The 118097-nt window shown below is 47.0% G+C and overlaps 3 protein-coding genes and 1 pseudogene across 5 annotated transcripts in view; 1 reads left to right on the top strand and 3 right to left on the bottom strand.

The window, feature by feature from the left end:
* Positions 1 to 5611: 5611 nt before the first annotated feature.
* Positions 5612 to 76609, top strand: LOC129329123 (zinc finger protein 345-like). Of its 2 annotated transcripts, XM_054978554.1 has the most exons (8): positions 5612 to 5679; positions 6775 to 7285; positions 7452 to 7500; positions 40149 to 40228; positions 40330 to 40456; positions 43571 to 44818; positions 64631 to 64637; positions 74773 to 76609. In XM_054978554.1, exons 2-8 carry the CDS (start codon positions 6872 to 6874, stop codon positions 76163 to 76165), a joined length of 3318 nt encoding a protein of 1105 aa, XP_054834529.1. In that variant the 5' UTR covers positions 5612 to 5679; positions 6775 to 6871; the 3' UTR covers positions 76166 to 76609. The 2 variants fall into 2 exon arrangements, with proteins under 2 accessions (XP_054834529.1, XP_054834528.1); XM_054978553.1 differs by lacking the exons at positions 64631 to 64637; positions 74773 to 76609 and having other exon boundaries at positions 43574 to 45515.
* Positions 17742 to 33783, bottom strand: LOC129329142 (CMRF35-like molecule 2). 2 transcript variants are annotated; one of them, XM_054978581.1, is made up of 7 exons: positions 33709 to 33783; positions 29795 to 30133; positions 27516 to 27609; positions 26324 to 26430; positions 21447 to 21481; positions 19307 to 19477; positions 17742 to 18121 (listed from the first exon to the last, which is right to left on the bottom strand). In XM_054978581.1, exons 1-7 carry the CDS (start codon positions 33767 to 33769, stop codon positions 18119 to 18121), a joined length of 810 nt encoding a protein of 269 aa, XP_054834556.1. In that variant the 5' UTR covers positions 33770 to 33783; the 3' UTR covers positions 17742 to 18118. The 2 variants fall into 2 exon arrangements, with proteins under 2 accessions (XP_054834556.1, XP_054834557.1); XM_054978582.1 differs by having other exon boundaries at positions 27516 to 27555.
* An 11681-nt stretch (positions 76610 to 88290) lies between the features above and the next one.
* Positions 88291 to 94414, bottom strand: LOC129329125 (zinc finger protein 420-like; annotated as a pseudogene).
* Positions 94415 to 115651: 21237 nt separating this feature from the next.
* LOC129327993 (zinc finger protein 420-like) overlaps positions 115652 to 118097 on the bottom strand; it is an 11970-nt gene continuing 9524 nt past the window's right edge. Inside the window, exon 5 of the mRNA XM_054976735.1 lies at positions 115652 to 117714. Coding sequence (XP_054832710.1) covers positions 115652 to 117714 — 2063 coding nt within the window. The remainder of the gene's footprint in view (positions 117715 to 118097) is intronic.

Genomic DNA, 118097 nt, shown 5'->3' with positions numbered 1-118097 from the left:
GCTAGACTTGCTATCATTTTGCCGGACCTGTAAGACAGAGATGTTCCTCCATATGGCGGTGGCTGAGGCGTGGGCAAGCTATCCTGCTGGCCTCCTGTGGAGGGTTTTCTTTATGCCCCCTCAGCCCAGTTTTCACCTTCTTCACCTTTTCTTTTGGGTGTGTGTGTATATCAATATATCTTTATTTTTTAAAAAAAATATAACAATAAACTATTAAACTATATACAATCATGAATTTGCAGTCATACAAGAAGTTAATACTAAAATCCGTTAATAAATACATACATCAAAATGAATAAACACATAACATGTCATAATAAGTAACAATTGAATGCATTTTAAAGCAGTTTAGAGAGTTATATCTGAGCATATATCTGAACGAATATAAGGAGAAAGTACTTGTAAATTCTAACATATTAAATTGACAGATTACTTATATATTTGCATATGTATGAAAGAGTTTAAGACCAGGTAAGGAACTATTATTTTCAAGGTATTCAAAGAAAGGAAACCATTTCTCAATAAAGTTGATTGTTCTTGGAAAATTTTCTACTTGGTAAATTTTATCATATAACTTTTCTGATATATAATAGTCCCAGATTTTTTTTGTGCCAGTTATCAATTGAGGGTATAGACTTAGATTTCCCAAAGGTATCTATTGCGCTCTTTGTGGCTACTAGTAGGGTGGCTATTAGGTCTCTTCATATTGTTGAAATTTGGTATTGGTATTTGTCCCATTGGTCCAATAGAATAATTTCTGGCATCAGGGGGATTTCATATCCTGTTATTTTCTGAAGTTCCTTTAGCACTGCATTCCAAAAAGATTCAGTATGTTAACATCTCCGCCAACAATGGGCAAAGTTGGGTAGATAGTATTATCTTCAGGGCATTTTTTCAAGGGGAACGTGGTGGAACAGAGTTCTGGAACCTCTTGAAAATGGTCACATGGCTGGTGGCCCTGCCCTCTGATCTCCAGCCAGAGGGGAGTTGAGATTGAGTGGCGCAGAGGGCAATCTAAACTCTCCTCTGGCTGGAGATCAGGGGGCAGGGCCACCAGCCATGTGACCATTTTCTCCAAGGGCAACCCACTGAGTTCCACCACCTCTTTTCCCAGAAAAAAGCCCTGATTATATTATATGTTTTAGATATCATTCCCTTGCTATGATTTGAAGCTGAATCTATTAGATTCTCAAATTCTGGTTTGGGAGTGTCAACTAATCTATTCTTCACCTTTAATAGCTAGCCATCTTGTGCCCACAGAATATGATTATGTGGAGCTGGATTTCCTGGCGACAAAAACAGAGCACGCCAGGAACCTTAATGAAAAGAACATTTGGACTAAGTGGTGCCGCCAAAGAGAAGAGCAAGTATCCTGCTTCTTTGCCCCATGGGTATCTGGTGCCTGAGCTGGTTGGAGGGGGCCAGGGCCGTGACACTTCCTCGGAAGAAAGCACCTCTAGCTGCTCTTATGGAATTCTTGCTCCTTTCCCCCACCTGCCTGAGGACCTTTTATCTCTGCCCCTCTGCTTCTTTCCCATGAAGTGTCAAATACTTTCCCCCTTCTTCCAATCAGGGACGGTCTAAAATACGGCTCTGGCCCCGTCATCCTGACATTCAACATCCTTTCTCCTTTTGCACTGTAGCTCCCATGATCACCCAGAAGCCCTCAAGCCATAGCTTGAGTCTCTGAGGCATTATGCCTGCCACCGGTGGATAGAGCCTTTACAGGTTTAATACCTTACTCGGTGTGCAATCCCCTCCCAGTTTTATCCTGCCAATATCCCTGTGAGGTGGGTCAGGCTGAAAACTTAGTGACTTTCCTAAGATCGCCAGTTAAGCTTCTGGAACATGCTGTGTCTGGTGTACAGGAAACAACATAGGAGAGGCAGGCAGTGTTTTTAGGAAGCAGCACCTGTGGAGAGCTAGTCAGAGAGAGACATGGAATATTCCCTGGAGATGAAACCCTGTCTCTCCCTCTAGCCAGGCATCATGCGCACTGGGACGCATCTCCCCTGCACGGACACTCTGTGGAGATCCCTGCACATCTCCGCCAATCCCACCTCAGATCTTGAATTAGGCTCAAGGGAACATCCTGGGACTGGACCTCCCTCAAAACCAAGACTGCCTCTGCTATGCACATCTCAAGACACCTTTAATTTAAAAGGGGGAGATACTGTAAAACGCAGGAATAACATCCTGCCATTTGAGCTCAAGAATGAAAGTTTGGTTATGTTTCTATTAAAAAGCAGCCCAGCAGCATGGGGGGGGGGGGAGACCAAGAGACGGAGGTGAGTCTGGGTTGGGGGGGGGGCTTTTCCTCGTACACATTTAAGTTTTAAGCCAAAGACAGTTTATGCCGCTAGAGCTGATGCATTTCTGTATAGGGGTGGGGGACTAAATGCTTGTTTTAAAAATTTGCTTCTCAAGATTCTTTCTTGCCAAAATGTTGCTGTTACTTACCAGAAGGCTTGAGGGACCTTCAAAAGGAAAACTGGGAAAACAAAAATGGACTCCACCCCTTCTACTAAAGTGATCCTCAAAGAATCTTATAGACTCCAAAAATAAAGGCTTTGAAAGGGTAAAACGGTCCCCCATAATTATCAGATAATTTTATGTATTTCTAATTTTCAGTCATCCAATTAAATTAGGCACAATATTGCCTGGATTTCAGATGTGGTGTTCGAACTGGTGAGATCCCTTCCAAGGGTTAAGGCCAGAGAGTCTGCAGCCTAGAGAGGCAGATGGTGGTGGTGGGGAGCCATTTCTTGCCCCCTCCTCTGAGTCTCCCTGGCAAATGCTTGAATGGTGGTGGAATCTGAGGGGCTTTGCAGGAGGGGGGATGGGAAGGGGGTGCAATGCAAGACCAAAAGCAGAGAGAAAGGAAGGGGGTCTTTTAATTCTGGGGAAGAGCCCCTTCCCACAGTCTCACCCTCCCCCCCCCCATGCATCAGAAAGAGCTGCTTTATGCAAAGCCTAAAAAGTCACCAAATAAGAAATGGGGAATGGAGACCTGCAGGCAACACGAATAGGAAAGGGAGCAGCTTGCCCTTTTGGACTGGAGAAGAGTCAAGGCTGGGGGCAGCAGGAGGGGTGGGAGATTTAAGGGGGGAAGAAGAGCCCCCCCCATTCCTGCCCTTTTTGCTTCTTTCCAAGCTGGCCTTGGGAAGCCTTCCTGTCCTTCCAAATCAAGCTCCCCAAAAAACAGCCATGTCCTTTGCTTTTTGGAAAATTGAGGGACTGAAGGGGGTCTACAGAAGTGTAAGCCAACACCAAAAAGAGAAAATCCATAATTGCCCCCCCTCCTGTCTCAGGCCCTCACCCTGCCTGCAAACCCTAGATATATCTCAGACCCCTGCCCTGCTCACAGGTTCAGCTACAACTCAGGCTATATTATATATATGCAGGGGGTTAGATAAAGTAACCATTTGCTTGCTCGCTATGACCTTTTTCTTACCTACAGATTATAAAGAAGTTTATACATAGCTGTTTTCTGTCTCACTGAAACAGGAAAGTTGTGTGGGTTTTTGCAGGATAAATATAGCTGTGCTCAGCCATGGAAAATAGGAAGTAAGTAGCAGATACTTGCGCTCAGCTATATAAAATAGGAAGTAAGGTAGCAGATGCACTAAGGGCTATGACCTTTGTGGTTAGACTTGCAGACGTGTGTGTGTGCGCTAATGTGTGACAAACTATGTATGGTATAAAACAAATATGAGTAGGGGGTTTTGCCATCAGAGTAATTGGAGATGTAAACTAAGGCGGAGTTTTAGGCGAAAACCGGAAAGGTGTAACTCCCAAGTACCTCAGCCAATGGGGAAAGGGAGAGGGAAATTGCGGACGAGGATAGGATGCTTAAAATCTGTCAGTTATCAGTGATGATTTACAGTCTATAAAAATCCTTGTTCAGGAAGCCTCTGGGTTCCTCTTTGGCACCCACAGGCCTGTGTATTCCTATTGCTTCATTAAAACGGCTTGTTCCTCTCAGAGCCTCGATCTCTCTCTTCTTGTGGTTTGAAGTGGGAAGGGTCTGGCCGTCTGGCCCAGCTGCCTTCGGGCGACAGAAGCCTCCTGAAAATCCTGGTCTTTTAAGAGATGGGCTGCTTTTCTACCCTTCTAGGGGTGTGGGAAGTGGGGTTTGCTCCCAACTCCCCAGAGATGATGAACCAGAATGGCAGGATCTTTTCAGGGTCAGGACAGGTGCAGATTGAAAGAAAGAGACCAGGCCCCCATCTAGCACGTCTGGAAGATGCCAGTCTCTGGCCTGATTCCCACCAGCAGAGACGGAGGGCAGAAACTCTCTCCCTGCAGGGCTAGATTTCTATGCACAGGGAGGCTGTTTACTATGTTGCAAAGGGACACTGCGGGGATGCCCAGTCAAGGGATGGAGTCCCCACCCCACACCATCTGGAGCCAGGCTGTCCCATTGCAGCCCCTCAGGGCTTCCCCCTGCCTGGCCTCTCCTCAAGGGGTGGGGCAAGACAGGGCTTGAAGACATGAATCCTCCTAAAATCGCATTATTTTTTCACTGAAACTAAACTAAACCAAACCACCATGATCCTGTACCTCATACTGTGGTCAAGACAAAACACCAAAAAGATCACATATCCAGGGCTTTGTGTCACCACCGTTGAGCAAAAACATGGATTCCAGGCACGAAGCCTCATGCATCCTCGTCCCTCAGGATTTTTACGTAAGTGCCTCTCAAACTCATTGAAGTCTCCCACAACAGCCACATGAGTTTGGGGGAACCCGTTGTAAAATTCCTTAGGATGCATGAGGATCTGTGCTTTGAAATGAAATATTTGCACTCTTGTGGTGCCCCAAAGAGGCAGATGAGTGATTTTTTTGGTCCAGTCAGTGGCTGTGGACATGACATGTTATAATAATAATAATAGACTGCACTTATATTCCACTCTTCTGGATAGATTAGTGCCTCACTCCGAGTGGTGAACAAGTTAATGCAATTATTATCCCCACAATACAGCTGGGGCTGAGCAGAGTGGCTTACCCAAGGCCACTTACTGAGCTCATGGCAAGAGCGGGATTCGAACCAAAAGAGTGCAGATTTGTGGCCAAATCACTTAACCACTGGGTTACAGCAGCTCTCAATGGTGAGTTTTTTTGGGTAACCCCGAGTAGAAATCCTTATTTGTTATCCATGACCATCCATGATTTGGGATCCCATTTTTGCATCGTGGCAGTGCCATGAAGCGTTGGGTGCGTGATTTTTGTGGTGTGCTATGCAGCTATGGACATGGTCCGTGATTTGATGGTATGGGGGACCCCCGTGGCCACGTGAAAATCCAGAGGACCCCCACAGGATCTGTGCCTGGGATTCATCTTTTTGTGCTGTGGCAGCACCCAGAAGTGGTGGAAGTGCGATTGTTAGGGTGATGCCCACAGGCTAAGAAATTATCAGGTGGCTTTATTTTGTTTCAGTGGCAAAATGCACCCTCTGGCAGGGTGAAGCCACAAGTGGGCCTTTTTTTTTTTTTTTGCTTTCTGGAGTGTCCACTGAAGAGTTAAAGAGAAGGAGCCTCCATTCCTAGAGAGGCCAAAAGAGGGGAGGCCACCTAACTGGGGCAGTCACTTCCTGTCCCGGGGTCCCAGTAGCGTGTCGTGTGGCTGCTGAGTGGTTAGGCGAAGGGGAGCAGAGCCCGAGGAGTTTTTGCAAAAGAGGTAAGTCCTGCAATAATCTTTCCTCTGCAAAGCGCCTCCCTGCTTTTGGCCTGATCGACCAGAGGGCTCCATTGATCCAAAGGGCTTTGCTGCTGCTCCTCTTCTCCGGGGTGGAGCTGAGTTCTTCCAGGAACAAGGCAGGCCCCTTCCGCCATATTTTCTTTACAGCCTGCTGCTGTCTGCAAACTCTAGCAAAGAGGCTTCTCTTTTGGCATCTGTTTAATATTTTTTTATTTTATTCATGTTATTTATAATCTTTCTCACTGAGACTCAAGGTAGATTGGACAGCATGAGCCAATACGATCAATAGCTGGGGCATTCAATAAATAATACAACAGGGTGGGATTTCGGACATTTGAAAGGAAGCATCAGTCCGAACATAAAGACAGAACGCTGCTGAAACAAAACCTCAGTAGTTTGACATGAACATATTGCTATGGAAACATATCACCACCACTAGACATAGGGTTGCCAGCTCCAAGTTGGGAAATTCCTGGAGATCTAGGGGGTGAAAACCTGGAGAAAGTGGGGTTTGGGGAGGGAAAGGACCTTAGCATGGCGTAATTCCATAGAGTCCACCCCTCAAAAGTAGCCATTTTCTCCAGGTGAACTGATCTCTGTGGCCTGGAGACCAGTTATAATTCTGGGAGCTCTCCAGCCACTACCTGGAGACTGGCAACCCTAACTAGACAGTACCCAGTAGAATAGTCTATAGCCCCAGTCTTTTCCAGAGCATCTCTCTGATCCATTTCTTATGACACTGCCCTGTAACCTGGGTAAAATGCCCTCCTGAATAATTCAGTCTTGCATAGTTTGCGGAAAGCCAGAAGAGTGGGGGCTTTCCTGACTGCCTCAGGCAGGCCATTCCACAAGTTGGGGCCACCATAGAGAAGGCACATGTCTGGACTTTTATTAAGATAAGTAGAGCCTTTCTGCTTGCTATATATACAGCTCCTCTTCACATGCTCTGTCTGGTTTCTTCTTTACAAACACCTTTGATTCTGGGGTGTTCCACGAGCTTTTGTGATTCGCAGGTCACCTCTTTAGGGGCAGGTGTCCAGATACATATTTCCAGCAAATGTCCTCTCTTTGCAGGAGGTCTTCGATCCGGCACTTCTTTTACAGAAGAATTTGGCAGAGGAGGAAGGTGATTGGCTAGTCCAGGTGGAGGCTGTCTGGAGAGGAAAGGAGGATGAGGAGAGAGCCAGGATCAGTTGGACCAGAAGAAAGAAGAGGCCCTTGTGCCACTGAGGCTGGGAGCAGAAGGGAACTGTGGGAAGGAAGAGTGCAGAAGGGCCTGGGAGAGGATTTTCTCCCTTCAGATGTGCAGCGCCAGCAATTCAGGCACTTCCGCTACCAGGAGGCCGAAGGGCCCCGAGAGGCTTGCAGCTGCCTCCACCATCTTTGCCACCAGTGGCTGAAGCCAGAGAGGCACACCAAGAAGGAGATCCTGGACCTGGTGGTCTTGGAGCAACTCCTGGCCGTCCTGCCCCCGGAGATGGAGAGCTGGGTCAGGGAATGCGGTCCGGAGACCAGTTCCCAGGCGGTGGCCCTGGCAGAAGGCTTCCTCCTGAGCCAGGCAGGTGCCAAGAATCGGGACCAGCAGGTGAGAGGGAGGATCCATCTGGGTAATACGTGGGGCACAAGATATGATCAAGGATACCCTCAAAATCTGTACAGGCTGCCCCAACATTTTTAGATCTCCCCCAAGTCTTTTTCCTGTCTGCTTTCTCAACAGTCTCCCCTTTTTGGGACCCCCATGTCTGTTTCAGGTGCAGGAAAAAATCACACAGGAGCGTTACCACGAAGCAGCTTTTCCAGGTAAGATCAGAGGGGTCTTTGTTCCCACTGGTTGTCTTCCTCGTGGGTAGGTGGGTTGCTTTTATTCCCCCTTCCCTGAGCCAGTGTGGGAAAGATGCTCACTCCAGCTTCTCAGTATAGAAAAATCCATTTGGGGAAGTGGAAGCCTAGAATCAGTTTTTAGTGTAAAATAATTGAACGAGCAGTGGCTTAGGCGATACCCCTTTTTCATTTATATTACACACATGTAAGGGTGAAGGGTAACTGCCTGGGTAACGACTTTGTAAAAATGCTAGTAGGTCTGTGGTTGCAGATGAAGGGATTGTTGTAGGGATTTATAATGTACCCATGATAATGTTGTGAGAATCCACTCTACGTATGGGAGAAAACACAAGAAAAACATTTCCTGCTCCCATCCCCTCTGGTGCCAGAAGGAAAGGAGTTGAGAACAAAGCTGCCTCCACACTCAAAAACGGACAGTTGATGCAAATAATGTTAGAAATTGGGCCAAAAAGAAGGGCAATAAAATTATAAGCCTTGAGGAGATCTAATGGCATAATAATTTAGGCTGGTTGCTCTGGGGGACTTAGGCCTCCCTGCCGAGGCTCCCCCGTTGGCTGCAGTTCAGGATTTCTTGATTTCCATGACAACCACAGGCCTGTCCAGGATAATAGGAGGCCCCACGTCCTGCACAGGACAGACTCTGGATCTGGTGTCTTGCTCTGGGCAGGAGGAAGGTGATCTGAAGGGGGGGGTTGAAGACAGCCCCCCTCTCATTGGCAGATCACCACTGGCTGGGCCTTAGGCTTACAGGGACACCCAGACTGTACAGGGGCCAGAGATCCGTTAAGGTAATCTGCCTTTGTAGCTGGATGGATCGGACTGGTTTTCAGATGGCCCTGGGGGATTTTCCTGCCGGTTTGGTTGACTGGCCATACCCTGGTTAACCTCCGGAATGAGGAAATGACCCAAGCACTCAACACAATCCCACCTAGGCGCCCCCAGGCAACCACTAGTTTTACTGAGGGGTCTGGACTGTGACAAGAGAAGGGGGAGAGCAAACACTCATTGTGAAGTCTACTCTCTGTCTGTGATGGCGGCAAAGGACTCTTTTAATCCACCATTTGGTCTGCGCAGTGGAGGCCAGTGGAGCTTTTTCAGGTGGTGCGAGGCCTGTTGGGATCTGGTCTGAAGGAGAAAGTGGACTGCTCGGTGGCCCAACCGTGCCCATTTTTCTCAGCATCCGTTCCAACGTGGAAGGTGTGGACAGGATCTGTGGATGTCTGAGGCCTACCTCCTGCTTCTAAGTCCCTTGCTCTGCCTGGCTAATGAATTCTGTCAGTGTGGGCCTGGTTGACTGGGCCTGAGGGGAAGGGGGTGTTCGCCCCAGCCTCTAAACAGGCTGTGCCGTGCCCACTTCTGAAGACCAGCGTATCTGCAGAACTGCCTCTCACCGTACCTTTCCCGGTGGGTGCTTAGGTCAGCCAATAGGTCAGCCAATAAACAACTGCTAGTGGTCCCTGGCCCCAAGGATTCTTGCCTGACCTTGACTAGGGCCAGGGCCTTTTCTGTCCTGGCACCAACCTGGTGGAACTCTCTGAGCAGAACTACAAGTGACGAAAAGCACGTGTTTAGCACGTGAAAAGGTTTACACGTGTTAAAGCTTTTTCCTCACCTGTTCACCACAAACACTGTGATCACACTGTCTTTGTTCCCGTGTCCTTTTTTGCACGTGTTTCTCCACGGTCCTCCCGCAACGAGGAAAGTATCCCATGAAGCACTGCGGCTTTGCGCATGCTCAGCTCTTTATTCTGATTATTCTCTGTGCGGAATAATTAAAGGCCTTGAACACCAGGTGGCGCTCTTATGGACCTTCTCCACAAGCACCTTAGTATGTGGAGTGCAGCAGCAAGTGATTGACCACAAAGTTCTGTTGCATCCCTTGGTTCTCACTCAAGAGGGGGAGAGAAGAAGTGCAATCCCCTCAAAAGCTCTTAAGTGTCCCCTGATCCTAGTCGGCGCTTTTAAAGAGAGCTCACGGGAGAGGGAGGGGTGTGGGTGGGAGAGAGAGAGGCGCCCGAGTGTGAAGGAGAACCTGGCAACTCACCCGGTGCAGCCCTGCTGGGGGCCGCACCGAGCGAGCTCTAGGCTTGCCTGCTCTGCCGAGGGAGGGGGGGTGGGTGGGAGAGAGAGAGGCGCCCGAGCGTCAAGGAGAACCTGGCAACTCGCCTGCGGGGGGCGGGGAGGGCATGGGGAAAGAAGCATAATAAAGCGGCATAATAAAGCTTTACTGTGAATGTGCCCACTCACCTCACTTTGGCTTTGCTGTGGAGGGAATGGTGGAAAGGCTCGGTGTGACAGCATAATAAAGCGTTTACTGTGACTGTGCCTACTCAACACAGTTTGGTGAATGGCGCCTGCTCACCCGCCTGGCGCAGCCCTGAAAGGAGGGCTTCACTGCCAGGGCTGCATGCGGGTTGGCAGGGGTGCAAGGGTGGGGGTGGGAGGGAGGGGAGCCAGGCATGATTATCTCCCGGCTTGTTTAGAAAGTGGAGGAAGTTCTAATGGGGGTGAAGCCTGCACATTGATTCTTGAGTAGGGAGACAGAGAACAATTTTAAACCTCCTTGCAAATGCCAGAATCACCGTCTCCAGAAATCATAATGCATTCAATGTTCTCTAGACCCAGCTAATTTCTCTTTCCCCCAATCTTAATTTTATAATATTATTGCAGAAAACACTAGAAATTTGCCAACAATTCCAGCCTTATCTTCCCACATTTGCCATCTTTCTCCACCTGCGAAAACTTACCACATGAAAGCAAAGGAGAATCTGCATCAGAGAAGTTCCGCGATGACAGAAGGAGAGTTTTTACATTCCTTCAGTTTCTCAGATGGCAGAGTCTTTGGCTCATTCTTAGGGACTTCTGTTACTATTGCAATAATCAGTAACCAATAATATGCCAATAACTCAGAGAGCTCTGAAAGACCTTGGAAGCAATTCCAGACAAGTCTCCACAGTTATCTGATGTTATTCAATTGTATCTAATATTAGTGTGTGTTTGAGAGAGTCACAGAATTATCATTTCAGCACTGTCCTGAAATAAACGTACTCACTGGTACATCTATCTCAGACTGACTGCACGAGTTGAATCAAGTTGTGGAATTATTAAATGGTCTGGAAAATTTAATAAGTGGCAACAGCTTTGATGGCAGTACACAATTGAGCTTACTTCCAAGGACGTGTTGCACCACACTTCAGCCTGTGTAAAAACGTCTCTGTTGTGGATGCCCTTGTGGCAATAGAAAAGCAAGTCCTGCTTCAAGTGCATGTCTCTCTTGCCCGCTTTTCAACCGGTCCTGCGTCTACAGGGTGGCTACCAAGGAACTTGCTGGTAAGTAGAGTTGACGGGATCAGCATCATATATCTGGATGTTAAACACTGATTGCTGATTTGGGGAAGAGGGGCGAGATGCTCCTGGCTGTAACTCGAAAATGTGATTGAGGGGGGTCTTTTGCTAGAATTTTTTTTTGGGGGGGGTGCTGGTTAAGACTTTTTGTTGGCACATCTACACCCACACTCCTGGGATGCCTTTTTTTAAAAAATGGATGGCCCGAGGGGACATGTTTGTGTATTATTCATCCGCTATTATGACCCAAAAGATGTGAATCCAATTGACTTGTGAATTTAAAGGCAACTAACTAGCTTTAGATCGCCACAATGGGTGGTTGTTCATCTCTGATCGCCAGCATATCACGCTCCCCCCCCTTAAAATGCACCAGCAAAGAATAGAAATAGGGGCTGTTGTAAAGTTTAAACTTAATTTTTATTACAGTGAACAATTGGTGAGGTATAGTCACCTTATAAATCACAAATCGGAAACTTTAGGGAATGCAATAACACACATCACACAGCCGAAACAAAAACAACTTTGAAATTTTTTTTTAAAGAACAAAACCTATAAATTTTTAAAACATTAACTATAACTGTCACGTATGGAGCAAGCTCCTGCTCTACTGAAACCTATGAAGTGGAATTTTTCCTCTAAATCTGGAGAGGGATGGATGAGCAATGCAGAGCAGCACTGGAGATAAAGCCACCCCTCCTCAAACCGCCACAAAAACGGAAAATTTAACGAACAAATTCAGAACAGCCTTTGCATTGCCATTACACAGCCTAAAACGAGCAGGGCCAGTGCGTTGACGCTTCTTGAACAGGAGATCCCTGGGTAGCTTCTCTGGAGTGGGGCGCACTCCAAAGCGTTTCCTGGGCTTACTTCTGGACTCTGCAACAGTGGGCAGTTTATTCTCATCCATAGGTATGGGATCCCTTGTTCACGATCCAGATGCTGTGGGGGCTTCGGGAGTTGGGCTTTGAGAGCTGGAGAATGTCTCTGCTGCCATGAAATCCCCGATGGCTGATGGCTGAGGATCGTGGTCAGTCAACCATCTCTCTAGCAGCAAATTGTGACGTTCGAATTGTCCCCAAAAAGCCTCCTGTGTCTCACGGATGGCTCGAACCATGTCCTGCAGCCCACTCTCTGCATTTATGGCCTGTCTTTCTGCTGCCTCCACGGCTCGGTTGAGCAGCTGAATTTGAGCCCTTCGTGCCTCTCCCTCTTCCCTGCGCAACCCCATCTCTTCACGACGGAACTCGGCCTCGGCCTCACTAGCTTTGATGGAATCTTCTGCCATCTTCTCAACAGCAACTCTAGTGGCATCAAGGCTGGTTAGGGCCTCGTTCCGTGGCCGTTCCCTGCGACGCAGGCGCAAATTCGCCATTCTCTCTGCTGGAGTATAGCAGCGGCTTCTCGGGGTGCCAGAATTGACCACTTTATGGGGAGAGGGGGAAAGGGGAAAATTAAATTTAAGCCAGATTTCTACTCAGTAACCTGTCCCTTGCTCTCAATGCAATTCTTGCTGTGCCCGTAGATCAACCATAGCCCCCCCCCAACCCTCAAGCAGAAAATGTTGCAAGGGATGCTTAGTTGGCAGGATTAGCGACCCTCACCCAAGTGCCATTCAAGAGCATTCACAGGCACTTTCCCGAAAAGCATCCAGATGCAACCATCAGTTTCAAGGGACAAAATTGTTTAACTTAACCATGCTTTCCACATCGTGTCCACTGCTCTGCTCACTGTTGGCTTCCCTAGCAGGCATAACATCACCACTGGGCTCTTCGAAGCAGTCGCTATACTCCTCAGCTGTTCCATCTCTTTGGACGTTGCTCCCCTCATTCTCGCTCCCTCTACGGGAAGACATTCTTCTGCGGTCCACCATGGTTGATGGCACAGCAGTTCCCATCACCCTTGGGACAACCAGATCTTGCTCCATCCTGAGAAATCGGTTGAGCTCTTCGAAGAAGGGCCACACACTGCGTCCATGGCCAGACCTACTGTTCCCATCCACACACTCTTTGTAACCGTGGCGCAGTGATTTTGCACGTTGTCTGCATTGTTCCCAGTCTCTTGAGAAACCACGGCTGGCCAACTCATTTGCGATCCACTGAAACTGGCTCACATTACGGTAGCTTTTTGAGAGTTTGCTTTGCACAGTGTCGTCACCCCATATCTGGATAAAAGCTCGAGTTTCTTCCTCCGACCATTGCACATTCCTTCCTTTTTGAGATCCAGTCAATGATCAAGCAAAATCTGTTCCATTGGAGGGTGGGCTTGTGGACAATGTGATCACCAGTGGAACAGAGCCAGGAGCCGATAATGTGGCAGTGCCAAATGGAGTTTGTGTGTCTGACAGACTAGTAGATGGCATGTGTTGATCCATTCTGAGGACTTATTCGGGTGGTAAACACAATTTGCCTCAATGTTGTGCACACCTCAGAATTGTCTCCTCTGCTGTCCCTTTGGCTTAGTGGCACAGCATAAACGGTTAGAATGTAGCAGTTCAGAACTGTGGTTCACTGCAAGATTCAAATTCAGCAACTGCCGTTGGTCACTGCTGCAACCCAACTTCCATGGTTACAGCAGAAAGAAGACTCTTTCTGATGCAGTATTTAATCTTTTGGGAAAGGTAGGAAGGAACATTTTCTTGCATCTCAGGTCGCCTGTCGCATGAACTTCCTCTTCCCAGAGGCACCCGTGGGAAGCCATTACTTGCACTACACGTTTAAATGCACCACATTGAGTCAGCATGCAAAAGGATATGCCACAACATGAGCTTGCTCCTTCATTCCCAAACACAAAAATGTGTCATCTGTCGGCCTCAGGACCATGCTGGGGACCATTTGCTGTGGGAGAAGCAAGAAAATTATCATCTAGGCGGCTGGACAAAGCCATTTATGCGGCTGAGCATTTCGCCACTCTTCAGAAGCAGAGACATCAATCTCTTTTTACTCTTCTGCATCTCTCTGTTCACAAGGTGGCTGTATCCCTTGTGAAAACGAACCTGACCCTGTGCAAACTATATGCACAACTGCAAAGTCTGGGCCAAGTGGCTGACCTGGACATGAGGCGTAAAAAACGTCTCGAACAGGCGATATTGCAGCTGGTTGAAGTGAAACAGATGCCGTACCTTGTTCTCAAGCTCTTGAGCTCAAAAAGGTCTGTGTGGATACTTCCCAGAGCAGATCCGTATTGGTGGCCATGGTGGAGTAAATATCAATTTGATGACTCTCAATGGCTTCAGCAGTTCTGCATGCATCGGAAAACCTTTGAGTACATAGTTGAAGAGCTTCCTGAACACTTACAAAGGGAAACCTCAACAATGTGTGAACCGCTACCTCCAGAAGAGCTGGTTGCCATCACCATCTGGAAATTGGCCATGGGCACGACTAATGCTGCATCAATTCCCGCCTTTGGCCGAGGGGTATCAACCATCTGCACTGTCTTTGATGAGGTATGTGAGCTAATAGCAGCCAAACTAACGGAGAAGTGGATCCGAGTAGATGACATTGACACCATATTAGATGGGTTCGAGGAGCGCGGATTTCCGCATGCGTGGAGAGCCGTGGATGGAACCCACATTGAAATCAGGTCCCCCCCCCGTTCTCAGGTGAGCATTACATCAACCGCAAGGGATACTGTTCAATGATTCTACAGGCTGTGGTAGACACCCGAGCGAGATTCCTGGACATATTTGTTGGGTTCCCGGGGAAAGCACATGATGCCCGAGTTTTGCGGAATTCACCCTTATTCAAGAGAATGGAGGATGGTTCAAGAGTGCCAAGAATACCGGGTACAATAGAGGGAGTAACGTTTAACCCTGTCCTCGTCGGCGACCCGGCATACCCCCTCCGGCCTTGGCTCATGAAGCCGTACCCCGCTGCATACACCAAATCACAGAAAAGATTCAACTACCGACTAAGCCGGGTTCGTATTTCGGTGGAAAGGAGTTTTGGGATTCTGAAAAATCGTTGGCTTTGTTTGCAGAGACGACTCCAAGTTGGGGAGAGACTCTTGACCGCAGTCATCACTACATGCTGCATACTGCACAACATATGCATCACGCAGGAAGATCTTGTCTATGGTCCCTTTCCCCACGACCCACTGCTTGAAGCAGGAGAGGACAGACCGCTGATCCCCTGGACTGAGGCTGCATTGACGGAAACAGCTCTCAGCATTCGTTCGGCATACTGCAAATACTTTTCACGTTAACCTGCTGTTGATATGGGAGGTGTTTGCCCATCTTTTCCTTCCCCCAGAGATTCACCGATGCAACACTGGAGGGGGTCTGGGGCCCATTTTAAGTATTTAATTAACACTGCCAAACATTTTTTGTTGGATTCAAGACTGTTATATTCTAAGTTTCTGTGTCAAATTGATAAAAATAAAGTTACTGCTGTTCAGATTTGTGCTGTAGTTGCCCATTTAATCTGTGCATGTTAAGAGATACTAAATGGGAAGCAGATCCAGAGGAGTTAGCCGTGTTAGTCTGTAGTAGCAAAATCAAAAAGAGTCCAGTAGCACCTTTAAGACTAACCAATTTTATTATAGCATAAGCTTTCGAGAATCAAGTTCTCTTCAGCAGATGCCTGATCAAAACTGGGCAGATACAGAAGAGGAGGGGGAAAGAGAGAGAAAGAGAGGAAAGAGGGGGGCATAAATCACAAGAGGACAGAATGCAATTAGCATGGAGGCAATCAAAACATTCCTTTGCTTGGAAATGTAAACATCTCCTTTTGGTGTGCAGTCAGTTTGCTGTATTTGTAGCAGTGAAGGTATCCAATTCCTATGTAGTATAAGCCTTCGGTAACCACAGCTCTCCCTGCCAGCTGCATCTGACAAAGAGACCTGTGGTCCCCGAAAGCCCACACCAGGCGTCACTGGGCAGCAGATTGCAAAGGAGAGAAAGTGTAGAAAAATCTGTGGGTGGTGTGGGCTGTCATATGGTGGGGCAGGAAAAAAAAACTGTGTCCACTAGGGATAACAAACAGGCATCTAGAAAATCTTCCCCAAACACATCTTCACTAGCCCGGCAGCGCACCGGAAGTAGCCATGACAGTGTTGCCTGCGCTTCGAATACTGTGTCTTGCATGGTGTTCCTTTCCCCCCATCCACAGACTTCATTAGGAGAGTTAACAAGCGCAGACACATCCACTTGCTTCCTTCCCCCTCTCCTCAGGCCAGTATAGAATGGTTTCCCCCCTTCACCTGGCAGAGCCGGTGAGCCACCAGCCCTCCCTAAGCTATGAACTTGACTTTTCAGGGGGAGTGTAATCCCATTTAAGACAGGGGATATCTCACATTGCTGGGCAGTCTATTAAGTCAGAGAACCTCTGTCTTGTCAAAATTCAGTTTCAGCTTGTTGACTCTTGTCCAGCCTGTAACTTACTTCAAGTATCCATCCAGAACATGCACAGCATCCTTGGAATTAAGTGAAAAAGAAAAGTAGAGATGGGTATCATCGACTGCAACCCATTACTTGATGCCTAGTACTTTTCTCAATAAACTGATCCCTAAGATGCTTCAGGCCCTTTTAAATTTAAATAATCTTGATCTCACTTGCCATATTTCTAAATGCAATGCAAATATTAATGCACTCAGAGCAATGACAATATACTATAAAGAATATAAGTTTGGGACCTAATCGGCTGTAAAGTCCAGTGTGTCAAAAAGAGTCACAATACTGGTAATTTGTTCTCCATGCAATTATGAGCAAAATATCTCGGTTTCATGTAGCTTCTTGAATGCTGGAAAACTCTCACTTGGTTTATTATTTTGCAAAAGAACTCATGGGTTCACAGCTGCAAGGACCACAGATCATTCCCACTTTCCCTTTCTCAGAACAGTCATTTCAAATGGACACACATTGTTTAATAATCCTCTAGGTTGGAGAGCTGTTGGGAGAGGGGAAACATTGCACACTCGGGCGCCTCTCTCTCCCCCACCCACCCCCTCCCTCGGCAGAGCCAGCAAGCCTAGAGCTCGCTCGGTGGGGCCCCCAGCAGGGCTGCACTGGGTGAGTTGACAGGTTCTCCTTGACACTCGGGCGCCTCAGCAGGGCTGCACCGGGTGAGTTGACAGGTTCTCCTTGACGCTCGGGCGCCTCTCTCTCTCTCCCACCCACCCCCTCCCTCGGCAGAGCAGGCAAGCCTAGAGCTCGCTTGGTGCAGCCCTCAACCCCCTGCACCGGGTGAGTTGCCAGGTTCTCCTTGACACTTGGGCGCCTCAGCAGGGCTGCACCGGGTGAGTTGACAGGTTCTGGCCTAGAGCTCGCTCGGTGCGGCCCTCAGCAGGGCTGCACCGTGTGGAGTTGCCAGGTTCTCCTTGACACTCGGGCGCCTCTGTCTCCCACCCCACCCCCTCCCTCGGCAGAGCCAGCAAGCCTAGAGCTGGCAAGTTGACGGGTTCGCCTGCACCCTCGGGCGCCTCTCTCTCCTACCCACACCCCTCCTCCCCCACCTTCACAGTCGGGCGCCTCTCTCTCCCACCCCACCCCCTCCCTCGGCAGAGCCGGCAAGCCTAGAGCTCGCTTGGTCGGCCTGCACACTCGGGCGCCTCTTTCCCCCACCCTCTCCCCCCGGAGGCATGACATGTTCGCCTGCACTCTCAGGCGCCTCTCTCTCCCACGCACCCCCCCCCCCGCTCTTGCACCCCTACCAACCCGCCTGCAGCTCGGGCGGTGAAGCCCTCCTTTCAGGGCTGCACCGGGCGGGTGAGCAGGCGCCATGTCACCAAAGTGAGTTGAGTAGGCACAGTCACAGTAAACGCTTTATTATGCTGCTCCACTGACAGAATGTTGAATCACACAGCAATAGAAACAAAACACTAATTTAGCAAGCGTCATCTCATCAAGATGAAGACTGGTCTCTTTTTTATAGATTCATGTATGTTTGTAAGGAAAAGCAGTCCTTAAACTGTGTCCTCGGCAAAAGCTGAGCGAGATTCATAAAGGGAAATGACAGTTGAGGTCAGATGAGGCTATTCCCCCCCACTAACACTCAGATACAATAGTGCCATCTACCTGTTCTAGAGAGAGTGACAGGAAGGTGAAAGCGGAAGCTTAAGAAAATCGACCGTCTGCGAGTGGAACTCAATGGTATCTCATCGGACACGGGCTAATATGACTAGACGTATTTCCCGACACGTGCATAGGAGCAACACACGTGTTCATCATGGAGCAGAAATGAACACGGGCAGGTATGATCAGATGTGATTTATTCACTCGTTGTACTCGTGCTTTTCGTCACTTGTAGTTGACCAGAGGAGCAGTCATGTTGTGAAAGTGAAAAAAAAAATAAAGTGAAAAGTTTAGTTATTTTTAAATTATTCTTGGTGATCAACTGTACTTCTCCCTTTTTCTCATCCAAACAGGGCAATCAAAAACATAATTCCAAGCCCTCCAGACCATTTTCTTAGTGCCTATTGAATAATATGTTGCACAGAAAAAAGTAGATCAGGCATTGCCAAGAATAAGAGTGCTGGATAGTAAGATGGACAGGAAAGACCCGAGTTCAAATCTCAGTTGACTGTGTGACCTCCTAGACGAAGAGATAATGTCTTGTCTAACTCAAACTTGTGAGTGCGAAATATATGCTGCCTTGAAGTGAAGGCAGGATAAAAATGTAATAATAAATAAATAATGTAAAAAAGTCCATATTCCCCAAGTTTGAATAACATTGCAATATTTGGGCTGTGGCAAAATGCTTAGTAGTGTTATGGCAAGTCTAGAAGATCACAGCAATTGTCTGGAGAGTCACCGAGCAGAACTTTCTTGAAATATAGAGAATTAAGGCAACATATTGGCCTACTTGAAGTCTCTCCAAAAAGAAGTTTTATTACCATGACAGTCAGTATGCTATTGCTTAAGATGGCAAGCAGTGATATCCCAGAAGATGAAGGGGAAACCAGCATGACGGTAATGGGTGATGGTGAGATAACAGGAAATTACTGGTTCAAATGGGAAACCATTTTTATTTTGTTTTTAATTACCTTATCAATAACACATAAAAGGCCACAGGTGACTTTTGAGGAAGTTGCTGTTCCTTGCAAAGCTCCCCAGTCAACAGTAGCGCTGTGCTGTGACCCAAGGGCCACATGAATGTGAAATTCAATGGCACAAGGGTGCAAGCACTTCACTGCTTCTACATGTGAGCAGTGGAAACCTGTACCTTTCTCATTATGTATCCCCTCCAGATGATGTCAAATATCATGTAGATCAACATGAACTAAGATTGATTCTGCAATCTGATTCCATATGCAGGTATATCATTTGAGGGACTGTGCTAGAATGGATAGAGGATACATTTTTCCCTGGGCTAAATGCTGCACACTCACTAATCTGATGCATAAAGCCATAGTATCCGATTTTCAAAACTAACTCTTTTAATATGTACTTAGTAAACATACAATCTTTATGTATTGTCTCTAATACCTGAGGTTGAGTGGGAAGAGCTGCAGTTCTTATCACAGATGTATATTCTACTTGGACAGTACAGTTTAGAGCTTGATTGGAGTCGAGAGAAGGAGTCTTGTCGTTTGGGCTGACATTTTCTGCTATGGTTGCATTTGAAACATCACATTCAGCACGACTTGGATCCTGGGACTGAACCAAAAAACAATCTGGTGTCTGCTGGTGTCTTTGAGTGGACCCCATGATTTTCTTCATCTCAGGTTATGCATCCCACCAAATAACAGCATTATCTCAGATTATGGATCCCAGTTATCTAAGGGGCCCAAAGGTTTGTATATACCAGAAAGGGAGGAGCTTTTATTCTGGCAACAGAGCCTTCAAAATAAATTATCACAAGTCGATAGTTGAACTGCAGTCTGAGAGCCAAGCTACAAGTGACACCTTACACAGGTTGGACACTTGTCAGCTTCCCTCAAGTTTTGATGGGAAACGTAGGCATCCTGGTTTTACAGCTTGGCTCTCCATTACAGATGCAAGACCAGGATGCCTACATTTCCCAGCAAAACTTGAGGGAAGCAGACAAGTGTCCAACCTGTGTAAGACATCACTTGTAGCTTGGCTCTGAGAACCACTGCTGTACGACTATGTAATATATGTGTCACAGCTAAACTGTGCAACTGTTGCATGTGAAATCAGCAGTAGCTTTTCACAGACATCATAGGGTGGATAATAAGGTCATGGTAAAGGTAGTCCCCCGTGCAAGCACCGAGTCATTACTGACCCATGGGGGGACGTCGCATCATTCACAATGTTTTTTTGGCAGACTTTTTATGGGGTGGTTTGCTATTGCCTTCCCCAGTCATCTACACTTTACTCCCAGAAAACTGGGTACTCATTTTACCGACCTCAGAAGAATGGAAGGCTGCCCCTTCCCCACAACATGGCTAGATAATGATATATGGGTAAATAAGGATATGAGGAACAAATATGTAAATAAAACTGAATAAATGCTTAGACCCTCCCCCCTCCCCCCAAAAAGCAGCACAATCAAGGCATCTTCTTTAAGATGCTGCTATATCGCGTCATTTTTAGAGTGCACTCACTTACTCGGCCACATCCCTTTCTCCTGTTTCTTATCAGACATACCTTTGCAGCCATAAGTGACGTTTTATTTTCAAATCAGTTTCACCATAAACATTACTTTTATCCTCCCGATACGGCTATAAAAGTAGATTGGAACATCTAGACCCAGAATGATGAACGGTGTCTCCCTGTGTCTTCACTGGCTAATCCAGGAATTCTGCTTCTTAGGCCACCCCACCCTTGATGATGCCTCCTGCTTTCATAAACCTGGCCTGTAACTCCGGGCTTTTTTTCAGCAGGAACGTGGTGGAATGGAGTTCCGGCACTTCTTGAAAATGGTCACATGGCTGGTGGCCCCGCCCCCTGATCTCCAGACAGAGGGGAGTTTCGATTGCCCTCCACGCCGCTCTGGCACGGAGGGTAATCTAAACTCCCCTCTGTCTGGAGATCAGGGGGCGGGGCCACCGGCCATGTGACCATTTTCACCAAGGGTGATTTAAGCTTTAAAAACTCCCCCCTTGTTCCAGCTGACCAAAACTGACGTCATTGTCCTGAGTTCTACCACCTCTTTTCCCAGAAAAAAAGCCCTGCTGTAACTCATACTCCCATAGGTTTTGGAGGCTGAATGATAGAATATATTTCTTATTCATCCAGGCAGCCAGAACTTTCCTTTAGTGTGTGTGTCTGCATGGGCAAACATTCACATGTTAATAAAGTGGCTATGCTACAGTTATCGCCAGCTCCATGATTATAATAACCCCTTGGGGGTGGGTGAAATGTGCACTATGATCATGAAAGCTGTTGTTAAACATATTCTTAAAATCTAGCTCACAGATTAGTCTTACCCGTTTGATTACGTACATGCAGAAGGCTAGAAATGCTTGCATGAATGGGAAATTTACATTGTGAATTGGCTCGAGCGTCTTTCTTAAAAGTGGCCCTTCACAGCCATGTTCCATGGCAACCCCTGTCAAAATCACTGAAATAGTCCTTTGATTGTACAAGCCTACTGATGGAGGTATATTTGTCAGTGGTTGAAAGATAAGAAAATAAGAACAACTATTTGGTTTCTTCTTACCAGAGGCACAAGGCTATGTCCACATGCTTTGGCGGCTGAAAAAGTAGCAGACAATTTATATGATATTGATGCAAAACTAAACACTGCTGTAAACAACACATGGGGGAAATAACGAAACAAAGGTTTGACAAGGGAAGATAGCAGCTTTTGTACCTCTGTCAATTAGTTTTCCAATCAAGTGGTAAACCTTTCTGAGAAGGCCTGTGGGCATGGTGGTTATGGAAGGTAGGCACTGTTCCCTGATCTTTTCAACCTAGTTCCTACAGCTGTCTGGACTGGGCTAAATCTGTGTGTGTTCAGCAGTTTTAGGGCTGGCTGGAAGTGCATTTGTGCAGTTTGTTTGTTACCTTCAGTTGCCTTCCTGTGCGTCTGTAGAGGTCCCTCTGATCCCCCCAATGGACCACACATGCTTTCAAAATTAGCTTTATCTTTCAAGAAATTGCCCTGCTACTATCTAAGCTACTTCTCAGTTGCTACTCAGCTTCCTTGCAGTTGTGTAATATCAAATCATATGATCAGATAACCAGAATATTACCTATTGGATAAATAGAAACACACATTACCCAGTAAGTGTATTTATAGAAATGTATTGTGGTTTCTGCATTCACATGGTAGCACAAACACAACCACATAATACATACTTTGATTACCTTGGACTCGCTACTAGGACTCGTACCGCCAATGATATGAGATTGTTTTCCGTTTCTTACAGGGGTTTATAGCCAGATTTGAAAAACCTCCGTCGTACACTTGGGCTGCTTCCACACACACAGGATAATCCACTTTCAATACTCTTTAGTGAACATTTGAAACTGATTTTCCATGTGTGGAACAAAAAATCCACTTCTAAAGGATTGCAAAAGTGCATTGGAAGTGCATTATTCAACGTGTGTGGAAATGGCCAGTGTGTGCCATCCCAGGGCCTTGGCAGGAATACGTGGGCCTTTTCCAACTGGAAAGGGTTCCGCTGAGAAAACATGTGGCTGTAAAAAAAATAGACTAATATGCTGGAGGTGGCAAAAATAATCGCATGATCCCTCGGATTACTACAAAGTATGTGGGCAATTTTTAAGTCATGCATGTTGTGCTTGTAATTTTCAGGATATGGTACAGTTTAATCCTTGTTCTGCATCTACCATGTCAATAGCTGTAGGACTATAATTTTTTCAGATATAGGACCCAACTCTAGCGTCACCTTTTACAGTTTTTAATTCCGCATGGTTATCTTTGTGTAGTTTTTTTCCCTTTCCCCCTATCTATTTCTCTCTGATTTTCAGTCTCTCTTAAAATAAATAAGCATTTAAAGGAAGGAAAATAGTGGTAGTGGACCTTCCTTAGGTTGGGATGCAATCCAATTCTGGGTGCCACCAGCTGAAGAACAATTAGATAGGACCCTGAAGCAGTGAGTGGGCCCAGGGGATATTAATTTGCTCCTTCAGAAAGGGAATCCACCACAGAGATTTAAACAGATATACGCAGGGCTTTTTTTCAGCTGGAACACGGTGGAACGGAGTTCTGGAACCTCTTGAAAATGGTCACATGGCTGGTGGCCCCGCCCCCTGATCTCCAGACAGAGGGGAGTTTAGGAGGGCAATCTCAACTCCCCTCTGTCTGGAGATCAGGGGGTGGGGCCACCAGCCATGTGACCCTTTTCTCCGAGGGCAACCCACTGAGTTCCACCACCTCTTTTCCCAGAAAAAAAGCCCTGGATATAAGGAATGTCCATACACTATCTGTTAAGAATATGATTCCACACTGGCATTCCCCCCCCCCTTCTCTCATAACAAGCTGGGGGCCTTCAGGAATTGCCGGGGAACAATTTTGAAATCCTGTTTACCTCAGAGTCTCCCCTTCAGGATTCTCTACGCTCTCAAGCACTTGAGAAGGCTGATTTCCCTTTCACTGCTTTTTGTCTGTTTAACTGAAAGTCACTCTAGATGTTACTTCTTTTATGAGTTTGCCGCGGAGCCAACTGGTGCTCCATGCAGTCACACAACAGCTCTAGGGAATGGCTTCTTTTTTTAAAAAAAGTACAGTGTAAAAGGGCTCAGAAAGTTGCCACAGGAGAGCTCCTGCCTGTCCCTCAAAGCTTCCCCCCCCCCAAGCAAAAACAGTGTGGAGAGGAGACATTTCCTCATTTCTGCTGCTCCACATGGAGATATTGTGTGCACGTGTGACAGCAGAAATAGGAAAACTCCCCCTCCCCCAGCACAGTTATTGCACAGGGGGGGGGGAAAGCTTGAGGGAAAGGCAGGAGCTCTCCCTTCCCCAATGGCAGCTTTCCAAGTCCATTTGCACTCTCCCTTTTTTATAGCTGCTGTTTGTGTAGAGCATGGGTTAGCTCCATGGTGAACGTTTGTAAAAGAAGTAACATCTAGAGTGACCCTGACGCTCAACTGATCTCAACATTTCATCCTTCTAAAGCATTTTCATTCCTTATCAGGCCATCTTTAAAAGGATTTATTTCCTTTTTGGTTAAATTATAAAGGTTTTTTTAAATATCTGGGGAATCCCCAAAGTATGCAGGGGCCCCTAACCCATTTGCAGCATTTGTCATAGGGTTGCCAGGTCCCCTTACCCTCCCAGCAGGGGGAGGAGGACCCGAAACTCAACCTTTTGGAGTCCTCATGCACGAGCCTCCAAAGCCTGTTCCCCCGGGTCCTCCCCACAACCAGGTGAGTGGTGGTGGGGGACAGAGGCTGGGAGTGGGGGGAAAGAGGCTGGGAGTGGGGAACTGGAGCATGGCAACAAGGGAGCCCATGAATAGGATGAAATATTAATTCAAATAAGGCAACACTTTGGCCACCTCCTGGCATTTTAAAAGGAGGACTAGGCTGTACATTTTCTATAGAAAATGCCCAAAACACTTTAGTGATGTGGCAGTAGTAGAGTGTTTCATAACAAGCTGGATATTTATTTATTTGATTTTATCTCACCTTTCAGCCAAGAAGCTCAAAGCAGCATACACAGTTCAGGTCATTTCCACACACCCTTATAGGGACGGCCCACTCACAAAACTCTGGCAGTGTCTCCATTTGCAAAAGTTGTGGGTTGCTTGGCTTCTGGTTTTCGGCATCTTTTCTGGGACCGCAGAAAGTGTATCTCCAGAAAAGATGCCAAAAAACCGGAAGCCAAACAGCCCGCAACTGTTTTGCAAACGTAAACATCTGGATTCCTGGAGGAAAGTCGCCAGTGTTTTGTGAGTGGCCATCCTTATAAGGGCATGGGGAAATGGCCTTATTCTCTATTCATCACATTCCTGTTAACCTGATATAAGGCTGGCCCAGTATCACCCAGTGAACTTCATGGCAGAACAGGGGTTTGAACCTGACTCTCCCAGGTCCTGATATAACCCTCTGTTACACTATGCTGGCACACAAGATTAAATTGCAGAACAAACAGCATAGGTATTTTAATGGCATTTACTCCCATTTTGTTTTATGCCTCCTTGAAGTACAGTAACATAATTCTTTCCTGTGGCAAATGGATTTATGCCTTTGGCATGCTTAACTTGTACTTTAGCCCATTTAATAGTTTATGGCAATCATTTGATCCAGTGCATAGAATCCATAAGCTGGCCAGAAATGTAGGAGTTACTGAGGAATAATCATCCCGCTCCCTAAATGATGCCCATATTTAAAGGCAGGCCAGCAGCCAGAAATGTGGTCAATATCAGTGCAATCCTATGGTGAGTTACTCCAGTCTAAAACCATTGATTTCAATGGGCTTAGACTGGAGTAACTCACCATAGGATTGCACTGTATGTGAGTGGGCATGGAATAAATACACAGCAGCCATAATCTAAATACATATAGCAATCTGATAGGTTTTATGTTAATTAAATTAAAATATATAAAATTTAAATTTCTAGCCCTTATGAGTTATCCTGGTCTCTTGTACTCATTGGTCAGAACTCTAGGTCAGGGTACAGGTTTCTTTGTAAACAACTGAGCCAAGACTTACCGAAACAACTGAACCAAAAATTACCCAAACACTTCTTTTTATGTTCAAATAAAAAGGCTAAAATCTCTCTCTTTTTTAAATGAAATATCCACCTTTAGGGAAGGACTTGAAATGTTTTCGGTTGGGGGGAAGCCTCTCACAGCTCTTCTGTGGCTACAACCACGTTTAAAACAGAGGAACCGTGGAAGACATAGGACCACAGCAGTGACTTGTTTTGCCGCTTTTCAGGACCATTCTACATTAAGGATTGAGGTGGTACCTATTTTTAAAAACTCAGTATTGGTCATGATTATAGAAAGACTCAGTGGCTGAGTTGGGAATAGCATTTGACTCCCATTTCTCTTTCTAGATGTCTACTTACAAGAGTATTCTTAAAACCTAGTACAGAAGATACATCTTGTTCTAAGGATAGAGATTGTTTTAGACAAAATAATTGCTTCTAATACTGGCTATTCCGCACACGTTGGATAATGCACTTTCAATGCACTTTATCAATCATTTGAGGTGGATTTTTTGTTCTGCACACACACAAAAATCTGTTCCAAATGATCTATAAAGAGGATTGGAAGTGCATTATCCAAAATGCACGGAATCACTCATTGTACCAATTAGCATATCAGTAGTCAATAAATATAGATAAATTCCTACTATCACTCCCAATTCATCATATTGAACGCAGGGGATGGACTCATTGATACTGTCTCAGTTGCCTTCGGTTTACTTTAACAGATGTTCAACTGATCTCAAGAATTTGAGATCATGCAAAGCTACAATGAGCGGGAATATGAGGGAAATGAGAAAAGAAGATTGAGAAAGAAGAGGTAGGGGGTTAGGTGCAGGCTAGGGACAGCCTAGGAAGGATGAGACCCCATCACCAAGATAGAGACAGGGACTTCTTGCAATCATCCACTCACCTTTTCGCTTCTTCAGCCTCCACATCACCAATAGGCCTCCCACTGAAAGAACCACCATCAGCACCAGAAGAACAATGGGTAGAAAGAGCTCGATTTTGAGAGGAGAGCTGGGATTAAAAAGGGGAGAATGTACGTGTGAGATTACTCAACTGTGACTGCTCCTATTTTCTGGGTATAACATTCTTCTGGTGCTGGGTGACAGAATAATTGGGAATTTGGAAGCTCAGAATATTCCTTCATTGAACACAAATCTTTTTGCTATTAACAGGAGCTGTGATAAAGGGGAAGCATCGCCCTCTCTCTTTTTACTTCTGCTGCTTCATTGCAAACTACTTCAGTGCCACTGCAGTCTCCAAAGACAGCATGCCCTTCTCTTTACATTGAAGATCCGAATGGGGTACCGTAAAAGGCATAAAGTTTATCCCCTGAATGAAGATGACACACTCAGTGCTCCACATTTAGAACACATTTAGCTAGCCTTTGATTTCATTTACCAACCAATATTACATTATAGGGAGCAAAACTTTATTTATTTAAAATATGTCTATATCGTTTTTTCCCCATCACATGCTCATAAGAACAAAAGGAAAGCTCTGCTCAACCAGAGCAGTTGTCCATCTAGTTCAGCATCCTCTTTCACACCAGCTGCCTTGAAGGACCAATTAGCACTAGTATTCAAAAGTTGGCTGTCTCTGAATAAGGAGATTCCCTTCAATCACTGTGGCCAATGACAAAGGTGGACTTACCAACCGTGAATCCATCTAACCCCCTTTTAAAGCCATCTGTATTCATGGCCATCGCTACATCCCCTAATAGCGAATTCCACAATTTAATCACAGAGTAAAGGGTTTCCTTTTGTCTATTCCGAACTTACGAGCCCCCTCAAGTTTTAGCATTATGGGCCTCGGTGAAGAGGCACTCTCTATCAACTTTCTCCACTCTATTCACAATCTGATACCTCTATCAGATACCCCCCCCTTCATGCCCCCCCCCTGAACTGCAAAGGCTCAAACTCTTTACCCTCTCCTCGTAGAAAAGGTGCTGCATTTCCTTAATCATCTCTGTTGCCCTATTCTGTATTTCTGTTCAAAGTGATTGGAAATCACAAATGACATTATGGCTTCCATGCCTTGAAATTCTTTGCATCAACATTAGAATAGGCACCTGTTGTATCTCACGAGTCTGTTCTTACCTTGAGGTGTCGTCAGTCAGTCCTGTGTTGGAAGTGTGGACTGTGGAAAAATACCCAGTTGTTACAGCTATTGTTGTGGTAGGAGGCAATTCTTCTAAAATAGAAATCAAAAGGTAGAAACCTCTGGGATCTTTAACCTGGATCACTTCTCCTTGTGCTTGTATAGTCTTAATTATACAATCAGAAACTCACAAAATGTCCTGACTCCACAGATATTTTGTTCAATCCCATGTTTGTCATAATCAAGAACCATTCTTGGGCAGCTTCTCAGACCTGGTTTAGAAGATTTGTCAACTTGCTTACTCAAGCAAATAATGGTTCTCGCGTGTGGTCTTCTTATGAGGCTGGAGACTTGGTTGGGACTGGAGTTTCTCTTCTGTGAGATGAACCACGTGTTGTGGTTATCTATTAATGGAGGAGGAACTGCCATCTTGTGCATCCCCCTCTGGGGGATGGGATGTTGCTTGCATTATTGTCTCCCTCCCAGAGCTCCCCCTCACAGGTAACAAAAAATTAGATGAATTATCATTTATTTTAAATTAGAAAATGTCACTACTGACATGGATTCAGATATAAAAAACAGGCAGGACAGAAGGAGAATAGGTATGAATTGTTTTAACGTATCTTCTAGGAACTAAGGCTAATTTAATCTGGAAATTTGAATTATAGAGGTTTTTTCCCCCTTCTGATGGCACATAGATTATGCATTCATACAATTATATTAGATCCAGAGGAGTTAACCGTGTTAGTCTGCAGTGGCAAAATAGTAGCACCTTTAAGACTAACCAACTTTATTGTAGCATAAGCTTTCGAGAACCACAGCTCTCTTTGTCAGATGCACGGCATATGCTTATGCTACAATAAATGCATATGCCATTTATCTGACAGAGAGAGCTGTGGTTGTCGAAAGCTTATGCTACAATAAAGTCGGTTAGTCTTAAAGGTGCTACTGGATTCTTTCCTATTTTACAGTTATCTTCACGTTGTTTTCATGGCTTTGTAGATTTGACAAAGGACTGTGAACTAGGATTTGCTTTCTGTTCCTCCTTTGATGAAGAATAGCTTCTGGCTGGCAGCAAGTTTTTGGGAAAAGGAGAGAAAGGTATTCAACACACCCGTGAACCTTCCTCCAGGTCTGTCTAATGGGTTGGCTCCATGGATCCACTGGCGCAAGGACTGCAGATCTTTGTGGAAAGAGCATGAATCTTTTCTGCTTCCCTTGCCCCAGAAGCCATTTCTGAGTTCAGAAAACTTGATTTCTGAGGACATGAGTTCCACTGCTAGAAGATGCAGGAGGGAGTGATTTGTCCTCCTTTGCTATCTTCACTGCAGCACCCTGACCCACGGGGATATTTATTACTTTATGCAAGCCTGAGGCTGTAAGTGGCTGCCGGGAGGAAATGAGAGAAGATCTAGGAACATCAGCACCAGCTGCTGATGCATTGCTGGAGCCGACCTGGTAACTCCTTGATTCTCCAGCATTCAGGTAATCCTCTGACAAACTTTCTTAAATTAGCTTACAGAACTTTAATTCCCTTGTAACAATAATGAAAGTGTATGGTAGGTTGTTTTGCAGACGGGCTATACAGGATAGTCAAATAGCACATGGCTTGAATAGTGCATGATGAGCATTGAAGCATGATCTCCCAGGTGCATCCTGAAAGAGGAAGGACTATTTTTTTTTCTAAACATTTGAACTAGTTCTCAGGGTGTGGCTGAGATAGAATTTGAAACCAGGTCTTTCAGCAATTTCTCAAGCATTCCCCCACCCCTTGCAAAGCCAGAGATATTTTACAATACAAAATGTTCCTTGGGGAGACGATTATCAGCTAGTCTAGATCCAAATATGGCAGAAAGCTGCTGGACCGCTTTCTGCACTCTGTGTTATGGCCACTGTTACACCTGGGACTAGGGCTGCCAGCCTCCAGGGGGTGGCCAAAGATCTCCTGGAATTACAACTGGTCTCCAGGCCATAGAGATCAGTTCCCCTGGATGGTGGACTCTATGGCATTGTACCCCACTGAGGTCCTTCCCCTCCCCAAACCCTGCCCTCTTTAGGCTCCACCCACAAAATCTCCAGGAATTTCCCTGCCTGGAGATGGTGGCCACATTTGGGAACCTTGATAAAATTTCAAAGCTAGGGGAGGTTTCTCAGCAAGCAGGATGTTGGGCTGCCTGGCTGCTTCTTTCCTTCTTGGAAAGACCCGTGGAAGTAAAGTTGGGAGTGTTCACTATAAATATTCATCCTCTCAAATTTGTCTCAAACAATTAAAACTTACCTCTGAAGACCTCCACAGTGACAAGATTATACTGATCATACCCTAAAGATATATCTATCCCACACCAATATTTCCCAGCATCCTCCAGTGTCAGGTTCTCTATAATGATTCTAAATTGATGGAGGCTGTGAGTATCATTGATAGAGATTCTGCCCTGTTTTTCTACAGGGGATGACTTTGTTGTTGCAATTATTTTTTCGCAGGAAGAATCCCAAGTTTCTCCTCTGCAACAGTATTTGTTGTTGGTTGAATAATCTGTGTAATTACATAGGATAGTCAGCAACCCTCCCAAGGGCGCATGCACTGTACTGGGACAGGTCAGTGATCCAGAGAAACAACCTGCAAAGAATAAAGCAAACACCCATAATCCTCTTCTTGCATACAGAACAGCAGCACAGGGTACGACAGGCCAAAAGTATGTCCGATTCTGAATTCTCAGTTATGCCACATCTACCTAGAGGGTTATTTTTCCTCCCCTCCACCCAGGCTTCCAAACTGCAGTGTTTTCGGATTTGTTTGGAATATCCATATGACATTGGCCATTTTCACATTGCTTACCTTCCCTTGGAACAACCTGGAATGTCGTGCAAAAAACGCGGAAGATTGCATTTTCTGGTGCGAGATTTGCACAATGTAGTGCAAATCTCGTGTGAGAAAACACGATCTTCTGTGGTTTTTGCACAGTGTTCCGGGTCATTCTAAGGGAAAGTAAGCAGTGTGAAAATGGCCATAGTCCTCTAATTGTCAACTTTCCAGGTTTTCCCTGTCCTTGGTACGTTCTTTCTCAAACCAAATTTGATGCCATCTTTCTAGAAAGAATACAGTCCAACCCCCTGGATGGGAAGATGAGCATTTCCAAAGGTCTTGTCAACTCCAGTGCCCTTTCCTTCTGCTCTGACGGCCCCTTGTGTTCATCATTTTTCCTGCTGCACCCCTGGAGGACTTTGGGGGGACATTTGGAAAAATTGGAAAGCAATAACATAATGATTGGATGTCTAGCCAGTGAAAAGTGTGAGAGACTTCCTTTTTGAAAATGAAAGCTAGGAATTGAGATAAACTAGGAAATCATGGCAATAGTTTGCATTCAGGTTATTGTGCTAAAGCATAATAGCAATTACATTTTTTTTCAAAGCCTTCAAAAAGATATCTGTTATATTCCAGATATTCAAAAAATGGAAACCATTTCTCCATAAAATTAGTTGTTCTTGGGAAGTTTTCTACCTGATAGATTTTATCATACAACTTTTCCAATATATAATCGTCCCATTTTTTTTTTGCCAGTTGTCAATTGAGGAGATAGCCTTAGATTTCCAAAGTGTAGCTATTGCATTCTTTGCAGCTACCAGTAAGGTAGTTATTAGTTTTATCCTTAATGTGGGAATATGGGTCTGCCAATTATCCCATTGATCTAACAGGATAATTTCTGGTGCCAGAGGAATTTCATATCCTGTTATTTTCTGGATATCCGTACCCGGCCTTAAAATTTTTCATACATACGCAAATATATAAAACATCTCTTAGTTTCATAGAGTATCTGGTGTACTTTGTAAGAATTCCCTCTCTTTACTAGATCAACTATAATTCCTTATACTGCAATAAGCATTACTTAGTATAATTACTACTCATTATTAATATAGACTTCTTGTGAGTTATAAATCTTTGTATATTTAATTACTTATTACTTGCTTTGACTTTATGCATGTTTTTAAATTTTGTGTGCTTATTGTTTAACAGTTTATAGTTGTGTTTTACAGTTTTAATAAAATTTTACTTTAAAAAAAAAAGATAACTGTCGGTGCAGTGTGAGAAAATGCAAGTAGATGCTCTACTGCCTGCGCAAATGTTTCTGTATTTTATTTATGTCATTTGGGGTCTGCCTTTCTTACTGAGACTCAAGGCGGATTACACAGTATGAGATTAGTATAGTCACTATCAAGGACAATTTCATAAACAGTGCTGTAGGGTAAATGAACACAAATTTACAAAGTCATAACTTTAACAAGAATCCAATACAGAGTTGAAGAAATGCTGAAACAGAACTGCCTCCCTAAATATTATAATATATTCCTTCATACACAGAATGGCAAAGGAAATTCAGTGTAAACAAGCAATTGCAATTGGGATATATACTGAAGACCTGGGCTGATTCCAGATGACTAACCTTAAGGTGCTTCATGCCGTCCTCTTCCGGATCGCGACGGGGAAAATGCGAAAAATCGCGTTTCCTCGCGCGAGTTTTGCGCATTGTGAAATATGAAATATTTTCTCTTTTGGAATGCATGAAATGCTTCTTAAGGCAAAGTTTTTCAAACTCAGAATGAACAGCATAAAAAAGTCTGGGGACTTTTCAACTTTTTCAGTGGAAAAAATGGACAGTTTGGAGGAGTGCAGAAAAAATTTCCAGTGAAAAATTTTGTGTGTGTGTGTGTGAGAAAAAACCTTGTTTCACAAAGCGTTTCATTCCTTCCAAATGCAAAGAATTAAAAAGCCTGAGGACTTTCTCAATTTTTCCAATGGAAAAAATGGGAAATTGGCAGGGGAGGGGAGTATTGGGGGAAAACCTCTGATATTCCATACACAACACTCCCCAGTTCCCCGCCTTTTCAAGTGCCAAAACAGCTTCAGGGGTGGGGGCACCTGATTTGGGCCCTTGCAGCATTTTTAAAGCACTTTATGAGGCTTAAAAATGGTTGCCATCATCCATAGTCTGGACCAATAGATGCTGTCACATCTAGTCTGGCCCTCAATAAGAAAATATCTGTCCAAATAATATACTTCCTGTCCAGGGACGAACACCCAGAACGCCCTGGACTTGCTACAGATCCCTTACCCAAGGACTGACGGCACCCTGGCTGCAGGCACAGAGAGCCTGGGGGAGGCGACTCAGCCCCTGCCGGCAGGGAATGAAGGGGACATGGAGCCAGTCTGGGTGGCCGGCAAAACACGCTGCCAAACCAAGCCCCAAAGGGCAATAAGTACAAATGCATGCCTGGGACACTGATACCCGGCCAGACAGGCTAGAAGCCCCTGCACCCACCCCAGGTGGGACCAGCAGGCCTGACGTCCACCCCAGGGGACCAGCCAGAACCCAGGAGGCCAGTCTGGCACCTTGTGAACAGAGGCGGAGGTGGCCAAGCCACGTCACCTGGAAAGGCCCTGCTAGCCCCATCCTGCAAGAAAGTATAGGAGAGCAGGGAGGAACGGGAGGAGAAACACCTGGGAGCTCCCCAGCTGGATGGCATCATGAGCACTCTGCCCAGGGCTGGGAGGCGGCCCAGGGATAGGAGGGAGCCTGGGAGGAAGGGAGGGGGAAGTTGGAAGAAGCCCTATAAAGGCAGGCTCAGTAGAGAGGTCATGGTGGGTGGGTGGGTGCACTTGGCAAGGGATGGTGTAGGAGGGAAGAGCAGAGGCTACAGCTGCTGCTGCCGTGGCGGAACCTGATACTTCCTTTTGTTTACTACAGAATTTGTTTTCTTCCTTCAACTTTAATTTTTTGCTCAGATGGAAAAAAATTAAGATAGAATGTGGCAGTTTGAAACTCTTCCTCAAGTAATGGTCATACTTAGCATTTTCCTTATAGAAAACTAAAATATTTATACTTTTAAATTAAATATACCAGGTAGTACTACTTTATATGCTAAGTTATAAATTATGTATTTTATGTTGTTCAATTTAAGTATGAAAGGAAAGTAACTAAATAAGCATTGAACATATTTCAATATTTCCCAGAATTTCTGTTCCTGCCAGGAAAAAAATACCTTTCCCCTGTGGCTTCAAAATCTCCAGAAATTTTATTCTGCTTAGAAACTATGTACCGAGTAGATCTTTTTTCTATACCACAAACCCTTACTCTCTTTTGAAAGAGAACAGTTTTGTTAGGGAAGAACTTTGCAATGAAAATATAAGTTACTCACCTGGGAGGAAAAGAATCGCCCAAGGAAACAGTTGCATTATACCCCACTTTTTTTGTTTCATATCTTATCAATGTCTTTGAACAGTAAACTGTTCCTCTTGAGGATGGGTGTATTTTCTTCTTCTTGCTGTATAACTTAATGCAGCTGCGCAGTGTGTTTCCGATTCTTCTTCCTTCCTCTCCCAACATCTAAACCACATTTCTTTCACTCAACTGGAAACATTAATCATTCTAGTTGGAGGTGGGGGGACAGGATTTGCCAGAGCAAACTGTCTTTATGTAGGATTAAGATATTGTTACACTGCGTACCATTTTTGCAGAGCATAGCTGAGGCCATGCGCTACATTTTTTTAACTTATAAAAGTGTTCCTTAATCTTCTATGTTAAAATGCATGCAAAGTGAGTTACACATAAGCTATTTGAAAAACAGATAATGAAAGTTTAAATGTTCATTTTTAAAAGCCAAACTGTCAAATATCAGCAAGCATATAGTCCATTTTTTAAACCTGTTGTAGGCCTATGTTTTTAATATCTGGCTAAAAAAAAAAGATATTTTTCATTTGATCATACATTTAGAATTTTTTTTCCACATTCCTGTATACGTTCCCCCACCTCTGTGCGGAGTAGGGTTGCTTATCCCCTGGTTGGAAATCAGAAATGAAAGCAGCAAAAGCACCATGAACAACTAACTAAACAAAAAACGAAACAAAAAAATGAAATAATAAACAATAATGAAAGAAGTTTTCAGTCTCTCATGTATTCATTAAATCATATAACATGACTGCCACAAAGAACTCAGAGGCTCAACAATTAATCAATCCGACATTCAAGAATCCGACATTCAAGAATAACTTACAAAGGGGGCATGGCGTCGACGGAGAGGAGGAAGGACACTTAGTGCAAGAGCTCCATCCTCCCCCCTCCAATTCCCCTTTTAAAATCATCACAACGAAAAGAAACACACTAATTATGGGAAAGCAGATGTCCGAGAAAAAGAGGCACCAGGTAAAGGCAATAAAAAACTTACAGAACTTTTTTCCGAGCCGGGAAACAGCACTAGAGTCTGGGAGGCAGCAGGGAGAGGAAGACAAAATGGTGGGCGCAACTAAAACTGCCGAAATAAGCTCACCCTCCCAACAGGATAGCTTTTCCCAATTAATAAAACAAATGGAACAAAATCTGCTTGACAACATAAAAATGTTGTCACAGCAATTTACAGCACAATTTGCTGAAATGAAAATCGAATTAAATAAAGCAACCCACAATGCTAATAAAGTGGTAGAAATAAACAACGCAACTCAGATAGAAGTCAAAGAGCTTCAGCGTAAAAATACTTATCAACAAGAACGATTATTAAGGTTGGAAATGGCTGTAAGACAGAGGAACGTTAAATTTAGAGGATTTAAAGAAAATATTAATACAAATGAAGAGCTGCCTAACTTTTTGGCGTCATGGCTAATAAAGCAACTGCAGTGGAATGAAGACGAAGATGAGACTATAAAAATAGAAAATGCTTATAGAGTGGGATCAAGAAACAGCAGCAGGAACAAGTATCCCAGAGACATCATTGCTACCTTTCAAGATGGGAACATTAAGAAAAAAAATTCTTGCAACTGCCAGAGCGAGGGGAGCACTTGACTACAACGGAACCCCAATATTAGCCTTCACTGATCTACCACCAGAAGTACTGAGCAAAAGAAGAGAACTGAAAAGAACATCTGAGGCTCTAAAGAAAGCCCAAATCAACTATAAATGGACTAATCTTGTTCATCTAGAAGTCACATCAAGAACAAATCTACAGAGCTATTGATCAAGAGTCTGGAGAAGCACTTCTTAGAGCCATTGGAATTGACCCCGCAATAGAAATGGAGAGGAACACTCAGAAAAGAAGAATGTTATCTGCCTTATCTCCCATTAAGAATAGCAAAATACCAGTTCGTTTGAATTAGAGGATTGTTCTCAATAAGCAGGGCATAGTTTTTCATGTTGTGAAGTTAATGAAAAAAGCAGTTAATTAAGATATCATAGGGGATTGGGGTGGTAGGGGGGATAGGGGGTAATTGCACTTAGCCCTCATTGTCTTTTCCTGCACTTGGAATTGGTATTTTATACCAATAGCCTGTTAGGGTTTACCTACAGGTCACCGTGTCAGGATTGTCTATATGTGGGGTTTGGGGAAGGGTTGAAGGGGAGGGGGGTGCGGTGGGAGGGAAGAGAAAGTCAGGAGAATTTATGGTTGATAACTATCTTTAGGGGGGAAAGAGGGGGGAGGGGGAGGGAAGAAGGATTTGGTCTGGGAATGTTGTAATGATTCAATGATAGTTACTTATTATAGCCCTTTTTCTAACAATTTTCAAGCATAAGTTTATGGCTAAAGTTAACCTTTTGTGTAACAACTTCAGACTATCTACCTTATATTGTAAACCACAAAAGTCTCACTAAGAATACTTAAAAGCTTTGTAACTATCTCGTATTGTAAGCATTATTAATATTAATAAAAAAATTGGAAAAAAGAATAACTTACAAAGATATGGCAATATTCAAGCACAATTAATAAAGTGCAATATGCTCATCTGCAATGTATCAATAAATATAGGTAAGAAAGCGACCAGCACTTATAAATATAAAGTGACAGTGCCCCGAGTTACAAATAAAGTACAATGGAACAATGAAATATACAAAATTCAAAGGGAAATGCCCACCAAGTTCAAAGGAGGAGTTATTCCATAGTTGAGGTGTAACTGCAACAGGGGTACTAGTGTTTCTGTCCCGTTTCTATTGTCCTTCTTCTGGGAAGTTACCACACTAAAAAAACCCAATTCATATACACAAGCAGGGGTCATTTTGTAGAAAAAGAGCTGGAGGAACTCATTAGCATAACTCATTAGCACAACTCACTAGCAAATGCCACGCCCCTGACATGTGACCTCTTTGGGGAACTGCCAGAACTGTGTTCCTGTGCGTTCCCCCTTGAAATGAGCCCTGTACACAAACAATAAAAATATATTACACAATATGTTGAAAGTTAATAAAGAGTGATGCTCTGATATACTTACAAAGGAAATCACAATTCAAAAGCAAGAACATTCCCAATTCATCTCAGGCATACATCAGGGACAGCAACAAAGTAAAGGAAAAGCTGTCTAATCATAATGAGAAGCCGCTGAGGGAAAACCCTTCCTTCACAAATTTAAAGAGCCGGAACAGTATGCCCATACTGTGATTAAATCAAGTCAAATAACAAGACAAATCCATGTAAATATTTAAACCTGAAGGGGAAATGGTATTTAACTTAAAAATCCACCACGCCTCCTTTCTGAGCAGATCTCTTTTAACGAAATCAGGATTGGTAAATGTACTGACATATAGTACAGTAAAAAGCAAGTCCCTGCCACGATGACCTATCTTTGTAAGTTTGTGACCCTTATTGTTGAATGTCTGACTGATCAATTGTTGAGCCTCTGAGTTCTTTGTGGCGGTCATGTCACATGAGACTGCAGACTTCTTTCATTATTGTTTATTATTTCGTTTTTTTGTTTAGTTTTTTGTTTAGTTATTTGTTCACGGTGCCTTTTGTTGCTTTCATTTCTTCTTCTTCTTCTATCCCCTGGTTGGGGCAGAAGACCCCCTGCTCCCAGCCTTCCCCCTGCCACCACTCACCTGTCAGCGGGGGGGGGGGGAGGGGGGGAATGGGACTCTCGGGGTATGTTCTTGGCGCAGTGTGATGATGTCATTCCTGGAAGTGACATCATCACGCCATGCTGGAAGTGTGCACGTGCTTTGTGTGCACATGAAGACATTCAAAAGGTGAGTGCCGGCTCCCCCTCTTCCACCAGGAGGGTATGGGAAACTGGCAATCCTAATGTGGAGTGTGATATTGATGTAGGATGACAGAAATTGTATTTGACCAATTTTGGACTGTCTTCTTTTTCTTACATTTGGATTGGGTATGCATTGCTCATTCCATCCATCTTTTCGAACTCTCCTGACTTAGAGCAGAACTACAAGTGACGAAAAGCACGTGTTTAGCATGTGAAAAGGTTTACATGTGTTAAAGCTTTTTCCTCACCTGTTCACCACAAAGACTGTGATCACACTGTCTTTGTTCCCGTGTCCTTTTTTGCACGTGTTTCTCCACGGTCCTCCCGCAACGAGGAAAGTATCCCATGAAGCACTGCGGCTTTGAGCATGCTCAGCTCTTTATTCTGATTATTCTCTGTGCGGAATAATTAAAGGCCTTGAACACCAGGTGGCGCTCTTATGGACCTCTGCCGAGGGAGGGGGGGTGGGGGAGAAAGAGAGGCGCCCGAGTGTGCAGGCGAACCTGTCGACTCACCCGGTGCAGCCCTGCTGAGGGCCCCACAGAGCGAGCTCTAGGCTTGCCTGCTCTGCCGAGGGAGGGGGGGTGAGGGAGAGAGAGAGAGGCGCCCGAGTGTGCAGGCGAACCTGTCGAACCTGTCACCTGCACCGGGTGAGTCGACAGGTTCTCCTTGACACTCGGGCGCCTCTCTCTCTCCCCCACCCACCCCTCCCTCGGCAGAGCAGGCAAGCCTAGAGCTCGCTCAGTGCGGCCCTCAGCAGGGCTGCACCGGATGGAGTTGACAGGTTCTCCTTCACACTCGGGCGCCTCTTTCCCCCACCCCCTCCTCCCCGCAGGCGAGTCGACAGGTTCGCTTGCACCCTCGGGCACCTCTGTCTCCCACCCCACCCCCTCCCTCGACAGAGCCAGCAAGCCTAGAGCTTGCGAGTTGATGGGTTCGCCTGCACCCTCGGGCGCCTCTCTCTCCTACCCACACCCCTCCTCCCCCACCTTCACAGTCGGGCGCCTCTCTCTCCCACCCAACCCCCTCCCTTGGCAGAGCCGGCAAGCCTAGAGCTCGCTTGGTCGGCCTGCACACTCGGGCGCCTCTTTCCCCCACCCTCTCCCCCCGGAGGCATGACATGTTCGCCTGCACTCTCAGGCGCCTCTCTCTCCCACGCACCCCCCCCCGCTCTTGCACCCCTACCAACCCGCCTGCAGCTCGGGCGGTGAAGCCCTCGGGCGGTGAAGCCCTCCTTTCAGGGCTGCACCGGGCGGGTGAGCAGGCGCCATGTCACCAAAGTGAGCTGAGTAGGCACAGTCACAGTAAACGCTTTATTATGCTGCTCCACTGACAGAATGTTGAATCACACAGCAATAGAAACAAAACACTAATTTAGCAAGAGTCATCTCATCAAGATTCATGTATGTTTGTAAGGAAAAGCAGTCCTTAAACTGTGCCCTCGGCAAAAGCTGAGCGAGATTCATAAAGGGAAACGACAGTTGAGGTCAGATGAGGCTATTCCCCCCCCCCCACTAACACTCAGATACAATAGCGCCATCTACCTGTTCTAGAGAGAGTGACAGGAAGGTGAAAGCGGAAGCTTAAGAAAATCGACCGTCTGCGAGTGGAACTCAATGGCATCTATATCTTGTTTTGGTTCTATACCTAGTACTGGTGCTTTGAAGTGACGTTTCTCATTCCTGGGATCTTGGTTTTTTTATTGTTTCCTTCCCAAGGAATACCTCTCGTTTGTTTTTTTATAGGTTTGTTAGACAGAGCTGTTCTACCAGGCTTAGGGCTGAGGTTGGGGCGTGAGGGAGCTCCTTTTGAGGGGGGGGGGATTGTAACCCTTCTCCCCCCCGTTGTCCTATGGTTTTATACTTACCTATGGTTTTATACCATCTCCCTCCTCCTGGGCTGTATTGGGCTGTCATGTAGAGTTTTATGACTTTTATGTTTTAATGTGGTTTTGTTACTTGATGTTACACGTTCTGAGCCCGCTTGCAGGGAGATTGAGCTATAAATTTAATAATTAAAATAAAAATAGTAAAATAAAGACCCCTGCCCTGGTTTTAGGAGTTCTCACTCCAGTGGTCTGAAATGTTGCATTCTTGGCCAAGGCGTTTGAATGGGTGGTGGCTGGACAGCTTCAGGCTTTCCAGGATGCGGCCAGTTGTGTAGATCCCTTCCACACCAGTTTGGGCCTGGTTATGAGACTGACACAGCCTTGATGAGCTGCCCTGGGAGATGGACAGAGGGTGCGCCTCCCAGCAAAGTGGGCAGTGGTACTTCACCTGTTGCAAGGCTGCCTTTTTCCATATGTGCCGGTCCAGCCCACGTGCCAAGAGGTTCTGGGATAAGGCAGCTGCGATTCCGTCAGTGAATTTAGAACTGCCAGTTCTTTGCATTTTAGCGTTCTTCCTTCTTAATTCTGTCATTTTTGCACTGTTAGAGAAACGGGCTGTAATTTTTTTATGTGATAACTGTGGCAAGATTGGATGTTGCAAATGTATGGATTCACGGGGAGTTGTGTGTATGAACCAAGAGAGGAATCATTTCCCCCCCAATGCCAGCAACTGAAATGCTAAAAGACTTGGAAAGTTTAGAATGTCTTCCCGTTACCTTTTTCTCCTTCCAGGCGGGGCCTTGAAAGAAGTGATCTGTTCTTTGCCATCTCTTTGCGGAAGACAGAAGGCGGTTTCCGTGTGGCCAGATCGGGTAAGTGGGGGACTGCAAAGCATGAATCTGGGGGTCTCCCTGTACCCCCACCCCTCCCTCCCTGGGTCTGTGCTGCTCACTCCTTTCTCTTCTCTCTTCAGGCTCCGGTGACCTTCGAGGAGGTGTCCGTGCATTTCACGGAGGAGGAATGGGCTCTGCTGGGTCCGGACCAAAGACACCTTCACAGGGAAGTCACGGAGGCCAATCGTCAGGCTGTGGCCTCTCTGGGTAAGGCTGCCCTTTCCCCCCTTTATTCACAGGCAGAAATGGCTCCTATGAGAGTCTTCCTTAGGAGGCTCTCAGTATATATTTGTTTGTAAGTTAAAATGTTGGTTTGTTAACTAACAGGAAAATTTGTGGGATGTCAACGGGGCCTCTTCTTGGCCCTTTCAGAGCAGCCAACAAAGCCAGCATTTGAAATAACAATCATCATAATATTTGTATTTCTATAGGGCCCTCCCCGTGCATTTTACAAAGTACGAAGAAAGATTTCCTTCCTCCGAGCCCTTTACGGTCTGTTTGCATGAGGAGGATAACAGGGTGTGGGGAGGCGGTAAAGGGATACATTGGGGTCCTTCCCCTCTGTTCCTTCTTCTTACATCAGTGTAGGCTTAGGCATGGAGGGCACAGGTAGGAATAGCATACGGTCAAATCTTGAAGAACAAATAGCGTATGTTAGAGCCTTGAAGAGCCAGTTTGGTGTAGTGGTGAAGAGTGGCAGGACTCTAATCTGGAGAGCCGGGTTTGATTCCCCACTCCTCTGCTTGAAGCCAGCTGGGGGACCTTGGGTCAGTCACACCTTCTAAGTGCTCTCTCAGCCTCACCCACCTCACAGGGTGATTTGTTGTAGGGATAATAATAACATACTTTGTAAACCACCGTGAGTGGCGGTTAAGTTGGCCTTTAGGGTGGTATATAAATCAAATGTTGATATTATTATTATTATTACTACTACTGCTACCACCAACAAACCCCACTGTGGGGGGAAATACAATGGACTCTAGAAAAGGGAGGGAGGGAGGGCGGGCGGGCATTCCCTCCTCCTCCTTCACTGATCACGACGGGATAAAGGCAGGGGTGTGGACATTGCCACCAGCCCTGCTCCTGATCTCAGACAGGTGATGGGAGGAGTGGGCTTTGCTACTGACCCAAGCTGAGTGAAGAGGGGAGGGGCATTTCCACCTGCTCCACTCCTTATCCCGGCTGGGTGACGTTGGGTGGCGGGCATTGCTACCTGTTCCACTCCTCATCCCAGAGATAACATACAGAGCTCCCAAACAGCAAACATGGAATGGTATTCAGAACTCTCCATAGTCTCAGAGGATACCTAGACAGCACATTACATATACATGGCATTTATGCAGACAGGCATACATGACACCCAGATGGGTAAAGGGTGGGCAGGAATCGCCACCCTCTGTGCCAGATCCTAGCTGAGTGATCAGTTCAATTGGGGTGGTGGCAGCAGTGTGTTCCAGGCCAATTTGGGCCTGAGTTGGGCCCCCGGTGGAGTGTGGGAGCGCTCATGGGCGGCCACTGCCTGCATGTTGACATCACTTCTCAGCAGTGATGTCATTGTGCGGTTCCGGGAGCGCACTCATGCAAACAGTGAGTGCGTAGGGTACTCAGTGAGTTCCATCACCTCTTCCCAGAAAAAAAGCCCTGTCTAGCGTAATGCTGATCACCACTTTGGGGTCAGGAAGGAATTTTCCTCTGGGCCAGGCTGGCCAGGAATCCTGGAAATTTTTTGCCTTCCTCTGGGGATAGAGCAGGGGTCACTGAGGGAGGTCATGGGGGAGGGGGATTAGGTGTGCATTTCCTGCGTTGTGCATGGGGCTGGACTTGATGACCCTTGGGTTCCCTTCCAATGCTATGTTTCTTTGTGTATAGAATCTTTGCTTGAATTCTAAGCTTTACTGTAACTTGATGAGTCCAAGGAAGTATCTTACCCAAAGATAAGCAGGCAAGGACCTCCTTCCAAGAAGAGGCTCCCGATCAATTCCGCTCCTTATTTTTTTAGAGTTATTTGCTAATATCTAACTGACCTGCTTCTGAGGGGCTCCTATTCTTCTATGAACTTCTTGGTGAAATCCAGCAAGGCTTCCCCTATATTTCTAGCTATATCCATAACAAAGAGGAAATCCTGGCTTTCCCCAAGTATGTTAAACTGCAGCCAGGATCCGCCCGTTCTGCTTAACATCTGATTGTGTGTTATCTGGAGCAGCCATTTGGGATGCAGATTTAGTACTCCAGGAAATGTGCAGAAGAGGGTCTTGCATGGAGGGAATGTGGGTTGAGGAGGGGGGCAGCCAGGCTGGCCCAGAGCTGGCTCAGATGTAGCTCAGACTGAGTGAATAGAGGCCCTTGGTGGGAGGCCGGAGTGCTTCTCCCTTCAGAGGTGAGAGAAAATTGCCAGCTTGCTCCTCTTTGTGCAACACAAGGTGATCGTGGAGTGAACTGTCGCTTCTCAGTTTGGATTCTCTTTTGAAATATAAATGTGGCCCTTTATTTTTTTCTGCTCTTGCTTTCTTCCTGTACTTAACTGATAAGGAAATAGTGTGGAGCTAAAGCCTTTGGAGAGACCCCTGGTCCTTTACTGCACTGGAAGAGAGGGCATGGGCTATGTCTCCAAATTTTGGGGTATCCTTAGGACGGGAGGATTTTTCGATTTTCTTCCCTTTTACAACTGGGGTTGACACTTTAAGGTCACCAGCCAGCTCCAATGAGAATTGCAGTCCCTCAGTGGGCAAGCACATGCTGGAAGAAGAATCAGCTGGCACAAGGGTGGCACGTTGGTGTCCCTTGGCTGTTGCCTAAGGAGCCAGTCATTGGGGGGCACCAGGCAGCTCCCCCCCACCCCTATTCTGCCTAGCCACCCTACCACCACTGGGACTCCCACCAGGAAATCTGAGCAGAGGGAAAAGGAAAAAGGTAAAATCATAGCCTCTTTTCCTTTGAAAATTGACCTCTATAGTGTTAGACAGGTGGAAAGAACTCAAGTTTCTTGTTAATGTTGGGTTACCTATTCCTCTCTCTTCAGACCTTTGGCCATGTGTATGAATGGCTGTCCCTCTCATACAGGGTGCCCTTCTTCTCCCCCCAAGCCCCTCCGTCAGCTCCCCCCCTTTAAATTCACCCTGGGAGAAACAGATAAAATTACTGGTTCAATTCGAAATGGAACATCTCCATTGCACACGAGCTCTCTTTTGACCTTTTGGGTTACTCCACTTGGAATTAGGAAGGAAATGGGAAGGTTAGGGGAACAAATGGCTGTAGACTGTTGGAGTTTTATGCCCCAGCATTCATAAACTTTACATCACATGAGGTTTCTCTTTTGTTCAGCAGGAGGCGTGTGGGAGTCAGCAAATGAAATGAGAAAATATCCAGTGATGGAGAAAGAGGAGCCGTATTCAGATGGGAAAGAGAAGGCTGAATATCATGATACCCCGATGAAGGAGGAGGGAAAAGATCCTTATAGAGGGAGGAATACTTTTGTTCTTGCAGGTGGGAGTGACTCTATATTGGAAAAAATATACAAAGGAGAGAATAAGAATGAAGTCACTGCAAGCAGGGAAAATGTCCTTAACAAATCAGATATTAATAGTCAATGGAGGACATATAACAAAAAGAAAATATTTCAGTGCCTGAAGTGTGAAAAAAGCTACTCTCGGAGTGACAGCCTTCGTTCCCATCAAAGAATTCATACAGGCGAGAAAATATATAAATGCCTGGAATGTGAGAAAAGCTTCAGTCAGAATGGCAACCTTAAATCCCATCAAAGGATTCACACAGGGGAGAAACCGTACAAATGCCTCGAGTGTGGGAAAAGCTTCAGTCAGAATGGAAACCTTAAAACCCATCAAGGTATTCACACTGGAGAGAAACCATATAAATGTTTAGAATGTGGGAAAAGCTTTGGGCAGAGTAGTAGCCTTTATTCCCACCAATGTATTCACACTGGGGAGAAGCCATATAAATGCCTCGAGTGTGGGAAAAGCTTCAGTCAGAATGGAAACCTCAAAACCCATCAAAGTATTCACACTGGAGAGAAACCGTATAAATGCCTGGAATGTGGGAAAAGCTTCAGTCAGAATGGCAACCTTAAATCCCATCAAAGGATTCACACAGGAGAGAAACTATATAGATGCCTGGAGCGTGGGAAAAGCTTCAGTCAGAATAGAGATCTTGCTGTTCATGAAAGGATTCACAAAGGAGAGAAACCATATAAATGCCTAAAGTGTGGAAAATGCTTCCGTCAGAGAGGACGCCTTAATTCCCATCAAAGGATTCACACAGGGGAGAAACCATACAAATGCCTGGAGTGTGGGAAAAGCTTCAGTCAGAATGGAAACCTTAAAACCCATCAAGGTATTCACACTGGAGAGAAACCATATAAATGTCTAGAATGTGGGAAAAGCTTTGGTCAGAGTAGTAGCCTTTATTCCCACCAACGTATTCACACTGGAGAGAAACCATACAAATGTCCAGAGTGTGGGAAAAGCTTTGGTCAGAGTAAAAGCCTTTATTTCCACCGACGTATTCACACTGGAGAGAAACCATATAAATGTCCAGAGTGTGGGAAAAGCTTTGGTCAGAGTAGAAGTCTTTATTCCCACCAACGTATTCACACTGGGGAGAAGCCGTATAAATGCTTCGAGTGTGGGAAAAGCTTCCGTGATAGGAACGGTCTTTATACCCACAAAAGAATTCACACAGGAGAGAAACCATATAAATGCCTAAAGTGTGGAAAATGCTTCAGTAGGTGGGGAAACCTTAATTTCCATCGAAGGATTCACACAGGAGAGAAACCATATAAATGCCTGAAGTGTGTGAAAAGCTTCAGTCAGAATAGCAACCTTAAATCCCATCAAAGGATTCACTCAGGAGAGAAACCATACAAATGCACGGAGTGTGGAAAAAGCTTCAGTCAGAATAGAGATCTTGCTGTTCATGAAAGGATTCACACAGGAGAGAAACCATATAAATGAATAAAGTGTGGAAAATGCTTCCGTCAGCATGGAAGCCTTAATTCCCATCAAGGGATTCACATGGGAGAAACCATACAAATGCCTCGAGTGTGGGAAAAGCTTCAGTCAGAGTGATAAGCTTACTTCCCATCAGTTCTTTGGAATAAGGGCTTCCAGGGTCTTTGGGGCAGTTGTTTTTGCATTTAGTGGCACCAAATTCACACAGAACACAGTCTTCCCTCTAAACTATCAGTCCATCAGCAGATGGTGGGAAATTGGCTGGCACATTAAAAACAATCTTTATGTTCCCTTTTTCCTTTTTCTCTGATGCAAATAAATCATGCTGTTGGCCATTGGTGTTATGTTTTCTTATGCTTTGCAGTCGTGTCCCCCCCCCAATGATTAGGGGTGTTGTTGCATGAATTATTGTGAATCTCCATTGCCCAAGTGCAGGCAGGCAGTTTGATTGCTTGGATCCCACCCTAAGAAGACCCCTAAAAACACCTGTGTTTTCTTCATAAGTTTTCCTTTAGGTGTGGGCTGGTTTTTGAAAAGGCAGCGTAGGCAAATGACTTGCAGGATGGAGAGGAAGCAATTCTAAAGAGGTTTATTAGACATAAGTCCCATGTTACTCAACAGTACTTTCTCCCAGGAAAGTGTCTTCAGACTTGCAGCCTATGATTGAAGTCTGCATATTCTCCTAATGTTTCCAAAGCTGATAATGTGGGGGTGTGTGTATCTCTTCTTGCAAGGACTCACCTGATAAGGAGCCAATACCACTACCCGGGGGGGGGGGGAGGATGAACTCAAGAGCATTGTGCATGTGCTTCCTTGGGAGGAATCCTCTTGGGATCCGATTGGTGAATGCTGCTAAGGAAAACAAGCTATTGATGCCGCTGCGATGTAAGAACCAAATGGAAATGAAACATACAAACTTTTTGGTAGGAGGTGTCATCATAATTTTGTTTCGAATATTCAGTTCACTAGCAACAAAGCCTGTTGTGGGAAAAAATACAACGGGCTCTAGAAAAGGGAGGGTGGGCAGGCAGACATTCCCTCCTCCTCGACACTGATTTTGGCCCCATGAAGGCAGGGAGGGGGTGAGCAAGGCCACCTCCTCTGCACCTGATCCCAGCTGGGTGAAGGGGAGGGCCTTGCAGCCTGCTTCATGCCTGATCCCAGCTGGGTGAAGCGGGGGTGAGCATTGCCCTCTGCTCTGCTTCTGATCATGACTGGGTGAAGAAGGGACAGGCATCGTCTCCTACTCTGTGCCCGATCCAGGCGGGGTGAAGGGGGATGGGCATTGCCTTATGCTCCGCTCCTGATCGTGGCTGGGTGAAGGGGGGTGGCCATTGTCATCTGCTCCTTGTGTGATACCAGCTGGGTGAAGGGGCTGCAGGCATTGCCACCTGCTCTGCTCCTGATCCTGGCCAGCTGAAGAGGAGTGGGCATTTCCTCCTGCTCCACAGCTGATCCTGGCTGGGTGAGGGGGGGACAGGCATTGCCATTTGTTCCACTCCTGATCCCAGCTCAGTGAAGGGGGGGCATTGCCACCTGCTCTGCACCTGATCCAGGCTGGGTGAAGGGGGATGGGCATTGCCTCATGCTCTGCTCCTGATCATGGCTGGGTGAAGGGGGGTGGCCATTGTCATCTGCTCCTCGTGTGATACCAGCTGGGTGAAGGGGGGCAGGCATTGCCACCTGCTCTGCTCCTGATCCCTACTGGGCAAAGAAGGGATGAGCATTGCCTCCTTCTCCGCTCCTGATTCCGGCCGGTTGAATGGGGAGTGGCCATTGCCTCCTGATCCAAGCACCTGATCCAAGCAGGGTGGGGAGTGGCCATTGCCTCCTGATCCAAGCACCTGATCCAAGCAGGGTGAAGGGGGACAGGCATTGCTTCATGCTGCACTACTGATCTTGGCTGGGTGAAGGGGAGAGGGGGCATTGCCTCCTATTCCGCTCCTGATCCCAGCTGGGTGAAGGTGGGGGCGGGCATTTCCTCCTGCTCCACAGCTGGTCCCAGCTAGGTGAAGGGGGACAGGCTTTGCCACCTGCTCCGCTCCTGATCCTCGCCGGCTGAAGATGGGCGGGCATTACCTCCTGCTTCACTTCTGATCCCAGCTGGGTGAAGGCAGGAGCGGGCATTTCCTCCTGCTCCGCAGCTAATCCTGGCTGGGTGAAGGGGGGCCAAGCATTGCCATTTTCTCCACCCCTGATCACAGCTGCGTGAATGTGGGGGGCAGGCATTGCCACCTGTTCCCCTCCTAATCCCAGCTGGGCATTGCCACCTGCTCCCCTCCCCTCCTGATCCCCAACAACTATAGAGCCACCCTCACAAGAACTGAACCTGCCAATATAATACAAGGGCAAACAATGTAACAACAATATACCAAATATAACACAATTTAATATATCAGTGATGAATAGAGGTTCAAAATTGAACCAAACATGAATTGAAGCCCCCAAACACCAGGAGGACACAGGCAGCAATAGTCAGTGCAACATAGCGACGTTTTAAGGTGCAAGGAAAGTCCAGTAGAAATCTTTGAAGATCTTGTTTGAAGACAAAGTCTTTAGATCTTTATGTTGCTAGACTTGTGTGTTTTCTCTGCAGGTGTCCACATCCAACCAAGGGATACAAAGACCCCAACGACTCTACAAGGAGCCAGCAAAGAACTTGTTTCAATCTCTCTTCCTCAGGAGTCGAAAAAGCAGAGGAACACCTTAACTAAAAATAAAAATACAATAGTGGTAATAAACATATACCTATATTCTTATTATGTAACATTCACTTAGCAAAAACATTCTAACAAAGTGAATAAACACAATAACAGTAATAGACAATTACTAGTAATCTTAGGATATAACATTCACTTAGCAAAAACACCCCAACAAAGTAAATTTACAAGCAAGTTTGTAACAAAGCAAAAATGAAGTAACCAAGTAAAGACTACTTACATACAATAAAGCACCTAAAATCTCTGTTGTGGCAACAATGCCTACAAAGCTCAAAAGCCTGTGGGGAAACACCCAACACTCTCACAATATAAGAACAGTTCTTAAAAAGACAGCATACATCCCAAAGTCAGTAATACCAAACTTACAAAAAGCAAGTCATGGATAATTCAGAATTGAGGCCATCAGGTTTTAAAGACTTCAGTCTATATATCCAATAGGATTCTTTACGCGCTAATTCTGTTCGCTGACCGAGTCTTTAGAAGAAGAAACAAGACAGAAAATCGCAACTCATTTTCTTTACAATGAGATTCCAGAAAATGTTCATTGAGTGGAGCTTCAACCACTTGATAGCGAATTCTTGACAAGTGCTCCAAAATCCTGACACGTACAGGGCAGATAGTATTGCCGACATAGAGTTTTTTACACCCACAAATGATAACATAAACAACACCAGAAGTCGAACAGGTGCTGAAAGCATTTAAAGAGACAGTTAAACCCAATTTGTCAAACACAGTGTTGGACCCATCAAGCGAAAAAGGGCATGCAGAACAATGTCCACACCTGTGGTGACCCTTACCAGGTCCCACTGCAGGCTCACGTGGCAAGTCACTGTGGACAAGAAAATCTCTAATACTACGGGTGCGACGAAACCGAATGGTTGGAGCAACATTACAGCCAGGAATATCTGCTAAGAGATGCCAGTGTTTTAATATAATATTTTTAATTTTATGGGCTAGAGAAGTATAATCAAGTGCCCACGAAATACCTGTCTTACTGGTTTTGGGCTTATGAATAAGCAGATCAGACCGGGGGACGCGCTTTACTCTACAAAGGGCTTTCTCAATAATCTCCATAGGGTAACCCCGAGTTGCAAAAGCATGTCGCATTGACTGAGCTTCACGTTTGTAATCTTGGGATGCAGAGGAATTCCTTTTGACTCTTAGTAACTGACTAAAGGGTATATTATCACGTAAATTACGTGGGTGGAAAGATGAATACTCAAGGTAAGAGTCCCGACTTGTGGATTTCCTAAAAGGGCGAACAGAAATAGTATTGTTCCCATCCCGAAAAACAGTCACATCAAGGAAATTCACACAGTTGGGGTGCGCATTGTACATAAACTTAAGGCACGGGTCAAGAGAATTCAGCCAAGAGGCAAAGGCAGGGACAGTATCTTCATGGTCCAAAATGGCTACTAGATCATCAGTATAGCGAAAATACAACACTAATTTGTTACAAAAGGGATTGTTAGTCTGATTATAGATGAATTTGTCTTCTAGATCAGCCATGTACAAATTCGCACTTGAGGGAGCAACAGGGCTCCCCATCGCTATCCCTTTTGTTTGAAAATAAAAGGACTCTCCAAAACGAAAATAATTCTTGTCTAGGATCAGATCTAAAAGTCCCAATAAGAACAGGGTAGAAGGATGTTGATCAGAGCACCTATATAGAATATTTTCAATAACGGCTCTAGCCCCCTCATGGGGGATGCTTGTGTATAGTGATTCAACATCCAATGTAACAAAAACATGGTCACTGTTAACAGGTCTGCCTTCCACCAAGGAGATAAAGGTGGAAGTATTGTTGATGTAGGATGGCATATTCAAAACAAAGGGTTGTAAAAAGGAATCTAAAAATACAGCAAGGGGTTCCAAGATTGAATTGGACCCAGAAACAATCGGCCTCCCCGGGGGAGGTGTAATATTCTTGTGAACCTTAGGGAGGAGATATACCACAGGGACCCTGGGAGAGTTATTAATCAGGCCCCCAAAAACATGATCCGAAATCTCACCCAGGCTGACACCCTCATGCAGAACCATAGTGATCAAGGATTTAACATTGGAAGTGGGGTCAGTAGAAATGCGTAAATAACTTGAAGAATCCGAAAGTTGTCTATTGGCTTCCGCCAAATACATGGACACATCCATCACCACAATGCCACCACCCTTATCAGCTGGTTTAATAACCAAAGATCGATCTGAATTTAAGTGGGACAAACACTCTCTTTCCTGCCTAGTCAAATGTTGGCGGGTGTAAGAACGGCAGGATTCAAGCTGACGTAAATCTCTCTGAACCAAAAATTCAAAGGACTCTATTAAAGGATCTGACACATAAGGGAAAAAAGACAAGGAACTTTTAACAGGGCAGGGATCACAGACAGATGGTGGCTGAGCGGCAAAGAACTTTTAAAATTTAACTTGTCTGATGAGTTTGAAAATGTCTATCTGTGTCTGAAAGGGACGATAAGATCAGGGGCGGCGGGCCTATTGAGGCCAGGTAGGCGGTGGCTGCAGGCGCGGGGTGCCGGAGGGAGCGCCGGAGGAGGTGCGGCGCGCGGGAGTGCGCGCCACAAAGCACCAGCCTCCTATCCCTTCCACCCCGCGCTGCTGCCGCTGCCAGCACAAGCCCCCGGCCAGGCGCAGCCACCGCGGGCAGGCATCTGCGGCGGCGCAGGCAACCAAGCGGGAGAGCTCGGAGGCTGCCCACCGCAGCAATCGGGCCGGCGGCGGCGCGTGCGCTCCCGTGATGATGTCACATGTGACATCATCACGCAGGCTGGTGCGCGCGTGTGCACGCAGGGGCGCCCGGCCGGCCACGAGCGTGGTAAACCCTTGCGCCGCCCCTGGATAAGATGGTGATCCCAAACCTTTATTGAGAACTTGAATTTCAACCTCAGATAAGGTCCGGGAAGACAGGTTGAATACTAAACTTTCTTGCGAGTTCTGTGTGGGAAACGTTGGTTCCCTTTCTCTAAAAAAGTTCAAGAATCAGAGGAGTAAGTCCTACTTCTAAGTTGTCTACTGGGTATTTCATCAGCAGAATGGTCCGGGTCGGAAGCCTCCGACGTGTCTAAATCGGACATTCCCCTCCTAATCCCAGCTGGGCGTTGCCACCTGCTCCCCTCCTGATCCCAGCTGGGTGAAGTTGGGGAATGGGCATTGCCAGCTGCTTTGCTCCTTATCCCAACTGGATGAATGCGGGGGATGGGTCTTGCAACCTGCTCCACTACTGATCCCAGCTGGGTGAGGGTGGGGGTGGGCATTTCCAGCTGCTCTGCTCTGGATTCCAGTTTGCTGACGGCAGGGCAGGCATTGCCGCCTGCTCCACACCTGATTTCGGCCTGGGCTTCCTGCCACGGCATGCTCTCTGGAGGTCAGGCTGCCTCATCTGGGCTTCCCTTCACAGCAGCATCCTCTGTAGCTGCACCAGGGTATGAAGTGAGTTGTCTTAAATACGCTTAGCCTTTTATATAGTAGGATAGTTCAGGAAGCTGCTTTAACAAAACGAAACACTGATTTCTGGCTTGTTTTGTTTTGCACACCCCTAGTAATGATTTGAAGTATTCAACTCAGAAGATTTATTCTTTCAAATTAACATCTTTAAAGAACTCAAAGAGGGTCTGCTACATAAAACTCTTTGAGGGAGGACTTACCTTTCAGTACAAAATATTTATATGGGTTAGTCATTTGAACCCTGAAAGAAACCCTTCAACCTCTATAACTAGCCCATGCGCTCGGTTGCTCAGCCCTCTTGCAAATGTTGTATGTGGCTGAGGTAGCCCCCCTCCACAGTAGAGATGTCGGAGGCCCACAGTCCTCTTACAAAGGGCATTGTTCCAAGTTATCATTTAGTGGAAAATTTTGTTCCAAGTTATCATTTAGTGGACACATGGTCCAAAACCATGGCTATACAACCCGGAAAATCCACAACAACCATCATTCTCCGGCCGTGAAAGCCTTCGACAATACAGGTTTTTTTAATAGATTTTTTTTATTGGGTAGGTCAACATATACATACATTAATACACTCCACTTTCCTCCTTCCCTAGTTATTATATGCCCCCCCCCTTTCTTATATCGACCTCCAACAGTGTTAGGACCATTCTATTTCTTATCATTAAATCTAATTTTACATCTTACCCCTATCATCCCAGGTAAAGTCTCTACATAACTATCTTTTTAAATAATTATCAAAAATCAGTAATTTCCCTTTTACATCCCATTTGTTTTCTAGATAATCTTTCAGTTTCTGCCAGTCTTCTTGAAATTCTTTTGAGTTTTGCTCTCTCAGTTTTCTCGTCATTTTATCCATCTCCGCCATGTATCACAGTTTTTGTATCCATTCCTCAGTTTCCGGTATCTTCTCTTGCTTCCAGTATTGTGCATACAACATCCTTGCTGCCACTGTCATATAAAATAGCAATGTTCTCTCTCTTACATTAATCTTTTCCATATTTAATCCTAACAGTAACAGCTCCGGACTTTTAACCAAATTACCCTTCATAATTAGCAACATTTTCTCATAAATCTTAGCCCAAAAGGATTAGGTTTCTCACACGTCCATCACATATGATAATAAGAACCTTCATGCTGTTTACGTTTCCAAGATTTGTTTGACATATCTTTACTCATATTGGCTAGTTTTTTCAGTGTCAAGTACCATCTATATAACATTTTATAACAGTTTTCCTTTAAATTAACACGTTGATATTTTTAGTGTATTTTTCCACGTATGTTCCCTGGCCTCCATCGTATTAAAATTTATTAAATCTATTTATTAAATCTATTAAAATGTATCGCCCATTTCACCATCTGAGTCTTAACTATTTCGTCTTCTGTATCCCATTTCAGTAACAATTTATACAGCTTAGATAGCATTTTCCCTCCTTCTCCAAACAGAAGATCCTCTAATTCTGAATTTTTTCCCTTAAATCCCACCTTTCTTTTGTCAACTTCAAATAGGTCATTAATTTGTCTGTATTGTAACCAACCATATTTAAAAGGTAGGTCTTCTTGACTCTTCATTTTGTAAGTATTTCCTTCCACCGTCAGTAGATCTTTATATGTTATCCATTCTTCTCCCTTATGTTCAGTGCATGGGTTTATCACTTCTGCTGGGACAATCCACATTGGTCTTTTTCCCCCTATATATTTTTTTATATTTTTGCCAAATTGTAAATACATTCTTTCTTACATAATGATGTTGGAACATACCATCCATTTTATGCTTATCATACCATAAGTATGCATGCCATCCATATACATTATTGAAATCCTCCAGAGCTAACAATTTTTGATTAGCTAAATTAGCCCAATCCTTCATCCACATTAAACATATTGCATCATGATAAAGCTTCAGATTTGGTACCTGTAGTCCACCCCTTTCTTTAGCATCACAAGGTACTTTCATCTTCACTCTTGTTTTTTCCCCCGCCCAGTCAAAGTCAGAGATTTTCTTTTGTCACTTGTCAAATTGTTTCTTGTCTTTAACAATTGGAATAGTTTGTAACAAAAACATCACCCTAGGTAACACATTCATCTTAACAGCTGATATTCGCCCCATCAGTGATAAATTTAGTCTATTCCCGAAGGCTTTCACGGCCGGAGAACGATGGTTGTTGTGGGTTTTCCGGGCTGTATTGCCGTGGTCTTGGCATTGTAGTTCCTGACGTTTCGCCAGCAGCTGTGGCTGGCATCTTCAGAGGTGTAGCACCAAAAGACAGAGATCTCTCAGTGTCACAGTGTGGAAAAGATGTAGGTCATTTGTATCTACTCAGGAGGGGTGGGGTTGAGCTGAGTCATCCTGTAAGAGTTTCCCAGGGTGTGGAATGCTAATGGCGGGAGGCTTCACTGTATCCTGAGGAGGTTCTTTTGCATATGGATTGGTACTTGATGTGCTAATCTTCTCTGCAGGGCTATTGTCAAGGATAGAATGTTTTGTTAGCCTGGTGTTTTTCAGAACTGGCAACCATGCTCGGTTCATTCTTAAGGTTTCTTCTTTCCTGTTGAAGTTTTGCTTGTGCTTGTGAATTTCAATGGCTTCCCTGTGCAGTCTGACAAAGTAGTTGGAAGTGTTGTCCAGTATTTTGGTGTCCTGGAATAAGATACTGTGCCCTGTTTGAGTTAGGCTATGTTCAGCCACTGCTGATTTTTCAGGTTGTCCAAGTCTGCAGTGTCTTTCATGTTCTTTTATTCTTGTCTGGATGCTACGCTTTGTGGTCCCGATGTAAACTTGTCCACAGCTGCAGGGTATACGGTATACTCCTGCAGAGGTTAGGGGGTCTCTGCTGTCTTTTGCTGATCGTAGCATCTGTTGTATTTTTCGGGTGGGTCTGAATACTGCTTGAAGGTTATGCTTTTCCATAAGCTTTCCCATTTGATCAGTAATTCCTTTGATATATGGCAAAAACACTTTTCCTGTGGGAGACTGTTTTTCTTTGGTTGTTTGCTTCATCCTGGGTTTGATTGCTCTTCGGATTTCATTTCTGGAGTAGCCATTTGCCTGAAGTGCGTGGTTTAGATGATTCATTTCCTCATTGAGAAAGTGCGGCTCACATATCCGTCTTGCACGATCCACTAATGTTTTCATTATGCCTCTTTTCTGTCGGGGATGGTGATTGGAGTTTTTGTGTAGGTACCGATCAGTGTGAGTTGGTTTCCTGTAGACCTTGTGACCTAACTGAAAGTTTGCTTTGCGGATGACCCAGGTATCCAGGAATGGGAGTTTTCCCTCGATTTCTTTCTCCATGGTGAATTGTATGTTCAGGTGGATGTTGTTGAGATGATTCAAAAACCCCATCAATTCTTCCTCCCCATGGCTCCAAATGATAAATGTATCATCCACAAACCGGAACCATACACTAGGTTTGTGGGGTGCTGATTCTAGAGCTGTTTTTTCAAAATGTTCCTTGTAGAAGTTTGCTATAACTGGGCTGAGTGGGCTCCCCATGGCCACCCCATCCATCTGTTCATAGAATTCGTTGTCCCATTGGAAGTAACTGGTTGTCAGGCAATGGTGGAATAAGGCTGCCACCTAGACTATATGGACTCCCCAAAATACATAAGGATTCAGTCCCACTCCGACCCATTGTGAGTGCCATTGGTTCACCGACATATGAATTAGCTAGACATCTGGCAGATCTCCTGCAGGACCACATCGGGAAAACCTCGTCTTACATCAAAGATTCAGCAGATTTCATCAACAAAATCAGTTCTCTGAAACTCAATCCACAAGACATACTTGTCAGTTTTGATGTTGTATCCCTGTTTACCAAGGTTCCAGTAAAAGACACCATTGCACTTATTAATCAGATTTTCCCAGAGGATGTAACAGCCTTATTCCACCATTGCCTGACAACCAGTTACTTCCAATGGGACAACGAATTCTATGAACAGATGGATGGGGTGGCCATGGGGAGCCCACTCAGCCCAGTTATAGCAAACTTCTACATGGAACATTTTGAAAAAACAGCTCTAGAATCAGCACCCCACAAACCTAGTGTATGGTTCCGGTTTGTGGATGATACATTTATCATTTGGAGCCATGGGGAGGAAGAATTGATGGGGTTTTTGAATCATCTCAACAACATCCACCTGAACATACAATTCACCATGGAGAAAGAAATCGAGGGAAAACTCCCATTCCTGGATACCTGGGTCATCCGCAAAGCAAACTTTCAGTTAGGTCACAAGGTCTACAGGAAACCAACTCACACTGATCGGTACCTACACAAAAACTCCAATCACCATCCCCGACAGAAAAGAGGCATAATGAAAACATTAGTGGATCGTGCAAGACGGATATGTGAGCCGCACTTTCTCAATGAGGAAATGAATCATCTAAACCACGCACTTCAGGCAAATGGCTACTCCAGAAATGAAATCCGAAGAGCAATCAAACCCAGGATGAAGCAAACAACCAAAGAAAAACAGTCTCCCACAGGAAAAGTGTTTTTGCCATATATCAAAGGAATTACTGATCAAATGGGAAAGCTTATGGAAAAGCATAACCTTCAAGCAGTATTCAGACCCACCCGAAAAATACAACAGATGCTACGATCAGCAAAAGACAGCAGAGACCCCCTAACCTCTGCAGGAGTATACCGTATACCCTGCAGCTGTGGACAAGTTTACATCGGGACCACAAAGCGTAGCATCCAGACAAGAATAAAAGAACATGAAAGACACTGCAGACTTGGACAACCTGAAAAATCAGCAGTGGCTGAACATAGCCTAACTCAAACAGGGCACAGTATCTTATTCCAGGACACCAAAATACTGGACAACACTTCCAACTACTTTGTCAGACTGCACAGGGAAGCCATTGAAATTCACAAGCACAAGCAAAACTTCAACAGGAAAGAAGAAACCTTAAGAATGAACCGAGCATGGTTGCCAGTTCTGAAAAACACCAGGCTAACAAAACATTCTATCCTTGACAATAGCCCTGCAGAGAAGATTAGCACATCAAGTACCAATCCATATGCAAAAGAACCTCCTCAGGATACAGTGAAGCCTCCCGCCATTAGCATTCCACACCCTGGGAAACTCTTACAGGATGACTCAGCTCAACCCCACCCCTCCTGAGTAGATACAAATGACCTACATCTTTTCCACACTGTGACACTGAGAGATCTCTGTCTTTTGGTGCTACACCTCTGAAGATGCCAGCCACAGCTGCTGGCGAAACGTCAGGAACTACAATGCCAAGACCACGGCAATACAGCCCGGAAAACCCACAACAACCATTAGTCTATTCCACTTCACCATATCTTTTTCCAGTTGTATCCATAATTTGTCATAAATGACCATGACACCTCCTTGGAAGAACACTTCTAGCTGCTCTTATGCAATTCTTGCTCCTCCCCCCCCCCCCTGCCTGTCAACCTTTTATCTCTACCCCTCTGCTTCTTTCCCATGAAGTGTCAGATACTTTCCCCCTTCTTCCAGTCAGAGTTGGTCTGAAATACGGCTCTGATACCATCACCCGAACTTACAACATCTATCTTATCAGGAAAAATCTCAATAAGACAGGCCTGTGATTTTAGCTGTGGATATCCAACATACACCTATAGTACATTAATGATTTCATTAATAAAATAACTCTTACCATCAGGATTTGAGTCCAGTGGCCCCTAAGAGGCCAAAAAGGTTTTCAGGGTTTAAGCTTTGGAGAGTCAGCGCTCCCTTCCTCAGACACAAGTAGGAATGGGGATCCTTGCGCCTTTATAACCCACCTAAAGGTAGGTGGGGGGGCACAGGAGAGGGCATCAGGATGTGAAGGTATAAAGCAGCTTGATTGGAGCAGAAATAAGCATCTGTAGTGAAACAAGAATCCTAGGTCTCTGTTCAGCCGTGAGGATCCATTATTCTGAACTTGTGAATGAACTCAGTTTCAGCAATCTCACTGTAATCTCCCCTTGAAGTTTCTCTGTTTGAGGACTGCTCCTTTTAGGTCAGCCATGGAACGTCCCAGAAAATTAAAGTGTTCTCCCAGACACCCACCCCCAGTGGGGAAGCAGTCTTTGTCTTTCCCACACCTGCCATCCCAGGCAGCTCTGCCTGTTCAGTTTGCTTTTGCGTGAAGGGGGAGCCCCAAGATCATGGGGGAATGTGGGGGTGGGGAGGAAAGTGCGACGCAGAGAAATGAAGGGGGCGGAAGCAGTGTGGAATAGAGATGGGAGTGGGTTCCAATCTCCACTCAACCATGGGTGACCTTTGGACAATCACTCTCTCTCTCTCTCACCTAACTCACAGGGTTGTTGTTAGGATACAAGTGGGAACCGAGTAAAATATAAAACCTGAAAAAGTGACTTGATGGTGGAGGAGTAAATGGCAAATGCTGGCTCAGATGATAATAATGTGAAATCTACAGACAGACACCGGCACCCCTGAAATGGTGTAAAGATTCTGTGTCTCCCACCTCCCCTCATAGCAATTTGGGATGGGCTGAAGGTAAAAATATTTCTTGATGACCTGGTAAGTATCAGGCAGGAAGTCTATCAAGTTCGCTGAATAGCCTGATTAGATTAGATAGCTGAGGGGAAACATGGACGGCCATCCGTAAGATTTAGGCTGAGAGTTTCCTCAGGAAACCTCATCTCTGCTTCTCTTCAGAACATGGTGAGGGGGCTGCAGGGACAGAAGATAATTTATATACTGCCCTTCAGGACAATTTAACGCCAAACTCAGAGCAGTTTACAAAGTGTGTTATTATTATCCCCCCAACAATCACCCTGTGAGGTGAGTGGGGCTGAGAGAGCTCCGAGAGAGCTGTGACTGACCCTGCTGGCTTCAAGTGGAGGAGTGGGGAATGAAAACCTAGCTCTCCAGATTAGCGTCCTGGCGCTCTTAACCACTGCACCAAACTGCCTCTCTTTAATAATAATAGCTGGAGGCATCCAAAGTGAAGCCGATGTGGTTCAAAGACTGGAGGGGTTCCATGTGGAACTCCAGACGAAGATAAGGAAGAGGAAGATTGCTTTAGAGTAACGTAAAAAGGGCAAGTTGGTTTGTAATCCCGCCCCCTGTCCTGCCCAAGCATGATCCATATAACTAGAGTCATTCCACAGGCTACCCATCAGTTATTGGGCTCAATTCAAGGTTTTGACTGACACATACAAAGCCCTTGGTGGCCTTGCCCCACATATCTGGATGGCATCTTGCCCTATGCTCTGCCCTAGTATTCTGCCATTCATCTGGGCAGAACGGGCAAAGTCTATAGCAGCCTATACACGTGCTAGGCTACGTGTATCATCCACCTTCCTCACTGAGACTCGAGGCGAATTACACCTAGATACAAATTCAATCAATACAGTATAAATAAATACTATCAGTGGCTGCATTAGGGAATGGCCTGCCTGAGGAGGTCAGGAAAGTACCAACACGGCTGGCTTCCCGCAGACTACGCAAAGTTGAATGATTCAGGACGGCTGTCGGGGTCCTCAGAGCCTGGGGGGGGTTGCCCTCCAGGTTGGCCTAGGTGTCAAACCCAGCCTAGGGGAGGCCTCAGAAATGGTGGTAGGAGGGGTTTTACTACACCCTTGCACCTTCTCTCCCACCGTTGGGCTGGCTAGGCTTACCTTCTCTCTTTCCCGGGTCTGGGTCTGGGTCTCTCCCCCCCTCGTCCTTTCTTCCAACTACTCCTCACTGGCTCCCTGGGTGGACTCTCTTTTATAGACCTCCCTTGTCTCCCCCAGGCTTTGCTCCTTTCTGGTGACTGCCAGGGCCACTGGCCTATCTGGGACTCCCGTTGGGCTTGCCCTGCCCTTGGCCCCTCCCTGGCCACCTAAGGCCAGCCAGCAAGGTGGGACTTGCTGGGCTCACCCTTCTGCTCGGGCCACGCTGTTGAGCCAACGTCTCTCTGCCCCGCCCCGCCCCGCCCCTGCCGTCAGGACCAAGGCTGTGTCCATAGATGTGAGCGCACCCAGTGTAACACAGCTTATGGCACTAGAGACAGTGAACCAAGGCACACAAAGAAAAAAAATATTTTTTATTCTAAGCAACTCAGGTTTTGCAAGCATCTACAAAATAACAAATCCTTACTAAGAGCTAACATAACTGAAACACTTACATTAGCTGACTAATACTCTCACAGGTTGGCCTCACCAACAGGCTCCGTAGCAGTATAGCTGGCCTTGCGATGTTCAGATCAAGCGATAGTCGGGCAGCGTCAATAGCAAGAAGAGCCGCACCTCCCTAGCTGGAAACACTCACACCTTAAAGCGAATTCAGCCAATCAGGGCAAACCACCACTTAACAATGACTGCCTTGAGAAACTTGTGAAAAGAGAGAAGCGTGATAACACACAAGTCGTGCCACATTCACGCAGGTGCAGGCAATTTGCCTGCTGAAGCCCCTCTCAAGCCTGTAGAGCTGCCTTCACCAGCTCCTAAAGTCAGCTCGTGGCAATGCATTTTTTAAGGCTCAAGTTCCTTTCCTGACAGGCTGCTCCTGTTGGGCCCAGAAGTCTCTCTGCTTTGTGGAAGGCGTCTGGGGCTTTCTGTGGCCTCTCCTCAAGACGTGCCTCCTTCTCGGGGCCTCTCCGCCGTGGCTGAGGCCTCTACGGTGGCCCCAGACAGTCGCACCACCTTGACGGGCCCTGCTGTGGCCTCTGTGTCGTCTTTAGAGGGCCATGTTGCCTTGCTGGTCTTCGTCGCCACATCCATGTCCTCAGCGGTGCCCCCTGGAGGTCCATGCTGTCTCCCCGGGCTCAGCCTCTGTGGCCTCTGCAGCATCCCCGGAGGGCTGCAATGCCTGGTGGGGTCCTGCCGGCCCTGCCGCTGCTTCTGCAGGTGGCCCTGCCCCCACTTCGGCAGTCTCCATGGCAGGCCATGTTATTTCATCGGGCTTCGTTGCCCCTCCGACGTCCTACGTGGAGCCCACGGAGGGCCAGCTGGGTATGTCCGGGAGGTGCGGAGTAGCCACTCCCGGACAACAGCTTTCTCCCCAAATTATATGGCTGTGCTGTAAGAAATGGCACAGAGAGATGTCTCGGTAACGGGACAGGGGCTATAGGCAGTTCTGCTGGTACTGCCTGTTAATGTGCATTTCTGTGTCCTTAAAGATGTCGCCTGTCATTCTTTTTCTGCTTTGTCTCAGCAGTGTTTCATCTTTTGTTTCATCTCTGTTTGGATTTATGATGGTGTCCAACTTTCTGCAACCCATACCCTATCGTACCTGCTCATGGAACATCCTAGCTGTCAATCATCTGAACTTGCACTGTGTAATCTGCCTTGGCTCTCAGTGAGAAAGTCAGACCACAAACAAATACTTGTTTATTTTGACTAACCAAAATAAGAAGAGCCCCGTGGTGCAGAGTGGTAAACTGCAGTACTGCAGTCCAAGCCCTGCTCATGACCTGAGTTCAATCCTGGTGGAAGCCAGGTTCAGGTAGCCGACTCAAGACTGACTCAGCCTTCCAGCCTTCCGAGGTCAGTAAAATGAGTCCCCAGTTTCCTGGGGGTAAAGTGTAGATGACTGGGGAAGGCGATGGCAAACCACCCCATAAAAAGTCTGCCAAGAAAATGTCGTGATGCGACGTCTCCCCATGGGTCAGTAATGACTCGGTGCTTGCACTTTTACCTTTACCTAACCGTGCAAGAGCTTTTGAGTTCTGCAGAACTCCTTCTCAGATGGGATGTTACAAAAAGAAAGAGAAGTCCGTTGTGAAGAAAAATGATTTTACAGGCCTTTTCACACCAGCAGCTCTGTGTGGTTAATGGTAGTAGGGCTGGATAATCAATTTGGTGTTAAGTTGTTGTAACTTGATTCCTCTGAGCAAGCTAAAAACAAAAGTGCCTCGTTTAAATGATAACGACCAGGATTACCATAATTTAAGTTGAACTCAGTTCCTCAGTGCCCATTTCCCAGCAACGCTTGATCCTTCGCTGTAGATATCTGAAAAGCGAACCCTGGAAGGCTGTTTTCTGGCTTCATGGGCTTCACGTTCCAAGCTCCCACTGCGTGTTCTACAGAGCAGGCGCTTTCAGTCCTGAAAATACACCCCCCCCAGGGTCCTAGAATTCAGTTGGGTCCACGAACCTCCATAGTGGACCATTTTAACTTTCGGGGAGAAATGCTCCATCAGGGTTCCCCCAAAGCAGCTGTGCATAAACAGCATAACCCTGCAAAGCAGGCCTTCCTGAGCAAATAGAATTGGAAATCAGTAAATAGAATCGGGAATTAATTGGAAGGAAGGACTCTAAAATGAGCACATCTCTATTGGGGAATGCCTTTCTTCGTATCTGCTAATCAGGTATTCCTGTAGTACAGGGGGAGCCATTTCTTGCCCCCTCCTGGCTTTTCCCTGGCTAATTCTTCAGTGGCTGGGGAGGGAGATTGGGTGAGCTCAGAGGGGCTTTGAAGGAGGGGGGAAGGGAAGGGGGTTATGCAAGACCAAAAGCAGAAAGAAAGGAAGGGGATCTTTTAATTCTGGGGAAGAGCCCCATCCCCCAGGCACCCCCCCTCCATGCATCAGAAAGAGCTGCTTTGTGCAAAGCCAAAGAAGTCACCAAAGAAGAAATGGGGAATGAAGACCTGCAGGGTCCATGAAGAGGAAAGGGAGCTGCTTGCCCTTTTGGACTGGGGATGGGTCAAGGCTGGGGGCAGCAGAAAGTGTGGGAGATTTGAGCGGGAGAGGAGAGCCCCCCCCCATTCCTGCCCTCTCCGCTTCTTTCCAACCTAGTCTTGGAATGCCTTTCCGTCACTCTAAATCAGGCTCCCCCAAACACACAGCCCTGCCCTTTGCTTTTTGGAAAATTGAGGCACTGTGTGGGGCCTACAGAATTCCCAGAATTGCCCCTTTGGAAATCCTGTTCCTCTAAGTGATGGGCTGCTTTTCTACCCCTCTGGGGGGTGTGGGAAGTGGGGGGTTTCTCCCAACCCCCCAGAGATGATGAACCAGAGTGGCAGGATCTTTTCAGGGTCAGGAGCACCAGGTGCAGATTGAAAGAAAGAGACCAGGCCCCCATCTAGCACGCCTGGAAGACGCCAGTCTCTGGCCTGATTCCCACCAGCACAGACGGAGGGCAGAGACTCTCTCCCTGCAGGGCTAGATTTCTATGCACAGGGAGGCTGTTTACCATGATGCAAAGGGACACTGTGGGGGTGCCCAGTCAAGGGATGGAGTCCCCCCCCCACCATCTGGAGCCAGGCTGTCCCATTGCAGCCCCTCAGGTCCGCCCCCCCTGCCTGGCCTCTCCTCAAGGGTTGGGGCAAGACAGGGCTCCAAGGCATGGATCCTCCTGAAATCACATTATTTTTTCGCTGACACTAAACTAAACCACCGTGATCCCGTGCCTCGTACCGTGGTCAAGACGAAGCACCACAAAAATCACATATCTCTTGCTGTGCTTCCCCAGCATTGAGCAAAAACGTGGGTCCCGGGCACGGAGCCTCAAGCGTCTTCGCCCCCCAGGATTTTCACTCATACTGTCTCCCTCAACATGTCCACAGCCACATGAGTTTTGGGGGGGCCCGTTGTAAAATTCCTTAGGATGCATGAGGACCTTTGCTCTGGAATTAAATATTTGCACTCTTGTGGCGCCCCAAAGTGGGGGATGTTTCAATGGCAAAATGCACTCTTTGGCAGAGTGAAAGAGAGAGTCTACTGAAGGGTTAAAGGGAAAGATTCTCCATTCCTAGAGGGGCCAGAAGTGGGGAAGCCACATGACTGGGACAGTCACTTCCTGTCCCGGGGTCCCAGTAGCCTGTCGAGTTCCTGCGGTGTGGCTGGGCCAAGGGAAGAGGAGGCAAAGCCTGAGGACTTTTTGCAAAAGAGGTAAGGAATGCAATGCTCTCTGGAAGCTCCTCTTCTCCGGAGATGGGGCTGAGTTCTAGGAATAAGGCAAGCCCCTTCCGCCATATTTTCTTTGCAGCCTGCTGCTGTCTGCAGACTCTAGCAAGGGGGGCTCTCTTTTGGCGTCTGTTTATTTTAATCTTCCTGACGTTATTTATAGTCCATCTTTCTCGTTGAGGCTCAAGGGGGATTGGACAGCGTGAGCCAATACGATCAATAATTTGGACATTCAATAAATAATACAACAGGGTGGGACTGCAGAGATTGGAAAGCATGCATCAATATGAATATAAAGATGAAACCCTGCTGAAACAAAACCTAAATAGTCTGACATGAACATATTAATTGACATGGAAATGCCCAATAGGAGCATATCAGTGTTACTAATCAGTACCCAGTAGAATAGTCTATAGTCCCAGCCTTTTCCAGAGCATCTCTCTGATCCATTTCTTATGACATCAACCTGCAATCTGGGTAAAAAGCCCTCCTGAATAATTCAGCCTTGCATAGTTTGTGGAAAGCCATGAGAATGGGAGCTTTCCTGACCACCGCAGGCAGGCCATTCCACAAGGAAGGGGCCACCACAGAGAAGGCACCTGTGTGGGCAGCAGTTGATTTGGCTCCTTTTCAGGGTGGCCCTGGCAGAAGGCCCTGTTCAGATGAGTGAAGCTGCCATGATGGGACATGGGGGGAGAGGCAGTCCCATAAGTCTTTTCCAAATACTTGCGTTGCTGTCACGCAGCCCTGCTCCCACAGGCCCTTCCTGTTTTTTTTTTCTTCTTGCAGTTCTGGAATAGCAAACTTGGATTTTTGGAGGGTTCCCCTCTTCACTCTGTTCTGCCTTTGCTAAGGTCAGATCTTTGGCTTTTGGGAATCGGCCCCTCCTCTTGAGTTCATGGACTCCTGCGGCCATCCGATGCCTTGCAAGCCCTGGGAAGTCATTTCTTGGACTTCCGTTCCTCAAATCATCCGCAGAACTCAAAGGATCTTTGCCTGGCTTTGCTTTCCTGTATATTGAAGAATCTGACCGAGGGGGCTTAAAAAGCTTGTTGTAATGAAGAATTTAAAATTATGAATTTAAAACCGAGTAGTATGAAAATATAGAATGGCAATTCTTCTGATAGTGAATAGATATAAAATAAATCCGTGGGTTGGGCCACAGTTTGCCGGATTTCAGCAACAAATGTCAGGGTGACTTCTGCCATGTTTTGGGGGATTGGGGGTTCCCTGTCGGGCTGTAGACCTGATCTCTGATGTACTTTAAGAGTGCTATTGGAACCTGTGTATCAAACCTGCCTGAGAAACCTTACATGTTGCTGTGAGAAGCTGTGAGAAGGAATGCAGTTATCAATGTTGCTATGCTATGGAGACGTGAAGAGTTGGTCAGAGAAAGATACAGCAACTCTGTGCCATTGCCTTCCCCATTCATTACACTTTGCCCCCAGGAAACCGGATACTCGTTTTACCAACCTCAGAAGGATGAAAGGCTGAGTCAATCTTGAGTCAGCTACCTGAACTCGGCTTCTGCCAGGATCGAACTCAGGTCGTGTCCCCCCATAGCTAAACTCTATTTTGCCATCTATGCAGTGAAAGCAGGAAAAGTAAACGTAAACAGAGTTCTTGTGTCTTTCTCCGACCAGCGGGCTGCATCTCTGTAGCAACGTTGATAACTGCATTCCTTCTTGTAACAACAGTTAAGGTTTCTCAGGCCGGTTTGATACACAAGCTACACAATAGCACTCTTAAAGCATGGCATCAGAGATCAGGTCTATAGCCCGACAGGGAACCCCCAAAGTATGGCAGGAGGCACCCTAACTGCCCTGCAAGGTTCCAAATTAGGGCCCCTTCCCTCTTCTCTGTCTCCTCCATGGCTCCGCTGGCTTCCATGAATTAGCCAAACCCCTGTTGTAACCTGCTCCAGTTGTGCCATCCTGCTTCTGGGCCGCTCGTTCTAACTTTGCAACTATTTTGCAAATACGCATCCCACTCTTGGCGCCCCGTAATGTTCTCTGGCTTCTGAATGCTGCAGAAATCTTTAGTTCTTGGTTTAGCCTTGCTTTTATTGGGCAGAGTACAGCCTCTCTGCTTGCTGTGATGAAGCTCCTCTTCACCTTGTCTGGCTTCTTCTTTATGAACACTTTTGATCCGGGGCATTCCATGAGCTTCCTTGAGTCAAAGGTCAGCTCTTTAGAGGCAGGTGTCCAGATATATCTTTCCAGCAAATATCCTCTCTTTGCAGGAGGTCATCCATCTGGCACTTGCCTTTATAGAAGAATCCGGCAGAGGAGGATGGTGATTGGCTGGTCCAGGTGGAGGCTGGAAGGGACGATGAAGGGAGAGCCAGGATCAGTCGGTCGAGAAGCAAGAAAAGGCCGTGGTGCTACCAAGGCTGAGAACAGAAGGGAAGGAAGAGTGCAGAAGGGCCTGGGAGAGGATTTTCTCCCTTCAGATGTGCTGCGCCAGCAATTCAGGCACTTCCGCTACCAGGAGGCCGAAGGGCCCCGAGAGGTCTGCAGCCGCCTCCACCATCTTTGCCACCAGTGGCTGAAGCCAGAAGGCCACAGCAAGAAGGAGATCTTGGACCTGGTGGTCTTGGAGCAACTCCTGGCCGTCCTGCCCCCAGAGATAGAGAGCTGGGTCAGGGAATGCGGGCCGGAGACCAGTTCCCAGGCGGTGGCCCTGGCAGAAGGCTTCCTCCTGAGCCAGGCAGGTGCCAAGAATCGGGACCAGCAGGTGAGAGGGAGGATCCATCTGGGTAATACGTGGGGCACAAGATATGATCAAGGATACCCTCAAAATCTGTACAGGCTGCCCCAACATTTTTAGATCTCCCCCAAGTCTTTTTCCTGTTCCCTTTCTCAACAGTCTCCCCTTTTTGGGACCCCCATTTCTGTTTCAGATGCAGCAAAAGATCACACAGAAGCGTTACCACGAAGCAGCTTTTCCCGGTAAGATCAGAGGGGTCTTTGTTCCCACTGGTTGTCTTCCTCGTGGGTAGGTGGGTTGCTTTTATTCCCTGAGACAGTGTGGGAAAGATGCTCACTCCAGCTTCTCAGTATAGAAAAATCCATTTGGGGAAGTGGAAGCCTAGAATCAGTTTTTAGTGTAAAATAATTGAACGAGCAGTGGCTTAGGCGATACCCCTTTTTCATTTATATTACACACATGTAAGGGTGAAGGGTAACTGCCTGGTTAACGACTTTGTAAAAATGCCAGTAGGTCTGTGGTTGCAGATGAAGGGATTGTTGTAGGGATTTATAATGTGCCCATAATAATGTTGTGAGAATCCACTCTATGTATGGGAGAAAACACAAGAAAAACATTTCCTACTCCCTTCCCCTCTGGTGCCAGTAGGAAAGAAGTTGAGAACAAAGCTGCCTCCACACTCAAAAACGGACAGTTGATGCAAATAATGTTAGAAATTGGGCCAAAAAGAATGGCAATAAAATTATAAGCCTTGAGGAGACCTTACGGCCTAGTAACTGAGGCTGGTTGCTCTGGGGGACTTTGGCCTCCATTCTAAGGGTCCCCGGTTGGTTACAGTTCAGGATTTCTTGATTTCCATGACAACCACAGTCCTGTCTCAGGTAATAAGAGGCCCCACATCCTGCACAGGGCAGACTCTTGATCTGGTGTCTTGCTCTGGGCAGGGGGAAGGTGATCTGAAGGTGGGGTATGTGTGTTGGCAGATCACCACTGGCTGGGCTTTAGGCTTACAGGGACACTGAAGGGGCAGGAGATCAGTTAAGGTAATCTGCCCCTGTCGCTGGGTGGATCCAACTGGTTTTCAGATGGCCCTGGGGGATTTTCCTGCCAGTTTGGTTGGCTGGCCATACCTTGGTTGACCTCTGGAATGAGGAAATGACCCAAGCACTCAACACAATCCCACCTAGGCACCCCCAGGCAGCCACTAGCTTTACTGAGGGGTCTGGACTGTGACACGACAAGGGAGAGGGGAAATGCTCATTGTGAAGCCTCCTCTCTGGAGGGAATGGCAGCAAAGAACTCTTTTAATCCACCATTTGATCTGTGCAGTGGAGGCCAGTGGAGCTGTTCCAGGTGGTGTGAGGCCTGTTGGGATCTGGCCTGAAGGAGGAAATTAACTGCCCGGTGGCCCAACCGTGCCCATTTTGCTCAGCATCCCTTCCAATGTGGACTCTGCATTAGCAGAGACAGGTTCAGATGTGGCAGGGGGCTGAATCATCCAGTTTTAAATTAAATCTGGCTAATTAAATCTGTCAGGACGGGCCTGAGAGGGAGGGCGTGGTCGCCTCAGCCTTGAAAGAGGCTGTGGTGTGCCCATTTATGAAGACCAGCTTATCTTGTTGCATTCCTGTACCTATCAATCTTGAAGCCATCTTTGATCACAAAAACACCATTTTAATGAAAAGCTACGCCTCAGACACAAAATGTGTTTTCTTCCACTGATCCAGAATGCTGTGCCCTTTGGTCGGAAAACAGTGTATTGTTTGCTTATAGCCTGTGGACCGAGGGAAGCAAATAATTTGAGAGGTCAGTGTTTTGATAACTGCCCAGAACGGCTTGGACATATTTGTGGGAACATCGGGTGAAAAAAGTCAAGCCACAGTTTTAAAAGTTTTCTTTTCTGCTGGACTCTTAAAATTCAAACCACTAAAATTAGTGATTAATGTACCAAATCATCTGTTTCTCATACAGAAAGACTTGCGCACACACTTGCAGTTAAGAGGAAATAGATAGAGGGACTGAACGTGAGCTAAAGTTCCTTTCTCTCTCTCTCTCTCTGTAAAACAACTCTGAAAAACAACTGTCTATCTATAATGCAAGTAGGCCTATATTCAACAGTATAATCCTCCTGACAGCATATTATACGATTGCTTTTGCTAAACAATACATAGTACATGCATACACATAAGCTACTAAGAACAATTTACACCGGATAACTTGGCAGTTACCATATATATATATCATTATTTATATAGCTATAATCACATAGTTATAAGGAACTTAGGACATACTGAACCAAACAAAATGGAGCCTAAATGAACCTTTGAACAATTACGTGGTACAATGAGTATGGTTGGAATGGGTCAGAATAACCCAGGGGATTTTTGTTGATGCATGTTGTCATATGTATTGTCGAAGGCTTTCACGGCCGGAGAAAGATGGTTGTTGTGGGTTTTCCGGGCTGTATTGCCGTGGTCTTGGCATTGTAGTTCCTGACGTTTCGCCAGCAGCTGTGGCTGGCATCTTCAGAGGTGTAGCACCAAAAGACAGAGATCTCTCAGTGTCATGTTGTCATAATTTGAGCAATGATGGTAAATACTTGGGAGTCGAGGTGACCCAGCTGTTTTGCAGACTGTATGATTTTTAGGTGGTTTCCTTGCCAGAGATGACTCTGAGAAATCTTATTGGCGGAAGAGAGGGGAGAAACTACTAAAAGAAACATAAAATTGAGCATTGGAAATGGCAGAATCCATGAGAAGAGAGGAGGAAGGAATACACTCTTCCTCCTGTCTCTCCCTTTCCTTTTTAGACTCAGAAGAAAAGGTGAAGCTCTCTCTCCCTCCTCACCAATACGGACCTCTTGAGGCATCTTCAGGATTGGTCAGATACCTCATCATGCTTTTTAGCATCTTTTTAGCTATGCTACTCCTGTTTCCATATAACGTCACAGTCTGGCGTGCTAGAACACTGCAATATGATTTTTGAAAGTTTTCTCTGTAACCTATGCAAGTTGATCTGAATAAATCTACCAATTTTATAGCTTGGTTTGTGTTGCATCCTTTGCTCTCTTCATTTGGGGATACTTTTTCAGTCCAAAATATGCAAGACCTCTCGCATGTTAATACTGGTTTAGCTAAAAAAGATTGAAGCTGACAATCTGCGGGACCGCCTCTCACCGTGCGTTCTCTAGAGGGTGGTTAGGTCAGACAATAAACAAGTGCTGGTGGTCCCTGGCCCTAAGGATGCTCACCTGGCTTCCACCAGGGCCAGGGCCTTTTCCGTCATGGCACCAGCGTGGTGGAACTCTGTCAAAAGTAAGACCCAGCAAGGTTTATCATCCTGTAAGACAGAGATGTTCCATCAGGCATATGGCTGTTATTGGGGCGTGTTTATACCATGTTGTTTTATCCTTGTTGTGATCCGCCTGGAGCCCGCTTATGGGGAGGTTGGGGCATAAGGGAGCTCCTTTTGAGGGGGGGGATTGTAACCCTCCCCCCCCTGTTGTCCTATGGTTTTATACCATCTCCCACCCCCTGGGCTGTATTGGGTTGGTTCTGGCAATATGGGCTGCCGTGCAGAGTCGCTGCCTTCTTGTACTGACTTGTTTTAATGTGGTTTTGTTACTCGATGCTACACGTTCTGAGCCCGCTTGTGGGGAGAGCAGGCTATAAATTTAATAATAAAAATAAAAATAATCAAAGAAAGAAAGACCCCTGCCCTGGTTTTAGGAGTTCTCACTCCACTGGTCTGAAATGTTGCATTCTTGGCCAAGGGGATTGAACAGGTGGTGGCTGGACAGCTTCAGGCTTTCCAGGATGCGGCCAGTTGTGTAGATCCCTTCCACACCAGTTTGGGCCTGGTTATGAGACTGACACAGCCTTGATGAGCTGCCCTGGGAGATGGACAGAGGGTGCGCCTCCCAGCAAAGTGGGCAGTGGTACTTCACCTGTTGCAAGGCTGCCTTTTTCCGTATGTGCCAATCTTGCCCACATGCCAAGAGGTTCTGGGAGCTGCAATTCAGTCCTTGAGTTTAGAACTGCCTGTTTCTTGCATTTTAGAGTTCTTCCTTCTTCCTTCTGTCAATTTTTGCACCATTGGAGAAATGGGCCATAATTTTTTAATGCTATAACTGTGGCAAGACTACATGTTGCAAATATATGGAGTTGTGTGTATGAACCAAGAGAGGAATCATTTCCCCCCCAATGCCAGGAACAGAAATACTAAAGACTTGGAAAGTTTAGAATGTCTTCCAGTTACTTTTTTTGCTCCTTCCAGGCGGGGCCTTGAAAGAAGTGACCTGTTCTTTGCCATCTCTTTGCGAAAGACAGAAAGTGGTTTCTGTGTGGCCAGATCGGGTAAGTGGGGGACTGCAAGGCATGAATCTGGGGGTCTCCCTGTACCCCCACCCCTCCCTCCCTGGGTCTGAGCTGTCCACTCCTTTCTCTTCTCTCTTCAGGCTCCGGTGACCTTCGAGGAGGTGTCTGTGCATTTCACGGAGGAGGAATGGGCTCTGCTGGATCCGGACCAAAGACGCCTTCACAGGGAAGTCACGGAGGCCAATCGTCAGGCTGTGGCCTCTCTGGGTAAGGCTGCCCTTTCCCTTAATTCACGGGCAGAAACGGCTCCTTCTTAGAAAGACTCTCTTGGGGCTCTTCCAGTGGAGGCTCTCAGTGTTCGTTTGTAAGTTAAAATGTTGGTTTGTAAACTAGAAGGAACATGTATGGGATGTCAACAGGGCCTCTTCATGAGCCTTTCAGAGCAGCCAAGGAAGCCAGCATTTTAAATAACAACCATAATAATAGTTGTATTTGTATAGGTCCCTTACTGTACATTTATGAAAAAATATTTCCATGCTCTGAGGCCTTTTATGGTCTTCTGTTTGCATTGGAGAGGTGGACAAAGGGATGCCTTGGGGTCATTCCACTCCGTTCGTTCTTTTTACATCAGTGTAGTCTTAGGCATGGAGGACACAGGCAGGAAAACTGTGGGCCAGAACCTTGAAGAACAAACTTGGAAAAACTGGATTTTAGCAGGTTTAGCAAGTTTTGTCTGTATCTCAGAGAGCCTTGCTTGCTGAATTCCTGTGTGCCAGGCTGCTGTTAAAAACAAAGGAGCTCATCCTTTCAGAGGGCAGGTAGATTATTTTGAATCCCTCCAAGAAGGGTGGGATAAACCATGTTTTTTTTTGGTGTGTGCAGTTAGGACCTCTTTGACTAACCTTCACTCAGTGGTAATCTGAGAGATTTGTGAAACAGCCAAGAGAAGATGGGAAAGCTTTCTCAGGGAACAAGGTTAGAACAGAGAACAAAATGCAGGCTTCTTGGAGCTGTTTTACATCAGTTTTCCGCCCCCTCCCCAAACTTTATCAGTTTCTCCTCCCATCATAAGAAGGGTGCCCCACAAATTGGAGATTCCCTCCCATTCCCTCTTTTCCAGTGTGATAAAGGAGCAGGGGTCCCCCCAAAGGCTTTAGCTCCAAACCCTTTCCTTAGCAGTTAAGTACAGGAAGAAAGTAAGAGGGGGGGGGGGAAACAAGGTGCCCCATTTATATTCCAAAAGAGAACCCAGCCTGAAAAGCAACAGTTCACTTCCCGATCACCTTGTCTTGCAGCTGGCAATTTTCTCTCGCCTCTGAAGGGAGAAGCAGTCCCGCCTCCCACCAAGGGCCCCTATTCACTCAGTCTGAGCTACATCTGGACTAGCTCTGGGCCAGCCAGGCTCCCCCCCACCCCCCGCCCTTCACCCACATTCCCTCTCTGCAAGACCCTCTTCTGCACATTTCCTGGAGTGCCAAATCAGCTTCCCGAATGTCTGCTTCAGACAACACGCAATCAGTTGCTAAGCAGAAGGGGTGGATCCTGGTTGCAGTTTAAAATACTTGGGGAAAAACAGGATGTCCTGGGTGTCATGGATATGGCTAGAAATATAGGGGAAATGTTGCCTCCATTTGAACGAATCATGTAATAGTAAAGGCTTAGAATGGAACCAAAGATTCTATACACAAACAGCTGGAAGGGACCCCCAAGGGTCATCAAGTCCAGTCCCCCACACAAGGCAGGAAATTCACAGCAATCCCCCCTCATCACCTCCCTCAGTGACCCCTGCTCTATCCCCAGAGGAAGGCAAAAAATCTCCAGGATCCTTGGCCAATCTGGCTCAGGCGCGGGGGAGAGAGGAAAGCAAGATTTCTGCTTCTGGCTTTGTTCTCAGGTTGCTGGACCTCAGCAAGGAGTTCACGTCTTTCCAGCTTTCACCCACTCAGTCCCCTTCCTTGTTTCTCAGAGCTGCCTCCATTTGCCTCTAAGAGGTTTGCTGTCTGCTTTCTGCTTCATATTATTAGAATCCACATGAGCTAGCAGAGAGCTAGGGGGAGGAGGACACAGGGTCACCCATTTTAGAAAGGGAGTGGCTTATCATGCAGAGCATAGCATAGTGAGAGGAGAATTTAACTTACTGATTCCTATTTTGTTCAGATTAAAACTATCCCCAGGGCTCATTTGGAGAGGGAATGCGCCAGAACAGCTTTCCTGTAGAGCTAAAAAGAAGTCACGTGGATTTTGGCCCCGCCCACGTGATTTCTTTTCCTCCCCTCTGCCTCCTCTTCAAAGGAGGGTAAGCTGCTTCAATTCATTCTGCTACTTTAGTTTCATTCATGACTCGTGAGAGAGAGAGAGAGAGAGAGAGAGAGAGAGAGAGAGAGTGCAAGCTGGGCTACTGGGCCTGGATCTCCAAAGGAGGAGGGTAAGCTGCTTCAATTCATTCTGCTGCTTTAGTTTCATTCATGACTCGTGAGAGAGAGAAAGAGAAAGAGAGAGAGGAGTGAGTAAGTGCTAGATGGGCTACTGGGCCTGGATCTCCAAAGGAGAGTAAGCTGCTTCAATTCATTCTGCTGCTTTATTTTCATTCGTGACTCATGTGTGTGTGTGTGAGTGAGTGCAAGACGGACTACTGCAGCTGGCTTTCCAAAGGAGGGTAAGCTGCTTTGAATTCATTCTGCTTTATTTTAATTCATGACTAGTGAGTAAGTGAGTGGTTGCGTCCATGCAAGTAGAGCTGCTAGGGCTGGGTCTGTAGAGGAGGGTAAGCTGCTTTGAGTTCATTTAGCTTTATTTTCAGGAACTACCTGGAGATTTTTTTGGAGAAAGGGGCCTGAGGGGTGGGGGTTGCCTTCTGACACACTTCTGCTGATGTCAGGGGGTGTGGCAAATGCTAATGAGTTATGCTAATGAGTTCCTGCAGTTCTTTTTCTACAAAATGACCCCTGACTATTCCAATTACCTTCTTCCTGTGGCCAGTTATGCCTCACCCAGTCGGGTGCTGGTGTATCTCTGTTCTCTGTGATGCTTGTGTTTGATGGCCTTCTCAAAGCAGAGCTCCACTCAGAAGATAAGTCCCCCCCTCCCTCCCAAGAAGGGCTGCCCCTTCTCACAGGGAAATGCTGTTGTCCCTCTAAATTGCCACATGCTACGGATCAGCCAGTACCATGCAGTCTGTCACAGGACAAGACTCCCAGCCAAGACTTTGGAATGTGTTTCCAGGCACGAAAGCTCGGTACTCTTGCCTTGTGAACAGCACTTAACTTGGTTCATTCCCATTTTTTTCTGTGCGCTTTTGCCAGGAATGGCAAAACAACCACACTGTCCCTTATTTTTCCCACAGGGAATGAGAGATTTACTCTGTGGCATCTGGTGTTACTAGACCACAATGAGGAGTTCTTCCCTCTCTGGCCTTTTCCCTCTTCTTCCTTTGACAACTGGGGTTGGCACTTTAAGGCCACCAGCCAGCTCACATGAGAATTGCAGTCTGTCAGTGGGCAACCACACTTAGGCAGAAGAATCAGCCGGTGCAGGGGTGGCACATCCACTAGGTGGCCCTCGGCCATTGCCTAAGGTGCCAGAGTGGTGGAGGGGCAGTGGGCAGCTCTCCCCTCCTCCCAAGTTCTGCCCAGCCACCCTTTTCCGCTTGGCCACCCATCAGGAAATCTGAGCACAGGGAAAAGGTAAAAGGTAAAATCATTCTCTTTTCCTTTGAAAATTGACCTCTATGGTGTTAGACAGGCGGAAAGAACTCAGGTTTCTTGTTAATGTTGGATTGCCTTTTTCTCCAACTGGCTGGCCACCTCTCTTCGGACCTTCTGCTATGTGTATGAATGGCTGCCCCTCTCTTACAGCGTGCCCTTCTCCCCCACAACCTCCCCATCAGTCCCCCCTTGTAATTCACCCTGGGAGAAACGGATAAAACTACTGGTTCAGTTTAAAATTGAAGATCTCCATAGCACATGAGCTTTATTTTGTCATCTTGGGTTAGTTGACTTGGAATTTAGAAGGAAATGAGAAGGTTAGGGGCAGAAATGGCTGCTGACTGTGGGAGATTAATATACCAATATTCATAAACTTTACACCACATGAAGTTTCTCTTTCTTTCCACAGGAGGTGTATGGGAGTCACCGGATGAAAGGAAAAAGCACCCAGTGATACAGAAAGAGAATCTATATTCAGATGTGAAAGAGAAAGCTGAATATCATGATGTCTTGAGGAAGAAGAAGGGAAAAGATCCATATAAAGGGAGGAATACTTTTGGTCTTGTAGATGGGAGTAGACTGGAAAAAATATACAAAGGAGAGAATAGAGATGAGCTCACTGCAAGCAGGAAAAATGTCCTTAACAAATCAGATGTTAATATTCAACGGAGGACGTATAACAAAAAGAAAATATTTCAGTGCCTGAAGTGTGAAAAAAGCTTCTCTCGGAGTGACAGCCTTAGTTCTCATCAAAGAATTCATACAGGCGAGAAAATATATAAATGCCTGGAATGTGGAAAATGCTTCAGTAGGAGGGGAAACCTTAATTTCCATCAAAGGATTCACACAAGGGAGAAAACATACAAATGCCCGGAGTGTGGAAAAAGCTTCAGTCAGAGCAGAGATCTTGCTGTTCATCAAAGGATTCACATAGGAGAGAAACCATATAAATGCCTGGAGTGTGGAAAATGCTTCAGTAGGAGTGGAATTCTTAATCTCCACCAAAGGATTCACACAGGGGAGAAACCATATAAATGCCTGGAGTGTGGGAAAAGCTTCAGTCAGAATGGAAACCTTAAAATCCATCAAAGCATTCACACTGGAGAGAAACCATATAAATGTCCAGAGTGTGGGAAAAGCTTTGGTCAAAGTAGAAGCCTTTATTCCCACCAAAGTATTCACTCTGGGGAGAAGCCATATAAATGCTTAGAGTGTGGAAAATGCTTCAGTGATAGAAAATTTCTTTATTCCCACCAAAGAATTCACACTGGAGATAAACCAAATAAATGCTTGGAGTGTGGGAAAAGCTTTAGTCAGAATAGAGATCTTGCTGTTCATAAAAGAATTCACACAGGAGAGAGACCATATAAATGCCCTGAGTGTGGGAAAAGCTTCAGGCAGATGGGAAACCTATATTCCCACCAAAGAATTCACACAGGAGAGAAACCATATAAATGCCTGGAGTGTGGAAAGAGTTTCTGTAATAGGAGCAGCATTTATACCCACAAAAAAATTCACACTGGGGATAAACCTTATAAATGCCTGGAGTGTGGAAAAAGCTTCAGTCAGAATAGAGATCTTGCTGCTCATGAAAGGATTCACACAGGAGAGAAACCATATAAATGCCTGGAGTGTGGAAAAAGCTTCTGTAATAGGAGCGGCCTTTATACCCACAAAAGAGTTCACACTGGGGATAAACCTTATAAATGCCTGGAGTGTGGAAAAAGCTTCAGTCAGAATAGAGATCTTGCTGTTCATGAAAGGATTCACACAGAAGAGAAACCATATAAATGCCTGGAGTGTGGAAAATGCTTCAGTAGGAGGGGAATCCTTTATCTCCACCAAAGGATTCACACAGGGGAGAAACCATATAAATGCCTGGAGTGTGGGAAAAGCTTCAGTCAGAATGGAAACCTTAAATCCCATCAAAGGATTCACACAGGAGAGAAACCATATAAATGCCTGGAGTGTGGAAAATGCTTCAGTAGGAGGGGAATCCTTTATCTCCACCAAAGGATTCACACAGAGGAGAAACCATACAAATGCCTGAAGTGTGGGAAAGGCTTCACTCAGAATAGAGATCTTGCTGTTCATGAAAAGATTCACACAGGAGAGAAACCATACAAATGTCTCCAATGTGGGAAAAGCTTCAGTCAGAGTGATAAACTTACTTCCCATCAAAGAGTTCATGTAGGAGAAAAACCATAGAGATTCTTGAAGTATGGAAGGATGTTATGTCAGGTATATTGGCTGTCAAAATTAGCAAGCAGTTTGACAAAAAACTGTAATATTGTGTTCCATAGTTCAGTATAATTACATGAAAGCTTTCAGAACTGACAACCAAATCCTACAACCCACTAGCCACTGCATGTGGGCATTCGACAAAGGAGGGGAAATCCTGCATTCCCCTCTTCATGGACCAGATTGCAAAATGAGTGAACCAGAGACTCTATCAATCTGGGCAACAGCCACCAATCAGAGTGGGCAAACAAACTGTATAAACCGCACCCTACTAACTAGATTATATGAATATATCAACTTGTTTAATAAAGCACTTTCATAAGAATCATTAATACAAGCATAATACAAATTCACATCATCTGAGGATCAACATCCATCATAACCCAATTCAAATATATAATTTTTGTTGTGCTGTGCAAGATTCTAATATAATAAAGTTACCTTTATTATATTAGAATCTTGCACAGCACAACAAAAATTATATATTTGAATTGGGTTATGATGGATGTTGATCCTCAGATGATGTGAATTTGTATTATGCTTGTATTAATGATTCTTATGAAAGTGCTTTATTAAACAAGTTGATATATTCATATAATCTAGTTAGTAGGGTGCGGTTTATACAGTTTGTTTGCTGATTCACCCCGCACCTCTCTCCTGTGTTAATTTCGAGACCAATCAGAGTGGGGCTTGATGACAGCTCTCTGAGTGGCTGAAAGGGTCACAGTGAACTCCCATCCATCAATGCAGCCTCTGCAGCCCCCCTCCCATTGGAGTCCTAGGTGACAGGGAGGAAAGACCCAGTGACTGCGCAACCACATCAGAGGGCTGCGATGTCAGTGACCATCTGGTACGCCCCACAGATGAGTCACCTAGGGGATTCCATCTTCCGTGCAGATCCTGGAGATGTCATGGAATTACACTTCCATGCCCCAGAGACCAGTTCTCCGGGAGCAAATTTCCACAATGAAATGAAGTGTAATGATTATGGGTGTGTTATGAAAACATTGCAGTTTCTTTTTTGAATGTGGGGTTTCTAAAGGAACTTTATACTATTACATTATTTTTAGATGGGCGTTGCCTGCTTGAATCTAGTCCATTTGATGTTTTTTTTGTTATGAGTTTCATCTCCGTTCTTTGGAATGAGGGCTTCCAGGGTCTTTTGGGGCAACTGTTTTTGTATTTAGTGGCACCAAATTCACACAGAACACAGTCTTCCCCCTAAACTATCAATCCATCAGCAGATGGTGGGAAATTGGCTGGCACATTAAAAACAATCTTTATGTTCCCTTTTTCCTTTTTCTCTGATGCAAATAAACCATGCTGTTGCCCATTGGTGTTATGTTTTCTTGTGCTTTGCAGTCCCCCCCCATGAGGGGTGTTGTTGCATGAATTACCATGAATCTCCATTGCCCAAGCGCAGGCAGGCAGTTTGTTTGCTTGGATCCCACCCTAAGAAGACCCCTAAAAACACCTGCGTTTTCTTCATAAGTTTTCATTTAGGTGTGGGCTGGTTTTTGAAAAGGCAGCGTAGGCAAATGACTCACAGGATGGAGAGAAAGCAATTCTAAACAGGTGTACTCAGATGTAAGTCCCATGTTATTCAACAGTGTTTTCTCCCAGGAAAGTGTCTTCAGACTTGCAGCCTATGATTGAAGTCTGCATATTCTCCTAATGTTTCCAAAGCTGATATGTGGGGAGGGGGTCTCTTCTTGCAAGGACTCACCAGATAAGGAGCCAGTACTACTGCCGGGGGGGAAAGGATGAACTCACGAGCATTGTGCACGTGCCTCCTTCCTTGGGAGGAATCCTTTTGGGATCCGATTGGTGAATGTTGCTGAGGAAAACAAGCTATTGATGCCGCTGCGATGTAAGAACCAAATGGAAATGAAACAAACTTTTTGGTAGGAGGGTGTCATTATAATTTTGTTTCAAATACTCAGTTCACTAGCAACAAAGCCTGTTGTGGGGAAAAATACAACGGGCTCTAGAAAAGGGCGGGCGGGCAGGCAGGCATTCCCTCCTCCTCGACACTGATTTTAGCCAGATGAAAGCAGGGAGGGGGTGAGCAAGGCCACCTCCTCTGCACCTGATCCCAGCTGGGTGAAGGGGAGGGCCTTGCTGCTTCATGCCTGATCCCAGCTGGGTGAAGCGGGGGTTTGCATTGCTACCTGCTCTGCTTCTGAACATGACTGAGTGAAGAAGGGACAGGCATTGCCTCCTACTCTGTGCCCGATCCAGGCGGGGCAAGGCGGGATGAGCATTACCTCATGCTCTGCTACTGATCCCAGCTGGGTAAAAGGGGTGGGCATTGCCACCAGTTGCTGCCAGTTGAAGTTGGGGCGGGCAGGCATTGCCACCTGCTCTGCGCCTGATCCAGGGTGGGTGAAGGAGGATGGGCATTGCTTCATGCTCTGCTACTGATCCCAGCTCAGTGAAGGGGGACAAGCATTGCCTCATGCTGCACTACTGATCCTGGCTGGGTGAAGGGGAGAGGGGGCATTGCCTCCTGCTCCACTGCTGATCCCAGCCAGGTGAAGGGGGGTGGGCTTTGCCACCTGCTCCGCTCCTGATCCTGGCCAGCTGAAGAGGGGTGGGCATTTCCTCCTGCTCCGCAGCTGATCCTAACTGGGTGAAGGCAGGCCAGGCATCACCATTTGTTGCACTCCTGATTCCAGCTGGGTGAATGTGGGGGCAGGTATTGCCACCTGTTCCCTTCCTGATTCCAGCTGGGTGAAGGCAGGGACGGGCTTTGCCTCCTGCTCCTGACTTGAGTAAAGCTGGGGAATGGGCATTGCCAGCTGCTCTGCTCCTGATCCCAGCTGAGTGAAGGTGGGGGGTGGGCATTTCCAGCTGCTCTGCTCTGGATCCCAATTTGCAGACAGCAGGGGCAGGCATTGCCGCCTGCTCCACACCTGATTTCGGCCTGGGCTTCCTGCCACGGCATGCTCTCTGGAGGTCAGGCTGCCTCATCTGGGCTTCCCTTCACAGCAGCAGCCTCTGTAGCTGCACCAGGGTATGAAGTGAGTTGTCTTAAATACGCTTAGCCTTTTATATAGTAGGATAGTTCAGGAAGCTGCTTTAACAAAATGAAACACTGATTTCTGGCTTGTTTGTTTTGTTTTGCACACCCCTAGTTATTATTTGAAGTATTCAACTCAGATGTATTCTTTCAACATCTTTATAGAACTCAAAGAGGGTCCCCTACATAAAACTCTTTGAGGGAGGACTTACCTTTCAGTACAAAATATATGGGTTGTTTCAGCCTTGAAAGAAACCCTTTGACCTCTATAACTAGCCCATGTGCTCAGTTGCTCAGCCCTCTTGCAAATGCTGAATGCGGCTGTGTTGGAGCTAGCCCCCCCCCACACACACACACAGCAGGGATGTCGGAGGCCCACATAGGGCATTGTCCCGTTACATAGGGCATTGTTTTGGGGGCTGTTCCAAGTTACCATTTAGTGGAAAATTTTGGCGCTTCTAGTTCACCAAACAACTCCCAATCCATACCCAGAAGACCTTTTCAGAGTCAGAGAAAATGATGGAAGAGGCAACACTTGAGCCAGATGGTTGTTGTGGATTTTCCGGGCTGTATAGCCGTGGTCTTGGACCACGTGGTTCAAGACCACAGCTATACAGCCCGGAAAATCCACAACAACCATCTTTCTCTGGTCATGAAAGCCTTCAACGATACAGTTGAGCCAGACGATGCCCTCTGGGGCCTCCTGGAGCTGGATTTCTTGGAGACAAAAACAGAGCATGCCAGGCAGCTTAATGAAAAGTCCTCTCTTTATTTTGGATGCTATTTTAATAATAATAACACTAACAACAACAACATCTGCATTTATATACCTCTTTTTTAGGCAGAGTAGTGCCCCCATCAGAGAGGTGACCAGTGTATTATTATCCTCACAATACAGCTGGGGAGCTGAGCTGCGAGGAGGGGCTTGCCCAAGGCCGCCTGCAGAGCTCATGGCAGTAGAGGAAGTCGAACCAGAAGAGGGCTGATTTGTAGCACAGCCACTTCACCTCTATGCCACAGCGGCTGGTTTATATGGACTATTGATCCAGCCGGGTCCAGGGCTTTTGGTTTCTGGCAGAACCAGGGATGTGCTTTCAGGGCTCTTCTGAGCATCCTACCCCATTTGGGCACTGGCCCTTGTTCCAGGAGGGCGTCCGAAGCCTTGCCCAGCAGGGCTTGTGGGTGGCAAGGGGACCCCGCCTTGAAACAGCCCAAGGGCCAGAGGGACAGGTCCTATGGAGCCTCGCTGCTGATCCCCTGGGAATAAAGTTTGGCTCAGTGAGCTCCGCCTTTGCTCTTGGCCTCCCTCGTGGCTTTGTTGCTGGCCTTGCCTTCAGCCCCCCCCCCCCCCGGTTCTTGAGCCTGGGGTCTGGACAGGAGTTGGCCATTTGGATTTGGCATCATGCTTTGATACCTGGAACCCTGAAGCCGATCATTGCTTTGCTGAAGGAAAACTTTGGCAAGTATGCTTAGATGCTAGATTCTTTAGCCTTCTTCTATTAGCTGTCCTTATATGCACACTTTCTACTTTAGGAATCGTGGGAGGTGGTGGAGAGTGCTGTCAAGTCACAGCTGACTCCTGGCTACCCTTGGTGGGGTTTTCATGGCAAGAAACTAACAGAAGTGGTTTGCCATGGCCTGCTTCTGCAACCCTGGTCTTCCTTGGAGGTCTCCTATCCAATTACTAACCAAGGCCGACCCTGCTTAGCTTCCAAAATCTGCCCAGATCAGGCTTGCCTGGGCTATCCAAATCAGGGCTTAATAATTGCCTTCACTTATATATAAAGAATATCTATTTTACAACCCTGTGATGTTTCTTGAGTCCAAGAGCTTCAGTCTGAAGACAATGGCTAAGCCAATTCTGGTGGCAGAAAGAAGGCCGGGTTTACCTGCCTCCAGGTGAAGGAGCCCTTGTTTGTATTCACCTTCAAGAAGAATTGAAACAGGCCTCCCACGGGGAATTGCTTTTGGATGCTCTCCGTGCATTCTATTTCCAGGTCTGGAATACCATTTCTTGCATTATTTTACGTTACGTTTAATACTTGTTTCAGATTTCTTCAGTCCTGCTCCTATTATATCATGTACTGCATTGTTTACCTCCTCGTCCTATTGATGCGTGATCTGTCTTGTGTCCCAGTGACAAAGGCAGACTTTAGTGAAGTGGGAGGGGACTGTAGGTATAAATACATTTAACACAGTTTGTGGTAGGGTATGAGCTTTCGTGAGCCACAGCTCACATCTTCAGATACTTCTTGAGATACGGTATCCAAAGATGTAGGCTGTGGCTCACGAAAGCTCATACCCTACCACAAATTTTGTTATGTCTTACAGGTGCTACTGGACTCTTGCTCTTTTCTACTGTTACAGACAGACTAACATGGCTACCCATCTTGATCTATCTACATTCCCATCTACAAATCCAGCCATGCCTACTAGGGGTGTGAAATTCCATATAACCAGGCTGAAAATATACCTGAAAAACACCGTATCCGTATTTTTTGGGTATATTCAGGAACCCCGATCAAATTTGGGGACCTCAGATCGACCAGTATTGGCTTCCCAGTTAATTCTGGGTATATTCCCCTTCACTCTCCCTCCCTCCCTTTATTCAATCCTCCAAAAAGTCCAAAGGGAAAAAAGTTGCGAAGGAGTGTGTACCTTCCTTGCTTTCCTTCTGCTGCCCAGTTGTTTCTACTGGGATTCTCTGGTTCTGCTGGGCTTTGTTACAGCTTTTTGGGAGGCCGGCTCCTTTTTGTGTGTTTGGCTTGGCTTCTGTGCCTGGAGAAAGCACTGGATCACACCACCCCAGAGGAAACAATGGAGAGTGGCTTGCGGGGGGGGGACCGTGTTCTGTGGCCCGTAGAATCAGACCACTTGAGTCAATCTTCTTGAAACTTGGAGCTCTGGAGAGGACAGCCTGACCTCGCTCTGCTGTGATGTTGGTGTACATTGCTAAAAAAAATAGAACTTCCAGCCCCCATGAAGGATTTCCTCATAAGGGGAATAATGAACTACAGTTAGGACATTCAGTGAACAGATACAGTAGGAGAAAATTGAAAACAAGCATAACATTGAGCTTAGAGATAAAATCTTTCGGAAACAATGCATATCTAATGTACATGGCATGTTAAGCAGCATGGAAACTCCCTAGCGGTGCATATCTGCAGCAGAATTCTGCCTCCCTTGCTTGGTGCTGGGGAAGGCAAGTGTAACTCACAGACTTTTGTTATTATTATTATCATCACACAACCCTTTGCAGGGAGAGGTGCCCTTTCTCCCCAGTGGCTGGTGCTGGGGCAACCAGGAACAATCCCTCCCTCTCCATTCCCACTCTGACCAGTAACGAGGCCTTGGAGATGAGTTAGAAAGAGGAAAATCCGAGGGACAGGATGGAACACCTGACCGAAGTGAAGTCCTTGATGATCCCAAGCAGTTTATGGGACTAGCAGGATAAGAACAAAAGAGAAACGATTAAAGGGAAAAGTAAACAAAGAAAGAATGACAAAAACAACAGAGAGTGAACAGCAATGCACTGGGGATACAGACTTTGCAGGGAGAATGTCAGCCCGCACCACTGGGATCTTTTACCTGGTAGTGGAGAGTTAATTAGAATCCTATGCAGGAAAATATGTCCAGGAGAGATGGGATTGGACGACAAATCACGCGTAGTTTTGTGAATTTTATTGATACGTATGGTTAACAATTTATCTCTTTCCTTCCCATGAGAAACTTCCAAAGCTTCCCCAATACAAAGTAAATTCCTAAAATACAGTTGAACCTAGCCTAGTCCTTAAGCCTATGCAGCCAGGGATGTAGACTTTCCGATTTCCAGGGGGCAGGGCTGGGCCAGAGGTGTTGCTATGCTAGGTCCTCAAAGGAATCAGTGCCAAGTGACATCATAGGGAGGGGGCCTCTACTCTGTATGGAGGTGGGGCCATGGGGGATTTATGGAGGGGCACCCTACAAATTTAGGGGTGCCAAGACAGCCTTGCCTGGATTGTACAGGCAGGGTGTAATCCCTGGAGCTTCTAACTTTTCGTAATAGCATTTCAATTTGCCAAACTGTTTTATAGCTTTTAATCCAAACCACCAGGCAAAGTCAGCCACAGTGCAAAAATACTATTATATGCTAGAAACCAGTTGATGTTAGCTGTAGCTGCCTAGGTGGTTAACAATTATCAATACACACCTACTTGATCAACTCTTTATAGGCATTTTAAAAAGAATGCTTAACAGGCTTACTTGGGCCATTAATCAACTTAAAAAAGGAACTGGACCAGCACCCACTTCAGCAAACATAGGAAATCACAGGCTTGAAGAAGACACAAAATATCCATCTGCCAAAGAATCTCCAAATCCTACAGCAATATATTTGCTGTAGTTTTGAAAGTGCCACTCAACTCTTCCCTCCCCAATTTCTTCTCTAAACATCAGCTAGTTGTATTGTCGAAGGCTTTCACGGCCAGAGAACGATGGTTGTTGTGGGTTTTCCGGGCTGTATTGCCGTGGTCTTGGCATTGTAGTTCCTGACGTTTCACCAGCAGCTGTGGCTGGCATCTTCAGAGGTGTAGCACCAAAAGACAGAGATCTTTGGTGACACTGAGAGATCCCTGTCTTTTGGTGCTACACCTCTGAAGATGCCAGCCACAGCTGCTGGCGAAACATCAGGAACTACAATGCCAAGACCACGGCAATACAACCCGGAAAACCCACAACAACCATCATCAGCTAGCTGGTGGCCCTTTTGAAACTATATCACACCGTTTCAGGTAACAGCAAAGTGAAGCTCTCTGAGCTGCACACAGGGCAAAAGGAAAAGATGGACTTCCTCACTGCTCCAGAGAGGCAGCACCCCGGCTGCCATTTTAGGAATTGTCCATTTCTTCAAAGGATACCGCTTCAAATGGAATGGAAATTGAAAGAGGAAGTTAGTAGTGACTGAAGTAGCCCCTTCCCACACACACACTACCATGAAAAAAAATCGATTTTAACAAGGAAACCTAGAGCCTACCCTTCCACAGTGTTGCATTCTCAAAATACAATGTAATGATAATGTTACTGAAAAGTAAAATAGAGATTCACTTTTTCTGTATTAAAAGGAACAGAAACTGGTCCTTAACACAGCAGCAGAGATTGCAGAGAAAATGTGATGGGCAGATGGAGCACAGTGGCTGGTGTGAGTGTACGAAAGAAAGTAACAAACTTACACTTCCCTTAGCTTTAGAAAAGAATTTATTATAGGAACTCCATACTTTGATAGGAGGTGTAATTCAGAGAGAAAAGGCGGAAGTGTGACAAAGGGAGGGAGAGAAAGATGTCATGAGGAGAAAGTCCTGAGATTAGCAATCTACACATTAAAGGATAGTACAGGGCAGTAAAGTAGGAAACAGTAAACAGATACCTAATCCTTTCTGTCTCTGGTTTGTCCCCCTCCAAAACCTGAGAGAAGTGACAGTGTCAAGTCCTCCTCCTCTAACATTCCCCAAATTTAATTTGGAGCCAAGCAAGGCCCAACAGAGGCCTTACAGCCTGACTGTTGCTACATTGAAAGAGGCAGACATGGTTAAGACCTAAGCCACTTTATGTGGGCCATATTCACAGGTGTTTTAAGGCAGTGTATAAATTCTTTTTTTATAAAAAAATAATAATTTATAAACAAAAAGTAAAGATGATATCACAATTATAATTGCATCAAAAGGAAAGAGTAAACAATATAATAATAAACAATGATATTGTAAACAGTAAAATTATATGATAATAGCAATCATTTTTTTTTACTGTGTCTTCTTGTAAGAAAAGATGATCATTTAATCTCCGTCTCTCCCTTCTGCCTGTTTTGTTCCCAAGTTACTACTAACAGATTGTGATCTGCAAAGCCTTTGGCTTGTATCTTTGCACTCTCTACATTAACAACTAAGGTTTTGTGAGTTTCTCCGTCAGCAGGGGGCGCCGCGTCTGTCAGGTCCGTCGTGGCGGGAGTGCGGTCTGTGCAGCCAGCGGGTCCAGGGGGGGGTCCCGCTGCTACCTAGGCCGGGCAAGCGGCCTGTATGCTGGCTCCAGGGGTCTCAGCTTCCCTTCAGATTGGCCTCAGATGGCCCCAGGGCTGTTAAGCCGTGTATGGCAGCAGGCAAGCACAGCCTCTGGGTCCAGGGATGGTCCTTCCCTCAGGACAGCCTCCCTGTTTCTCCTCCCCGGCCAGGGAGCCTTTGACCCCTTTTATCCCCTCCCTCGCTAGGGGCAGCCCCGCCCCGCTCCCCAATTGCCAGCGCCCCAGGTGAGGCCCATTATCTGCCCCAATGCCGGTAGCAACACCTGGCTCCAGCCCTTCCTGGGTGGGAGGCCCGGTGTTCCCTCCTCCCGCCTCCCGGCTGCCATTGGGCGCCATTCCCCCGTTCCCCTGATGGGCGGGCGGGCTGGCCTATCGCCTGCTGCCGCCGCGTCCGGCTCCCACCCCCTCGCTGCCTCGTGGCACCAGGTGGGGCTGGGCCTCACGAGCGTGGGCCTCGCAGCTGCGCCACCTCACCTCTGCCGCTGCAGCTGCCGCGTTGGGGCCGTCTGCCCCGGTGGCGTCTGCCCCGCCGGCCGTCCGGCCCGCCGGTTCGCCTCTCCCGGGGCGTTCCCTCCTGCCTGGGTCGTTGCCGCGGCGGCCTCCGCCGCGGCGTAGCAACGGCGTCCCGCCCAGCTGCCGAGCCGACTGCCGCGGCCGCGCTCGTCCGCCGCCGCGCCTGCCCCGGCCAGGTGAGTTTCGGGGCCTGTGCGGCCGGGAGGGGGGCGGCGGCGAGGAGGGAGGGGAGGCTCATCCCTGGACAGGTTTTTGATATCCAGCATGTATCAATCCTTGCATATGTTTTGTGTCTGTCAGAAAAGAAAGTCTAGTCTCTAGTAGTCAGATTTTTGATCCTCCAAGCATCTTACAATACCTTTCCATATAATTAAACACACTTTGGGGAAGTTTGCCTCCTTTGAAAAACACCTATTTTGGGGGGGGGGGATCCATTACTTCATGCCTCCCCTTGAAAATCTGAAATGGATTGGAAAACATTTTAATAATTTTTTTCTTGCATTGTTTGGGGCGTATATTGTTGAGAATGTGAAAATCGCGCCTTCGGCGAGCCTGATTTTCAAAGTCATCTCTCTTCCTTCGGAGTCTCTTAATTCTTCTGTAACATTTATTTGTAAATTATTTATATAACCCATGACTCTTTTAAATTATGAATTCTCAATAAACACACAAATACATACTAGCAAACAGGAACAGAGCCCCAAAGTAGAAATTGAAAAATGATAGAACAGGAAGGGTGGGCAGGCCTGTGCTTCAGCGGCCATTGTAACTGAGGCCAAATCCAGGAGGGCTTGAAACCCTCAGCCCCCCCAGTAATTTACACCTATGAATGCAGCGTATAGTCAAAAAGCAACAGTAATGCCTAATCCTACTATATAAAAGGCTTGATATATTCAAGACAACTCGCTTCTTACCCTGGTGGACCTCCAGAGGGCGCTGCTTTGGAGGGAAACCCAAGCTGCACACAGCTTGCCTGTTTTCTCCAGACTCCATATTTCTCTCAGAAATGCTTAAATATGCTCAGGCTGCACACAGCTTTCCTGCTTCCCTCATACTGAATCTTTTTTATCCGCTCAGGAACTGAAACAGCAGTTCACTCCACCCACATTAAGCCTCTCCCAACTCCATTGTCCTCCTCTGGAAAAAGCCATCAAGTCATTATTCTTGAGGTGAAGATGTCAACTTGCCTCAGGGAACATTTTGCCCTGTATCTGGACTACCTGGCCACTGGTCCATGTGTGAGTTCTGTATCCGTCCACATCCCCCAAATCTGTTTGGGCCTCTTCTCTTCTTTGTGAAATGCTAGTCATTTTGCTGTGGCCTCTGCAGACCTTCTCTTCTAGGCTGGTAACTATCGCAGCCCTCAAAATTTCTTTCTCCACTTTTCCTTCCTGGTTTCTTCTTAGTTAGCATCATATGTGTGCTGTGTAAGATTTTCTGTACATTTGCCCTTTTATTTCACTTTTAATAAAGAAACTTTTCCAGTTGAACATCTGATTTATTTGAGAGTTCTCTAAGGGAATAATCCCCATAAACACGGGTGGAGGATCCATTAGCCCCCCCCCTCACTTGTCTCCTTTAAGCTAATTCCCCCAACTAATTAGAGGACTGCCAAATTGGGTAGCAGTGCCATTAACCGGTCATTCCCTTTTATTGTTGCTGTCACTTTCCCTCTCTCTCCTTCTATGTCTGGGAAAAACTATTGCCTAGAAATAACTATGTACCACTAGCAACAAGGCCCATTGCTGGGAAAAATACAATGGGCTCTAGAAAGGGGAAGGGGGGCTGGTAGGTATTGCCTCCCATACCTGATTCCAGCTGGGTGAACGCAGGGGTGGGCAGTGCCTCCTGCTCTGCTCCTGATATTGGCTGGGTGAAGTGGGGGTGGGCATTGTCACCTGCTCCTCGCCTGATCCCAGATGCATGAAGGATGGGTGGGTATTACCCCCTGCTCCACATCTAATTCCAGCCTGGGCTTCCTGCTCTGGCACGCTCTCTGGAGGATGGGCTGCCTCACCTGGGATTCCTGTTGTGGTAGCGCCTTCTGGAGGTGCACCAGGATAAAAGGTGAGTCATCAGTAATACAGCTTGCCTTTTATATAATAAGATTCTTGGTTCATGAGTTTCTATTGCCATTCTTTGAGGGGTTCATTGGGGGGTTACTGTTGCAGACCAGATCTGTGCCCTGCCTTAAAAGTGCCAGTGCACCCTTGTGGGTCCAATGCAGCCTTGTGTGTGTTAATCCTGCCTGCTTCTCTGTGGGAGAAGCTCTGGAAATGCAGTTATCTATGTTACCAGGGAGATGAAGAGGATCTGCGGACCTAGTCTAAACATCAACTTTGTTTACTTTCATTTTACTTTCTGCAACTTATTAGATGTGAACTTGGGAGTAGAGTGAGTAGTAGTGAAGCGGGTAGTGCCTGAAGGAGTAGGTAGTGCCTGAAGAATTTAATGCTTAACAGGGGGAGGGAACAGAAAGGTCTCTTGTACTAAACTCTTAGATTATCAATAAAAACCTTTAATTTATGCATCTTTGGACTCATGCAGTGAAATTATCTGAGATCTAAGATGGCAGTCTCTGACAGTTACGCATGTGTGGATTCTTTGATTAGAAGAAATGTCTGAACTGTTCCTAAAAGTCTTTCCACATTCTGAACATTTCATGGTTTGTCACTTCTGTGGATTCTTTGATGGGAAGTAAGATATCCACTTCTACTGAAGCTCGTTCCACATTCTGAGCATTTATATGGTTTCTCTCCAGTATGGATTCTTTGATGGGAAATAAAGGTTGAGTTCTGCCTGAAACCCTTTCCACACGCTGAGCATTTATATGGTTTCTCCCCTGTGTGGATTCTTTGATGGGAAACTAGTGATGACTTGGCTCTGAAGCACTTTCCACATTCAGAACATTTATATGGCTTCTCCCCTGTGTGGATTCTTTGATGGGAAGTCAGGTTTTTTTTCTCTCTGAAGCTCTTTCCACACTCTGAGCATTTATATGGTTTCTCCCCTGTGTGGATTCTTTGATGGGAAACTAGTGATGACTTGGCTGTGAAGCTCCTTCCACATTTAGAACACTTATATGGCTTCTCCCCTGTGTGTATTCTTTGATGGGAAGTCAGATTTCCACTTCTATCAAAGCTCATTCCACCCTCTAAGCATTTATATCGTTTCTCTCCGGTATGGATTCTTTGATGGAAAGCAAGGGTTGAGTTCTGCCTAAAACCCTTTCCACACTCTGAACAGCTAAAAGGCTTCTCCCCAGTGTGGATTCTTTTATGGTAAACCAGAGATTGGCTGACTCTGAAGCGCTTTCCACATTCAGAACATTTATATGGCTTCTCCTCTGTGTGGATGCTTTGATGGGAAGTCAGGTATTTTTTCTGTCTGAAGCGCTTTCCACACTCTGAGCATTTATATGGTTTCTCCCCTGTGTGGATTGTTTGATGGGAAACTAGTGATGACTTGGCTGTGAAGCTCTTTCCACAGTCAGAACATTTATATGGCTTCTCCCCTGTGTGGATGCTTTGATGGGAAGCCAGAGGTTTTTTATGACTGTAGCTCTTTCCACACTCAGAACAGCTATATGGTTTCTCTCCTGTATGGATTCTTTGATGGGAAACTAGCTTTGACTTGACTGTGAAGCTCTTTCCACAGTCAGAACATTTATATGGCTTCTCCCCTGTGTGGATGCTTTGATGGGAAGTGAGTGTTCTTTTATGACTGTAGCTCTTTCCACACTCAGAACAGCTATATGGTTTCTCCCCTGTGTGGATTCTTTGATGGGAAACTAATGATGACTTGACTGTGAAGTTCTTTCCACATTCTAAGCATGTATATGGTTTCTCCCCACTGTGGATTCTTTTATGGAAATGTAGGGATTTGCTGACTCTGAAGCTCTTTCCACAATCTGTACATTTATATGGTTTCTCCCCTGTGTGGATGCTTTGATGGGAAGCCAAGTTTTTTTTCTGATTGAAGCTCCTTCCACATTCAGAACAGCTATAAGGTTTCTCTCCAGTGTGGATTATTTTATGGGAAACTAGTGATGCTTTGACTGTGAAGCTCTTTCCACATTCTGAGCATGTATATGGTTTCTCCCCAGTGTGGATTCTTTTATGTAAAAGTAGGAATTTGCGGACTCTGAAGCTCTTTCCACATTCTGAACTTTTATATGGCTTCTCTTCAGTGTGGATTCTTTGATGGGAAACTAGTGATGACTTGATTGTGAAGCACTTTCCACATTTTGAACATTTATATGGTTTCTTCCCTGCGTGGATTTTGTCAGGGCCGATAAGGTCAATTTCACTGACATCCGCTGTATCCAACGAAACAGATTTCTTCCGCTGCTTCTGCTTTACTTCAATTTTCCTTCTGTGCAGCTGTTCTTTCTTGTGCTCCCTCCCATCACCTGAAGAAATAAGAAGATAAATCCAATTCAGAAATTAATGAATATACTCAATTCATCCCTCAACCTAAAGACCCATTTTTGGAAGACTGTTCCTGGGAACTGCGAGGGCAACTTGCAGAAACCAAGATTGGGTGAAAGGAAAGTATGTAAGTATTTACAGCAGGGGTCCCCAACCCCCAGGCCGTGGACCACTACTGGTCCGTAGCCTGTTAGCAGGGCCACACAGGAGGTGAGTGGTGGGCGAGTGCACAGCCGGCTCCAGGGAGAAGGCGAGGTAGGCAGTCACCGTTGGGAGGGGCAGCCGCACCTCCCCTGGCAGGTCCTGCACTTTTCATTAGAAATATCACCTCACCAGGCCGGCTGACCACAGCACAACCACAGCCACACCAACCACAGCACAAGGCAGCAACTGTATGTGTGCCGAGTGGTGGCAGGAGAAGAGGCATGATGGGAGTCTGCTGTCCAGGTGAGCTTATATTTCTAATGAAAATTGTAGGGCCAGCCAGGCGAGGTGTAGGCGAGGTGTGTTTGCCCATCCCCCCACCCTGGGTCCATAGAAAAATTGTCTTCCGCGAAACCAGTCCCTGGTGCCAAAAAGGTTGGGGACAGCTGATCTACAGGGTCAACAGGGCCAAGCATTGCAAAGAACTGGGAGTCCCCAACTTTTTAACATAATAATATTATTAGACTTATATACTGCCCTTCAGGACAACACGTCACTCTCAGAGAGGTTTACAAAGCATGTTATTATTCTCACTACCCAGTGATTTTGGTGGGGCTAAAAGAGCTCCAAAAAGGACTTTTCTGTCCCATGGACCCCCTTCTACAACTTCATTAAAATTAAATATAAAGACTAGAATGTAGTAAATATATAAAGGCACTATTGTAACTTATTACCAGTAACCACAGTTGAACACTTGGTAGGAATAACATGATGTATAGATAACTAGAATGTTGATGTAAGAAGTCTAAATGATTTTTCCCTTCTCTTTTATCACTCCTTCTTAACCTTCCCCTCTCCTGTTTCTACTTTTATGGAAAAACCAATAAAATACATTTTTTTTAAAAAAAGAGCTCCGTAAAGCTGTGACTGGCCCAAGGCAACCCAGCTGGCTTCAAGTGAGGACCGTCTCTTGGGCAGGGACAGCGAGAAGGAAGACAAGGAGGGGATGCATTCTTTAACAGTAGGACGTAGAGGTCTGGAGCTGCCCCTGAAGTCCTCTCCAAGCCCCAGGCATTTCCCCCCATTCTGGGTTCTCAAAGGTTGGATTTACTAACTAATAATGTTTTGGGGAAGGCGAGAATCCTATTGCTTCCCCCATTTACCCACCTTCAGCCCACTTCAGCCTTCAGGCTGTCTGCTTCCTCTGTTCCTACTTCCTTCTCTCCTCCTTCTGCCCCCACTTTGCCTTTCTCCTTCTTTTAACCAGCCTGTCACCCCATTTTATTCCCCCCCCCACAGCTGATGCCATCTTCTCATCACAGCGTTCTGGCTGAAAAAAAGTCCCGATAATCAGAGGTTAGAGTGGGGAATCTCTCTAGCAATGGGAATAACCCACTAACCCCTGTTTGAACATGCTACCTGGCTCTAGGGCACAAATATCCTTATCTGTGCTAATACTTTGCAATGAAAGTGAGTGACGGCTAGCAGGATAATTCATTGCCAGATGAAGGACCCTCCTGCCACGTTCCTCACCCTCACCTGCTTCTCTCATGCCTTGCTGCGAGTCCTGCACAAACGGATCTTCCCCTTTTTTGAGGCAGAAGGGGAGGTCAGCAGAGGTAACTACGAGTCCTGCTTTGGAATGAAAACATTATTGTTGGGATTTCAAATCAGCCTGGATAGCCTCAGAAAGGGAAAAGAGCTTTTTTTAAAAAACAGAAAACATGTTTAATACTGCACCTGCAAACAAATTTCCTGGAAGGTGTTTGCAAGATAAAACAATGCAATTTTTAATTAAAAGAATACACTACCCCACTGCAAATATTAACCTAAAACTCATCAGCATCATGAAATCATCACCATAAAAATAGCCACAGAATTAGTTACCAAGGATGTGAGGCAATTGTACATGCAAACAAATGGTAAGAAGTTCAAATTTAAAAACTCAAATTGAGGTGATGAGAGATGAAGCAAGTTGTGCGTGCAAAGACAACACACTGGGTTTTTTAAAACAGTAAAGAGTAAAACAGTATATTTTTGTTCGTATTCAGATTTCTCTGCTAACATCTGTTTTGTTTCCAAGTGACCCCGACTTGCTAGTTGAAGTATTTGCACTTTATGGTCTCTTGGGAATTAGCATTATGATTGAAGAGTGCCAGAGGAACTCATCGCCTCATCACACACATCAGCTGTTGCTTGCACTGTCTGGTCCTTCCAACCAGTAAAAAGAGAGAGAAAATTTCCCACCACACAACTCAGTAGCTACCTGCCAAGCTGCTTCCCTCCTTGGAGATGTCTCTGGATGGATCTTCCTCTTCTTCCGGCCAGGAGAGACACTCAGGTTTGGGAATCACAAGCCCTTGTTGGGAGGAGTAAAAACACATGAACTATTTAATAAATGTGCTTGTATAGTAATGGCGCTTACAATACTGATCTTCTGTCCCCCTCAGCATGGTGAATATTATTGTTATTATTATCCCCACAATAGAGCTGAGAAACTAGGGCTGAGAGGAGTGGCTTACCAAAGGCCACCTGCAGAGTTCATGGCAATAGTGGGAGTCGAACTAGCAGAGTGCTGATTTGTACCCCGACCACTTAGCCTCTATGCTACCGCAGCTCTGGCTCATACAGCCCCCACAAGATGTTCAGGTCTTACAAACTAGCCAGTAGGCACAACGTCAGGGGAGAGCACATCTCTGACCACCTGTGGACTTCACAGAGCAGGACTTTCCCTCACTTCTCCTTCCTGCTGCAGTTTTGCTCTTGAGAAAAAGCACAGAGGGCACGGCCGAGTTGACCAGCGGGACACAGGGAACTGGTGGAAATCAGCGGGACACACGGAACTGGCGGAAATCAGCGGGACACAGGGAACTGGTGGGAATCAGCGCACTCTGGCCCACAAGAAGAAATGTCATTCCGGCAGAAGAATTGCATGTGTGGAGACATCCCGCCATTGTTGAACATTTCTAAACTAATTTTATCATTCTCATTAGGGCTTCCCCTTAAATAATGAAAAAATAGATTTTACAATAAAAAGAGAACAGTAAAGAAAGCCAAATCTTCTATTTTATATGTTTGGTGACTTCCCGGGCACCCAGTGAGAGACCGATAATATGAGCAATTTGACTAATAAACAGAGAGAGCCGTACCGAGAGAGGCCAGGTTCCTGTAATTCTCCTCTGTGACTTCTCTGTGCAGAGCTCTTTGGCCCGGATCCAGCAGCGCCCACTCCTCCTCCGAGAAATCCACAGACACATCCTCAAAGGTCACCGGAGCCTGAAGAGAGAAGAGAAAGGAGTGAACACTGCCATAACAAATTTTCAGGTCTTGCAAACCAGCCAGTAGGCACAACATCACCCCATCCTATCAGAGGAAAGTGTGCATCTGACCACCAGTGGACTTCACAGAGCAGGACTTTCCCCCTTCCCCTTCCTGCTGCAGTTTTGTCCTTGAGGAACAGCACAAAGGGCAAGGATGAGCTGTGCAGCGGGATATGAGCAGCCCGTGGAAATCGCCGCACTCTCGTCTGCAAGGAGAAAGCTCATTCTGGCAGAGGAATCGCATGTTTGGAGACACGCCAGCATTCTTGAACATTTCTAAACAGATTTTAGCATTCTCGTTAGGGCTTCCCTTCAAATAATGAAAAAATAGATTTTACAGTTCGATAGAGAGAGAACGGTAAGGAAAGCCAAATCTTCTATTTTATATGTTTGGTGACTTCTGTGGCATCCATTGACAGACAACAGAAGAAATTCCTGTTTTTAGTATGAATTAACAGAAAGGGAGAGCCGTACCCAGAGAGGCCAGGTTCCCGTAATTCTCCTCCGTGACTTCCCTGTGCAGAGCCCTTTGGCACATCTCTGGGGGTCCCGGGAGGAGCCCTCACCTGCTCTTCCGGCTTCACGTCCCCCGCCTGGCTCCGGAGGAAGCCTTCTGCCTGGGCGCCGGTCTCTGGCTGGGACTCCCCGGCCCGGCTCTCCATCTCGGGGCTCAGCGGCCGGGACCCCCTGGATCTTCCGCCTCCTCCTTTGTCCAGCAAGAGCAGAAGGGGAGGCGCAGGCGGCGAAGGGCTGGGCGAGAGCAAAGAAGGGGGGTTGAATCTGCATGTGGGGGAGGGCTTTGGATCCAGCCCCCCCTCCGCATGCTTCTCAGTCCCCCTCCAGCCCCTTTTGCTCCCACGTTCCCGCCTTGCATTGCATTCCCTCCACTCCCCCCCGCCCCATGCATTTGCAGCTCACCCGATCCTGGGGGTCGAGGCTGATGCCTGCAGAAAGACCCCCTTCACACGGTAGGGGGTGGGGCCTCTGGCAGGAAGTGACTCCCCCGTCCTCCAGCCCCTTTCTTCTCTAGGAATGCACACTCGCTCCCTTTAACCCTTGGGGGGCCTTTCTGCAAGGAGCTCAGCTGGCGGAGAGGGAAGGGGGGCTTCGAAGAGCGATGCGCATCCCGGTCTAACCTGCCCCCCCCCCCCCGCAATTTTTTCTTTGCGAGAATCTGGACTTGGATTCCTGCTGCACAATTAAGGAGCGGAAAAGGCATAGCGGGGGGATTTGAATAAGCTAGAAAACAGAATTGGGGGTGAACAGAAGGGCTCGGCCGACGGAAGAGACCTCCAAGGCTGGGGAGGGAGGTGCAATGGGGGGCCAGGGAAAGGAGGCCGAAGGCAGCGGCTGGTCCAGAGAGGAAGCCCCCCCCCGGCCCTTGCCGCTGCCCATCCAAGACCCGGGGTGCGTGTGAATTCCTTCTTTCTTGCAAAGCCCCAAAGGTCCCTGCAGCACTCAGCACCTTCGTGGGGGCAGAGAACTCCGAGTTGGCCATCTGGATTTACCATCATGCTTTGGTACCTGGAACCCTGACGCCGATCATTGCTTTGCTGAAGGAAAACTTTGGCAAGTATGCTTAGTAGGGGTGTGCAAGGAAAAAACTTTCGGCTTTCTTGTTTCGGGATTACCCGAAACAAGATTCTCTACCGGCATTAGCCGAATGCCGAAACAAGAATCTCTTTCGGGATTCGGGATTCGGCATTATTTCGGCATTCTTTCGGGATTCTTTCGGGTTATTTTGCTGGGAAAATGCCTCCGTCTTTCAGGACGCCTGGAGGAGGCATTTTCCCACCAAATAAGCCCAAAATTGGTGGGGACCTTCCTCTAACCCTTCTCTAACACCCACCCAAGTTTCAGACAGATTGGACTTTGGGGGGCCATGTTATGGCCCCCCAAAGCAGGTCCCCCCATCCTCCCATAAAGGAGCATCTTCTTCATTATTTCCTATGGGGAAAAAATGAAGAAGCAGGCTTCCTTTGCCAGGGGTGGCATTTTGCATGCAAAATGCCCCCCAGCCCTCAGGGGCCCTTCTCCCACCCCTCCTCCCACCCCCCACCGAGGCTCAGCCTGCTCCCACTTGGGGGGGCCATTTCATGGCCTCCCCAAGTAGGTGCTCTAATCTCTACCACTGACAGCTGGGGGAGGCTTGTGTTGCCAGGGGTGGCATTTTGCATGCAAAATGCCCCCCAACCCTCTGGGGCCCTTCTCCCACCCCTCCTCCCACCCCCCACCAAGGCTCAGCCTGCTCCCACTTGGGGGGGCCATTTCATGGCCTCCCCAAGTAGGTGCTCTCAGCCCCTAAAGTCCACCCTTCACAGCCCCACACAAACCCAATTCCCCCCCAGCTGCCACACACAGACCCAAATCCCCCCAGTAGCCCCTCACAGACCCAAATCAACCCCCACCTGCCCCACACCCACCATAACCCCAGGAACAGGCTGGCCTGCCCTCCCCTTTTGGGAACCCCTAAACTCTCTTTCCCAGGGCAGTTCTGCACAGACAAGGGGTGCCACAATGGTGGCAGTGCCAAATCGTCCCTGGGAAAGAGCACCTGCCCTGGCACACAGACAACCACCCCCCTGACCCCCCCACCACCCGCAGAGAAGGCTGGCCAGCCTGCCCCATTGTTCCCTATGCTGGGAACCAACCTCCCATCAAAGAAGGGAACACAGACACACAATCATTAAGTTTAAAAAACCTTTATTTTCTCATTTTCAAATTACAAGTGGTCAACAAATCACAACATATTACACTTATTGTCCCTCATAGCACAACACAACACAATTAACTACACATCAGAGAATCTTAAACACATTTTTTTTTTTGAAATGGACAAACAGTAAAGTTTTGAACATTACAACAGGTCACATAGTGAGCGGGCACAACAGGGCATGGAAACAGAAGATGATCATAATAACTACCAGCCTAATACAACTCTCCCTCCATAAAACGACTTAATGGGGGGGAACCACTGCAACAAAATCCCCCCCCCAACCCTCTGGGGCCCTTCTCCCACCCTTCCTCCCATCCCCCCACCAAGGCTCAGCCTGCTCCCACTTGGGGGGGCCATTTCATGGCCTCCCCAAGTAGGTGCTCTGCTCTCATCTCTACCACTGACAGCTGGGAGAGGCTTGTCTTGCCAGGGGTGGCATTTTGCATGCCAAATGCCACCCTCACCCTCAGGGGCCCTTCTCCCACCCTTCCCCCCACCCCCCACCACATGCATTCCTTGACAATCAAGAAATCTGGAGTTAAATATAATGTGCATGTAAGTCCCTCAAAGACAGAAGCAATATGACCCATTTGATTTCCACAACCTCAGACACAATTAGGGATCCGTTTCCCCTTGGTGGGGGATCCCCCACTCTCACCTATCACCCCGAAGGGGGAAAGTCAGTGAATGAGCCTTCAAGGTACGCTCCAGGGGCTGCTGCCGTGATGTCACTGATGTCATCTGGCTGCCCTGAGAGTATGCCTGTGCTTTGCAGTGGGCTGATTTGGGCCCTGCAGGCCAAAGCAGGATCCCTTGTGGCCCAAATCTGCCTGCTGTGAATTGTGCGTGCTCCCCAGCCTTGTGTGATGATCACATCACTTCCTAGAACAGACATCATCATGCCAGAGCATTGCCATTAAATGATCATGCGTGTGTGAACAGACCCTATGTATCCTGTAGGCTTCAGTGATGGTATAGTAATGTTTTCACTCACATTATAGAGAGAGAGAGAGAGAGAGAGAAGGGGGGGAGGCACTGAAGCTAGATTATTTCTTCTATTTTACTGTCCCCTTCCAAAGCCAGGGTGGCATTGGCACAATGCCCCCCTCCCCCCGGCCAGAGCCTTAGTACCAGTATGCATTGACAGGCCCATGCATCATAGTCCTTTTTGAGACCCAGCCAAGTTGTGTGCCTTTTGGAGAAAAATGTTCAAGTTGCTGGTGGGGGTATGAACAATTTTTAGATATCCACTGTAGTGCAATGGCTAGAGAGTTGGTCTAGAATCTGGCAGACTCTGATTCTGTGCCTTGTAGGCTTGATGGATGTTCTTGGCTCAGCCTAAGTAAACAATTGTGTTGTGTTTTCCAGAGGCAGTCTAGGTGATTTTGGGGCCCTGGACAAATGTTCTTGACGGGGCCCCAGAACCAGTGCCGCCCCACCACTGGCTCCTTGCCAAGGCCAAGCAATTTGGCAACCTAGGCCCCAGATAGAGTGGGCAGGAGTGCGTTGTTTCCTTCCTCCCCCCCCCTCCACCCCCTCATACAACTAAGAAGGCCATCGGTGGAGTCACTCCAATGTGAGGCATGGAGCAGCTGTCTATTGTTAGCCTGGTTGTGATGAGGGTGAAACAAATCAAGGGAGAACAGCAATGTGTAAACCACTCTAGGTTCCCATGGGGGAGAAAACCGGGGCATAAGATAAACCTTTAATTTGGTGGGGAGGGGGTATATACATTTTATGTGTATGTGTCTGTATGTTTTATGCATTCAAATCACTTGTGGTGTACTTTAGAATTATATTGAGCTCCACAGTATCCCAAAAACCTTGTCCATGTATTGCAAACCGAAGTCAATCTACCACATCTAGGGTATTCTTCTTTTCCCTACTGCCTTCAATTTTTCTTAGCATTATTGTCTTTTCTAGTGAACCTTGTCTTCTCATGATGTGACATAAGCACTATCATCAATTGATATCTTCAAGGGAGAAAGCAGGCCTGATTTGGTCTGGACATGTCTTTTTCGGAGTCCATGGTACATGTAAATTGAAACTTTCTTCCCACTTCACAGTGTGAATGCTTTTTCCTCCTATGAGCTTTGTCTAAATTTTACTGTACTGATACTGCTCATTTGGCCAAAAGGCCTGCCCTTGATCAATGCCACATTAAATACTTCATAATAAAAATATGTTTTTAGAACCATTTAAAAGTGTCCTTAAGTGCCATACGCCGATTTAAAAAACCATAAGCTAAATGTTTGGGAACACAACCAGATATGTGAATGACTGAAATGCAGCCCAATCCCACTGCTACTTAAAATCCATTTTTGATGGAGGTCTGGATTGTCTTACATTGGTGTCATTGGGCTTGGAATCAGGAACCTGGAAGCGTTCCATGGTGGCTACAACTTTCATGCCAAGGCTAAGAGGGTGGGAACGGGATCTCTCTGGGGTGGCAAACTCTGGCCTTGGAAGTTACTGGCAATTTGGGGGTGGGACTTGTGCAAAGGAAAATCTGAGTAGGGATCTCCCCCAGAATCCATGGTCCGCATTTGCCCTCTAAAGAGATTGCCCTTGGAAGCAGCCAGTTTATCTGTAGGGAACTACTCTCTCTAACCTGAACTCAAGCCCAACCAGGAGTTTGGCAGCCCTAGGAAAATTTCTGAAAAAGATGGCAAAGGAGGGCCAGCAACTGATAGAGGCATGGAAGCCCACACCAGGACAGTAGCAGGGGCCTACTTGGGCAAAAGGGACGACCAGTGCTCTCATCCCCCATAGTCCACTCCTTTCAGCCCCACACAAACCCAGTTCCCCCACCCCAGCTGCCACACACAGACCCAAATCCTCCACTCAGCCCCTCTCAGAACCAAAACCACCCTCAGCTGCCCCACACCGAGTACCCCAGGAACAGGCTGGCCAGCCTGCCCCATTGTTCCCTATGCTGGGAACCAACCTCCCATCAAAGAAGGGAACACAGACACACAATCATTAAGTTTAAAAAACCTTTATTTTCTCATTTTCAAATTACAAGTGGTCAACAAATCACAACATATTACACTTATTGTCCCTCATAGCACAACACAACACAATTAACTACACATCAGAGAATCTTAAACACAATTTTTTTTTTGAAATGGACAAACAGTAAAGTTTTGAACATTACAACAGGTTACATAGTGAGCGGGCACAACAGGGCATGGAAACAGAAGATGATCATAATAACTACCAGCCTAATACAACTCTCCCTCCATAAAACGACTTAATGGGGGGGAACCACTGCAACAGGGTCCAGCAGAACCTATGTCATTTCCTGTGGCTGTGCTTTCAGTTCAGACACACAAAGCTGAACTGGGCACTTCCAAGGCACTGGACAATGGTATTTCTGGAGCAGTTCTGCAGAGGTCTCCCCCCACCCCCACACCAGCCTCAGAATTTACCTGGGAACATCTGTGAGAGATCATCATTGGCCGGTGCCCATCCACCACTCTTCCCGCATCCCCCAACCATGCAAACCCAACATTAACATCAAATTTTTTTTTTTAAACATGAACTGAACATCAACTTTTAAAAAACATAAGCACAACATTTTTTTTTGGGTTTTTTTCCTTTTTTTTACATGAACAGAACATCAACTTTTAAAAAACATAATCACAACATTTTTTTGGGTTTTTTTTCCTTTTTTTTACATGAACAGAACATCAACTTTTAAAAAACATAAGCACAACATTTTTTTTGGTTTTTTTTCCTTTTTTTTACATGAACAGAACATCAACTTTTAAAAAACATAATCACAACATTTTTTTGGGTTTTTTTTCCTTTTTTTTACATGAACAGAACATCAACTTTTAAAAAACATAATCACAACATTTTTTTTTGGTTTTTTTTCCTTTTTTTTACATGAACAGAACATCAACTTTCAAAAAACAGTACAACAATTCTTCTACAATTTTTTTTACAATGATTTCATCTGATAAAAACACCTAAGCAATCCCTATCTAACCTGTTTCTCCCTCCAGTAGCAATCCATGTTTCTGGGGCATTATTTTTCATAATAAATTTGGTCCCACAGGGTATGTCTCAGTGATGGGAGATGTTTTGAATACCCTGGGGGGGGGGGCTTTCAAATTGCTGGGTGTTTTCCCTTTGCCACTGGTTCCTAACCACCCTCCCTCTACTGGCCGGTTTTAACTGTATATACAGGGTTTTATACAGGGGAGAGCGCGATTCCAAAGGATTGGACTCATAGAGGATGCAGGCCACAAGTTGGGCTCACCTCAGTCACTCTGGAAGTCCAGTCCTGAGAAATCGAAGAGGCGAGAGTTGACCTTCAGGAAGGTCAACTGCTCGACTCTCCATGGGAGAAGGCGAGTGCGATGTGGGCCGACAATGTCGCCCGCATGTGAAAAGACGCGCTCGCTCTCCACGCTCGTCGGAGGGCATGAGAGCAGCCGCTGCGCCTCGAGGGAGAGGTCCGGCCAGACCGACTCCTTCCTGGCCCAGTAGCTGAGCGGATCGGTGGAGAGCGACTCGCAGGGCTCCGCGAGGTAGTCCCTGACCATCGCCTCCGCCGGATCCTCTCTCACGGTCCTCACGACCCCAGAGGGGACGAGGGCCCACCGGAGCATCTCCATCTCCATCGGCACTCCGGTGGTGGCCTCGGGGGGGGCCTGCGCAGAGGGGGCGTCAGAGGGACCCGCACGGCAGGGCCCCTCTTGCGTCCCCCCTGTCGACAGGCGTCCCCTCTTGGCCTGCCTGCGCCTCACCCAAGAGCAGAGCCCGTCTCTGGCTTGGGTGAGGTTCCCGTCCCGCTCGGCGAAAGTGCCCTTTATGCGCGGGTCACACATGGTCGCCAACATGTATGACTCTTCCTTAGTGAGAGGAGTTAGCCTGGCAGCTATGCCCTGCTGCAGCCTTCTCACTAATGCGCGCACCGCTGGAACAAGGTCAGCACGGGGCGCGACCCGGTCTGCAAGGGTGGCCAGATTCCTCTGGAGCGTGTGCACCAGGGGAATGACCAGACCGAGGGTCGCCGTGTCTGACGAGACCGCCACAGTGAAGTCCTTGAAGGGCTTCAGGACCTCCACTGTCTGGGTGATGGTGAGCCAATCCTCCCGGTTGAACTCACCCACCTGACTCGCACCGCGGTGCTCGGAGAGCCACGCGTGGAGTGCGGCCTGCTGCTCCACCAAGCGCTCAAGCATGGCGCAGGTGGAGTTCCAGCGAGTGCTGACGTCAGTGATCAGAGCGTGCTCTGGCACACCTGTCCTGACCTGTGTCTGGCGCAGTTCGTGCGTGGCCTTCACGCTGCGCGAGAAGTGACCCGTGAGCCTCCGACATTTCTGGACAAGTAACTGGAGTTCACGGGTCCGGGTATCCACGGGTTCCTTCGAGGAGCCCAACCCCAGCGCATCTCTCACCACTAGGTGAAGCTTGTGAGCGGCACAGTAGACGCTCTCTCGGCTCACTAGATGCGCCGCTGCCCTCATGTTCTTGCCACCGTCCGTCACCATGCATCCCACGGTGGCGGGTCCCTGGCCTATCCACTCGTCCAACTGTCTCCTTAAGGTGGCAGCGATGTTCTCCGCCGTGTGGGACACGTCGAGCACCTCGGCGTGAAGCAAGGCCTTGCAGTAGCCGGCCTGGCGGTCTCGCATCCTTCCCTGTCTAGCTGTGCTAGGCACCTCCCCCCGGCCCCCACCCAGAACCGACTCGGGTTCCCACCAGTGAGCAGTAAGCGAGAGGTACGCTTGCTGCACACTTGGGCAGGTCCAGATGTCCGATGTGAAGTGCACAGTTCTCCCGGCAACCCGGGACAGCTGTGCCTTCACATGATCCCTGGCAGCCCTGTAAAACGAGGGCACCACCGATCTGCTCAACGACGTGCGAGCAGGGACGGCGTACCAGGGAAAGCAATCTTGGAGCAGCCCTGAGAAGCCGAAGTCTTCAACTACGGAATACGGTTGCCCATCCACTGCTATCATGTTGACGATGTGGCGCGTGATGCGCCTGCTCGCCCTCCGGATCCCCTCTCTGGGCACACTAGCGCCCTGCATACCAAGCATCTCCGGGAGAGAGGCTTGGCGTCCCTTTCCTGCAGGTACCCTTGGGGGGAGAGCACCAGAGGAGCCTGCCTCCTTCTGGCTAGCTGGCGGCCGTGCGGCGCCACTCGAACCCTCCTCCCGAAGAAGCACCGCCTGGTGGTGCCTCTTCATATGGTACCTCATCCCAGACGTGGAGAGATGCCACACATCTTTGCCACGGCTGACGCGCTGCCTACAATGCAGGCACAGGGCTGCTCGGGGATCCTCCGTTGTCTGGAAGTGCTTCCAGATTTCGGAGGAAAAGGGCATCCCACGCTTCCCAGGAGAAGCGCGTTCGGGACCACCCTGCGGCACCTCCTGTGAGGTGCTCTGGCCGGACACACCGTGTCCCACTCTCGGCCGGGCAGGTGGGGATGGACGAGGCTGAAGGGGCAGAGATGTGGGCTCTTCCACCACAGTCTCTGCCTCTTCCTCCCGCGTCCTCTCCTCCTGCACAGCCGCGAGAGGCCTGCTGCTGGCCTCAGAGGAAACTGGGGTGGACCGCCCCAGGGGGGGTCTCACGGGCAGTTCCTCCAACATCCTCCGGGTTCCTGGGGTGAGCGGGAGCGCAGGGAAAGTCATGTGCTCCGCGCCCATCCCAGGAGACACCACATGCTGCCCCTCCTCCAGCAGCTGGCTCGCAACCACTGGAGGAGGAGGAGCCTCAGCAGCAGGCCCCTGCCCAGTGCCAGCCCCTGCCTCACGCACCCGGGTTGGGGGTGGCCCTCCAGCAGCTGCCTCAGGAAAGAGAGTCTTGCGAACCCTCTTCCTGTCACCAGAAGCCAGGCTGGTGAACGGCAGCAGCGCAGGGGAGGGCCTCCTCCGCTCAGATGGAGGGGCTGCCGCAGCAGTCCCCCTCCCCCTCCCCTCCTCCCCTCTAGATTTCTCCCTAGCCTTTCCCCCGGGTCCCCTCTCTGCTTTCCTCTCTGACATACTTTCCCCTCCCAAATTCAACCCTAACTAATCAGAAAAGATTTAGAAAACAAAGGTCAACTTTGTTTTCAAGACCTAACTAACCTGCTATAAATCTGTGTTTCTAGTGGCTCTGTGACTTGGAGATGAACAATCAAGTGCCTTTTTAAGCAACCCTATTTATGTCAGGGAACCTGAGCCTGCCAATCAGCTGAATTCCTCTGGAATTGAGCTGGCCCTAAACCCCAATAACAGGTGACGAAGCCTTAAACACTCACACACTAGTATGCCCGGGCCGGCCTGGCACCACCACGTGTGCCAGAGATGGGCAGTGGAACCCTAGTTATGGGGGCACTAATGGGAAGCCTATTGACAGCTATTACAAATTTTTATATATATATATATATATATATAGAATTCAAACCTAACACTCACTCACTAATGCTTTCCCTGCTGAGTCCCTATTTAGTTTTTTAAAAAAAACTAGGCTCGGTTTCCCTAATAATTATGTTGAGGGCAATTATCCACTGATCACCTACCAACTGGCCTACCTACCTAAGAGACACTATTTAGCGGGACCGATGTATCTGTGGTATGTCGGTGTGGGGTGTGGATGTGGTGTTTTGAAGATGAGCCTCCCCCCTCCCAAGCTAGCAAGAACCCACCCCCAAGGCCACCCAAATGTCAACCCGGACTCGCTCACACTAACACCAGTCCTGCAGTCCAGCGATGTTCAGGCGGTCTTGCAGCTGGTCCTCCTCTCCTCCACGATGCTGTCAAGAAAATTGGAAATGTTAGCAGAGTCAACACCACACGCCGCACACGCAACCCCAAAATTCAAGGCCCCGTTGCACAAGCCAAGTCAGCCCCCCCCCCTTAAAGGCTAGGGCCAACCAGCAGCAAAACAAAACACATCCACCCAGCAGAGCTTCTGGCCTGTGCAGGCCAGAAGCTGGCACACTCATTTTTTAGTCCTGTGAAACAGCAGTTCATGCCCACCCCACACTCAAACTTGAAAAATGAAACATGAAAGAAAGCTGGCACTGCGATCAATGCTGGCCCCCCTAACCCCCAAACAATATCCTCTTGCCCAACCAGAAAATGCCCCCCCCCCCCGGCCCAAGCCATAAAGACAGAGCCAAAGCATATGCTCGCAGGTAGGCACAGCAGCAGACATAAGCTCAAAAACCAAATTTAACAACAACCCTACCAGTCCACCAGTGCAGATGTCCAGCAATGTTGATCCTCCACGCAGAGATCTGCAGGCCGATGTCCACCAAGTGCAGTCCAGTCCAGAAGAGGTCCACCAACGATAAACAACCTGAATGTGAAGCAAAACAGTGAGTGCCAGGCCAGCAAACGGGAAGGGTTACCAAAGCCGGAGCAGCAGGCCTGTGTGTGGGCCGAAGGCTGGCACAGTTGATCAGGACGGAGCCTGTTGGGAATCCTTGCAAGCAGGGGACCAGACACAGAAACGCAAGCCACACCATTCCAGATTGTGGAGCACAACTGTGAGTGCCAGGCCAGCAACCAAAAAGGGTTACCTTGGCCAAAGCAGCATACCTGTGTGTGGCCCACAGGCTGGCACAGTTGATCAGGACGGAGCCTGTTGGGAATCCTTGCTAGCAGGGGACCAGACACAGAACAGCAAGCCACACCATTCCAGATTGTGAAGCACAACTGTGAGAGCCAGCCAGAAGAAAGGCTTCTGGCCTGTGTAGGCCCGAAGCTGGCACACTCTGGTTTTAATCTTCAAACAGTGGATCAAGCTTAAAGAAGGCAAGCACAACAACCAATGCTGAACCCCCCCCCCACCATCAAAGATTGTCTGCCCAACCTGTCCCCCAGGCCATACCTGTGTGTGGCCCACAGGCTGGCACAGTTGATCAGGACGGAGCCTGTTGGGAATCCTTGCAAGCAGGGGACCAGACACAGAAACGCAAGCCACACCATTCCAGATTGTGGAGCACAACTGTGAGTGCCAGGCCAGCAACCAAAAAGGGTTACCTTGGCCAAAGCAGCATACCTGTGTGTGGCCCACAGGCTGGCACAGTTGATCAGGACGGAGCCTGTTGGGAATCCTTGCTAGCAGGGGACCAGACACAGAACAGCAAGCCACACCATTCCAGATTGTGAAGCACAACTGTGAGAGCCAGCCAGAAGAAAGGCTTCTGGCCTGTGTAGGCCCGAAGCTGGCACACTCTGGTTTTAATCTTCAAACAGTGGATCAAGCTTAAAGAAGGCAAGCACAACAACCAATGCTGAACCCCCCCCCCCCACCATCAAAGATTGTCTGCCCAACCTGTCCCCCAGGCCATACCTGTGTGTGGCCCACAGGCTGGCACAGTTGATCAGGACGGAGCCTGTTGGGAATCCTTGCTAGCAGGGGACCAGACACAGAAAGGCAAGCCACACCATTCCAGATTGTGAAGCACAACTGTGAGAGCCAGCCAGAAGAAAGGCTTCTGGCCTGTGTAGGCCCGAAGCTGGCACACTCTGGTTTTAATCTTCAAACAGTGGATCAAGCTTAAAGAAGGCAAGCACAACAACCAATGCTGAAACCCCCCCCCCCCACCATCAAAGATTGTCTGCCCAACCTGTCCCCCAGGCCATACCTGTGTGTGGCCCACAGGCTGGCACAGTTGATCAGGACGGAGCCTGTTGGGAATCCTTGCTAGCAGGGGACCAGACACAGAACAGCAAGCCACACCATTCCAGATTGTGAAGCACAACTGTGAGAGCCAGCCAGAAGAAAGGCTTCTGGCCTGTGTAGGCCCGAAGCTGGCACACTCTGGTTTTAATCTTCAAACAGTGGATCAAGCTTAAAGAAGGCAAGCACAACAACCAATGCTGAAACCCCCCCCCCCACCATCAAAGATTGTCTGCCCAACCTGTCCCCCAGGCCATACCTGTGTGTGGCCCACAGGCTGGCACAGTTGATCAGGACGGAGCCTGTTGGGAATCCTTGCTAGCAGGGGACCAGACACAGAACAGCAAGCCACACCATTCCAGATTGTGAAGCACAACTGTGAGAGCCAGCCAGAAGAAAGGCTTCTGGCCTGTGTAGGCCCGAAGCTGGCACACTCTGGTTTTAATCTTCAAACAGTGGATCAAGCTTAAAGAAGGCAAGCACAACAACCAATGCTGAAACCCCCCCCCCCACCATCAAACATTGTCTGCCCAACCTGTCCCCCAGGCCATACCTGTGTGTGGCCCACAGGCTGGCACAGTTGATCAGGACGGAGCCTGTTGGGAATCCTTGCTAGCAGGGGACCAGACACAGAAAGGCAAGCCACACCATTCCAGATTGTGAAGCACAACTGTGAGAGCCAGCCAGAAGAAAGGCTTCTGGCCTGTGTAGGCCCGAAGCTGGCACACTCTGGTTTTAATCTTCAAACAGTGGATCAAGCTTAAAGAAGGCAAGCACAACAACCAATGCTGAAACCCCCCCCCCCCCACCATCAAAGATTGTCTGCCCAACCTGTCCCCCAGGCCATACCTGTGTGTGGCCCACAGGCTGGCACAGTTGATCAGGACGGAGCCTGTTGGGAATCCTTGCTAGCAGGGGACCAGACACAGAACAGCAAGCCACACCATTCCAGATTGTGAAGCACAACTGTGAGAGCCAGCCAGAAGAAAGGCTTCTGGCCTGTGTAGGCCCGAAGCTGGCACACTCTTGTTTTAATCTTCAAACAGTGGATCAAGCTTAAAGAAGGCAAGCACAACAACCAATGCTGAAACCCCCCCCCCCCACCATCAAACATTGTCTGCCCAACCTGTCCCCCAGGCCATACCTGTGTGTGGCCCACAGGCTGGCACAGTTGATCAGGACGGAGCCTGTTGGGAATCCTTGCTAGCAGGGGACCAGACACAGAAAGGCAAGCCACACCATTCCAGATTGTGAAGCACAACTGTGAGAGCCAGCCAGAAGAAAGGCTTCTGGCCTGTGTAGGCCCGAAGCTGGCACACTCTGGTTTTAATCTTCAAACAGTGGATCAAGCTTAAAGAAGGCAAGCACAACAACCAATGCTGAAACCCCCCCCCCCCCACCATCAAACATTGTCTGCCCAACCTGTCCCCCAGGCCATACCTGTGTGTGGCCCACAGGCTGGCACAGTTGATCAGGACGGAGCCTGTTGGGAATCCTTGCTAGCAGGGGACCAGACACAGAAAGGCAAGCCACACCATTCCAGATTGTGAAGCACAACTGTGAGAGCCAGCCAGAAGAAAGGCTTCTGGCCTGTGTAGGCCCGAAGCTGGCACACTCTGGTTTTAATCTTAAAACAGTGGATCAAGCTTAAAGAAGGCAAGCACAACAACCAATGCTGAAACCCCCCCCCCCACCATCAAAGATTGTCTGCCCAACCTGTCCCCCAGGCCATACCTGTGTGTGGCCCACAGGCTGGCACAGTTGATCAGGACGGAGCCTGTTGGGAATCCTTGCTAGCAGGGGACCAGACACAGAAAGGCAAGCCACACCATTCCAGATTGTGAAGCACAACTGTGAGAGCCAGCCAGAAGAAAGGCTTCTGGCCTGTGTAGGCCCGAAGCTGGCACACTCTGGTTTTAATCTTAAAACAGTGGATCAAGCTTAAAGAAGGCAAGCACAGCAACCAATGCTGAAACCCCCCCCCCACCATCAAAGATTGTCTGCCCAACCTGTCCCCCAGGCCATACCTGTGTGTGGCCCACAGGCTGGCACAGTTGATCAGGACGGAGCCTGTTGGGAATCCTTGCAAGCAGGGGACCAGACACAGAAAGGCAAGCCACACCATTCCAGATTGTGAAGCACAACTGTGAGAGCCAGCCAGAAGAAAGGCTTCTGGCCTGTGTAGGCCCAAAGCTGGCACACTCTTGTTTTAATCTTAAAACAGTGGATCAAGCTTAAAGAAGGCAAGCACAACAACCAATGCTGAACCCCCCCCCCCACCATCAAACATTGTCTGCCCAACCTGTCCCCCAGGCCATACCTGTGTGTGGCCCACAGGCTGGCACAGTTGATCAGGACGGAGCCTGTTGGGAATCCTTGCAAGCAGGGGACCAGACACAGAAAGGCAAGCCACACCATTCCAGATTGTGAAGCACAACTGTGAGAGCCAGCCAGAAGAAAGGCTTCTGGCCTGTGTAGGCCCAAAGCTGGCACACTCTTGTTTTAATCTTAAAACAGTGGATCAAGCTTAAAGAAGGCAAGCACAACAACCAATGCTGAACCCCCCCCCACCATCAAACATTGTCTGCCCAACCTGTCCCCCAGGCCATACCTGTGTGTGGCCCACAGGCTGGCACAGTTGATCAGGACGGAGCCTGTTGGGAATCCTTGCAAGCAGGGGACCAGACACAGAAAAGCAAGCCACACCATTCCAGATTGTGGAGCACAACTGTGAGAGCCAGCCAGAAGAAAGGCTTCTGGCCTGTGTAGGCCCAAAGCTGGCACACTCTTGTTTTAATCTTAAAACAGTGGATCAAGCTTAAAGAAGGCAAGCACAACAACCAATGCTGAAACCCCCACCCCACCATTAAACATTGTCTGCCCAACCTGTCCCCCAGGCCATGCCAAGAATAAACTGCAACACCTTTTTGCAGAGGCAGGCCACAGCAGCACATTGCCCAGCATCAAAAAAATTTACAAAAATTTTAAAAAGGCCTACCAGGTGTCCTCTCAGGATGTCCAGCACAGTTGATCCTCCAGGCAGATGTCCTCCAGGCTCCAGGTGCAGTCTCTCTTCTTCTCCTCTCTCGGTCACAGCTCAGCAGCAGCAGCAACAGAAGTGTTCCAGACAGTCTTGCTCCAAATTTAAATCCCCTGCTGCAGCCTCAGCCAAAGATTTAAATCTATTGGCTGGCATGAGAATGCAGCAGTGGGATTGGTGACTCCTAAAGTCCCCAGTCCCCTGCCTTTCCCCACCCACACTCCAAGAGCCACCCTCCTCCTGCTCCCCCTCCCCTACCTGTTAGTTTTGGCGGGAATCTCTGCTGCTTTGCAAATGCAAAGTGCAATGCAATGCTTGCACCTTGCATTTGCAAGGCAAAGCAGGATTCCCTATCCTCCTTTGCAAGAGGGGTGGGGGGTGACAGAAGGAGTGAGTGATTCACTCCTTCTCCCCCCCTCCCCTCTTCTAAGAGCCTGCAGGAAGCCTTTGCTTCCAGCAGGATTTTGCTAGCCGCTTGCTAAGGCAAACGGCTAGCAAAATCAAAATGGCGATTCTCGAATGCCGAAAGAATGCCGAAAGAATCCCGAAACGTTTCGGGTTTTTCTTTCGGCAATCCCGAAACGTTTCGGCATTCCCCGAAACGTTTCGGGATTCTTGAAGAATGCCGAAACACTTTTGTTTCGGCATTCTTTCGGCATTCAGAATGCCGAAACGCACATCCCTAATGCTTAGACGCTAGCTTCTTTAGCCTTCTTCTATTAGCTGTCCTTATATATGAACACTATCTACTTTAGAAATCGTGGGAGGTGGTGGAAAGTGCTGTCAAGTCACAGCTGACTCTCGGCGACCCCTGGTGGGGTTTTCATGACAAGAGACTAACAGAAGTGGTTTGCCATGGCCTGCCTCTGCAACCCTCGTCTTCCTTGGAGGTCTCCCATCCAATTACTAACCGAGGCCGACCCTGCTTAGCTTCCAAAATCTTACCAGATCAGGCTTGCCTGGGCTATCCAAAGGGCTTAAAAATCATCTTCACCTATTAATAAAGAATTTATATTTTACAGCTCTGTGATGTTTCTTTAGTCCAACAGCTTCAGTCTGAAGACAATAGCTAGGCCAATTTGACCTGTGCTACCCTTGATAACTTTTAGTTATCTTAAGTACAGCCTGGTTAGTGTCGAGGCTCGGTTTCCGCACTGGTGCCAGGAGTTGGGAGGGGACCTTGGTAGCTGCTACGGTTGTGTTGGGCAGGTGGACCCTGGGGCAGGCTCCCTTTGACCCGAGAACCCTGCTTGGGTTCACCATTATCAGCAGGGCTCATTTTGAGGGGGAACGCGCAGAAACGCAGTTCTGGCAGTTCTCCAAAGAGGTCACATGTCAGGTGGCCCCACCTACCTGACTTTCAGACATTTGGGGCCTGTTTCGGCCTGGATTGGTGCCGAAACAGCCTGGATTGGATTGGTGCCAGGTGGGGGAACCCTCCCCTGCCCAGCACTGACCCGATCTGGGCCGTTTAGGCCCCAAAACAGGCCCAAAATGGCCATTTTCTGTCATTTAGTATCCCTTTTTGCCATTTTGAGCCCAATTTCGGCCCTGAATGGCCAAGATTGGGCCCAAAACAGCCAGGATAGGTGATGTCAGGGGGTGTGGCATATGCACATCAGTTATGCTACTAGACTCTTGCTCTTTTCTAGTTTACTACATTGTTTACCTCATTCTGTTGATTGTACTGACTTGCGTTGTGTGATCCGTCTTGTGTCCCAGTGAGAAAGGCAGACTTAAATGAAGTGGAGTTATATTTATACTGTAAATATAAATACGTTCAACACAGGCATGCATTTCCCATACAAATTCAGCTATGCCTGTTCCAGTAGGCAAGATCCTACTAGGAGTGTGCAATTCTGTATGCCCAGGCTGAAAATATACCCCAAAGCACCATATCAGTATTTGCCAGGTATATTCAGGAAAGCCTATCAAATTTGGGCATTTTGGGTACACCAGTATTGGCTTCCCAGTTAATTCTGAGTATATTCCCCTCCACTCTCCCTCCCCCCTTTTACCCAATCCTCCAAAAAGCACAAAGGAAAAAAAATTGCCAAGGAGTGTGTACCTTCCTTGCTTTCCTTCTGCAGCCCAGTTGTTTCTGCTGGGATTATCTGCTTCTGCTGGTCTTTGTTACTGCCTTTTGGGAGGCTGGTTGCTTTTTTAAAATTTGGCCTGGCTTCTGTGCCTGGAGAAAGCACAGAGCCAGTTTGGTGTAGTGGTTAAGACCGCGGGACTCTAATCTCGAGAACTGGGTTTGATTCCCCACTCCTCCCCTTGAAGCCAGCTGGGTGACCTGGGGTCAGTCACAGCTTCTCGGAGCTCTCACAACAGCCCCACCCACCTCACAGGGTGCTTGTTTGTGGGGATAATGATAACATACTTTGTAAACCGCTCTGAGTGGATGTTAAGTCATCTTGAAGGGCGATATATAAGTCGAAAGCTGTTGTTGTTATTAGATCCCATGACCCCATCGGAAACAGGGGAGAGTAGCTGGGAGGACCATAGAATTGGACCACTTGACTCAATCTTCTTGAAACGTGGGGGTCTTGAGAGGGGAGCCAGCCCTCGCTCTGCTGCAATAAGTCCTTGATGATCGCAAGCAGTTTATGGGAGCGCCATGATAAGAACCCAAGATAAAATACTAAAGGGAAAAGCAAACAAAAAAAAATTACAGAAACAATGGAAAGATGAACTGAACATGTAAATGGTTATACGGTGATGTGGTGAAACAGAACCCACAATGGTGAAGACTTTAGCCTCCCGAAAAACACCCTCCTGCCCTTCTCTTTAGTTAAAGCTGAGCTCCGTAAATTCAAAGCAAAGTAAAGTATCACTGTAGTTACAAATCAAAGGCTCGGTTATAGCCGGGCAGGACAGTTGGGGGTCATTCAGACCCCCATCAAATGAGCCCACCATCACAGGCAGAGCGGTGCACCGGGGCTGCAGACCTCTCGGGTAGAATAACAGCCTGCACCACTCTGGGACCTTTTACCTGCTAGTGGAGAGGATTCTGAGACATAACAAGGCTTTAGGATGTCAACCTGTGGGCATCCAAGTTAACTTGAATCTTATGCAAGAAAATGATACTTACAGGAGAAAAGGGATAGGACAACAAATCTCACGTATTTTTGTGAATTTTATTGATACACAGAGTTAACAAGAATTTATCTCCTTTCCTATAAGACAATTTCCAAAATACCTCAGCATCCCCAATACAAAGTAAATTCCTAAAATACAGTTTAGCCTAGCCTAGTCAGTAACCCTATGCAGCATACAGCCATAAAGAAATGTAACACGTATTCATGAAGCAATTATCTTTTTACTATATAACTGAGTAAGCATATTTCAGACAACTCATTTTATACTCTGGTGCACCACCAGAGGGCGCTGCCAAGGAGGGAAGCCCGGGCAAGGCACCAGGTCCCTCCAGAAAACATGCCATGGTGGGAAGCCCAGGTTGGGATCAGGAGCAGAGCAGGTGGGAATGACCTGGTATTAGGAGTGGAACAGGTGGCAATGCCCACCTCTGCCTTCACCCAGTTGGTATTGGGAGAAGAGCAGTTGGCAATGCCTGCCAACGTCTTAACACAGCTGGTATTAGGAGCGGAGCAGGTGGCAATGCCCACCCCCCACCTTAACCCAGCTAATATTAGAAGCGGAGCAGGTGGCAATGCCCACTGTGCCTTAACCAAGTTGGTATTAGGAGTGGAGCAGTTGTTAATGCCTGCCCAAGCCTTAACCCAGCTGGTATTAGGAGTGGAGCAGGTGAAAATGCCCGCCTTCCTTCAGCCATGTGAGATCAGGAGCAGAGAAGGTGGCAATGCCCACCCTCTGTCTTCACCCAACTGGTATTAGGAGCAGAGCAGGTGGCAATGCCTGCCCCCTGCCTTAACCCAGCTAGTATTAGGAGAGGAGCAGATGGCAATGCCTACTCTCTGCCATAATGCAGTGGTACTAGGAACAAAGCAGGTAGCAATGCCCACCTCCTTTCATCCAGCTGAGATCAGGAGCAGAGCAGTTGGCTATGTCTGCCCCCCGGCTTATCCCAGCTGCTGTTAGGAGCAGAGTAGGTGACAATGCCCATCCCTGGCCTTAACCCAGCTGGTATTAGGAGTGGAGCAGGTAGCAGTGCCTGTCCTCCCTTCAGCCCACTGGGATCAGGAGCAGAGCAGGTGGCAATGCCTGCCCCTGCCATCACCCAGTTGGGATCAGGAGCAAGTGGCAGTGCCCACTGTGTGCCTTCACCTGGCTTGCACAGAGCAAGAGGCAAAGCCCTTCTTCACTTCACCCAGCTGGGATAAGAAGTGAAGCAAGTGGAAATGCCCGCCCTCTTCAACCTACAGGAATAAGGTACTGAGCAGGCAGCAATGCCCACCCCATCTTCACCCTGCTGGAATCAGGTGCCAAGCAGGCAGCAATGCTCGCCCTTCTTCAACCAGCTGGGATCAGGAGGCAATGCCTGCTCCTCTCTTCACCCAGTAGGGAGCAGGTGACAATGTCTGCCCCTGCCTTCATCCAGCTGGGATCAGCCTCGGAGCAGGCAGCAATGCCTGCCCCCTTCACCCAGCTGTAATCAGGCCTGGAGCAGTTAGCAAAGCCTACCACCCCTTCATATGGCCGTGCTCAGGCCTGGAGCAGGTGGCAATGCCAACCTCCCTCCTTCACCAGCTGGGATCAATGATGGAGGTGAGGGAATGCCTGCCTACAAGCCATGCCTTTCTAGAGCCCATTGAATTTTCCCCCAGAATGGGCGTTGTTGCTAGTCTTCTATGATTTGCTTTGTCTAATGCAGCAGCTGTTCTCCTGTAGTTCTAGCTATATCTGTAATACATGCATCTACAATTCCCCTCAAAGTATCCTTAGAGTCTCTGGACTCTAAGGAATTTGGAAACTGGAATTAGGGAACTGGTTTACAACACTTGTTTCCCTATACATCTGTTAAATCTTCATAACAGATGTGTAGGGAAACAAGCATTGTAAACCAGTTCTCTAATTCTCCGTAGCCTAACTTAGTTTGTCAAACCAACTCACATCGACCATTGGCCCTTTAAAAATGGTATCAATTCACCTTCAGCAACAGAGTTAATGTGAACAGGATTTTCCTTAAAGATTAAATTAAACGTTTCAGTCTTACCAAGCCCTGTTTTCAAACTGTCCCTGTTTCAGAAATTTTCCTTTGGCCAACATTAATCTCCGGGGGTTCTTTGCCTCACTTGTTGCCTGATCTTTCTTGCCCAGATTTCTTCATTGAAACATTAACTACCATCAATCTTGTGGTTATTTTTTTTTCAGCTGCTAATTCTCTTTAAACTGCTTAATCAATCCTGTACCAATATCAAAAAGGTGCCTTAAGAATTGTATTATCTAGCCTGATTATCTTTTCCCATCAAAACTAACAAAAGCATCAATTCAGATGGTTAAAAAAGAGAGAGGAGCTTCATTATCTCTTTCTGGTATGATCCCAAACTCATTTTTAGCTTTTTTGGACACCTTAACTCTGTCCAGAGTGAATAAGCTGCCTGGTACTACTCAAAAAACTCTTTTCAATATAGTTTTGGTAGTCAAAATGCAGGAATATTTATCTTGTGTCAGTTTGAGAGCATGCTTGGGGCTCAACCTTCCAGGCCCAAAGGCCCACACATTGGAAAAGCCTAGAGATTCATGTATATGTTGTCCTATACATTAGAACCAAGTCTAACAAGGAGATAATAGGATAGTTTAATGTCCACTGTACATAAACAGTTTAAATTTTCTTCAAACAGTTTAATTTTTACCTTTTATTCTTGTTCCTTATCCTTTCGCATATGAAAAGATTCACTACAAGAAACTGTTTTTACCCATACATTCTATCAGTATATCTAATTCAACTGGAGCCCCAGAGTGCAGATCAAAAAATCAACATAGTAGGTCCAGAAATGAATGGGGGAGTTTTCCATAGACCTGTGAGAGACCTGAGGTTTGCTGACAAATATGAAATCTTTAAACAAAAAAAAATATACTGAGGAGTTAAGAACAACCCAAATAGTAGAAGCGATGTCTGTTCCTTTAAGAGATTAATGCCTACAGCGGTCTCACAAAACTAAGTTCTCACTGGTCATTTTGGTGGTTGCTAAACAACCATGACAAATTGCTGAGGCTTCCAAGCTTTCAGTCAGTCAAAGGTAAGGAAGGTTTGTCCCCTGCATGGATTCTTAGATGGGAAGCAAGTGATGAGCTGACTGCAAAGCACTTTCTACAATCTAAGAATTAAGATACATTCTCTCCTGCATTGATTCTTTGATGGGAACTAAAGTATGATCGGTGTCTGAAGTTCTTTCCATATCGTGGTTTCTTTCCTGTGTGGATTCTTAGATGGAAAGTAAGACTTAACTCATAAATAAAGCTCCTTCCACATTCACAACAATTGTAGAGATGTAGTGTGGATTTTTTTTAATGGAAAAGAAGGGGAAAACTTGGTCTGAAGCTCTTCCTGTATTCTGAGCATTTAAATGGTTTCCCCCTCTTTGTGGATAGTTAAATGGTAACCCAGGCCAGACCTCTGCCTGAAGCTCTTTTGACACACAGAACATTTATATGGTTTCTATCCTGTGTGCATTCTTTGATGGGACTTAAGATTTTTACTTGTCCTAAAACTCTTTCCGCATTCTTGGCATTTATGTGGTTTCTCTCCTGTGTGGATTCTTTGATGTGAAGTAAGACTTGTACTGCCACTGAAACTTGTTCCACACTCTGAGCATCTATATGGCTTCTCTCCAGTATGGATTCTTCGATGGATAGCAAGGGTTGAGCTCTGCCTAAAACACTTGCCACATTCTGGGCATTTATATGGTTTCTCTCCTGTGTGGATTCTTTGATGTGAAGTAAGACTTGTACTGCTACTGAAACTTGTTCCACACTCTGAGCATTTATATGGCTTCTCTCCAGTATGGATTCTTCGATGGATAGCAAGGGTTGAGCTCTGCCTGCAACACTTGCCACATTCTGGGCATTTATATGGTTTCTCTCCTGTGTGGATTCTTTGATGGGAAGTAAGACCTGTACTGCTACTGAAGCTTGTTCCACACTCTGAGCATTTATATGGCTTCTCTCCAGTATGGATTCTTCGATGGATAGCAAGGGCTGAGCTCTGCCTAAAACACTTTCCACATTCTGAACAGTTATATGGTTTCTCCCCAGTGTGGATTCTTTTATGTAATAGTAGAGATTTGCTGACTCTGAAGCTCTTTCCACATTCAGAACATCTATATGGTTTCTCCCCTGTATGGATCCTTTGATGGTAAGTCAGGTATCTTTGCTCTCTGAAGTTCTTTCCACACTCAGAACAACTATATGGCTTCTCCCCTGTGTGGATGCTTTGATGGGAAGCTAGGTTTTTTTCTGAACTGAAGTTTTTTCCACACTCAGAACAGTGATATGGTTTCTCACTTGTGTGGAATTTTTGATGGGAAACTAGTAATTGCTTAACTGTGAATCTCTTTCCACATTCAAAGCATTTATATGGTTTCTCTCCAGTATGGATTCTTTGATGGTAAATAAGGGCTGACAACACTGTGAAAGCCTTTCCACATTTTGAGCATATATGTGGTTTTTCACTTGTATGGATTCTTTGATGGGAAGAAAGGACTGAACTTATAGTAAAGCTCTTTCCACATTGAAAGCATTTATATGGTTTCTCTCCGGTATGGGTTCTTTTATGGTAAGCAAGGGACGAGCTGCTTGTGAAAGCCTTTCCACATTCTGGGCATTTAAATGGGTTGTCTCCTGCGTGGATAGCTAGGTGGGATGCCAAGTTGGTGCTCTGTCTGAAGCTCTTTCCACACACAGACTCCCCAGTGTGGAGTCTTTCATGTACAACTAGTAATGAGTTGACTCTGAAGCCCTTTCCACATTCTGAGCATTTATGTGGTTTCTCTCCAGTATGGATTCTTCGATGGACAGCAAGGGCTGAGATCTGCCTGAAACACTTTCCACATTCTGAGCATTTATATGGTTTCTCTCCTGTGTGGTTTCTTTGATGGATAGAAAGTTCTGAGCTGCTCGTGAAAGCCTTTCCACATTCTAAGCATTTATATGGTTTCTCTCCGGTATGTGTTCTTTGATGGTAAGCAAAAGCTGAGCTCTGTGTAAAACACTTTCCACATGCAGAACATTTATATGGCTTCTCCCCTGTGTGGATCCTTTGATGGGAAGCCAGGAATCTTTTCCGACTGATGCTCTTTCCACATATTGAACATGTATATGGTTTTTCTCCTGTGTGGATTTTCTGATGGGAAACAAGGTCTGAGTTGTTTGTGAAAGTCTTTCCACATTCTGAGCATTTATAGGGTTTCTCTCCAGTGTGGATTCTTTTATGTAAAACTAAGTATTTGCTGACTCTGAAGCACTTTCCGCATTCAGAGCATTCATATGGCTTCTCCCCTGTGTGGATTCTCTGATGGGAAGTGAGTCGTGTTCTATAATTAAAGTCCTTTCCACATTCTGAACATTTATATTGTTTCTCCCCTGTATGGATACTCTCATGGCCAGTAAGACCAATTACATCGATATTGGCTCCATTCAATAAAATGCATTTCTTCAGCTGCTTTTGCTTTACTTTGATTTTTCTTCTGTTCTGTTGTTTTTTCTTGTGCTCCCTTCCCTCACCTGAAGAAATAAGGAAACAATTCCAAGGAGGAAGAAATGGAGACAGAAATTAGTGAATATACTCAATTCATCCCTTTGGGACAACTTATGTCACTCTCAGAGAAGTTTACAAAATGTGTTATTTAGTATCCTCACAGCAATCACCCTGCGAGGTCAGTGGGGCTGAGAGAGCTCCGAGAAGCTGTGACTGACCCAAGGTCACCCGGTTATCTTCAAGCAGAGGAGTGGGGAATCAAACCTGGTTCTCCAGATTAGAGACCTGCCACTCTTAACCACTAAGCCAAATTGGCTCTCAGTTTTAATTAAAGAGCCAAACTGTCAAAAATTCAGAGTAAGAGATAAAAGAAGTAGCATATAAGAAAGCCCATTTACATGTCTGAATA

Source organism: Eublepharis macularius, chromosome 4 (assembly GCF_028583425.1).
Source record: "Eublepharis macularius isolate TG4126 chromosome 4, MPM_Emac_v1.0, whole genome shotgun sequence".
Lineage (NCBI taxonomy): Eukaryota > Metazoa > Chordata > Lepidosauria > Squamata > Eublepharidae > Eublepharis > Eublepharis macularius.
The sequence above is the reverse complement of the archived record's forward strand: the minus strand, read 5'-3'. Positions and strand labels throughout refer to the sequence as shown.

Excerpts from the sequence above, each read along its gene's own strand:
- LOC129329123 (XM_054978554.1), top strand. The coding sequence starts at position 6,872 with ATGAGGAGAGAGCCAGGATCAGTTGGACCAGAAGAAAGAAGAGGCCCT. Across the intron at positions 7,286-7,451 it reads CCAAGAATCGGGACCAGCAG|GTGCAGGAAAAAATCACACA; the intron begins GTGAGAGGGAGG and ends TGTCTGTTTCAG. Across the intron at positions 7,501-40,148 it reads CCACGAAGCAGCTTTTCCAG|GCGGGGCCTTGAAAGAAGTG; the intron begins GTAAGATCAGAG and ends TTCTCCTTCCAG.
- LOC129329142 (XM_054978581.1), bottom strand. The coding sequence starts at position 33,769 with ATGAAACAAAAAAAGTGGGGTATAATGCAACTGTTTCCTTGGGCGATT. Across the intron at positions 26,431-27,515 it reads CTGACTGACGACACCTCAAG|CTCTCCTCTCAAAATCGAGC; the intron begins GTAAGAACAGAC and ends TTTTAATCCCAG. Across the intron at positions 21,482-26,323 it reads GAGGCTGAAGAAGCGAAAAG|CCGCCAAAGCATGTGGACAT; the intron begins GTGAGTGGATGA and ends CTACTTTTTCAG.